Source organism: Mesoplodon mirus (genome assembly GCF_964341445.2).
Source record: "Mesoplodon mirus genome assembly, chromosome: 3".
Lineage (NCBI taxonomy): Eukaryota > Metazoa > Chordata > Mammalia > Artiodactyla > Ziphiidae > Mesoplodon > Mesoplodon mirus.
Genome location: NC_138978.1, coordinates 137,738,423 through 137,868,590, shown reverse-complemented (window position 1 = coordinate 137,868,590; position 130,168 = coordinate 137,738,423). Strand labels below are relative to the sequence as shown.

Below are 130,168 nucleotides of genomic sequence, written 5' to 3'. Positions count from 1 at the left end.
TATTTTCTGTTTGTCAGAGGGCAAAATTATTTAGGTTGACTTAATGAATGGCAGAGTTTTTGAGTGGAGAGTGTTCTTAAAATATTATGTAGATCTGTACTGTCAACAGATGCTAGCCACGTGGCATTATTTATATGGAAACAAATTTTAAAATAAGGTTAAAAATTCAGTTCCTCAGTTGCATTTGCCATATTTCAAAGATGTTTATTAGCTCCATGTAGCTATTGAATACTGCTTTGCATAGTACAGATATAGAATATTTTCATTATCACCAAAACTTCTATTGAGCAATACTAAAATTATACCCAGATATTCACAGAGAAGGCAACCAAGTCTCAAGGAAATGATATAACTTCCCCAAGGTCACACAGCTATGTTTTTAAAGAAAAGCAAAATGACACAAAGGAAATAGTAACAGAGGCATTAAGGAAACCCAGTAAGTTTCTGGAGCAGTCAAAGTAGGGTTTAAAAGTGCACACTTAGCTGTTAGCAGGGTTGAAGCTCTTGATGGTTAGTAAGATCTACCTGCCTGAATTTGGACATTAGCATTTTATGCAATGAATTAAAAGCAAAAAATCATTTCAACGAATGCCTTCCAGCTCCATATTTTTAGCCACTGCCGTGCTTCCAGATTATGTTTATCACTTTCATATACAGGGCACCACTGTGAAATGTGATGGTTTATCTGACCCCAGAGAAATCAGGAAATCTTGTGGGGGTTATGGCTCTATTTGAAAAGGTTGATTTTTCAATGCATCATGCAGACTGGCCCTGTTTTAAAAGGGATTCCTGCCATCAAATAATCAAAATGTAAACCTCTTCTCAGCTTGCAAAAGTCAAAGATAGTCCCTGCATCTTTATTATTTCCTTGAAATCCAAATATTATTTTTCCTTTCTCTAACTTGTTTTCCTCACAGTGTGATCAACTATTGCCAAGGAAGGAAAGGTTAGATTTATCAATCAAAGTTTACTAAAGGCCCCCTAGGTAATTGAACCCTCAGGAGAAACAATCCTCATGTATTCTTTTTCTGTTGTTTCAATAGCTTTGTAAAGAGTCATTTCAGTATGTTTGGCTCTGTAGCAGAGGTTCTGTGAAGTGCTTGTCATCCTCAGAGGTCCAGAAAGTCTGCGAGTCTGTGGGTAAAGATGGGTAAGGAGAGAGAGGGAAGGAGGATAGAGAGAGGCTCAGGGCTGAGATAAAGACAGTGATCTAAAGCCTCCTGGGGGTGCGGCTGGGGTGCACAGACACCCACGACTAATCTAGACAGAAACTGAGTAATCAAGGGGATGACCACTGTGAGGTCATGTGGTCACCTCTCCCTCTAGAAATAAACATTGCCCTCAATAAGTCTCCTCCCGCCCCAGAAGAGCATTAGGAAGGTCTGGGGAGGGGGCTTATTGGCAGAAATGGAAAAAGCAGGTTGAAGGGATTAGCCTGGAGCAGAGAGACCAAGAAACCCAAGCCAGTAGGTGGAAGGCAGACTTTTCATGGAAGTCTCCAAGCCCAAGTCAAGTTCTGGGACCACCAAGTACAAGTCAAAGAGTGCTCATTTAACCCCTTTGGGCCCCCATGGGAGTGGAGGAAGACTGGACAGAGAGGGAGAAGGGGCCAGTGAAGGTACAGTATTTACTATGGGATTTAACTCCCGAAAGGCCTCCCAGTAGCTTCAGGTCTGCTCAAGAATCCTTCATGTCCTGCTGGTGTGCAGTGAGTGGCTCACAGCTTCAAGGCCTCCTCTGCCAGATAGAGAACTATTTCAAACATCCTGCCTCTATTTTGGACTGTAGCAATGCAGACAGGGAACCTGACCCCATTTTCAGGTTCTAAAGAGAAATTCTAAGTACCTGAAAGACTGAGGAACATGGTGGCTTTTATTTAAGATGGGGAGCTAGAGAGCACATACCTGGACTTGGGCCTGCAGCAGCACCAAACTGCACCAAGAGTTCCCTTTATTTTCTCTCTCATCTCTGTTTCTCCTTTTCTCTCTGCTGGATTAGCCACGGGGACTCCAAGTTCTTCATTGTGTGGTCCTGGTACCAAGATTCTCCTGGGAATTGTAAAGCTATTCACCTTCTACATCGAGCACTTCTTGTTTTTTCCCCAGCAAAGTTAAGTCATCCTTAAGAGGAGTCAGGGTGCTAGCTCTTAAAAATATTTCAGTCATCCCTTTGTACATTAAATGCTCTTTCTTGGAGACTGCTCCTGACGTGGCGTTCACCGTGCTCTCAGCTGGCCTCCTGAAGTTCTGCCCTGCCTTCCCCACCAGGTACAGTTCAGGAGCTGCCTACCTCAGGGTGATAGGTTATCTTCTAGTTGCTTTATTCCTTTCCCTTTTACATTTAGAAAATATAATTTGAATACATAAACTTCTCTGTGACCACAGCTTTATTTCTAACCCACAGGTTTGGTTATGGCATATTTTCATTATCATTCAATTAATAAAATTCTAATTCCCATTGTGATTTTATCTTTGACCTACATAATGATCAGAAGTATGTTTTTAATATCCAACTATTTGGTAAAATATTGGTTATATATTTTTAAATTTCTTGCTTATTCGGAGTCTTGTTTTATAACTGGAATATAGTCAATTTTATAAATGTGCCATGTGCACCTAAAATTTTCTGCATAATATATATATTCCATCATTGTTGTTGCAGTGTTTTATGTAAATTTAGGCCAAAGTTTTTAATGTTGGTATTCAGATCTTCTCTAATCTGCTGATTTGTTGTTGTGGTTCTATGTTACTGATCTAGGTAATTTAGATTTTTCTATTTCTACTTAGTTTTTTGGAATTTCCCTTCATCTATTGCATTGAAGTTTAGATTTATAATATACTCCTTGTAAAGTAACAGTGGGTTTTATTATCCTGCCTTATCGCCAGTGATACTTTTTGCTTTCAAATTTATGTTAACATTAAAAAATCTTCTTCAATTTTACTTATTGTTGTTAGGACATAATTTTTGAATCCTTTAATTTTCAATCTGACTCTTGTCTCTTGTAGGTGGCATAGAATTACGTTTTTTGTTTTAATAATCCTTGTCCTTTAATTTGAGTATTTACAGTTAAGGTATTTTCTTGTAGACCGTTTACTCCTCGTTTACTATCTGTCCCACCTTGTTATGTTCCTTTTGCTCTTCTTTCTTCCTTTTAGATTTCTTCAAATTCCATTTTCCCTTGTATTAGCTTGTTATTTTTACATAAGTAGCAGTTACACATGTACCATGACTTATTAGCTCTTTTACTGCTTCTCAAGCAATGCTGAGATCTTAAATATCTTTTACTACTTTTTCTCTTCCATTTGTTTTAATGCATTTTAATTTTTGATATATTTTATTATTACTTTTTTGTGCTGTTAGATTTTATTTAGGTTTATCCACTTATTTATTCCTTCTGTTATACATAATTCTTTATAAAGTCCTTATTTTCGTCTATGATAATCTTCCTTCAGCCTGCGGGTCTCCCTGTATAATTTAATTCAGTCAGTTCTGATGAGAACATATTTTCTAAATTTTGTTTGTCTGAAAATTTCCTTATTTCATCTTTCCTTCCAAACAACATTTTCTCTGCCTCTAGAATTCCCAATGGGCAGTTCTTTTCTTTAGCACTTAAAAATGTTATTCCATTATTTTCTAGTATCCAGTCAGTTTCGTTGAGAAGAAAGCTGTAATCTTAATCCTATTGTTCCTTTGAAAGTAATCTCTCTCTTTTTCATCGGGCAGCTTTTAAGATGTCATGTTTTTCTTTGCTATTCATGAATTGTACTGTGGTGATCTCAGGTGTGGTTTTCTTTGGATTTGTTCTTGTTGCATTTTTTAGTGCTTATTGAATTTATGGCTCCATATATTCTTTTTAGTTTTAGAGAACTCTCAGCTGTTAATATTTCTGAAATATTGTTTTCATCCCAATCTCTCTCTCCTTTTTTCTTTGGACTCCAGTTTACACATATGATAAAAAATATTTACTGTGGCCCATGTGTCTCAAATGCGCTTTTGTCTACTTTTTATTCTTTTCGTTTCCCATGCTTTAGTCTTAATATTGTTACTGCTCTATCTTCCAGTTCACTTACCTCTCTTTACCTGTGTCCAATCCAGTACCGAGTTTTAAATTTCGTATAGTTTTTAATTCTATCAGTTCAACTTCAATCAGTTTATAGTTTCTAGTCGTCAAGTTAAGTTCTCCACCTTGTCATCTATTTTCTTGAACTTGATAATATTTACCAAAATATGTATGAACTTTAATGTTTAGGTCATCTATGATTCTGATTCTGTTTTGTTTTTTATTCTAATTCTCCTTTTCTTGGTAGTCTTGGTGGCTCTTCAGTGAATACCAGACTTGGGATATGACAAGTTGTATAGAATCTGAATGACATTACAGTTGCCCTTTGAACAACCTGGGTTTGAACTGCACAGATGCACTTATACGTGTATTTTTTTTCAATAAGTAATACAGTACTACATGATGTGTTGTTGGTTGAATCCTCAGATTCAGAACCACAGATAAAAAGGGCCGACCATAAAGTTATATGTGGATTTTTGACTGCACAGGGAGTCAGTGTCTCTAACCCCTACATTGTTCAAGGGTCAACTGTATTTTCTTGAGGAGAGAATTTCCTATTCTTAGGTAGGGAGCAGAGGGGAAGATCACCTTAGTCACTGGACCAACTTCATACTCATTTTCCTTCTTTATAAGGTTCAATGTAGATATTGCCTCAACCTTCCTTACACACACACACACACACAAACACAGACACACACACACACACATATGTAGAGATTTCAATGTCCTAATTCATATCATTAGTTTACCATTGGGCCACAAATCTTTCATAGGTTCTGAACCCCAATTTTGTCTCTTCAGCATTATGAACCAACTAAGTCTTTGCTTTGACTTCAGTTAGCTTTTGTTTGACTTCTTAGCATCTTGCCTTGTCTACCTATTATACATGGAAAATACTGCAAGGGAACACTGTTGCTGAATCCAGCTCCGCTCTCTGAATCTTTACTCTCTCTGTGATTTTGGTCCTTAAAATTCTAGCTGCCTTGTTATTTCTCAATTCCAATTCTGGTTTCCTTAGTCCTATGACATTGTCCTAAGATCTGCTGGCTTTTCTACCTCTTAGGAGCCACATTTGGTTTCTCAGCCTTTTGCTCTTCATCAGTAGTTTCTAAATGACTGGGCTAGAAAAGCATGTGCAGAATATTGTTCTCACTTCAGTGAGTTTCTTTCTCTATTTTACTTTTCTAGGTCATGGCTACCTCAGTAGCTTTCTAACGCTCACAGTCAAATGTTGCTTATGATTTATCTGGCCTTTCTAGTATGTTTTCCTAAGGTAAACTGATATAGTTGGAAACAGAAGTTCGTACCCACCATTTAAAAAATGCTGTTTTGTCTTTCTATGAATTCTCTTTTCATCCCATCTTCTGTCACTTTTTCCCACCAAAAATTCCCATTCTCCCAGATAGATTATTTTAAGATTAAAAATTATTATCAAGCTAATATGTTAATTTTGAAAGGAATTAATTTTGCTTTGAACAAGAACACAGATTGGTGAATGGAATATGGAAGATTCCTTAAGACCTTTTTCATCTCTAAGAGTAGTATCCAACCATCGGTACCATAATAAGTTTGCCAACAATGGAAGAAAGCAGTCTTTATAAAATCAGCATTATTCAGTACTCTCAAAAACTGCTTCACTTTCCTGCTCATGCCACCAATTTCCAAATGTTCAATAGGAGCAGAGAATCATGGGATGGGATGTGGAGAAATGGCCTGTCATAGTAACTATAAATATTGGAAGAATGGAATTATAAATAAAGAGGGTTTTCTATGAATATATTTGAAGTGTTTGTTCCTACAGAACTTCTAGAATAAGACTCAAAAGTTTAACATAGAAACACCTCTTAATAAGTATGAAAATCACTAAAATTTATCTCATAATACTTTTTTCTTTTGTGTTATGTGATTGTCAGAGTCACACAAAATTATTTTTATCTGTACATCACAGATCTTCTTATTTTTACTATGGGATCAGTTACCCTACATTTTTGAAATTTGGCAAAATAGTTAAAATTGGAACATTTCCCCCAAATCCAGGGCATATGACTTACATTTCTGTAGAAGGCAATATTATATTTCTGTCTAGTTCTGGGGTAAACATTTTCATACATGCCAATCCAATTTGACTAATGTATCATTTTTCCAGTGCATTAGTGTAAAGTAAATGGTAAATTCAGTCAAACAGTCATTTCATACATCAAAAAGGAAAATCAGTCAACACAACTGTCTGACTGAAATGAATGAAGAAAACAAATCAAGGCAAACAACTGTCCCAGTAGACTTGTATAAATACAGTAGTGGTGTCATGTGCAGAATTAATCTTCCCTCACCCTTAACTGGAGAACACTCTGCCAGCCAATTCAGTCACTCAAATGATACTGAATTATAATATTCCAGTTTCATTTACTCTCAGTTACTGCTGACTGCCCTTCCTTCTCCTTCATCTGTCCATCAGTGGAGAATGTCAGAGCAGGAGAATAGTAATATTGGCATATTGTAATGTACTGCCGTGAATTCTACAGCTTCAAAATTCTTAGGATAACTCAATGATCTTAAAGAGTCTGGTGCAGAAAGGATATGTGAATTAAATCGCAGACCACTGTGTGACCCTTCCAGCACTAACACCCCTTATTCCTGGCTCTAATATATCACACAATACTCAAGAGGAAGGTTTTGAGTGGTCAGCAGAAATATGGCTCCAAAGCAGCCACATGGAAAAGAAATGTTGTCATCTCTGATCCACTTTAAAGTTGACTTGTCTTTTACTCATAAACCAGATTCAGTGTGAATTCTGTTCTGCTAAATGTTAGAGAATCTATTGGAGGAGTGTGGCCAATTCTTTAGAATTTTTTTACTCTCTAACTTTTTGTTTTTTTTAACATCTTTATTGGAGTAGAATTGCTTTACAATGCTGTGTTAGTTTCTGCTTTATAACAAAGTGAATCAGCTATACATATACCTATATCCCCATATCTCCTCCCTCTTGTGTCTCCCTCCCACCCTCCCTACCCCACCCCTCTAGGTGGTCACAAAGCACCGAGCTGATCTCCCTGTGCTATGTGGCTGCTTCCCACTAGTTTGTGTTTTACATTTGGGACTGTATATATGTCCAAGCCACTCTGTCACTTCATCCCACCTTACCCTTCCCCCTCCCTGTGTCCTCAAGTCCATTCTCTACATCTGCATCTTTATTCCTGTCCTGCCCCTAGGTTCTTCAGAAGAATTTTTTTTCAGATTCCATATATCTGTGTTAGCATACGGTATTTGTTTTTCTCTTTCTGACTTACTTCATTCTGTATGACAGTCTCTAGATCCATCCACCTCACTGCAAATAACTCAATTTCATTTCTTTTTATGGCTGAGTAATATTCTACTGTATATATATGCCACATCTTCTTTATCATTCATCTGTCGATGGACACTTAGGTTGTTTCCATGTCCTGGCGATTGTAAATACTGCCACAATGAACATGGTGGTACATGTCTCTTTTCGAATTATGGTTTTATTAGGGTATATGCCCAGTAGTGGGATTGCTGGGTCGTACGGTAGTTCTATTTTTAGTTTTTTAGGGAACCTCCATACTGTACTCAATAGTGGCTGTATCAATGTACATTCCCACCAACAGTGCAAGAGGGTTCCCTTTTCTCCACACCCTCTCCAGCATTTATTGTTTGTAGATTTTTTGATGATGGCCATTCTGACTGGTCACAGAAAGAACTTTGGCATGGTGTTCATCATCTAACTTATCCTAACATGCAGACATTTATGAGAGTAAAGTCATGTCTTTGCCAGAGTGGGTTGCTTATCTGGGCAACTGGGTCAAATCAAGAAGGGCAAATGTAGGCTGCCAGAGTAAATAAGGAGAGGAAAAACAAAAAGAACGAGCCATATCATTCATCAGTGATTTTCTCCCCAATATTCTTAGACTCCACCTATCTCCATCTTACTGGTAACACAGGAACTAGACTGAACAATCAGGTAAAAGGTCTCTACAGAAACTGAGGTAATATAGAAAATTTAAAAAAAAAACTTAAAATTGTAAATTTTCTTCCTAGGGCTAATTGAGATGATACTTCAATAATAACATAAGATCAGGTGAAGTCTAAAGAAATTTTAGAAAACCTGGATACAGTAAGAAAACATCTGTTCGCCAGCATCCGAATGTTAGAGAGACACCAAGACATGTGGGCCAAGTTCTGGAGAGAAGGGAAACACAGATGCAAGCTTGACATTTGGTGCAGCTTTTCTCCTTGGGGCATTTGCTGATTCAAATGTTGCAGCCTAGGAGCTGAAAAGCCAAGGAGTTCAAAAGACTGTAACCACAGAAGCCAAACGGCAAGAGCTCAAGCTAAAGGCAACAACTAATGGAATGACAAGCTACACGTATCCTTAGTCTCACAGGGCTGCGGGAACCATTACATTTAAAGCCTAACAAATACAAGGGTAGTTGGGAATAGGGAGAATCCAAACTTTCACGTGGTAATCCCAAAAGGCAACACCCATAGAGGAAGGAGAAGACAGAAATAGAGCACCCTTCACACAGACTGAAAAAACAGCTTTGAATGAGCTGAATGAGAATGGACTAAGGTTTCCAGTCCCTATGGTAACTGTCTGCCATGGGCAAAAGGAAATCTTTTCAAGAGAACGATAACAACATCCAGAATATGGAGGTATCTTTATAGTTTCCTAAAATAAGTTAAGCCCAATTTTAATATAAAAAATAATTGGACATACCAGGAAAAAGACTAAATGATCAAAAGCTCAAAAAAGAAAGAAAGATAGATAGAAAAAAGACAATATAAATAGACACAGGAGGACAAGAGTTAGTAGGCATTGGTTAAAAAACAAAACACAACAACTATGATTAAACAAAGAAAATAGACACATGGCAAATAAGCATATGAAAAGATGCTACACATTCCATGTCATCAGGGAATTTTAAATTAGAATAACGAGATACCACTACACACCTATTCAAATAGCTAAAATCCAAATAATGAAATACCAAAGTTGTTGATGATGCAGAACAACTGAAATTCTCATTTGCTGCTAGCAGGGTACTTGGCAGTTTCTTACAAAACTAAACATACTTTTACCATACAGTGATCTAGTAATCATGCTCTTTGGTATTTACCCATAGGAACTGAAAAGTTATGTCCGCATAAAAACCTGCACATGGATGTTTATAACAGTTTCTTTCATAATTGCCAAAACTTGACATCAACCAAGATGTTTTTCAATAGGTGAATGGATAAACAAACTATGGTATATCGGTACAAAGGAATAGCATTGAGCAATAAAGAGAAAATGCTATGAAGCCATGAAAAGACATGGAAGAAGCTTAAATGTATATTGCTAAGTGAAAAAAAGCCAATCTGCAAAGGCTACATGCATATTATATGATTGCAGCTATATGAAATTTAGGAAAAGGCCAAAGTGTGGAGACAGTCAAAAGATCAATGGTTGCCAGAGGTTGCGGGGAGGGAGAAAAGGATGGGTGAAGCGCGGAATTTTAAGGGCAAAGAGACTCCTGTGTATGGTTCTGTAATGGTGGATACAGGTTATTGCACATTTGTCAAAAATCATATAATGTACAAAACAAAGAGTGAAGTCTAATGTAAACCATGGACATTAGTTAGTAATAATGTATCAATATGGGTTCATTAACTATAACAAACATCTTACGCTAATGTAAGATGTTAATAATAGGGGAAACTGGGTAGAGAGCTAAGGAGGTATGAGAACTCTGTCCTTTCTGCTTAATTTTTCTGTAAACCAGAAACTGCTCCGAAATAGTCTGTTAATTAAAAAAACAAATCTAGACCTGCATGCATAACTTGCACGTAACTCCAACCACAGCAGCATTATTCATAAGAGCCCCAAAGTGGAAATAACCAAATGGCCATTTACTGTGAATGGATAAATGAAACATAGTAATATCCACACCATGGAATATTATTCAGCCATAAAAAGACATCAAGTACTGATGCATGCTACAACATGGATGAACCTTGAAAACATGCTAAGTAATTGTATGATTCCATTTGTATGCAATGTCCAGTCTAGACAAATCTGTAGAGACAAAGTATATTAGTGGCTGCCTAGGGTTTGGAGAAATGGGGGAGTGAGTGACCTATAATAGATTCTTTTTCTTTTGGGGGGTGGATGAAAGTTCTAAAATTGATTGTGGTGGTAGATGCATAACACATTAAATTGTACACTTTAAATAATATGGAAAGTAAATTATATCTCAATGAAACCATTATTTAAAATTATGATTAATGTATTAAAAGAAGGGCAACATGTACAATTTAAGCAAAAATTATCTGTGAAATGCAACCAAAAGAAACTTCTAGAATTAAAAAAGTTGAAATTAAGCACTCAGAAGATTGGTTGAACAGTACCTTAGTCAAACAAAAGAAAGGAATACAAATGTCAATTAAAAAATAACTACACAAAAATTTGGAGGGAAAATGATGGAAAACAGAGAAATAAGTACTTAAGACATATAGAGTATATGTAAAACACTGTGTCTAGCCAGCCCCAAGTCACACAGCCTAGGAAGGAGACACACAGCCTACCTGAATCACAAGGACTTCTCCAAAGTAAAAATGAGGTTCTGAGGCCAGAAGTGGAAGGAATGAATTACAAAGGAAAAGAACAATGGTAAACTATAATGTAGATATACATCGGTAAATACATAGGTTCCCTGGGGTTGTGATCTGGTACAAACAATAAAGAGAAAAATGATAAGACTCATAGTAGAGGCTGCTAGATTCTGCTGAGGAAAATGTCCAGGGAGGGAAGAGTTGATTTATTTCACTATTTTTTTAGAGTCCACATATAAGTGACATCATGCACTATTTGTCTTTGTCTTATTTCACTTAGCATCGTGGCCTCCAGTTTTATCCATGTTGACTTAAATGATAGGATTTTCTTCTTTTTTAAGGTTGAATAATATTCTATTCTATATATATACCATATTTCCTTTCTCCATTAATCTACTATGGACACTTGGGTGGTTTCCATACCTTGGCTCTTGTGCATAATGCTACAATAAACATGGGAGTACAGATATCTCTTCAAATTATGATGATATTTCCTTTGGATATATACTCAGAAGTGGGAGTGAGGAAGAACTTATGACACAAATCGACCATATGTAAAAGATGTTGTAGGAATGAAAAAGTCTGAACACCTAGAAAGAGTGTGGAGTATCTGGAAAGGTCATTGTTCAAGGTCATACATAGTTTAAAGTTATGACATTTCAGTGAGCCTGTGTACATGAAGGCTTGCTTATATTTGGGGATTTGAATACAGTGCAAAGAAGTGTTGCTAAATTTTTGATCAACATCAAAAAAAGGGTGGAAATGTTTTTTTCTTTGATTATGAAACTGCAGGAAAGGAAGCCTAGAATTCTAGGCCCACTAGAATTTTCCCTGATGATAGTGCTAATTTAGGAGAAGAAGAAGGATCCAAGGCTATAGAACAATTTTGAAAGCAAAATAAGTCTGCTGAGTCTTCACCCAGTGTATGAGATTAAGTTTTAATGGCATATGATGAAGTGGCCATGACACAGCCGGCAGAGCTCGTTGAGTTTTGGAAAATGGCTCTTGAAGCTACAGGAAATGGACAGTAGACATAGAAAAAGAACAAGGTAAATGCCAAAGAGTGGAAGGACAAAATTAATCAAGAGAAAAGTCAAAAATAGAGAAGAAAAGCAGTAAACGTGACAAAGAAAACCAAAAGCTTGCTCTTTACAAACACCAATAAAATAAGCCATATTTGGCAAATATGATAGAGATGGGACTAGCTATAAAACAGAGAGAATTTTTTTTTAATTACAAAAGAATACTATGGTAGCTTTATACCAACACATCTAAAAATCTGGACAAAATGGCTGATCATTATTAGTTATATGCAGCCATTATTTACTCCTGTTTTGAGTAGAGAATACAAGAAGCTTTATGAAAATAGAAAACATAATCAAAGATATACACCTTAGAAAGACATCAGTTATTTTCCAATGTATATAAAAAATTAGAAGAGTCCTAATATGAAAATCAGATATGGGGCTTCCCTGGTGGCGCAGTGGTTGAGAGTCCGCCTGCCGATGCAGGGGACACAGGTTCGTGCCCCGGACCGGGAAGATCCCAGATGCCACGGAGTGGCTAGGCCCGTGAGCCATGGCCGCTGAGCCTGCGCGTCCAGAGCCTCTGCTCCGCAACGGGAGAGGCCACAACAGTGAGAGGCCCGCGTACTGCAAAAAAAAAAAAAAAAGTGAGTGACAACTTAAATGATATATGGAATATTTTGCTGACTTACAAGGGCATGCATAATTAAATATGACCCAGTTGAAATGTTAACTTTATTTTAATGTGTATGTTGGGATGGAGTCTTCAAGGTGCCAGAAAACAAGCATTCATCCATCCTGTTTGGAACTGCAGCACACAGACACCTTCAGTTACCAGTTCTGTTCATGCCACAGAATCATCTTCAGAAAACATACTGTTTTTTATGGACCTGGTATATATCTTAATTAGTTTGAAGAATTCCCCAAATACCTGTTAATATGTAGTGCTCCAATTCCAATCTTGCCACGTCCTGTACCAGTGACACAGCACATAGGAGTTTCATTTCTCTTTCTTTCTCTGGGTTGTTCAGAACCCAACGAAAGAACAATGGAATGGCATCAAAGAGATCAGGGTTCTTGTCCCAGATTTACCATAAAATAATAGTGTCCTCTTGGGAAAATTATAGTTATTCTAGGCCCCTTTCCTTTTCTTTACTTTGACAGAGCTGCACTAGATGACCCCAAGTAACATTGCACTCTTTGCAGTAGTAGCTTAGATGTTACTGGTTTTCTGAAACAAATGAAGACAATGACACATGAAACTGTGCCACATCTCTGTAACTATGTTTTCTTAGAGTTGCCTCCATTTCAAAGATGATAAGATGGCTGAGCACAGAAGTAGATGTCTTGACCAGAGGTTGCAGAGTAGATGGAACTGAACCACAAGTTTCCTTCTTTCCTGAAGCTCACTTAGCCAAAACATAGCCTTCTGAATATTAAGCTGTAAACCATATTATCAGTATGCTTTAAAAGAAGCGGTTCTTCTAGGATTTCCAATTAATAGCAGGAGGTTTTGAAATTCTTCAAAGATCATCTAATTTTGTGAGATTTACAGCTCAATTATCCTGTCAAGCAAGTTGTATTAGTGCCAATCATCTGAGCTGCTGGATGCTTCTCTGAACTTCTTGAAGTTTTCTTCTTGCTCTCTGAAATTCGTGCCAGATAAGCCTTTTTCTAGAGCGTATATACAGACTTGTGTATTTTTATACAGAAAAGCAATGCAGTGAGTCAGGACGGGGGTTAAGCCCTCATTCTCAGAGTGGTATTGAGCTCCTGGTGAAATATAATCATCATTTCCTCAGAATCGAAAAGCAGTTATCTCTAGTTTTTAATCCCATTAACTATTTATACATTTATGTATGATACATGTATTTATTGTACCTACTAGGTGTGTTCTCTTTGGGAAGTACAAAGCTCTTTGAGATATAGGTTGTTCATTTTTTTGTTTTCCCACAAATACTGTGACCTTTTGAGCAGGAAGGTCTATATTTTACTAACATCTAGAACCAGCAGTTAACACGGTGTCTAAGATGTAGTCAATAAATATGAAATACATAAATGAACACATTTTTAAGGAAGGGCCAGGAAACGAACAAATAGAAATTTTTCATTTTCATTCACAAAGCAACCAGAGACATAAAAATGATACAGACAACGAGTGCTACGGTCATTCAAATAAGGCATAGAATAGATACAACAAGGATCTCCTTATTGGCACAGGGAACTCTACTCAATATTTTGTAATAACTTATAAGGGAAAAGAATGTGAAAAAGGAATCACTGTGCTATACACCTGAAAGTAACACAACATTGTAAATCAACTATACTTAAATTAAAAAACAAACAAACAGACAACAACAACAACAAAAAAAAAACCAAAAGAGGTCATAGAAGTTTTTATGAGATTCCATAAGAGAAGCCAAATGAGGACGGGCGAGACGGCTTTTGAATCAATTCAGAGGAGAGGTCACAGAGAAACTTGTCTTTGACCTGAACTTGAGTTTCCATTAAGATTGCAACTCAGGGATATTACAGATGAAGGTAATCACATAAACTTACTACACTGAAACTTGCAGAGGTTATGAGTGTTGTTCAAGATCCCAAAGCAAGTGCATTGTGGAATCAGAATTTTAAGTGAGACCTAATGAACTAAAAACAAGCAAACAAAAAAAAAAAACCTTTTCTGTGATAACATGTTGCCTTTGAAGTCGTTATTTTGGTGGGTTGGTAGAAAGTGGTTCCAGTGTTTCTGGCAGCAATGACTAGTTCTGTCCCCCCCGCGGCCCCCCACCCCCGAGTTGATCCTCAAAGTTTCCTTTGAATGGACTTGCTAAAATGCAGACATGCAAGTATTCATGACGCCTGTGTCCAATCATTTCTCCTGCCATTGCCTACTTCACTTCTGGATTATATGAACAATTCACTGTCTTCATTTATGCTTTTCCCTCCTCCAAGAATTCCTTTCTCCCTATGGGGCACCTGGGAAACCCACTTCAGTTTTCAAACCTCAGTTTACATATTATGTCTTTTGTGCAGTCTTCTTTTTAGTGTTGTGATCACATGCTCCTTTTTGCTACCCTTGCACTTCTGCATGCCTGATTGTTGCACTCGTACACTGTATTGTGATTGTGTTGTTTACATATATCTGTGTTCTCCTGGGCAACGTTCCTTGGGGCCAGGGACTACCGTTTTTCATCTATTGATGTTACCTTAGCATGTTACTTGTTGCGAAGTAGTTAGTTATAAAAATGAGATTTGTTTAAATTGAAAATTGTTATGTACATATTAGTTATTATCATTTACAGATATAACAGGAAAAAATATTAACGCTGGTGCTGAAAGTTCACTTCTAGTAAATGATGGTGGTACTTGACTTCACTTATGTTATTTTCCCCACTATTTTATATCTTTCTACCCGATATCTCTTCTTTATTTCCATCTCTTTCTTTATTACTAAACCAAGAAAAACAGGGATGAGGGTAGGGCTAGGCCATACTTGGCTGGAATAGTAAAGAAATTGTGTGGGGGTTTTGGTGAGAAAATCCTGAAGCATACAGGTCTGCATCTTCCTTTTATTTTTATTTTTTTGCGGTACGCGGGCCTCTCACCGTTGTGGCCTCTCCCGTTGTGGAGCACAGGCTCCGGAGGCGCAGGCTCAGCGGCCGTGGCTCACGGGCCCAGCCGTTCCACGGCATGTGGGATCTTCCCGGACTGGGGCACGAACCCATGTCCCCTGCATCGGCAGGTGGACTCTCAACCACTGCGCCACCAGGGAAGCCCCTGTTTGAAGTTTTTTGATAAATTAGATTTGATAACACAGTTTTATAAAAACTTAGTTTGGACATTTCTGAACCTCTTTTTTTGTTTCCTTATGGAAGAAAGCTGCTTGTTTAGGGTTAATACTAATTCAATGGGGGTAAGATTTACACAGGACCAACCCTAACATTCATAGTGTGTGGCACAGGAAACAACTTTGAATGGCCATTTCAAGGAACAATATACTTAAGTGTATACAATGAGTAAAATGGATGAACTACACAAATTTATGAGTTGAAAACCATAGAATCATAGAATTTTCTCACTGTAAAGGCTCTTACTTTTCCAACTGCTTAACTTCAACCTCTGTTAAAGCACTTCAGTAACAGGGAGTTCTTGAGTTTAAAATGAAGTCGCTCCATTTTATAGTTGAAAGGTTCTACTTGTCAAAATATTCATACTTTTATCAACCTAAACCTGTCTACTTGGTCTAAAATCTTCAGTGTGGGACAGTCTAAACCCTTTTTCATAGGACAACTCCTAAAATCGTTTAGAGCGACCACCTACTTCTCTCCTGGTCTTGCTTCATGTCATCTATTCCCAGTTCCTTCAATTACTTCTTATTTTAGATTCCAGACACTTTACTGAATTCATCACTTTCTTCAGTATAATAACTCATTTGCTGAATGTGATATTTTAAGCCTAAAAGGATTTGTTTTCTGTAAAGAATTAAAACATAAAATGTCCAATCAACCAATAATTCTTCACCTAACATGATTCATATACACCAATTGATAAGGAAAATTTAAAAATTCAAATTACTTCATTCTTAAAGAGTGATCATAGTATGTCCTTATTTATAATGTACAGGAAACATGAATTTTCTTTCTGTGCATCTATAACAGTGCCCTCTTGCAGGGTACAGAGGATCCTCCATTGATGCTGCCTAATGATGTGTATGTGATATCCTGATATTTACTAAGAAGTTAGACATTCAGGAGGATTTTTTGTTCCCAGCAGACATACACATATGAATTTTTCTTCTCTATGTTTGTGTGTTTCTAACTTTTATTATTCATCTATTGGCACTTAAGTGCATTCACCAAACTGCATCATAAACATCAAAGTAGATTACTTCACTTTTCCTTTTATGAGATTATTATACTTATCAACCAATATTTGAGCCCTTAATATGGGCAAATCATCCTAGCCTGTTAAGCACAGAGGTAAAGAGCATGGAGTTGAGAGGGCACACACCAAGATTTGAACAAATTACTTAATCTCTCTAAGTCTTCATTTTTGTATGTGAAAAATGAGAATAATTACAATGATTGAACTCATAAGGTGGATCGTAGAAAACATCTAGGTGCTACGTGCAAAGAGCTTGTTTGACTACCTGGCAAATATATCCATTCTTTATTAACATGATGGTGATGATGTTGATGGTGATGATGATGATGATGAAGCTACCAGCAGGTGTCCTTATTAGGTTGGTAAGGATGGTGAATAAGCCACAAGATCATGTCTGTGAACATTTGCATTCTAAGGCTACACTGCCTTTGCCTTCCCAACTCCGGCTCCACTCCTCATCTGTTTAAACATCTCCCAAGATAGCTCAGGTCTTCTCCTCTATGAAGCTATTCTGAACTACTCCTCTAGAATGAACTTAAAATACATTGCTTGCACTTATATTAATTTATATCAAGTACAAACTTCTGCAGTGGAATCACTCATCCTCCGTCAAACTTATATGGACCTTTACCTCCAACCCTGATACCTAGCAAATCCTTCCACTACATTATAAATTATTAACCATAAGGTTTAGCATGTTCTCTCTTCCAAGGTATTTAGAACTTTAAAGGAGAAAGAAGCCTGCCCAAGTGGACAAAGCTAACACTTATCAAGCATGAGCTCCCAACATTTGCACCAGACAATTTCACATCATCTCATTATAAACTGACAATAATCTTTGTGAGGTTGGGGTCCTAACCTTCTTTTTACTGTGGATCCCTTTGACAATATGGAGTAGCCCATTTAAAGAGTCTTAAAATAACACTTTTAAATTCATAAAATATAATACATAGAATCTCAAAAGAAACTAGTTACTATGTTTTAAATGCAGTCATTAGACTATTTTAAGAACCAAATTTGTGATATAGAAACAAATGGGTATTTAAACTCATTAAATAAGAAGATATAACAGAGACTCTATTAACTACTATACTTAAAAATAGTGATGTTGGGGAGATGGGTTCACAACTCTGATACATGTGTACTGAAATTGAACAATTAAATAGATGGTGGATGGTGGTAGCCACATTTCTCAATATTGAAGTATGAATTTACAGATAAACAAGAGGAGAAGGCTAAACTAATCTCAGAGTTAATGGATTATAGTTGCAGACATCAGTATACACTCAGCTCAATATAGATATAGATAGTTATATATAGAAATATTTACTGATATGTGTATATACATGGGTTAGTATACATATATATTTCTTTGTTCTCTCAGTTAAGAGAGCCTAATCAAATAATAGCCCATTAGCAACAGCACATCTAGAGCCCAGATCTTGGTTTCTATTACTACTCTCCAATTAAAGGAATCAGGGCTCCTCAGAGAAATGACTGATTCTAGGACTGGGGCAGGAAATACACAAAATGAGCCTGGAGCATCTTGTGGTACCAGAAAGTCAGGAAGTGTTAAACACACACACACAAACATGCATGCTAAACACAGATACACACAGATACACAGACACACACAAACTCACACACCCCAAAGGGAGTATGTCAAAGGAGCGCAGTCGCCAAAAGCAAAAGCTCCCAATGGCCAAAGCTGGAACAATTCAAACAACAAAATAAAGTAGTATTGGATTATAACCCAAAGGATAAAATAGATATCCATGAGTCTATACTGATATAAATAAATGTCAATAATTGAATAAATTAATGTTTAGGGGGAAATAGACAAATCTGTGTGGAAGAATTCCAAATACTTTATGTACATACTCTGTCCTCAAGGAGGTGGATCATAACTCTCCACTCTTTGGGTTTGTGCTTCACATAGTGACTTCCTTCCAACAAGTGTAGTGTGGAAGGGGTGGAGGAGTAACTTTACAGTGGAGAAATCTGAGACACTACCTCAGCCAGGTTATCAAGGTCAACATCAACAGGCAAATCACATTGATAGCATGTACCCTTGATAAGATGTTATAAAAAAGGCACTTTATCTGGTTGTCCTCCCAATAAACCATAATCCCAGTCTTACCATGAGAAAAGCATTGGACAGTTTACATTAGTGAGGTATGCTACAAAACACTTGATCACTGCTCCTCAAAACCATCAAAGTGGGGGCTTCCCTGGTGGCGCAGTGGTTGAGAGTCCACCTGCCAATGCAGGGGACACGGGTTCGAGCCCTGGCCTGGGAAGATCCCACATGCCAGGGAGCAACTAAGCCCGTGCGCCACAAATACTGAGTCCATATGATGCAACTACGGAGGCCCATGCGCCTACAGCCCGTGCTCCACAACGAGAGAGGCCACTGCAATGAGAGGCCGGCGCACTGCAACGAAGAGTAACCCCCGCTCTCCGCAACTAGAGAAAGCCCACACGTAGCAACGAACACCCAACACAGCCAAAAATAAATAAATTAAATAAATAAAATTTAAAAAGAAACTGTCAAGGTTATCAAAAACAAGAAAAGCCTGAGAAACTACCATAGCCCAGAGGAGCCTAAGGGGGCTTGATAACTAAATGTAATGTGGTGTCCTGGATGGAAGCCTGAAATGGAATTAAGGGCACTAGGCAAAAGCCAAGGAAATCTGAATAAAGTACAGACTCTGGTTAATATAATTGTATTAATATTGGCTCATTAATTGTAAAAAAGGTACCACACTAGTGTACGGTGTCAATAATAGAGGAAATTGGGAATGAGATATATAAGAACTCTGTATTATCCCCTTAATTTTTCTGTTTATCTAAAACCATTCTAAAATAGATATAGTCTATTAGATAAAACAAAAAAGGTAATGATGATTTGATTGTAACATCAGACTAGTGATACTTTGAGATATCTATAAAAACTGCCTTAGGAAATTGTCTGTGGAATCTGCTGGGGTATAGTCACAGGTACTCCTAATGTTATCGTGGTTTGTTGTCTGCATTTAGATTTAAAGGACATGCTAAATACTAAATTGCAGCTAGAGGTTAGTGAAATTAAAGATGTAATATTCCCATCCAGATTCCACATACACTTTGATACATATTAAGAATCCCCTGCTCTTTGGTGAGGTCTAATTTTATGAAAGTGAAACTCAGAGAGATGAATTAGGTTGTTCCAGCTTTTAAAAAGCCCGCATTCTAGGGTCAAGAATTCTTACTGAGCCTTGTTGAAACTGTTTGCTACACTACCTCCTAATTTGGGAACTGCTAAACAGAGAGTTGGGAACTCTTCCTAGATTAAAAGTACTGCCTTGGCCTTGTGCAATTATACTGTTTAGGTTGCTGGACAAATCCAAGGATAAAACTGGCCTGGACCTAGTGATGGGCAATTCCAAAAGCAAGCTGAATGTGAGAAGTTCACTCACAGAGAACCCTAGTGTCAAAGAGCCTCTCTACTTGGGAATGGTTCAACGCTGGGAAAATAAACCCTGTTTCAGCTGTAAAGAGAGCACATCCTTGGCCTTTTTTCCCCCTTAAGTCCAGAAACTGATGATCTGGTCAGCTTAGGAGAGGGAGGGAGGGAAGGAGGGAGGGAGGAAGATGAGACAGAGAGAGAAACCTGTTAATAGCTAGTGCCAATTTAAAGAGAGAAGGAAAGGGTTTATTATATACGTATATGCTAATATTATTCTTAAAGCCAATTCTGATAAATCCTTCGGGAAAGAAAGAGATGCAGTCATCTGTTAATGTGGCTTCAGCTTGTTTGTTTCCAAATGTTACAGCTGTCACCAGACCAGGCATTCCACTTGGGGCAAGGCCAGGGGGTTAGAGGGGGAACATCTGTCCACTAAGGACACCACTAAACAGCAACAAAATCTTGGGGCGACCCCTCTCTCTTTCCTCGAGTGCTTTTGCTAGCCGGTCCTACTTCCCTGTCAGAAGCCATCCTGGAGCCATTGCACCATGACAAAGTCATGAGCAACGGAAGGCGAAACTGCAAGGCAGCGCCGTGCCAGGAAGGTGGACTACAGCTCTGTTGTTATGTTTTATGATAATAAATTTACATACAGGGGCAATTTTGGGGGGATGTTGCTCCACGTGAAAGAAAAATTCCTCTAGGACTCCCCCTCCTGAAACTACCACAGAATGGGAAGTACCCACTAAAGCCCGGGGGAAATGGGTAAAGAATTAAGAGCCTGGAACTAAGGGGATGTTTTTATGAAAAACACCCTCTAGTATGGAGTTATGGCCATGGGCCGGAGTTTCTGATGACATAGGAAATTTATGGTTCTATTATAAAGGAAGATTAATTATAGAAAAGCAAATGACTAGAGCAGAATTGGTTGCCAGGATAGGGAGAAAACACTGTCTCAGTTGAAGGAAACAACGAGAAAGAGCATGCAGGTACATTGTAAATATTTTCATGGAACCATTGTAATAGGTTGTGCATGCAAGAAGAGAAATAGGAACAAGTAGCTCCAACTTTTACAATTAAAATAATCATATAACTGCTTGGCTTGGTTACTAAGAAATAACCTGTGATTAATGGGAACTTGGGGAAATAATAGGACATCTATAAACTAGGCGATATTTTTAAAAAAAAATCTTTATAGAACATTTTGCGGTTTGATTGTGCTAAGATTGTTTGGCCACGTACCTGGTAATGTAATCAACTACAATATATAAACCTGTGATTGTAAACAATAGAAGAAGAATGAAGAATAAAGACATGAGAAAGAGAAACATGCAATGCTGATACTTTAAGAAGTGTAATAGAATTATTTCCTTTGCCGACGCTATCCATCCCTCGGGTATCCCTGGACTCGCTGGAGCTGGGCTCCAGCAAGTGGCGCCCGAACAGGGACCTGAAGGGTAAGTGTAAATAGAGTGAGTTCGGGATAGCTAGGCTTCCACCTAGGGTGCTGCAGACCCCCTTGCAGAGTATAGGTAAGGTAAGTGAAGGGTGGATAATCTAATAAGTAATATAAAAGGTAAGTTAACTATGGGTCATAAGGAATCTAAAGAGAGAAAATTATTTATTGATATTATTAAACATATGTTATCTGGAAGAGGTATTAAGGTAACTACTAGTCAATTAGCTAACTTTTTAAACTTTATTCAAGAACAATGTCCATGGTTCCCAGAGGAAGGTACAGTTAATTTGGATACATGGGCTAAGGTAGGGGATCAATTAAAAACATATTATTCACTTCATGGGCCTGAAAAAGTTTCTGTAGATACTTTTGCTCTATGGAATCTCATTAGAGATACCTTAGATCCAGTACAAGAAAGACAGAGAATACCTTATATGGGAACTCCAGATGAAAGTACTCCCTTAATACCTCCAAAACCACCTCCTAAGAAAGTATTGGCAGCTACATTTGAAAAATGTAAAATAGATGATGATGATGATGATGAGTTGTCGCCTCAGGACCAAAAAGACCTGGAGGAGGCTGCTGCTGCTTATCATAGAGAGCCAAATCCTTGGGATTTTCCTGTTATTAATTCTGAGACAAAAACACCTTTGCCAAAAATTAGTTATCCTGCATTACCAGATTATAAACAAGAGATGCCTTTGAGACCACCGCCGCCTCCTCCAACTAACAAAATGATTAAAAATGCATTTAATATTAAGCCAAAGACGCATTCCAGAAGAATGCAGGTCTCTGATGATCCAGAATTTGCTGCTTGTTTCCCTGTAGGTTTTGAAGGAGCCTTTGATGATGGGGTGACATGGGAACCTCTGCCTTATAAGATTCTCAAAGAATTAAAGGCTGCATGTGCTGATTATGGACCACTAGCTCCCTATACCCTCACTTTGCTAGATGCTCTTGCTAACAGATGGATGACACCATATGATTGGGTCGGCTCGAGTCTGTCTCTCAGGTGGGCAATATCTGTTGTGGAGAAGAGAATATGAAGACTTAGCTAGAAAACAAACTGCAATTAATAAAAGACAAAGGAAAGCTGATATCTTGTTGGATATGTTAATAGGTGAGGGAGATTATGATACTGCACAAAGTCAAATGTACCTAGATAAGGAAGTCTTGATGCAGGTCACTAGTTGTGCTGTTAATGCCTGGAAATCTCTTCCTTTGGTGGCTGGGAAAGCAACGACCTTGGGGGAAATTAAGCAAAGGGCTGATGAAGCATATGAAGACTTTGTGTCAAGATTAACACAGGCAGTACAGAGAGTAATTACCAATCAAGAGGCAGCTGATATGCTTGTTAAGCAATTGGCATTTGAAAATGCAAACAGTACCTGTCAAGCATTATTGAGACCTATTAGGAAAACTGGAAATATAACTGATTTTATTAAACAATGTGCAGATGTAGGACCTGCCTTTATACAGGGCGTTGCTATAGCAGCTGCATTAAAAGGGGAAATGTATCCACAATATGTACAAAATAAAGAAAAAAGGAGCTCCTGTCATTATGGCTGGGGGTACTCCCGGAAATTATTGTTATGCCTGTGGTAAGCCAGGTCATTTTACTAGAGCATGTCCTTATAAGAATGCAGATAACCAACAAGAAGCACCTAACATGCCTCCACTATCGGTTCCTTCACCTATAAATTCAAAAGTCAATCTTGCAAATACTTTATGTCCACGGTGTCAGAAGGGTTATCATTGGGCAAAAGAATGTAGATCTAAATTTCATAAGAATGGACAACTTTTACCACCTAATTCTGACACAGGCAATTTGGGAAACTTCCAGGGGGCCCTGCCCCAGGCCCCCAAAATGATAGGGGCAACACAAATAAATACATCCCAACATCTGAACCCCTTCCTTCCTTTTGTTCCATCTCAGAACTCTTCAGAGCAACCCCAGACAGTGCAGGATTGGACCTGTGTTCCACCACCTCAACAATATTAACTCCTGATGCTCCTCCAATAAAAATTCCTACTGGAATCAAAGGGCCATTGCCAGAAGGTGTATTGGGTCTCATATTGGGAAGAAGTTCATCATCTCTTGCAGGGTTAACAGTTTTGCCAGGTGTTATAGATTCTGACTATACAGGAGAACTACAAATTATGGTGGCTCCCCCTACAAAAACGCAACAAATATTTAAAGGTCAAAGAATAGCTCAATTGCTTTTGCTCCCATATTATCAGACGGGACAATCTGTAATTGATAAACCTAGAAATGAAGGAGGTTTTGGATCTAGTGATATGGCTTTTTGGGTAGAGGAAATTACCCAGTCTAGACCTACAAAAGCACTAAGAGTTAATGGAAAAGAGATTATAAGATTATTGGATACTGGAGCAGATGTGACCTGTGTGGCTGGTAAGGATTGGCCTCCAGCCTGGCAACTAAAAGTACTCATAATGAGCTTACAGGTTTGGGGAAAGCTCCATCTGTAGCAAAAATTTCACAAATATTGCATTGGACCAATGCGGAAGGTCAATCAGGTAATTTTGTCCCTATGTAATACCTTCTTTGCCATTTACCCTTTGGGGAAGAGATATATTGGCACAAATGGGAATGCTATTATATAGCCCAGATGAAAAGGTTACTTCTCAAATGTTAAATATGAGATATGATCCCAATAAGGGATTAGGTAAGGAACAACAAGGTGATATGTTGCCCATACTAACTAAACAACATAAATTTAGGCAAGGTTTGGGTTATCCAAATTTATAAATATGGCCATTGCTTGAGCTGCTGACCCCATTTCTTGGAAATCAGATCTTCCTGTATGGGTAGAACAATGGCCGTTAACTATGGTAAAAATTGTCAGCAGCAAGACAATTGGTACAACAGCAATTAGAAGCAGGACATATTGAAAGTTCTAACAGTCCATGGAATACACCAATTTTTGTAATAAAGAAGAAATCAGGAAAATGGAGACTCTTACAAGATCTAACGGCAATTAATAATACTATGGAAGATATGGGAGCTTTACAGCCTGGATTGCCCTCTTCTGTTGCTGTTTCAATAAATTATAATATAATTATTATAGACTTACAAGATTGCTTTTTTACTATTCCTTTGGACCCTCAAGATAGAAAAAGATTTGCTTTTAGTGTACCCTCTACTAATTTTAAACAACCTTATCAAAGATATCAATGGAAAATATTACCTCAGGGAATGAAAAATAGTCCAAACTTATGTCAAAAATTTGTGGATAAGGCTATAACAGAAATAAGAATTAATAATCCGGAAGTATATATGATACACTATATGGATGATATATTGTTGTCCCATTCACATAGAGGATATTTACAAGAAGTCTTACAGCATTTAACAGAGGCATTGCAAAAAAAAATGGACTCCAAATAGCTCCGGAAAAGATTCAAACTGAACCACCTATGACTTATTTAGGGAGAATAATACATACATAAACTGTGACACATCAACCATTACAACTTCGGAAAGATAATTTACGAACATTAAATGACTATCAAAAACTATTGGGAGATATTAATTGGATTAGGCCTTATTTAAAAATAACTACAGCAGAATTGAAGCCTTTATTTAACATATTACAGGGAAATTCAGATCCAACCTCATCTAGAAATATGACTCCTGAAGCAGAAAAGGCTTTTCAGTCTATTGAATCTGCTTTAAACAACTGCTTCTTACAAAGAATAGATTCCACAAAAGAATGGTGTTTGCTAATCTTGCCCACTCCAGTTACACCTACAGGTATACTTTGGCAGGAAGGACCTTTGGAATGGATCCATTTACCAGCTACTTCAAAGAAAATAGTTTGTTCCTATCCTATGTTAACAGCAACTTTAATAGCTAAAGGAAGAAAAAGAAGTAAGGAATTGTTTGGAAAGGATGTAACTAATATAATTATCCCTTATAATAAAGATCAACTAAAAATTTTATTACAGAATGATGAAGTCTGGCAAATAGCTCTTAGTTCTTATACTGGACAAATTCTGTTTCATTTGCCAAAACATCCGCTATTACAATTTTTTGCTACACTCCAGTTATATTTCCTAAATTCTACGTTGATCAGCCAATAGAAGATGCAGCTTTAGTTTTTACAGATGGATCATCTAATGGAAAAGCTGCTTTACTTATTAATAATGTTCCAAAGGTAATTCAAACTCAGGAAACTTCTGCTCAAAAAGCAGAATTAATTGCAATAATACATGCTTTCGCTGAGCTGCAGAACCAGACTTTTAATTTATATTCAGACTCACAGTATGTGGTTAAGCTATTTCCTCATATAGAAACCGCTGCTGCAGCAGATACAAAACCTCACCATCGGAGAGAGACCAATTCTTTGTCTGCCGCGTCCGCGCCCAAGACCTCGCAAGAGACAAGCCATCTCTATGAGAACTTCGAATCCACCAACTTGGGGTCAGATTAAACGACTTGCTGACGACGCCGAGAAAGTGGTAACAGACCAGGGAGCTACCTTAACACCTGGAAATCTTTTTGTTGCTATGCTTGCTATATTGGCCTTCCAGGTAACTAGGGGAAATGTTTTGGGTAATTCTTATTGGACTTATCTCCCTGATCCACCGATTTTACAAACTGTAGCCTGGGATAATGAGGATATACCAGTATCTACTACTATGCCCAGGTTAATGGGAGGAGCCCTAAGCTCCTATCCATATAATAAATTTAAAACAAATAATAATTTTACTTTTCATGGAAAATCAAGGTTCCATCCTATATGTTTTATATTTCCATCAATTAATAATTCTGTAGCCTCTCGTAAGGATGGATGTATACCGGTTTTTCTTAAAGGACAGCTTACTGCTTCTCCTTCGAGTCAATCTAATAAGAGACTTCTTTGGTCTTTGATTTATCTAGCACCCGGAGAAGATCCAACTTATAATCAACCTTCCTCTCATCCTTTAAAATTTCCTCCTTGTAATCCTCCTTATGGTATTCGTACAGGAGTACAATCATCTATATTACAATCTCCGGAAGACCAATTGGATAGTAACTGGGATGCTGTAGATACCAATACAGGATTTCCTACATGGAATTATTGTATATATTCTTCAAGAATCGATATTCCCATACAGGATACCACAAAAAATGTGCATGATTGGAGTAATCCTGATCCATCTAAGGATTATAGATCTTATTTACAACATCATGCACGTTATGATTGGAATAATTCATTCATTCCTGCTTCTATGCGTGTTAATAGATGGCACACTGGAGGATGGGTGCCTCCTATCCTAACTATGGCTCAAGATAATATGTATTATGCACAGACCCAGCTTTGGAAAGCTATTGCTGCACCATCGCCAGTTATTCTTCATAGACCTAAAAATATGGGCATTTATTTTGTGCAGGGTTGTATGTCAGCGCCTTATGTATTCTTGGTAGCCCCAAAATATGTGGATCTAAATATTTATCATAATACTTCTGGTTCTACATTTTGGACACATTGCTATGATTGTATTTTGACAAGTTGTATAAATCCCTCTATGAATGTATGAGTTTTAATGATTCTTAAACGACCACCATACATTATGTTGCCTGTAAAACTATCCTCTGCCTGGTATGATGATTATGGCTTACAAGTTTTGCATGAAACTGAAGTTTTATTACATTCAAAGAGAGTTGTTGCAGCTTTGATTCTAGGAATATCTACATTTATAGCTGTAATAGCACATTTTCTCTTTCAATAAGTTCCTTAGCTCAACAAGTACCTACAGCTCAACATGTAAACGAGCTTTCAAAAAATGTATCTTTAGCTCTGGCTACTCAGGAAGTTATAGACAGAAAGTTAGAAGCAAAGGTGGATGCCTTAGAAGAAGCAATTTTACACATAGGGCAGGAATTAACAGCGCTCAAAGTAAGATTAGCTTTGAGGTGTCATAAAAAATATAGATGGTTTTGTGTTACTCCTCTAAAAGTGAATGAATCATTATATTCTTGGGAACAAATTCAGACTCATATTATGGGAGTTTGGAACAAAACAGATGTTAGTTTAGACCTTACTAAATTACATCAAGAGATTCATGACATAGGAAATACAAACTTAGATTTATCTCCGGCACAGTCTGCTCAGAACTTTTTTGAAAGTATTAAGTCATTTGTGTCACATAAAACCTTATTCTCAATGCTCATTAATGGAGGAATCATTGCAGTAGTTGTACTAATTCTGATATTTTTACTGCCGGTCATCGTCAGAATAATTATTAAAAGCATCAAACAACTTTCCGTGGAGCTACATACTGCACTTTTAAAAAATAAAGAAGGGGGAGATGTCGGAAGCCATCCTGGAGCCATTGCACCATGACAAAGTCATGAGCAACGGAAGGCGAAACTGCAAGGCAGCGCCGTGCCAGGAAGGTGGACTACAGCTCCGTTGTTATGTTTTATGATAATAAATTTACATACAGGGGCAATTTTGGGGGGATGTTGCTCCACGTGAAAGAAAAATTCCTCTAGGACTCCCCCTCCTGAAACTACCACAGAATGGGAAGTACCCACTAAAGCCCCGGGGAAATAGGTCAAGAATTAAGAGCCTGGGGCCTCCCTGGTGGCGCAGTGGTTGAGAGTCCGCCTGCCGATGCAGGGGATACGGGTTCGTGCCCCGGTCTGGGAGGATCCCATATGCCGCGGAGCGGCTGGGCCCGTGAGCCATGGCCGCTGGGCCTGCGCATCCGGAGCCTGTGCTCCGCAACGGGGGAGGCCACAACAGTGAGAGGCCCGCATACCGCAAAAAAAAAAAAAAAAAAAAAAAAAAGAATTAAGAGCCTGGAACTAAGGGGATGTTTTTATGAAAAACGCCCTCTAGTATGGAGCTATGGCCATGGGCCGGAGTTTCTGATGACATAGGAAATTTATGGTTCTATTATAAAGGAAGATTAATTATAGAAAAGCAAATGACTAGAGCAGAATTGGTTGCCAGGGTAGGGAGAAAACGCTGTCTCAGTTGAAGGAAACAAGGAGAAAGAGCATGCAGGGTATATTGTAAATATTTTCATGGAACCATTGTAATAGGTTGCGCATGCAAGAAGAGAAATAGGAACAAGTAGCTCCAACTTTTACAATTGAAATAATCATATAACTGCTTGGCTTGGTTACTAAGAAATAACCTGTGATTAATGGGAACTTGGGGAAATATTTTAATAGGACATCTAGAAACTAGGGGATATTTTTTTAAAAAAATCTTTGTAGAACATTTTGCGGTTCGATTGTGCTAAGATTGTTTGGCCACGTACCTGGTAATGTAATCAACTACAATATATAAACCTGTGATTGTGAAGAATAAAGACATAAGAGAAACATGCAATGCTGATACTTTAAGAAGTGTAATAGAATTATTTCCTTCACCGACGCTATCCATCCCTCGGGTATCCCTGGACTCGCTGGAGCTGGACTCCGGCACACGTTCAGCATAAAAAGAGCCTATCCAGCAACGGAGTGGGGTCACCTTTTGCGGCGGTGTCCGGGCCCGGTTAGGCCGGAACACCCCTCCCCCGCTCCCACCCCTTCCCGCCCGCTTCAAGAACTGGGGCTTCTCGGCTCTCCCTAGAGGCTCTGCGCTCTGGGGAGGCCGAAACCTCGACTCTCCGCTTCCCCCTCTCACCTGCCTGCCCCCTGCCCACCCCCCGCTCCCAGCGCCGCGCCGGGTGCGCTGGAGAAGCTCAACACGTGTCAATTGAATTGAACTGCTGCGGGCGCAGGCTGTACGCCGCCGCCGAGCTCCGATCAGCGCGACGTTACCGAGTGGAAATTTATGGAGTGAACGGTGTAAGCCAAAAGTTGCTCCCTGCCAAGGAAAATAAAACGCGGGTGATAATCTCCCAAGGCAGGGGTGAGGGGCCAGGACAGACCCTCTAATCATCTGAGGTGCAGACTGTGAAATGCCTGAGAACGGGGAGAAATTCTGGTGGATCTCCACTCCCCTACCGCCCCCACTCCCGCCTCCTTGTGCTCCACGGGCTGCCTCCTCCATCCCCCGCCTCTCCAAACAATTCCCACACAATCGAAACGTCCGGGGAACTCGGGCGCGGAGTTCGGGCGGAACGGCCACCGTTGCCCACGGTAGTGTTTTCAGGTAGCTCTGGACACCGAAATGGTAAAGGGCTTCTCCGGGAGGAAGGGGGGACCCAGTGTGGGGATGGGCACCGACGCGCACTCGCCCAGGCTCTGCTTGGTCTCGGAGGGGACGCACGACCGGGAGAGCGCAGCGCTGGTGGCGAGAGGAGGCAGCGGCAGCTGCCGCTGGGGTTTGACAGCTTTGGCTGAGCCGAGTGCTAGGCGCTTTACAGTAATTGCGGTCCTCCACCGGCCTTCTGGGTAGCGAGGGGAGTCTCGGCGCGCGGCTGGGAGAGCCGTCCCCGCCGCCCCCCATCCCCTCGGCTCAGGATCAACGGGCCGCCCGCGCCGCCGCCGCCGCCGCCCGAGTCGGTCTCTCGCTCGCCCAGGACGCGCGCCCGGGCGGGGTGTGCGCAGCCAACTCGGTCCAAGCGGGGGAGGGGAGGACAAGGGGCGAGGGGGACGCCACCCAAGTGGTCTGGGGTTCGAACCCAGATAGGCGAAACGCGCCGGGAATCGATGACGGCTGGGGAAACTCGGGCAAACCTTTTTGAGGAATCACCGCTCCGACACCCCACCGCCCAGGCGCTGCAACGGAGGGTGAGCGGAGGGTGAGCGGAGGCTGGGGGAGCTCAAACTTGTGAGAGCTGGAGGCGGCGGCGGGCGGGCGGCTGGCTGTCGCCTGAGCGCTGCGCCTGCAGGGGGAGGGGAGGCGGCTGCTGGGAGGGAGGGAGGGAGGCCGGGCGGGCGGGCGGGCGAGAGGGCGGAGGGAGGGGGAGGAGGAAGAGGAGGGAACCAGGGAGGGGGGACGCGTTGGGATCGCGGCGTGCGGCGGCAGACGGAGCCTGGGCTCCCAGCGGCGAGGGGAGGCAGAGCTACGCTCCTTGCTGAACGCGGACCGAGCTCGGCGGCAGCGGGGAAGACGCGCCGGAGCCCAGACCGCGACCGAGAGCGGGAGCGAGGCGGCAGCGGCGGCGGAGGGGGAGCCCGCGAGCTGCCGGGCGGGGAGCCCAAGCCGCGCTGTCGCCGCGCAGGGAAGACTTGGCCAACACACTCACACACACATAAACACCCAGCCCGAGCGGGCGCTCGCGGCTAATCGTCAGCATGGCTCTGGGGCTCCTGCCCGAGCGCGGGCGGCAGCAGCGGCGACGCGAGAGCTGCTGAGCCCGGCCCAGCCGCCGGAGCCCGGAGGATCGCGTGGGGCTGTCGCCACCTGCCCGGAGGCTTTGAGCCCACCCCCGCCCCCACCCGGCCCAGAGCCCACCCCTCGGCGTGGCCGACCCCGAGGGCAGCCGGCTGGCAGCAGACGGCGAGGGAGGCGAGCGAGCGCGGCCCCGCGAGCGGGTTGCGGGCAGCGGGGGACGGCAAACTTTGCTGTTCGCCGCGCTTCCCCGGCCCGGCCCCTTCTCCCATCGCCAACGTCGCCACCCCACTTTCCTCCAACCCCGCACACCTCTCCCCACCCACCCCACCTCCCGTCGCTCCTCCTCGCCGCCTCGACTCTGCTCCGGGGAAAACTTCAAAGCGCCGGATCGCAGGCTCCCTGCTTACTCCCCGGCTGGGGATTTCAGGTCAGTGCCCGGAACACCTTTCCCCGCGGAGGCCGCGCGGGCTGGCGGGCGTGCGTGCGGCGGGCTGCAGTCGGCCCCCTCCCTCGGGGCCCAGACTAGCGGCGGGTGGCTCCTCTGACTCTCTGGCGTACCCCTCGAAGCTTGTGCCTCGCGCTTCACTTTGGCTGCTTTGCTCGCGTTCGTTTTTATTTCCTAGCTGTAAGTTATTAAAAATGCAGCCAACCTAAGCGGCCCGGCGTGGGCTTCGGGGAGGGAGGGGCGCGGCGGGGGTGGCTGCCGCCCCCCTGGGGGCTGGGAGGAGAGCAGGGAGTTCGCGGATTAGAAGTTTGCAGGCAGTGTGTGTCTGTGTGCGCGGGAGCGCGGTCGTCGCTGAGTGCCGCGAGTCCGGCGGCGGGGGGCGTGGGGGTGAGCTGGGCTGGAAGCTGGGAAGCTCGGCTCGGCGTTAGCTTGCTAGCAGGAAGGGGAGGGCGGCGGGTTCCCGTCTGCTTTCGTTTTCGACTCGGGAAAGAACTGTAAAAACCTCCAGCCGCCGCTGCCTCGTCTCACCTCTCCGGGGGCAGCTCGTTCTTGCTCGTGGAACGACGGCGTGTGCGTGCGCGAGGGTGTGTGTGGCGGGCGCCCCGGGCCGAGCCGAGCTCGAGCTGCCGCCGCTGCCGCGCGACTCGGGAGGGGAGTCCCGGTTTTTTGGTTTTTTTGGCTATTTTTGGATTGCTCCAAAGCGTGAATCACATGGATTAAAAAAAAAATACTAGGAAATCGAAACAGGCGACAGCCAGTTCCGACTCGGCCCGCCCGCCAGCCAGCCAGTTAGGTCAGACGCTTTGTTTTGTAAATGTTCTTTAAAAATTTTAATCTGCCACTCTGGTCCACCCGCACCTTCCCCGCGACGTCGTGGGGTTGGTTTTAAGTTGGTTTTAAGTTTAAGATCTACCCCCAGGGGTGGGGGTAGATCGTGCGGAGGCGGGGGCGGCGGCGGGCCGGGGGGCGAGACCTGGGTCCTCCTCTGGGTAGCGTGGAGTCTGGTGGAAAGCCCTGTAGGGCGTGTGCGAGTCTGCGGCCGGAGGAAGTTGGTCCCACTCGGAGGGCGTGCGGCGCAGAGGCCGAGGGCGAAGAGGAACTTGCGCACCCGGGCGCGATCCTCGGCCGAGGCGGGGAGGGCGAGGCGCCGCTGCACCGCGGGGCCCGCGCTCGGAGCAGGCGGGCGGCTGCGCTGCAGAGCCTCCGCCAACTAGGGGGCTCGGGGCGGCGGCGACGTGCTCCTGCTGTTGACCAAGCAAGCCCCGGGGCGCCGTGTGCGGAGTAGGGCGGCTCGAGGCACGCGTGGTCCCGGCGGGCTTCCCGCCGCCTGCACTCTCGAGTGGGCACGTCCCCGGGTCCCTGAGATGGCTGAGCCTGGCCGCGTGTAGGCCGAAGCCGGGGCGAGGCTTAATTTGCAGTTAATGAATCTTTTCCAGAAAGTCCGCGATCTCCAGCTAGAGGCTGTGAGTGCCCGCGCGCGAGGGCGCGCGCCGCCGGCGTCTAAAGGGTTGGGGGGTTGCGGGGATGGAAGAGCGAAGGAGGGGGGAGGGTTATGTGTATTTAAAAACAAACCTTAAAAAAAGAAACCAGCGCGCTTCAAATAGGTATTCGTACAGCCTCTTGTGTCTAGAGTAGACAGCTCAGGGTTTTAGCTGGGTTTTTTTGTTTGTTTGTTTCTTTTTTGAGAGAAGGCCAGAGGAGGGGTAGTGGTATTTGATTCTAGGGGTAGTCTCTGGAGAAAAATCCTTAAAATGACTTGGGAATAAAAACGAGGAGGAAATGGCCCACCCCAGAAGGTGGTGGGTGGTGAACGCAGACAGACTTGGTTATTTGTAGCCATCTGACACTTCCTGTGGCACTGGAAACGGACACCGCGGGCCGAAATCAATCCTTACGAGGTGCTGGATTCGGTTTGGCCAACAGAATTGCTTGTGTGGAAGTCATTTTAATTGTCGGCCTCCGAGACTCCTGTACGTGGACACTTGGAAAATACATTTGCTTCTCGACCCTTCCCACTCCACCCCCGACCTGTTATCTGGTCTGGGCTTTGCAGTGTTGGTTCCCGTGTTTATTTTGGGCATGATTTCACCGCGAGGAGGAAGCGGGGAGATGGCGGTGATTAATATGCCGTCCAGGTTTAACCCGAGGCTGGCCTTTAGTGTGCGGGTTTACGCCGCCACTCACCGGGATTGCCTGGGGTAGTGGGGGGGCGCGCGCGGGGTTCGGGCGCCAGGCGCTCCACGGGCAGGTCGGGGTTAGGGCTCGGACGGCCCCAGCGCTGTCCTTTGAGGCGCTGTCACCAGTAGGTGACTGAGAGTTAATTGGGAAGTGTTCTCCGGATCAATGGGCCGCACAGCTCATTAGCGATTCTCTCCAGCCCTTTGCAGGGCCGGCCGGGCCTGTGCCTCCCACAGAGGCCGGGGCCCCGCGGCCCGGGCTGCGGAGAGCGCCTCTGGGAAGTGGGGAGGGATGGGCGGCGAGGGGCGACCGGGAGGCGAGTGTAACTTGGCCGGGCGGCGCGTTGCGTGCGGCGCCTCGAGGCCCGCGCAGCCCGCTCTTTCTTCCTGCTCTCGGTCGCCTCGACCGTGTCTTTAACTCGCTCCCGCTCGCGTCGCTGCCTGGCTGCTCCTCCCCGCCTCCCTCGCCTATCTCTTGATCTCTAAGCACGACGTCTGTGCTCCCCGCCCAGTTTGGGATTAGACAAGATAAAAATAGGACTGCCCAGCGCACAGAGCTGTGACTGTGCCCCGGCAGCCGTGTTGGTGGGAGCGCTGTGGGCCGGGGCCAGGGCGGACCCGCTGTGCGCTCGGGGCAGCCCGAGCCCGTAGAGTCCCACCCCGACCCTGCAGGCGCGGTCACGCTCCAGCGTTCTGTCCACCGGGAACCGTGCAGGCAGGGGGACCTGGGTAGGGTCTCCGCGCTCTCGCGGGTGTTGTTGGTGTGCCTGTGATAGATGGGTCTAGACAGGCATGCAGGCTCCCTCCCGGCTGAAGGACGGGAAGGGGGGGGGGGGCGGGCCGCGGAGGCGGCGGCAGACTCCCGTGAGCGAGCGAGCCTTCGGGCCCAGCGACCAGGGTGGAGGGAAGGCTGCGAGGGTTTCTCTTAACCCTTTAAAGACGATAGGGAGAGTGGGGGTGGGGAGTGTAGTAGAAATTCCTGGAGGCAAAGTAGCCCCCTGGGGAGAGGAGGCGGGAGTCTGGGCTTAGGGTTTTCCTTTCTCTTCTGTGTATGCAGTCTCACATCCTGGTACATTGGGCTCGATTCTTCGACGAACCAAACGCAGCTGCTAGGTGATCTAATTTGACCCGATACTTCTCAATGGGGAAGGTGTGAACACACACGGTGGGCACCCTCACTTAAGGAACTGAGTTGGGGAGATGCAGAGGTTAGACCTTACCGTTCCCAGAGGCCCAGTATGTGAAGGTCTGCTCAGAGCTTTAGTCAGTGGGGCCTCTGACCGAGAGTGTTGCCTACCAAAGACCCAAGCCTGAAATGCCTGGCCAGTGCGTACAGGTATGCGTCGGAGAGAGCAAAGGGGTCCTTGAGTTGTCTATGTAAATAAAAACACTTTTAACCATGAACTTGTGGCGAGTTCAAATAAGATATGTGCAGGGAGGCAGCCTCCAAACAGGAGTTGGACAGTGATGTGTACAAGACCGATCATTTGTATACACATCCATGGGGTCAACATTGAATGGGTCTAAAAATTGAATACAACTCTGCAGGCATTGGTCTCGTTCTTTCCCTGAGGTAGAAATTGGTGGGTGGGTTACCCTATAGAGAAATGAATCATTAGTCACACTCCTCTCTCCTTCCCCCTCCTCTTCCTTTTAGGGTTTGGAGTCTTAGGGGATCCTCTAGTTACATTAAACTGCAAACCCATATTGGTCTGGGAACGAGCCCCATTATAGACAAAGCAAGAATGTAATTCGTGGGGAGGTGTACGTGTTAGACAGGAATGCACAGATTAAGATGTGCGCCTGAATGACATGTGCTGAGACAAATCAAGACACTTGGACTCTGGTGCCCACATGGAACAAGAGATACAGAAGAGAGAAAGAACTGGCCGCGAGGAATGTAAACATGGGTATGCAAATACTGAGACCTAGAGCGAGATTCTAGGAGAAAATCCCAGACTTTGTTGAGCTGGAAACTAGAGCAGAATTTCTGTAAGTTCGTTCGAGAGACAAAAGCCCATTTAAAGGTGTGAAGAGGGTCACTTGGAAACACAAAAAGCATTCACATGCATACGTCCATGCTTAGATACACAGGCTGAATGACAAAAACCCCTCCATGCCTGATGAAGATTTTCCTGCCCGGTGAGACAGAGCAGGGCACGGAAGTGTGGGCCACACAACCACATTCGCACACTCATTCACTGGGAAATACTGTGTCTTCGGCTAGAGGGAAACTGAGGGCGACGGTGCCTAGCTAAGGGTGGATGGCCCTTGGTTACTAAGATTGCTTCTGGTTATAGTTTCTTCCCACCTAGAGTGGGGAAGAGAGTATGTCTTGAGCAGGTAGGAGGATTTCTGAAAGATTTTTGAGTTCTGGACCCTGAGAGGATGGATGGTGGAGGAAAAAGAGGAGTAGCTTTGCATTCTGGGTCGGAAGCAAGGGATGTTGCGCTCCTCTAAGCCCTGTTTGCTAAGGTGGCGCAGGGCCTAGTGAACTGAGAGAGACTGAACCGAAAGAAGTGCGAAGCTCGGCCTCTGGGCGGAATCAAGGGGAGGTATGCTTTCTTTCCCTTTTTTTTTCCCCCTTGAGGAGACCGTGCGGGGACGGCCAGCGTAGGGAGGATTAGCAGGCGCCTCTGTGACCCCAGACGCGCGCGTAAACTCGGCTTGGGTTTGGTTTGCCCGCGGCGTCGATTTGCCGCGGTCCCTCTTTGTCTGAGCCCAGCCGGGAATTCCAGCTTTTATCGGGAAGACCGCACTCGGGTGGAGCCCGCGCTGGGTCGGGCACGACAGCCGGGCCCACGGGGCTGGGCAGGAGGCTCGCCGGCCTCCGAGCCGCCCGAACACCAGGACGGTCCTCGGGATGCCCAGCGGCCCCGGCAATGCCACCTCGGTGGTTTCCTCGAGGGCGGCGGGCCCGGCAGACCCAGCCCGGCGGGGCGTGGGGCCTCACGGGTCCCCTTGGGCCGCCGTACCGCCCCTCTCCCCCTGGCCCCACCGCTCCCCCCGCCAGCCCGAGGCCCAAAGGAGCTCTGAAGGCCCTTTGTTAAGCTCCAGGGTCACATCCGTGCCCCGGGGGCCGCGCAGGGGCGGGAGGACCTTCTCCTGGCTGGAGGCCTCCAGCCCTCGGCTCACATGGTTCGGGCCTGGAGGGGCCTCGCGCAGTCAGGAGGCCCGGCCCGACCGGGCTGCCTCGCCGGAGTGTACGGCCGGCAGGATTCCGTCTGTTTGCAAAGGCTGGCTGCGCTGCCGGGGCCTAGATGGTGGCGCTGGCTTGAGAAGCAGCCGGGGCAGGAGTGGAAGGTCTTCTCAGGCCACCCCCGTGGCAGCCAAGCCGCCTGTGCCCCGAGCACTTGGCCGTGGACGTCTCCCAACCTCCAGCCCGGCCCGACGGCTTTCGCTGGTTGCCCCCCATGTGTTCCTCCGGAAGGGATAGCTGACTTTCTGTTGGATGGGAATTAACCAACGAGCTCTTCCCCCCGCAACGTTTCTGTAAGAAGGTCCCCTTTCCCAGCGCAGGCTCATTTCCGCCGGCCCCTAGTTGAGGGTGTTGGAAATGTGGGGGGGGGGCGTCCCCGCACTTTGTTATTTCTTAGAACCATGTCTCCCCGGCCAGCCATCGCCCCTCAGCACCCATGGGCTCCGGCGCCCCGTGATTAGACTAGCGGGGAAGTTCGCCAGGAGAAGATCCTGACAGCATAAAATAGAATTTGATCTAAAAGACAGTTTCCAGTATAATCTCATTATGCATCACAGACTCCCGGTGTTATTTTGTGGAAGGCGGACAATGATCAATTTACATTGACCCGGGGCTGGGCGAGCTTTTAGATGGTAATTGCCATATTGATGTGCATGCAAAAAGGAGACCTGCTAAAATTAAAGACCGGAAGCTAAATGAAACTAAATTTCTTGTCTAGGTGCAAACCAGAGGAACTACTGGGGGGAAGAGGGTGAGTCAGGTCAGGGTGCCAGGGGCAAGAGCAGGTGAGAGGCCCAAGAGCTCCGGGAGGTCACAGATTTGGGAGCGATCTTTGCCCTGGTGATTTCAAAACGTGAGGAGGGGGCTTGTATAGGGTATGGGGACCCAGCAGGGAAAAGTTATAAACAGGCACTATTGCATTGAAGGCACTGGGATCTTTTAATGCTAGTAGTAACTGCGAGGGGGGAGGAGAGGTTTATAGGGTTATAGGGGTCTTCCTGCACCATTTCCGGCACCCCCCATTTCTATTGTTCTACCCGAGCGCTCATAACCGTGCCAAGGGCACCCACATTCTTGCATCTGAAGAGTTAAATTTTTTTTTAAAGACAGGCCTTAAACTTCCTCCGCACCCCCCTGCCCCCGCGTCTGGTCTTTCGAAGAGAGCGAGAGTAGGGGGCGGTTCTGCATGCCGCTGCGGGCAGGCCTGGACCTTTGGAGGCTGCGGGAGTTCCTCCCCGGACGCAGCAGCAGCCCCGGACTCGGCCGCACGACGATCGCTTTGGGAAGCGGCTCGCTCCAGGTGGCCCAGGGGACTCACGGTGCCCGGGGGCGGGGGTCACCTCCTTGGAGGTTGGAAGGGCCTGCACGGAGGGTGTGGAGGCGGGAAGGCGGGGGCTGGAAATCCTGTCCCAATCGGCGGTGATGGCCAAGGCCGGAAAGTTTAAAAAAGAGAGAAAGCCACTGGCTGCGAGCCAGGGGCTGCCGGGCCGCCGGGGCGTGTTTGGCTGACTAGAGGGGTGAGGACCCGGCTCCGCCATCGCCTCGGTCCCTCCCGCTGCGGAGGCCCTGGCCTGCCCCAGGCGCTCCTGGAGCCATTTCACACATCCGGAGCCTCGGCCACTGGAGGAGCCACCCGCCCGGGGCCGGGAAGCCGCAGGGGCGGCTGAGTGTCCGGCGCTCCTGCCCGTTCCCCTTCCCACCGAGCTGAGCTGGAGACGGCCCTCGGTCGTGGAGCCTGTGGCGTCTGTGGCATCGGGTGTGGATGGTTCCCGGAGCTTCTGAAAGCCCGGGGCAGAGCAGGAAATTGAAGATGGGGTGGGGAGGGGATGTTGAGCGCTGACCCTGCGCTGCTGGGATGAGAAGTTGGGGAGAGGAGAGATAACCCCAACCTCCGGCTTGTCTCGGGACTTGGCTTTTTGTGGGGACCCCCAGGAGTCCAGGAGGGTCCAGCATCTTGCAAGCCGCTTCCCCCTCAGTTGCCTCCCCAGCCCACTTTGGTCCCTGAGTTTTTCATTAAAGTCCTAGGAAAGGTAGATGTAGGCAGTCTTTCCAAAGGGCTTTTGCTCTGTCTAGATAATTTGATTTATTGCTTTATGTGGCAAGCCTTCTTCTAGTTCCAGGTGTCAGCACTTTTTATAGAGACCTAAGAGTAGCACCCACCTCCCACTGCCTGTTCTGGGCTCCTGGAGGAGGGGAAAGTGGAGCCTTGTTGGGAACCCCTGGCCTCACACCAGGGTGTTCCAGTGTAGGGAGATGGGTAGGATGTTGGCAGAAATTTCGAAAGACTTCACATGGACCAAGAGATTTCTGGGTGTAGGAGAAACTAGGGTGCGGGCTCCTTGTGGACCGAATTTCATACGTGTTAAGTGCTATCCTTTTACCCTGTATTGGAGTACAAGGGCTAAGGAAGGCTTCCGAACTTCTTGGGGATTCTGGATGGCACAATTTGACCAATAATTGGCTCCTCTCCTCAACTCCAGGACTGAGTTTGACCGTGGCCCATTTTTACTAGCTGTGTGACCTTGGGGGCAGGTTATTTATGGCCTCTGAGCCTCAGTAAGTTTCTTCATTTGTAAGACTGGGAATAATTTTCCACCTTTAGGATCAAAGAATACTTGGCACATAGTAGGCCCGGAGGATTAGTAATTGCTTTGAATGACTGGTCAGATTCCTATAGGTTGCTTCTCCGTTCCCTGCTGCCCCTGAGATGCCAGCCGCCCCCCCCCCCAACCAAGACCTGCGTAGGCCAGTGTCTGGGGACCAAACTGCAGGTTAAGCTCCCCTCCAAGGGTATTCCTGAGGCTATTCCTCCAGGTCTGCCTCCGTGGGTTCCTCTTTCCCTTTGTTACAGTTCTTTGCATTCTGGGCTTTAAAGGAATCCATATGAAAAGGCTGGGATTTTTTTTTTCTCCCCCTAAGTGGGATCATTTATATGGTTAGGAATTGATTCCAGTACCGGTATCTAGGTGCTCTTTGGCAAGTTCTCCCGTCATTCTTTTGGGGAGAGGGAACAGCAACGGCTGGAGGGGAGAGACCTGGTGGGAAGAGGTGAAAGGGTCTGGCCCACTGCAGGGGCCAGAGGTGCTGTGGTTTGTCTGATAGGGATTAAGTCTGGATGTTATGAGGTCTCAGTGTGGTTTTCAATAAAAGTCTGTCAGGGATTGCTTCTTTTCTATCGATATGTATTTAAAAAAATTACTAGCATGAGAAGAAAACCAGACCTGTATGGATCCAGGCCGGTAGTAAGCTACTGTGATCAGGTTTCCTACTAGACTCCCAGAGGGGAAGTCAGCGTTTGATTGAAGCTACACTTGGTTCTTGACTCTCTGGGGATGCCTGCTCTGAAACAGGAGCGCTGCCTTTCTCTCCTCCCCGCCCCCACCCTCCTTTTCCCTTCTTCCCCTAAAAGACTTTGTGCTGAAAGAGCTTCAGTAGGCATGAGTCCCTGGTACCTCTCTAAAGAATGCCTTTCAGCCTTTGCTGACATTGTTTTGTGAACAGTGGGTTTTACCAGGCCAGCAGTTTTCCCCCATCTTAGCTCACTATTTTAGAAGTTCGAGTATGCCCAGGATGCGCCCAACTGCAGTGCTTTCCAGTGTGTGTAGCCAGGGCCTTGCCTGTAATCTGAAGACACCTTAACCTTTGCCCTAGGTGCCCCCCCCGGGGGTGGGGGTGGTGAAGGTGGGGAGAGCAAGGACAGGGGATCGTTGTTGAGTGTCTGTTTGTTTTCTCCAGCCACAGAGGCAGAAGGGTGGAGTGGGGCGAGGCCGAGAGTACGTTCCAGCCTTGGGTCTGATTTAAAACTTGGTTTAATTGGAGAAACTCTTAGGCATTTAACAGTTCTGTACAAATGCAAACTTGAAATAGCTCTAGGCCTACGTCAATTAGGAAAGAATAAATGAAGTACAGAGATGTCCAAACTATGTAAATCCTAGAGTTGTCTGCCCTCCCATAAACACATGACAAGTGCCAAGGCATTTCCAGTCAAAACACCCATGGAACCAGCAGCCTCCATCCTTTGTATTTATTATTTTATTAACAGCATTTTACACAGCATTTAACAAGCACAGCCTGCCTGCTTTCCACCACGGCTCTCAGCAGACTGAGGGGTGGAAAACAGATGGGGGTGGCGAGGAGTGGTCTCTAGAAGAGACTTCTAAGCTGGAGAGATCTCTTCAGATGGGCAAGGAAAAGGAACATTTGGGGTTCCTTTCTCCTGGCCCCAAAGAGAAGACAAAAGTAATGCTTTGGAGGAAGAAATCCCCTCTCCCTTCTCCGGAGGAAAGTTGTGCAGATGTGGTCTGTCTAGTCTCCACTTGGATTTCCAGAAGGTGTGAAGCAGGGTCTGCTTTCCCAACACTCTGCCCATCAGTTATTGGTGCTTTTCAAAGAATAAGTATATGTCTGCTATCAGTATTCTATATCCTGGTGGAAAGTTTATAACGAAAACTAATGCCTTTCTTAAGTCATAAAATGAGCCTTGGGGGCTTCCCTGGTGGCGCAGTGGTTGAGAGTTTGCCTGCCAATGCAGGGGACAGGGGTTCGAGCCCTGGTCTGGGAGGATCCCGCGTGCCGCGGAGCAACTAGCCCCGTGAGCCACAAATACTGAGCCTGCGCGTCTGGAGCCTGTGCTCCGCAACGAGAGGCCGCGATAGTGAGAGGCCCGCTCACCGCGATGAGGAGTGGCCCCCACTTGCCGCAACTAGAGAAAGCCCTCACACAGAAACGAAGAGCCAACACAGCCATAAATAAATGAATAAATAAAAATTAAAAAAAATGAGCCTTGTATGATTATTTAATTAAAATCTATTTAAGGACCGATTAGGCATGTAATTTGCGCTAATAATGACGATTATGGAAATGTTCGACTTAACCAAAAATCATAAAAGGAGACATTTTGGTCAGTGGGGCGACCAGGAAGGATTCAGGGAGTTGGACGGTTTTCCGAAACACACGAGGCTTTGGGCTGCAGAAAGTGCCGGGCTGCCTAGCCTCTGGGACCACGGTAGAGAGGGCTGCAGGACCCCAGGCCTGGCCGGGGCAGGCCGACCCACACTTTGCTGAGCAGAGAAACCGACCCTGGGAGTCTGAACAACCTTTATTCCCAGCTGAGGAAATGGGGGAGGGGGCCTGGGAGGAGGAAACTCTGGGAGAGCTGATGAACCGCACAGAACTCTGCGCGAAATGGCTGTGTTGTCTTGCTTTAACAATCAGCAGCGACACACGCATTGCTGCCTCGGCTAGCCTTGGCTGGAGCCTGGAGGGGTGGGGGGAGGGGGGTCTCTTGTTCCGGAGAAACCTGCCAGCTGCTGGGCTTGGTGCGAAGGCAGACACAATGCTGCTGTTGTTGGTTTGATCTCTAACTGGATTGTTAGTCTGGCCTTAACTGTGTGGTAAGGGGGGAGTGTGAAGGCTGTTTACAGCGAGTGCAAATAATGTGACAGCTGTTGGCGCACGAGCAGCGCTGTGCCTCCTCGGCGCTCACACAGAGCGCGCACCGTGCAGGCCCGCGGAGAGCTGCAGAGGTGGCCGCCCCTTGCTGGCCCGGGAGCCCTCGGATGCGCTGCGAGAGAGCCCTCGGCGGCGGCACCCGCCCCCCGCGACACGCATCTTTCTGGCTCCTGGGATCGTGGTGGACGTGCGCGCTGGTTGGTGTGTTGTGGTTTAGGGAACTTGTTAGGCAGAGGTGGCAGGAGAAGGCCTGCGGGGTCATGAGTGTCAACTGTCTGGAGGGGTTTGGCCGGGATCTGTTGACCTGGGGCCTCAGTGGCTTGTGACCGGGTTGTTAAGATTTGGGAAAATAACTTTCCGCCCTAAAGCAAGCCTGTTGGAAAGAATGTATTATTAACTGAAGGCTTTCTGGAAATTGCAGAGGCTCTGAAGGCCGTTGTTCTTCCTCTGAAATGGCCCTGTTATTCAGACAAGTTCAAGAGACGGGCGGCCGCTGTGTTCTATGCCCTCGGCCCTGTTTCCTGGATTGGAAACACAAGTGGGTAGGTTCAGGACCCGAAGGGGGGGTGAATGGGGGTGGGGAGGGGTGCAAGTCGGCTTTTGATCACCCGCCTCCCTTTGCCTTCCCGGTTTTTAAGAGCGCGCTTGCCTTTCAGCTGCAGGACCAACGGTGCTGTCTTGAGGTCTGCCCACAGCGCCACCCACTCTGTGACTTAATCAACTAAATGCCCAGAGCCCGGCCTTCTCTGAGTTCCTGGTCCTCTGCCAGGCACTGCGGGGAGGCGCCAGGGTGGGAGGGAGAACAGTTGGTGGGTGGCAGCAATACCCCGCTGGGCCGGTCCAAGCTGGCGGGCTCAGGATGGTCCTCAGGTTGGTCCAGAAGATGGGCCTGCCCCTGGGCTGTCCTGGGGCAAGCTGGGTGTAAACACCACTCCCCCCAACCTCAAGGTTGAAGGCTTCCGCAGCCCTGGCCCCCGGGCTTTGGAGGATCATTTAGAGCTGACTTAACTCTATATCGTGCCCTTCTGTGTGACTTCGGCCCCTGAGTGTACAGCTTGCAGGATATCTGCAAATTATGGGTCCACCTCCGCCCCACCCTGCCCCCAGATCTACTCTCTGAGTTATAATGTGGACTTCTACATCTAGTTGGGTTCCCTAGAGGGGAGCTGGGAGATGCTTCTGGAATGATACATGAACTTTGGTGCCAGTTCTATAAACTGGTCTCTTTTTATGACGTGTGCCATTTTCTGTAGGAATGTTGCTTGCAAAACGAGTTTCGCCTTGGAGGAAAGGCGGAAAGATAGACAAGCCTGCAACGCCAAAGCGCTGGCAGTCTTTCCCTCCTTCCAGCTCTCTTAAAGCAGCCGGGCTGCATTTCCAGGATTAGACTCGTGCTTGTGAAGAGGGACTCTGGTTGGCTTTTTTTTCCCCCGAAGCAAATGCAAATCAGAGAAAAATAATTTTCTTTCAACGATATGCAACGTATTAGTCACTTGTTATCGTGCTCCGAGGCAGGCCTCATTTGCGCGTCTGCCAGCTCGCTCACATCTGCTCGGCGCTGTTTGGGGCATTTTAACCTTGGTGGTGTCGTGTCTGGTCCCACGGATCAAGGAGGAGTAATTAAGCTCTGAACAGCTAGAAGAATTCACGGGCCCCCACGTCTACCGCAGTTTTCCCACAGCTTTGTTTGGGGTGTTCCGGGTTCCAAGATGAACAGACGTGGGGTTCCTATTGTTCCTCGTAAAGAAAGTGGGAGCCCCTGTCCTCCTCTGACCCTCATCCCCAGCCTTCCCAGGACTCCCAGGCTGCACACAATCAGCAGGGAAGCCGGGTGCAGATCACAGGACCCTGTGTTTTATGCATCTTTTATTCGTAAAAAGTTCCTTTGTGCTTCCTGTGTGTACTAATGATAGCTGTCGTTAATAGCTTTCTGGTATAGCTTGTTCCTTGTGGGGGGAGGAGTTTGCAGTGAGTTCACTTTATTTCTACAAAGCCCTGATGGAGGCTGCAGTGCAGTGACACCCCCTCTAGAGTCGTGGTCTATGGATCGTTTATTCTGGATTTGTTTCCAGGTTGTGTAGACTCCAAGTGGGATCCCAGCCTGTAGGGACCAGACCCGGGGGGGTGTGGAGGGTGGGTGGGTGGGCGGGGAGGAGTGGAGTCAGGTCGATTAATTGCATTCAACCTCGGTTTCCTGTCCTGGGCTGCTGCCTCCTGTTGAGGGACACCAGCTTCCAAATGGGGCCCCCTCTTGCATACACGCGTGGTTGTGTGTGGCACAACCGTGAAAGAAAGTGAAAGGAACAAAAAGCCGAGGCCTGGCGTGGGGGGGGGCGGGTTGGCGGGGGGAAGGGGAAGTGTCTGAGGTTGGTCCAAGAGCTGACGGGGGGCCACGGCTCTGCTTTTGGGAAAGGGGGTGTGTGGCGGGCAGCCCCGGTTTGGCAGCGGCTCTCCCGGTCGATCCTTGCTGGTGCCCCCCTCCCCAAGCCCCCGAGCCCCCTTTTACAGTTGGCTACACCTGGCTTGCATCTTTGAATCGGGGAAGGTGGGGGAGGCGTCCACGGAGAGAACACTCCAGACTGGCCGAAGGGAGCGCAGGACGATGGGCCGGAGCGGTCTCCAGTCAGTGCCCACTCCCCTGGGGCGCGCCGCCGCACATCCTGGGTTCTCCGTGCGCCCACCCAAAGTTGCTTTTTGTCAGAGATTCAGCGGCAGGCGCCTGGGAAGGGGGAGCCCAGAGGAGCGCGCGGGCGGGGTGAGCTGGGGTCGGGGGCTGGCCGAGAGAGCCGGGGGTCCTGGAAGGTCGGGCGGGGGGTGCGTGTGCGGGATCGGCCCCGCGCGGGGACCTGGCGGAGGAGGGGCGAGGAGCCTGCGGCAGCGCGGGTGTGTGTGGTGGGAGAGAAAATCCCTTTGATGCCGACCGATCCGTGCTCAGGGCTGAGGCGGGGGAGGGGGCGCCCTTCCCCCACTCGCCGCCGCCGCTGCAGGCCAAGTTCACTCCCGACTGACCCGAGTGGCTCGCGGCGCTATCCTGGCGCCCTGGGAGGAGGCAGGGAAGGTTCTGGTTGCTCAAAAGGTCAGGGCCAGCCACGTGAGTTTCCCGTCCCCCACCCCGTCACACCCGCACTCCTGCTCCGCAGCTCTGTTACTAATGCAAAACTTGGGTCGTGAGTGGGGACGCCTCTGGAGGCGGCGACAGCCATGACTTGGAGTGTGCCAAGAGACAGAGCCTGGGCAGGCTGGATCACTCCTCCCACCCTCCACTCCCCCCCAGCACCCATGCCCGGCTGCAGGACCCAGTCAGGCGACCTCCTTCAGCCACACCCCAGGAAGCCTGCGACCCTCCCCCCGACCTGGGTGCATCCTTGGGGTTCCCTTCTCCCCACTGCTACGCATACTGGGGAAAACATCCCAGGAGGACTTGCCCCAACGCTGCACACCCTGGACTGCTTTTTCTCATCTCCCACCTCCTCGCGGCCCCCAGTGCTAAAATAGGAACTTCTTCATCCCTCCCTTCCTTGACGCCAGTAGAGAAGTGCCTGTGTGTGACTCAGTCTGCGCTTGGAGCAGTCCCAGGAAGGGCTCCCGCGCCATGAGCTTTGGGCTTCCATGAAAGCCACACACTCTGCAGAAGGTCACCCCTCCCTGGCCCCCTCTGTGTCCCTGCCTCAGCCTTCCCTCTGCCGCAAGGAAACTATGTAGCCATTCTGGGGTTTGTTTGTTACGTAGAATGTTTAGTGGAGTCAGATGCTGTTTAATGGGTTAGATGTGGCCTGCACCAGCTATTGCCAGGCAGAACTCAAGTCCATAGTGCAGTTTAATCCTCTGGAAAACACGGTGCCAAAGATTTACAGATGAGGGGGTCAAAGTTGAAGAGGTCCGGCCACCTGCCCAGAGACACGCCATGGATGAGAGTGGGAGCTGGGAGGCTGTGGTGACTGCGCGCGCGCGCGTGTCCTCCACAGAGAACCAGCCATGCCCGTGCAGTGAGAGACACCCCTTCCCCGAAGAGGTCCCCAGCCTACGGAGGACCGTGGCACATGGCATGCTGGCTGGGAGCCCTGCCGTCTGCCCGGCCTTCTGAGCCGGAAGCTCCCCAAAACCCGTCCAGGTCTTCTTGGTCACTAACTGGATAAGTGCCTGATGCGGCATGGGGTGCCTAGAGAGTGAGGCCCTAGGAAGGGGCACCGTTAGTATTGGAGTGGAGTTGGGATGGTTTGGTGGCGCTGCTTCCCATTCCGTCGCTGTCACTTGACAAGCGTGCTGTGCAGACTTGAACCAATCCATCAGCGCCTCAAGGGCGGAGGCAGTGGAAAGTGGCCCGGTGCCAGGAGGAGCTGGGGTGGAGAGAAAGGAGAGGTGGCAGGAGTGGCCTGGTGCTGCCTTCCTCCCTGCGCTCACGCCAGCCTCTCACTGCCACTGCTCCTTCCTTTGCAATCTGTTTGTTGCCTGCCAAGGGGAGTCGCCTTTAAAGAAAAAAAACAAAACAAACGTTCTCTCCTTCTCCTCATTCCATAATGGTGTCTTCATAGCAGGAATCGGCAGAACGGTGGTGGGTACAGCTGGGGACCCGTGTGCCCCCTCGTGTCTTTTCACAGAGGGCCAAGGTGCCCTCACTCAGGGATGCCGAGGTTGGGGGGACAGCTCCTAATCTTGGTCCCTCTGACCTCTTTCTGCCAATCAGGCTCTTCTCCCCAGCGTCCAGGCCAAGCTCGGATGCTAATCATAACTCTTGGTTCCCGGACCAGATGACTGCCCAAGTCTGTCGAGGGAGACTCAAGCTCTCCTGTGCTTGGCCCTAGGGCCAGACCGAAAGCCGGAGACCACGCGGCGAGTCTGCGTTTTGCAAGCCGGGTCTCTCCCAGAACTGGGTGTTCAGCGGGCAGCCACCACAATTCCTGGTCTGTTCTTCAGAAACCAGACCCTCCTCCGTCTCCCCGGCTGACCCCTTCTCTTGGCCACCTTCCCTCTTCATCCCTATCCCACATCCTTGCCCCCTTCTCTCCACTGCTGGAAAAAAGGGTTAAAACCCAGAGCCAAGGTGTAGCTTAGCAGCTCCCACTGGAAACAGGTTGGTGCTTGTAAAGTGCTTTTCATGGACTTCACACATCTTGGCACTTCCAGAAGCATCACCCACCTGTGGGAGAAAAGGGGGGGGTCGTTGAGAAATAGGGGCAGATGAGCCTCTTATATACAGCAGCAAAGCGCCTGCTCTGTCTGTCATCTAAATCATGTCATTTGCCCCCTGCAGCGTGACCCACAGCCAAGGGTGAGGGAAGTCACTTTTGAAGAACTTTTCCTTGGAGGTTAAAAAAAAAAAGAAGAAAGTAAGAAAGACCCCCAACTATTTCAATAGCCGCTTCTAGAAGAGGAATGGGGTGAGTGTGGCGGTGTCTCTGACCCTATCTCTGTGTCCCTTGTGCCCAAGATTCCCTTAGTTAGTTCTACATCCCAGAGAGATGGGGGGTGGGCCCGTTTCTCAGTGATGGTGGGGTGTACGCAGTACGGCCTTTGCCCAGGATGAGGGTGTTCCTGCCCAGGATTTGGGCTGTCGCTCTGGAGAAGGGCCTCACGCCAGGCAGGGCCCCCGGCTCCTTGGCCCTTTCCGCTCAGGTCCATCTTTGGCCTGGAACCTGAAGAGTTAACAGTCTTTAGCTCGTTGCAATGAAATTATGGCTGGCAGTGGCGCCGCTGTTTGTTCAACAGACCTCCAGTTTTAAACAGTTCACAAAAAGTTCATGGGGCAGCTAAAGATTATAAGTGTGTGTGTGGGTGTGTGTGGGTGTGTGTGTGTGGGTGTGTGTAGTCAGCAGGATCCAGTACTGAGCCTTGCCCCTCCTCCTCTTGTTTCTTCACGGCCAGCCCCCCGCCCCGCCCCCACTCCCGTGACACTGGACCACGCTCGGGGCCTCAACCCTCCATCTGACCCTGTGCACGTAAGAACACTTCATCCTGGCACTGGGTGTTATTTCTCTGTGCGGCGTTAATATTGAAAACCCCACCAGACAAGACCTGGAAGGGCGGGGAGAGGCTTTGAAAGCACCCCGTGGTCCCAGGTGTCTCTAAACTGCATTCCCCTGTCATGCTAAGTCCAGGCCGCCCTTTCTAAAGAAAAGCCCTTTCAAGGGAAGGGGGCTGCTGGCCCTTTTTGAGGGGAGGGGAGAGGGCTCAGTAGGATGATTGTGGCAGCGGCCTTTCTGTTTCCTCAGTCAGGTGCTCAGAGGTCCTTGTCCCAAGGTGACAACTAAAGGAGACATGTAAGAGGCAGCTTGTGTAAGTTTTGAAGACTGGAGCACCAGAAGATTGGGGCTTCGAGGGCACACATGCTTCGTCCCTCATCCTTTTCTTAAGGGTTTGGTGGAGTGACCCTTTGGCTTCTGGTATAATGTCCAAATTTCATCATGACACCCAGCCAGGGGGTGGCATGGTGTGGTCCTCCCGCTGCAGCCACGGCCAGGACACTTGCACCGAGGAATGTTGCTCCTCCACCTTTTAGATGAGGCTTCCCTGGACATCTTCCTTTTGGTCTTCCTTTTGTTAGAAGGGGCTGCAGGGGTTAGGGAGGGGACACTTTGTTGAACGTGCCTTCTGGTCGGCCCTGCACTAGTGGTGGCCTGCCCCCACCTTGATTTGTATGTTCGAAACACGGAAGAACAGCCCGTGAGCCCCCCACAGGACCTTCCTTGATGCCCAAGTCCATCTGAGTCCACCTTTTCGGGGCACTGTGGCCAGCCACTGGAAATGCCCCAGTCTGTCTGAAGAAAGGGACGCTTCCTAAAGAAATAGCTTCTCTAGAATCCCACCAGGCCGGACACAACTGGGAGATCCCTGCCTCTCCTCCAGCTTCATCGTTGAGCTCTAACTCCGCGCCGTGTGTCTGCGGCGTGGGGCTCTTGATGAACAGACGGTGTTCTCTTCTGTATAGGGGCCGACGGGGATGCTGGTGGACAAAAGCCTGTGTTAGGACAAAGAAATGCAGAGGGATAGCCTGGCTGGCTTTGGGATTCATAACATATCTTTGGGCTCATAACATATCTAACAAGATATAGCAATCTTTTTTGATTTTTTTGAAGTTTAAACAAATAGTGTACTCTGCATGAATTTTGTCTTTGAAATGAATCATTCTACTGTGGGATTTATGATGCTATAGAACTAGTTTACGAAGAAAGTGTAGTAGGCTTCACATATCTCCATATCTTATATTGATGGCATTTAAATTCTAATACCAAACTGTTATTGTTTCATAAACTAGGAGAAAATTGCGCTGATAACAAGCAGGAGAAGCTGGCAGAACCAATAGATTTTCTACTCTTTCTTTCTATTGTTTGTAAGCCTAGTTACCCTAGTTGACCAGTTAATGACAACACATAATGAAATTTTCCTGGCTGCTAATTAATTAGCTCTAATTTCACTAGTTTTGTTACTGGTAACGCTTCCACTAATTCTATGTGTGAATGTCTTCTTACCCTACTCATCCTATTTTCCTCTCTGAGCTTCCTCATATGTAGAGAACCCATTTAATTGACTTAAGAGTCAGAAGAGACTTACAATCAGAGAAAAAGCAAAAAAGAATGACTATAATGCCAACTAGTATAACTATTAATTAGAACTTATGTTTTGAGGATTTTCAGACAGAAGAGGGGTAGAAATGATAATAGTTTAGTTTTAGGAAGGCTGTAGTACACAAATAGAACCCCAAATCACACCACAGATAATTTTCCAGGAATTTAATATATCTGATATACACTCAATTTGTGCCCATGAATGGTGAGCAACTGAAAGTAAAGGAGAATCACATAGTTACATTTCCGGACAAATCAGGTTATCAGAATGATGCAATAATGACAGTTTACCTCAGTCACTTCTTAGGCTTTCTTATTTACTATGCTAAATGTTAAATGAGATTCCTGAGTAAAAGCATTACAATGACTTCAGCATTGTGGGACATGAAACACAGTGAGAACTCAGAGCAGGGAAGGAAATAAGTCAGGTAAGCAGGAAAAAGAATTGAAAGAGCTGAAAGATGTATTACTTGGCTGTCAGGTGTTAGGAGAGTTTATTTGTGCTTTTTCTTAATCTTCATAACGCTCTTGTCAGAATGGTAGTAACATACCCATGTTTTTAGATGAGCGACCTTTAACTGTAGGTTGCACTTGATTGTCTGCCAGGTTTTCAAGTCTGTGATGGGGACAGTAATGTCAGAAATTTCAATCCCAGTCAAATCAAGAGCTGGTAGAAACACCATTAAGGAAGTGCATAGTTTTGACCCAAATTTAACCACATTAAAATGTTGTCCTTTCTTCTCCAGGATGATAGTCTGTATTTCAAGAAGAATTCTAATTCTTGCCCCATAACAATTTCTCTGAGTTCTTTGTGCCAACTAAAGCCTTTGATTGATTTTCGTATTAGCAAAGCCCTGGAATTCTATGCAAAATGCTATGAATAGTTATCTACCTATCTAATTATATTTAGCAAAAGGATGCAGAGCCGTTATCAGATTCTCAAAACTCAATCAGATTATCTAAGAGTTTACATTAAATGAGGTAATGAATGCCCTTTCTGGATCCAAACATTATAATATTTTTAATCCTTACCGTGGTCCCTGAAATGTCTATTATCTCTAATTATCGGTAAGGGAACTGAGGCGTCGTAAAGTCTTAAGTAAGTGAGAGGTCTGGAATTCAAATCCAGGTCAGTTTCAGTCTTGAACACCACTAATTCTATAGCCTACACTGCATTCTATACTCTTACTGTAGATAATCAATATATGTTCATTTATTTCCTCTACCCCAGTTGGGGACAAAGAACATGGGTGTGTGAAAGAAAGTACAGATCAGTTTTAATGTAAATGATATAATAATAATGCTAGTCAGCAGTTATGGAATATTGATATTGTGCTAGGAGTTGAGCATTAAGTACTTTACAGGCATTCTTTTATTTAAAATCTCATATATATAATACCTACCTTAGGAAGTAGGTAATATAAATGTGCCAAGGTGATTGAAATAACGTGGTCATGTACAGGCAATGAAACTGGGAAAGAGTTTTCTGGGCTGATGGTTGAATTTTGGCCAAGACATTAAGGGGAGAAGGGATGAGCACTGGTGGGGAGACTGAAAACTTATTCATCGTAGGGAGAAAGCACTGGTGAAAGCATTGTGCTGCTTGCTTAAGAACTGTTACCCTCATAACCCCAAAACTGAGGTTTTGCTGAAAGCTGAAGGCAGATTTCTTGCAGTGTGAAAAAGAATTTACTGATATCTCTTCATCTCTTCACGTTTGAACACGACTGTTTTGCAGATTGGTTGAAATGACTCAAGTTCTCTTTCAGATCTGGACTAAATGTCTGTATCACAGCATTAGGGCCCGTGGAGCAGCATTTGCAAGCCCATACTCCCCTCCCCCCTTTTTAGTGTCTTGCGCTCCGGAAAAGCAGACAACAGCAACAGCAACATCTTATTTCCTTTTATCTATAGTTATTATTCATCTTGTCAGGAAACCCATTTGATATATTTATGCCAAAATATAAATGAGATTTCTCCAGTTTTATTGAGATTGAATTGATATATAATATTGTATCTGTCCAAGGTGTACAATGTGATGATTGATATATATATATAGTGTGAAATGACGACCACGATAAGTTTAGTTAACCTTAATTCACATAATTACAAATTTTATTTTTGTGATGAGAACTTTCAAGATCTACTCTCTTAGCAACTTTCGAACATAAAATACGGTATTGTTAACTGCAGTGACCAAGCTGTACATGACATCACCGTTACTCACTTATCTTATAACTAGAAGTTTTTACCTTTTGATCATCTTCACTCATTTTCCTCACCTCCAACCCCCAGCTCTGGCAACCATCATTCCATCCTTTCTATCATGAGTTCAGTATTTTAGATTTCACATATGAGATCCTAAAGTATTTATCTTTCTCTGTCTGACATTTCATGTAGCTTAATGCCCCCCAAATCCACCCATGTGGTCACAAGTAGCCAGATTTCCTTCTTTATCATGGCTGAATAATAGTAGGTTGTATGCACCCCATTTTCTTCATCCATTTATCCACAAAAAAACAGTGAGGTTGTTTCCATGTCTTGGCTACTGTATTGGGTTGGCCAGAAAGTTCACACAGTTAATGAATACACTGTTCAATAAAACTTGGTGAAAATGAAAAATGTGTCTTTTATTTTTACTTAAAATAAATCTTTGATAAAGCCAGCTAGGCATCCCTTTGAGTAATGACTTATATCACACTGAAATATTTTAAACATATGAACAGTAATAGCTTAAATGACAAATGTTACTAATATTGACACAATTGATCAAGGAGAATATGTTAGAATATGTTAAAATGCAGATGGACAGTGAAAGAACAAATATAACTTTTAACTAAATATTGTCTTGATATTTAGACCATTGGTTAAGAACATGATAACAGGTTTCATCCATTTCAAGAAAGCAGAATATTTGCAGATCACTTAACATTTACTAGGTATGTTAGTCTGGAAGGATATATTTCATTTACATGTGTCATTTAATTTAACCACATCCCTCTGTAATAGATAGTGTTATCCCTATTTGCAGATAGGAAACAGGCTCAGAAAGATTAAGAATGTTACCTAATTCTAGTAAGTAGCCAAACCTAAACTGATCTAATTCCGGGGCAAAGCTCCTTCTGACACATCAGTGTGGGTCTTTATCTCTTTGAGAATTGTTGAACATTAAAAACCTTCTTCCAGGTAAATGCATAAAGAAACAACATGAGCAATGATATAACAATACAAGTCTCACTAAATAATTAGTGTGTTTGGCCTTGCTTTTGCTGATAGATCTTTTGCAAAATTGCTTTTCTCTGAGATAGTGGACTTCAAATATTTTCTTTGAAGACTTTCCTAAATTATACCTATCAGAAAGCTACTTTTCTTTAAGGCTAAAGAAAAATGAAAGCTTACTTAACTACACTTAGGTGCCACGGTCATACTATGGACTCTATACCTGCCAGGATTCACGCTAAGATAGGGTGGCTCCGCAAACTGTCCATAGTACTGTGATTTCTTTCTGATACTTTGAAGTAGAAATAATTTAATAACTATTCACAAAAGAGAGAAACACTGTTTCTTGGTCCTCAGTATCATACTGCTGTAGGCTAATTCTTTCTCTCTTCTGTTGCCCCTTAGTATAGAGAGTGTGTTTTGGGGACCCTCCTTCACGATCTTCTCCATTCCAAGAGCATCTTACATAAATCCAGGACTTCTCAAGCAGCCAGTTTTGCCAGATGGTCTTAGGGTTGGTTGGACCCATATATGTATAATCCTGAACTTCTCAAGTAAGGTCCTTATAGAGCATAATGGCTAAGAGAATTGGTGCTGATACCAGACCTGAGTCCAAATACTGCCTATGCCCCTAACTAGCTGTGTAACCTTGGAGAAATAACTTAAGCCCCTTAAAGGGATTAGATTTCTCACCCGGAAAATGGTATAATAAATGCATCTACCCCATATGGTTAGTGTGTAAATTAATGTAACTTGAGATAGTGCATGTTAAGCATTAGCACAGTGCCTGTCTCTTGTTAGTCATACCTGCTTTTATTATTAATTATTCTCTTTATATTCCCAGTTTCAGCTAGGTGCCTAACATATAATAGTTGTTCAGCAAATATTTACTGGATTGAACTAGCTCTGAAATTTAAGCATTGGGTCAACAGCAAAGTAGTCACCCCACCATCATTTCTCCCACAGAAAGGGAGAATAGATGGAAGCCAGCCATCATACTTTCTTTTCTTATTCTAAACTTCCCATCCAGCCCCAGCAATAAAATAATCTTCCTGAACCCCAACAATTTCGAGAATTTTTCAAATCACACTATTTGAAAATAGTTGGGTTTCCCTAATCTAATATGTCCCCAGACCCCAAGGTCACCAAGCTTATATTAATGAAGTCTAGTTAAGATAAATGATTACAGTTAGTAAACCAACTGCTTATGAGCTCATTGGGCTTTTTAAAATTTACTATCTGCACTTCATAGAGACACAAGTAGCTTGCTTTTGTAGGACACTCCACAGTCAAAGTAGTCTTTTAAAAAGCACAAATCAGATGCTATTATCGCACTGCTTCTAATCTCTAAAGGCTGTCTATTGTAAAGAGATGAAAATTTCAACTACTTAGCCAGGTTCACAGGGACCATGTGCTCTGGTCACTTACTACATGTTTCCCTGACCTTCATGGGGTTCGAGGCACAGTTGTCTTTTTCAGTCCCTCAGATGCAACAAGCTCTAGTTCTTGCTCTCCCAGCTTTAGATTGGCTAATCCTTCTACCCAGACCAATTTCCCTCTGATCACTAAGGTCTCGGTTCAAACGCCACCACTACTATCTTGACCAAAGAGACCTGCCTCCTCACTGCCTCTCCATCCCACTGTCCAGTCGTATTTCTGTCGCTGTACAAAATGTATTTACATGTTGACTCTGTCTTCCTCCACCACTGGACACTTGCTTAAGAGCAAGGACTTTGTAATTTTTTGCTCACCACTGAATCTTCCAAGGCTTGCAGCAGACACTGGCACATAGAAGGTGTGTAGGAAACGTGCGTCTAATAAATTAATAAATATGTGAATGGAAGAAAACTGTAAAACACTAACACAAGAATATTCTTCTTTCAAAAGAATAATGAAAAATAATTTCATTCAATAAGAGTCAATCTTAGTTACTGATACATGACTTAGTAGTTCCCATTCAATTAAAAATGTTCCATTTTTTTCCTGATACTTCACAAGTCATTAATTAAATGTTGCTCGCTTTTAAGGCCAATCTGTGAGACATTATTTAACTTGTCTACTCTAAAGTTCCGGCATTAACTCAGGCGGGGCTTCACCAAGTACTGATCATGTGACCTTGGCCTCTCATTGCCTCAGTTTTCTCATTTGTAACGTGGGTATAATAATAGGCTTATTTCATAGGCTTATGAGGAGGAAAACCTCATATATATATATGTGTGTGTGTGTATATATATGTATTTAAACAGTGTCTTAGAATAGTGTCTGGCACATGGTAAGCTTTATAGAGTATTGACTGCTGCTCCTAGTACTGTTATTATGAGAACTAACTGTTGAGAATAATCCTTCATATACTGGTTTATTCCACTGAAGATAAAGGAAACTAATAGAATATTAGAAATCAGATTAAATACAGAAAGCCAGTAAAATATACCAAGACAGAAGATGATGAGAGTGTAAAAGCATAGAAGAAAAAAAACGGTTTTAGTTTTTCTTATTCTTTTTCTTTTTTAAAGAAGGAAAGAGCCTAGAATTAGGACAAAAACTATTCATTGGCTATACTGACATGGAGGTCGCTGGTGACCGTCATAAGTAAAATTTCAGGAGAGTGGGCAAAGAGCTTACGGTGAGAGAAGTCAGATGGATGTAAATTATAGAGTAAATGGGACGTGAGGACAGGGAAACAATATATGAAGATAACAATTTTGAAAAGTTCAGACAGGAATTGGCTAAAGAAGATATGCAGGGATTAGGGGAGGAGGGAGGCTTTCATGTTACACGTATAGTTTTTAACATTTTAAGTTGGAGTTACTAGTCTAGAATGAGGTTGAATTTTGGCAAGAATCATTCGTAAGGAGTAGCTGGGTTGTAGAAAACGCAGTGCTGTGAAGTACTTGAGAAGATGAGGGAAAACGAAATGCTGTCTGTAGTGCACATGGCCTTTTAACTTTCACTCCTGTAGTAAAAGGGAATACAAAGAGCAACGCAAATGCTAATGAATTAATGGATTTGGCAGTGGACTATTTACTGACTTCTGAGTTCTTAATGAGCTATGAAGCACCTCACCAGCTCAGAGTGAAGGAAGTAGAGAGGATGGAGGGACATTTGAGGAGGGCAGGTAAAGCTTCTCAAAAAATAGTCCTTAAGGAGAATTAGAAAGAACGTACTGTAAGTCACAGCAATATTTCCAGTCTTGAAAATCCATTTGAAGCTGGTGATTATTAATTTATTGGAATACCAATTTGCCCTGCCACATGATTTTTCTCCAGCTACCTGGATATAAGTTACACAGAGTCAGAAAAGAGTGAGAGATAACAATCGAGGGAAAATACAATTAGTATTTTTTTTTACCTTTTTCCACTTCCCCGCTCCAACTCTGGGGAGCCTTCACAGACATGACTGCCCTCCCAGCCTCCAGCAGCACTCTGTTATCAAAGAATTCAAAGAAATGGAACATAGGTTTCCAACTTACTAATTTAGCAAAATCAAAAATTATATATAATGTCTTCTGTTGGCAAAGATTTTTGCAATATAATTTGGTTCCATCTTTAGACAAGTAATTTGGCAATGTCTAGCAAGATAAAAATGTTAATAGGTTTTTACACATTAATTCTAATTCTGGAAGCTTATGGCAACAAATAATTTATAATCCCCAAAATTATTATATAAAGATGCTCATTGTCATGTCATTTGTAATAACAAAAAATTGGAAACACCTTTAATTGTTAACAATAGGAAAATAGTTAAGGAAATTATATCCACTTAGTAGAAAGCTACACAGTTACTATATTATAATTACAGGATGATGGAGCAAAATAGAATAATGCTTAATAAAGAAAGAATGAAGAAAGCTGACCTAAAATTGTGTCTTCCTTATGACAGTAATTATGTAAACATATAAATATTTATTAAAACTTAAAACCAAAATAAGGTTTTAAAAGCTCTGTACCAGTAATGGGGATTTTATGTTTGTTTCAAAATATTTTTTAACATAACTCTTATAATTTTGTTTTTTCTACTCCTTTTCTTAAGAATTTCTGATTATTACCTCATTTTTCATTTCATAGTTTCAAATAAAGTCAGCAATTTTATCATCAGGGGAGATTAGACTCATTTGACAGTTCATAATTCCAAGTTATTTTGTATAAAAAGACCATATACACTTGTAGGTACTTTCAAAAAATAAGATTTTTAGAATTTTTTTTTTTTTTTTGCTTAGTCTTTCCTAGTATGGAGATTAAGCAAACTACCTAAAATTGCCAGCCATTCTTTTTTCGTTTTTCTCATTTTATTCACAGAAATGATAACAAATGAGTCTGCAGTTGCCTCTGCCAATTTCTTAAATCCTCTATTATCCACATTATAAAATCATACTAATATGAATGATTCCAGTATTTTCAGAGCTCTTTAGTTATTATACTTTAGCATTCTGTATGAAGTATCTTATGTAAGTGTAAAATTTAGACTCAACTTCTGGAAGCTTTTGATTTCTTGGTTCAAAAGTGAGAGATCCTTAGTTCAGCCATATGATTAACAATTACTTGTATAGTAGGAATCTCCTAAATTATTGTTTTATGGATACCTGGCAGTTTTCTTGCCATTTCTCAGAAGTTCTCTATTAAACACATTCTCTCTCTCTCTCTCTCTCTCTCTCTCGCTCGCTCGCTCGCTCGCTCTCTCTCTCTCTCTCATACACACACACACACACATACATTGTGATTAAAAGCACAGACTTTGGCATTATGAAGTCTAAGGTTCAATTTCCAGTTCTGTAGTTTCTGGGCCACCTCACTTTAGGCAAGTAACCTAATATCTCTTAACCTTGTTATTTTCATCTGTAAAATGGAGATTACAATTATATCAGACAATCCTCAAAACATCCGTAATGATTTTAGAGTTTCCGAGTCAGGTACAAGCAGGCACTCAGTAAATGGATAGTGCTTTTATTACTTTATTATTATTTAGGTCTTGATTTTCCTTGAGTCTGTGAGTCCCCATAATGAAATGTAATTTCCAGTAGATTGAGTAAAACCTGTGTTCACCAAAAATTGTAACTGAGTTCATTACTTTCTGTGAAACCCAGATTAGTTTTCTGCCTTTTTTTCTGTGCTGTATGTAGGTGTTCAATAGATTTATTTAATAAATGAGTGAATGCATGCGTGCGTAGATGAATTTTTAAATGTTTCTTTTTGAGAAGGTAGAACAGATGTGACACAGTTGAACAGATAAGAAAATAGTCCATGGAAAAAATAGCAAAGTCACGTATGTGCCCAGGGCCAGCCTAAGGAGAGCTACTTTTTTTTTTTAAGGGGAAATGTGTTGAATAGCTTATTTTAATTATTTTTAAAAGTTAAGTACAGGGACTTCCCTGGCGGTCCAGTGGTTAAGACTTCGCCTTCCAATGCAGTGGGTGTGGGTTCAATCTCTAGTCGGGGAGCTATGGTCCCACATGCCTCACAGCCAAAAAACCAAAACAAAACAGAAGCAGTATTGTAACAAATTCAACAAAGACTTTAAAAAGTGGTCCACATCAAAGAAAAAAGTTAAGTACAAAAATTTGCTGATGATTAACATATTTAGCACCAATAAAATAATGTGAGATTAGCTGTACTAAAACAGAATGTTGAGCTACATTCACATTAAGTGACATTATATAGTCTAAATTTGTGGAAAACTTCTGAAATGGCTGATAAAAAGGAAGATGGTGAGTGATCTTTGAGCAGAAAAAGACAGAAAGAGAAATGGCCTTTTCTACATCCTATTGTGCCTCTAAGTAAAATGCTTGGTAATCTAGCTACGAAGCTATATGTCATTTGGCTTTAGGCACCTACTGTGATTTACCTTGTGAAGATCAGATTTTGCCATGGATAGGATCTGTAAATGTATCACACATTCCAGTACCATTGGCAACCACAGCTACCAAAAACTCCAATTTAAATTGATGAACCTAATATCAGATGATAGTATCATTTCCTTGTGGGTGTTTTGGGAAAAGGTGGGTAGGAAATGTATAAGAGTGAATACTTTATTAACTGAAAAAACAATTCATCATTTTGAAAACATAAAATACATTAAAGTTGTTATAGCATCAGGCATTAATATTTCACTGTACTTTAGTCATTGCCTACAATCAACATTTTCTGCCCTTTGAAAGAGAATCATGCTTGTGGTATGCATTAATCATATAAAAGATTAAACACTGAAAAGAAATTCAGCCTTTAAAGACAACTTGCTTTGATTTATTCAGTGGGTTCTTCCAAAAAGTTAATACCAAGAATTATTGCTTGTTGAATTGGAGTTACAAATTCTTTCAGAGTTACTTAGTATTTTCTGTAATATCAGTATCAAGGAAGGTAAAGCAAATTTACATATTTATTAGGAAATACAGGCACATAATCATAAAACAAGAAAACACAGCCGTTTTTATAGACTTTACTTTTTAGAAGTGTTTTAATTTTACAGAAAAATTGAGAAGATAGTGTAAAGTGTTTCCATATACACTAGACCCATTTCCCTCTATGATGATCCACTTACATTAGTATGTTACGTTGTTACAATCAATTAACAAATATTGATACATTATCATTTACTATAGCCCATACATTAGTCCAGTTCCTTAGTTTTTACCTAATGTCCTTTTTCTATTCCAGGATTTCATCCAAAGCATCACATTACATTTAGTTGCCGTGTTTCCTTAGGCTCCTCTTGGGTTTGATAGCTTCTCAGATTTTCCTTGGATGACCTTGACAATTTTGAGTACTTAGGTTTTTGTAGGATGCCTACTACTAGAATTTGTTTGATGCATTTTTCATGATAATATTGGGATTATGTGTTTTGGGGAGGAAGACCACAGAGTAGAAGGGTTATTTTGTCAGATCACATCAAGTGTACAAAGTATCAATATGCATTATGAATGCTGAGGTGGACCTTGATCACCAGACTGAGGTAGTGTTTTTCAGGTTTCTCCATAGTAAGATTACTGTTTTCCCTTTTTCATACTGTACTTTTTTGGAAGGAAGTCAATATGCTCAGCCCACAACTAAGGAATAGGGAGTTATGCTTAAGATGGAGTACTACATAAACTATTTGGAATTCCTTTGCACTGGAGATTTATCTATTCTCCTGCGTTTATGTATCCAATTATTTATTTATATCAGAAGAACTCATGGATTTTTATTTTATACTTTGGGTTATAATCGAATTCTACTTTAGTTACTTTGTTCCTCAAATTGCTCTAGTCCTGACCCTTGTGAACTCTTTTCAGTTGGCTCCTGTGCCACTCTGAGGTATCCCCATCCTATATATTTTTTTGGAACTTCCTTGCTTTCTGACACTATAAGATGGTCTTGCATATAAATCTTGTATATTTACTGCCCCAGTCCTAGAATCAGCTATTTCTTCAAGGATAACTAGGTCTTTTTAGTGGAGAACGGTATTAGACAGCAGGATCTGGGTGTGGGGTGCGCTAATTGCTGCTCAGATGTCATTGCTTCTAGATCTTCTCAGCTGACAGAGCAAAGAGATAATATGTGTGTACATTACCCATGTATATGCACATATCTGTAAGTATCTCTCTACATGACCATGTGTATTAAGGTAATATGAAGCAATATTAAGCTAAACATGAATGTATATTGATGTTTCCAACTTTAATCTGTTACCACATAGATCATCATAGCCTCATCTCTTGCTTATCTTTAAATTTCAACTCCAGCAAAACACTTGGCTTTTAGAAGTATGAAAATCAAATTGTAGCAACTTTGGGAAGCCACATCATCTAGCAAAATAATTCTTAAAGTGCAAGGTGTATATCATCAAATTTTAATTTACAGTCAGCAGTACTTTTTAACATCAAAAGGCCTCCAGACCTCTGCTTCCAAGAAGATGAAGTAGCCCATTTCTCCCAGGTTCTCCCACTTAAAACTAAAACCCTGAACATAACAACAAACAAACATAGGAAGACGCTGAAAGGTGGAAATGAGAAGGCAGACTTAACTAAGGACTTTGGGACTTGAGGAATGACATGGTGATGAGTCCCCTGTATTTCCTGTTGCTTCCCATACATCCTGGAGAGGGTATTACAGGACCCCCAATCAATAACCACCAACAGAACAACAGACAAAAAAGCTTCAAAAAAACCCCTACAAAACCCTGTTCCCCCTAGCCAAAGTATGAGGAAAGGGGTTGCTAAAGACAGAAGACCATTTGGGCAATAATATACACACCACTCGAGCCAAGTGCCAGTGGAATATACACACTACTCGAGCCAAGTGCCAGTGGAATATTGCACCCATCCCCTATGTCCTGTTGTTTCAGTTGGGCCAAGGTAGGATTTGATCTTCCACACCACCCCACTCCTGCCCTCCAGAAGAGCCAGCGCTCTGATTCCCCACCAGGGTTGTTTCAGTGTGGTCCAGTGGTGAGCTGAGCCTCCAACCCTTTCCATGAGCAAACAGACTTTAAAAGGTGGTGCCTGACAGGCTAGTTAACACTGGGCTGCCCTCACACAGTCGTGGGGTCCACTGGTGGGACTTAGCCTCCATCTCTCCCTGACATCAATAAGAATAGGGTGTTACAGATTGGAGGGAGTAGGCACCCCACTAACCCCCAACACATGATGTCAGTGAGACCCACTGGGGTGCTGAATCCCCATAACCATCCTGAGGCAGTAAGACAGAATGAGATGGCACAAGCAGGGCTAGTTGGCACTTCTCTTCCTCTTACCCTGGTGTCAGTGGGGCCAGCAGGTAGCTGACCCTCTACCCACACCCGGCATCAACAAGAAGGAATGAAGCGGGAGGAAGGACAGCAAACAGTTCACTTCTCCCCTCCCCTGGTGTCAAGAAATCTACTGTGGAGATGAACTTCCACTCCTACTAAAAGGCAACACAATGATATTAATGTTCCCACTTTTGGGGGGAAGGTGTCAGAAGGGCCATAGGCTAGCTGAACTTCTACTTGATCTGTCTGCAGTGAGACAATATAAGTGCCCACTTTTGCTGGGGTATTGTCAGTAGGGCCCAATGGAAATTTGTACGTCACTCCCCAGTCCTCATACTACGCCTCAAATAGGATGACTTCCTTCTAAAAAGTAATAACAAAATTAAATGGGATACAGAGTCATATAATAACTCACAATGTTTAGAATACAATTGAAAAATACTCATGACACCAAGAACCAGGAAATCACAGAATAAATGAGAAAAGACAATAAACATACACCAACACTGAGATAAAACATCTATTGATATGATCAGACAAGGATTTTAAATAAGCTGTCACTTAAATGCTTCAGTTAGCAATTATGCGTTCCTTGACAGAAATGGGAAAAATAGAAAATGTAAACAAAAAACTAGAAGTTATAACAATAAAAACAAATGAGAACAGTAGAACTGAAAAATACAACAATGAAAAGTCTTTGCTCAAGAGTAGAGTGGAGATTACAAAGCATAGAATCATGAACTTAGAAGAGATCAGTACAATGTACCATATGTACAGAGAAAAATAGACTGAGGGGTAAAGATGGGAGAAAGAACAGGATCTCAAGAACGTGTAAACAGTAACAAAAGCACTAACATTAATATCATCAAAGTTCCAGAATGAAAAAAGAGAGCAAGTAGGACTGACAAAGTATTCAAAGAAATCATGACTAAAAAGTTCCCAGTTTTTTAGAAGACATAAACACAAATTCAAGAATCTGAACAAACCCAAAGAGGAAAAACGCAAAGATATCCTTGCCAAGACGCATCATAATTAAACTTCTGAAAAGTAGAGACAAAAAAAATCTCGCAAGTGGACAGGCAAAAACAATGCATCACTTATTGAGAAACACCAATTCCAATGACAGCATATTTCTTGTCTAAAACTCTGGAGTCAGAAGCATTGACATAACATTTTTCAAGTGCTAACAGAAAAGAACACTCAGCCACAAATTCACACTTTTATCTCCACTTTCTTGTTTGACTTACATTAATGGACTACTAACTCATCTTTCTATATCCGGGACTGCCGTCACCCTTCTCCAAAAATCTAGTCACAGTATTTCCAGAGTGATCGTTCTGAAAATGAAACAAATGTTTCTTATAAAAATACCTGATTGTGTTATGAAACTTGTCTCTCTTCTAAGTTACCAGTTAAAATCCTTCAGTGGATTCCCATCTTTCTTGGAGTAAAATCTCACATCCAAACTCTCTTTGTCCTTTTGGGCTGCTGTAAGATTATATTGCAGGTTGGGTGGCTCATAAACAACAGGCATTTTTTTCTCACAGTTCTGGAGGCTGCAAGTGCAAGAATAGGGTGCCAGTATGGTCAGATGAGGGCCCTCTTTTGAGTTCCAGACTTCTCATTGCAACCTCACATGGCAGAAGAGCTTCAGGAGCTCTGCGAGTCTCTTTTGTAAGAGCACTAATACCGTAATCATTTCCCAAAGGCCCCTCCTACTAATACTATCACCTCCGGAAATTAAGATTTCAACGTATAAATTTGGAGGGGAACACAAAGACTAGACCATAGCACTTACTATACATACATGGACCATTCAAGGTCTGGCTTCTAGCACCCTCTCCATTGTCTTCTTTTCTTACACTGCAGTGAACATTTCTTTCTTTTTTTTTTTTTTTTTGCGGTACGCAGGCCTCTCCCTGTTGTGGCCTCTCCCGTTGCGGAGCACAGGCTCCGGATGTGCAGGCTCAGCAGCCATGGCTCACAGGCCCAGCCGCTCTGTGGCATGTGGGATCTTCCCAGACCGGGGCACGAACCCGTGTCCCCTGCATCGGCAGGCGGACCCTCAACCACTGCACCACCAGGGAAGCCCCAGTGAGCATTTCTTATACTGATTATGAATGGAACTCCTTTCTGGACTGATCCTTAACCATTCATTTTCTGGCAAACATGAATTTATCTTCTCTTTTCCTCAAAAATTCACCCTTCCTTCATGTTACATATCCATTTCAATTGCCTTCTACAGGAAGCCCTACTGATATCCCCCATATACTACTCTCCACAGCATGCATTAAGGTCTTACCGTGTCTTCCTATAGCATTCTGTAATAATTTTTACGGTAACTATGGATTTTCTTGTTTGAGTGTCACAATACATTGAATTCTAGGTGGCACGATAATGATTTTAGTAACAATAACACTGGTGCCTAGTTTAACCCATGGCATACTTTAGGTGTTCAATAAATGTTTATTGAATGAGGGAATGAATGAATGAATGAATGGTCAATTTGAAATCTTAATCATGTTACTTTTCAAAAATCTGTTAAAAGATACCCACAGTTTTCCAGAAGATTAGGGACTTAGGATCTTCAACTTGATTTAATAGAAGAATTTTTACTCATACATCATGTTTAAATACCGCAAAGTAAAACCATTAACCCAGGAATTTAAGGTTATCCATTTGGACTTGCAAGCCAATAATTAATATATTCTGCCCCAACTGTATTAGATGGTTTCATTGATCCACTCATATCTCCCCAGCACTCATCATTCCAGTATATGCTGATAGAATCATGCTACCACCTGCAATTATCCACCTTAGGGCAGGCCAGAAGTGTACAGGACTTAATGTATCTGGGTGTAGCTTTCAACCAAGGACAGAGGGGACTGGAAGATAAATACTTCAAGTTTCTCACCGATTCTTGGGATAACTCTGAGACATGTTCTGTAGAGTTTCACAGAACTCCCCTGAAGTACTGGCAGCAGTTCCCTACAGGAGTAATTTATTCAGCAATGCACCTCTTTTGGCTTCCTTCCATGCCTCCATTCTCAATTCCCACTCCACTTCTGAGTTTTCTGGAAGCACCTCCCAGATGAACAGTTTGCATTCAAATTATTGCCTCAGGTTCTGCTTCTAGGGGAATTCAATTTATAGCCTCCTACCAATCCGGTGCTCCTTACAGAGCCATCACTGGTACAAGTACCAAGGCATGGCACATTTGTATCACTCCTCCTAAATCCTAATATTTTTAAACAGATAGGAAAGAGCATGACCTTGAAGAGAAAAATAATTTATATGAGAATAGCCAATGGATAAAGGGAAGGAGAGACAGTGCCATTTGTTTTCCATTAATGATAGTGTGAAATTTATGGGCAGATGGTCTAACAGGTGTGACTATAATTTGAGGAGCCTGCTCCCTTGGTTACAGAAGACTGCTATTGTTATTATTATGGAGGCACAACCTCATGACTTTATTGCTTCACTTGATGTAGCCTTTTCCTTTACCCTTAAATCTTTCTACATCACTGAATTGCAGCCAATAGCTTTATTTTCTCCCTATGGCTCCATCACAAAAAAGACACACATGTGCACACACACACACACACACACACACAGAGTTTTGTGTATGCCAGTGCTTGAAAAGACAAGCTCATGGTGCATGTATGCAATGGATATTGTACATTACAGGTCTCTGTGAAATAGTCTTCTGCAGGTTCCTATGTTTATTTTATGAATAATTAACTTTAGTAAAGTTAATTTCCTGAAGATCTTGATAAAGACTGAAGAAAGGAAGTAAATTTTAAAGAAAAAGACTTAGAAACTTGCCCTTTTTGCCCTCTCTTTGTATCTTAATGAACAAAGGATAACTGGGCCTTTTTTGAAGTCTTTGCTTGAGTTGAAGACACAAAATGCAACCTGTACTCTTATAATATGTTTAGTTCATGAGTACACAAACTTAGAAACCGTGAATTTCCCTGAAGTTATTATACCATTTAGAAGATGTTTGCTTGGACGTTTACTTAAAACCAAACAATTGAGGTCTATATGTCCAAATAATTTCCTTTCTCTCTTGCTGTCTCCATTTCAGTTTCCTGAGTTTCTGGGAAGGCCTTGTTTCCCCAAAGGAACGATTTCTGGTAGAAGTCTGAAGGTCTGACCCAAGAAAAATAATCCAGTATAGCCAATGAATTGAGGACAAGAAGGTTTCCAATCAGGTAGGAACATTTAATCTCATACATTACAATCACCTTAAGTAAGGTGTGCTGATAGCTGGATATGATTTAACTTCTTGGAAAAAGATGCATATATAACCTACCTCACAAGGAAGTTGGTCTCAATTCCCTTAGAGGTTGTGGTGTTTATCAGAGAGTGCCTTGGGGGAAGACGAATACAATAACAGTATGATGCTTTTTTTTTTTCATTTTTAGCTCATTGTTGCCACGTACACTTGGTGATCTTGGTGCCTGTGGTTTAATCCCAGGAGGTTAGACATGTGGAACAGCACATTAACCCTTTTTAGTATTTTCTCCCAAGACAAATCATTTTTATAGGTTGTCTCCATGGTCTTCTAGTTGCTTATCAAAATTAAGCATCAAGTCTTCTAAGTGAGCAAAGCCCCAGTCAGTGTGAGGAAATCAGCTTAGTTCTTATTGGGGCACATCTTCTTGGTCTTGGCACAAAGTGAGTTCACATAGGGAGTTAGAAGGAGGAGAATGGGGCATGCAAAAGGGGAGTTCTCTGTTCTCATTTACCTATGCATGTTGAAACTCCACTAACAGTTTTATTTTCATTAGCAATTTGTGATAAAAACTTAGGGTAAAGGGAATAATGAAGCTGTCCCATTATATGGCAGGACAAAAGATAGTAGTGACATCAAAATCAGGGCCTATCCATCTCATTTGCAGTTATCTACTCAGTGTTTAGCATGGCATTTGACCCCTCATCAGTATTCAATAAGAAGATGCGTGTTGAATGACTTAGGGATGAATTAATGAATGAAGAAAGTTAATATGGTAGAAAATGTGTTTTATCCTTGTATTTTCGTGTGTTGACTTCTATATTCCAAGACCCAGAACTGTAAGTGACACATAGAATATAATCAATAAAATTTTGTTGAAAGAATGAATGAGTCCCCACAATTCTAAGAATAATTTTAAGACCAACACAGACCCCATATCTGCCAAGGTCTATGACAGAAGTATCCAGAGATGAAAGCCTGGATCTCAGCTAGTGGTAGAGCTGACAGAATTTATCTAGTTTTAATAATTTACATCTCATCCCATTACATCTAGGCATAGTACCTACGTGAGCCATACAATTAAATGTTGACTGAAAAAAAAATGCACAACCGGAAAGTTGAGAATTATGTTTTATTTGGAGGACATACTTAGGACTTAAATCAGGAGACAGCCTCTCAGATAGCTCTGAGGGACCCTTCTGAAAAGGTAAGGGAGGGCACAGGATATTTAGGGGTTGTTGCAAAAAAAACCCCAGGTAGTTGGAACATCAAAAGATTACTGTTAATTAAAGAAACTAAGTTAAGTTAATAAATTTAGCACTTTCCTATATATGGTGAGATGCAGGAATCTGGTCTCATGGAAATCTTTCCCTTGATATGCACTTTAATTATCTAGGGCCAGTATCCTGTTTTCTCCATCCTGAATCCCCTCAGGGTGCTGATGGCTTGATGGCTGTAACATCCTTTGTTACTGATACCGCAGGCTACATTCTTTGTCCACGTAAATGACTTGAATATGGATAGTAAATCTGTGGATTTGCAAAACGTAATTCTTGGAGCATTTTTAGAAAGGCAAAGTTAAGGGCAATTTCAGAATCACTAGCAGCTAAAATTGCTGTTTATACTTTTCCACCGGTAGGTAGTAATCTGCTGTTGCTATCTTCAGTATTCCCAAGGGATAACAAAAGCCATTTAATTCAAGAAAGAAATGTAAAATTTAGCACAATGCAACTTCCACAAAACCAAACACACAAACACACACCCAACTCTCGCAGATATGAAGTAATAATCTAAAATAGAATCCTGGAACTAATTGCAAAAAAAGAGCAAATGTACTCATATTGGATAATTTTATTCTTTTATTAATGTTTGATATATATACATATATGTATTTATTAATAAAATTCAGAGTTGCTATATGGAGAAATAGCTCTGTACCAATATTGTCTTTGTATGTGTTTATCAATAATGTATGACATTGCCTCCTATGCTCCTTTTCCTTTATTCTCTTGCAGGCAGTAGATGTAGTTATCGGTTGTTTTTAAAATTTCTAGGCAGCCAAAGGACTAGTATCACTTAAATAAAGAAGGCAAATTGTCCCAAAGTAGGAACAATTTTCCTTCATTATGGAACATAAAGTCCTCATATGAAGGGGGAAGAATTTCATAGCTAAAAGCTTTCAACTACAGAAGATTTATGAGTAACTATGTATGTTGTTTCAAAGTGGACTCTCTATAATTAATGTCTAAGGGTTATCTTTGGTATACAATGGATTTTGATTTTTAAAATATTATTAGATAATATACAAAAGAATATATTTAATTGTATGTAAGTTATGATAAATAATAAAAACTCCTGAAACACACCACCGAAACTAAGAACTAGAATCAAAACTGCTGAGTCTTCTCTCTGTTCTCTACCCTGATCCCACCTTCCTGCTTTCACCCAAGAAATCACTCTGATCTTGGCTTTATGTTCAACATCCACATAATTTTTATCTGATTTTGCTTATTATTGAGATTTATAAAATTGATATCATACTTTAGTCTTCTGTGCTTGCTTTTTTTACTCAACATTATATTTCTAAGGTTCACCCACTTTACTTTAACTAGTGTTCATTCATTTGTACTACTGTATAATATTTTATTGTATAAATACAAGAAAATGTCTTTATTATTCTATTAATGATATTTGGGTTGTTTTGGGCCTATTACGGACAGTACTTCCATGAACATTTATTTTAATGTTTCCTGGTAGACATGTGCAAGATTTAACATAAGTAAAAGAGTAGACATACTAAGAGTAGAATTGCTGAGTTGTAGGGAATTCAAATATTCAACTTTAAAAAATAACGTCAAAATGTTTTCCAAAGTTATGGAATCAATTTTCATCCCTTTTGCTCTATAGCTTCACCAGTTAGAATGGCCATTCTAGTCTTTTGTTCCTTGTATTAGTCTGCTCAGGTTGTCCTAGCAAAATACCTCAGATTCAGTGGGTTAAAAAACGAGATTTATCTTCTCACAGTTCTGGAGGCTGGAAGTCCAGGATCAAGATGTTGGCAGTTTTGGGTCCTCCTGAGGCCTCTTTCCTTGACTTGCAGGTGACCACTGCTTTCTTGCTATGTCCTCACATGGCCTTTTCTCTGTGTGTATACATCCCTCGTATCTCTTCCTCTTCTTACAAGGACACCAGTCATATCAGTTAGGGCCCCACCATTATGACCTCATTTAACCATAATTATGTTTTTAAAGTCCCTGTCTCCAAACAGCCACATTGGGAGATGGGGCATCAACATACGAATTTTAGGGAACACAATTCAGTCCATAACAATTTTAATTTGTATTTCCCTAATTACTGATAGGTTGAGAATCCTTTCATTTGTTTAATAGTTGCCTATGTTTCCTATTCTATGAAAGTCCAGAGAATATCTTTTGTCCATTTTTCTACTGTTTATCTTTTTCTTACTTATTTCTATTGTTTTTTAAATACAAGCAAATAATCCTTGGTCAGCTATATATGACACAAATAAGTTACTTCATGCCTTCTCACTTTTTCAATGTTGTCTTGTGATAAATAGCGGCTCTCAATTTTAATGAAATCAAATTTATCTTTTAGCTTAGTGTCTTTTTGTTCTACTTAAAATGTCCTTCCCTAGTTTAATGCTACCCAGATATAGTATATTTTCTTCTGAAAGTTCTAGTGTATCTTTGTTTTATATTCAAGCCATTAATTCACTTACAATCGACTTGTCTGTATTATCCAATTTCTTTGTTTTCTTATGAATAATTAAGTTTTCCAGGACCATTTTGGAATGAATGGATTTTTTAGGTGTGTCTGAGCTGTTCTTGACCATTCACATAAATTTCAGAATTGGCAATCCTGTAAAACCTCTATTAAGTATTTTTATTGTAATTGTATTGACTATATAAATTAAGTTGGGGAAAATTTACATCATTATGATGAGTCTTTTCTCTCCATAAACAAGATGTACCTCTCCATTTATTTAAGACTTCTTTAATATCTTTCAATAAGGTTTTATTTTCTCCATAAATGTCTTGCACATTTTTATTTAGATTTATTCCTAGGTAGTTTTTTTTTTCCATTTTAAATAATTTTTAAGCTCTCTCTTTGTTCCTGGATTATAGAAATCCAATAGACTTTTGCATCTTGAGCTTATATCTAGCCATCTTGCTAATATTGTTTTTTAGTAAGAGAGAGGATTTTCTTAGCAAAGAGGAATAAATGTAAAATTAAATAAAAATGTTATGGGTCAGCTCTGGTCAATAGAACTTTCCATGATAATGGAAATGTTCTTAGTGCTGTCAAAAACTATAGCCATTAGTCACATATGTTTTTAAATTTTTAAATGTAAGTTCAATAAAATTAAAATTTAAGTTCCTAAGTCAAACTTGCCCACATTTCAAGTATTTAATAGCCACTTGTGACTAATGGACACTATACTGGACATTGTATCTCTAGACTATTAGACTGTGAAGCCATGGTGTCCCGGGATTTTATCTTTGTCAATGGCATAGTGAGATCTTTCATGTGACAGTTATTCTGTTATTAAAAAGAGAAGTTACTTAACCTAGTCATCCCTAACTTTTTGAAATAATCCAACATAGCTTTCACCATCCATGAATTTCTTGAATCATATTTATGTTTCTAAGCTATTTCTTGTGTCAAGTGTTCACTTTGTAGCAAGTTCATTGTCCTAAAATGGCACAAGAGGTTCCCTTATTCCTGATAAGCTGTGATTGGATGAAGAAGACCTTGTTACCCTGCCTATCTGGTTTTTATTATAATCAGATGTTAATCTGTATCAGTCTCCATATTCAAAATTCACCATCAAAATTATATGTTATTCACATGATGGTTGTCTTTATTTCATTTAGCTAGTATCATGACCTTATAAATGCAGTTTTGGTCATTTTCTCCTAAAATATCATATTTATCCATGTGGAAATACATCTCCTACTTCTTTGCCCCCTTTAAACTCTTCCTGTAATTTAATCCTCATGAGCTTTATTTCCCCTAATTTTAATTACTTAATATTTTGTAAACCATTTAAGAGATCACTGGTATGCTCTTTTTTTCAATCATCTATACATTTAAACAGTGTGTTGCAATAAGAAATAGTACTGGTAATCAGAAGACTAGAGTCCTAGTTTTACCCATAAAAATGAACTATATGTGCATTTAAATAAGGCTTGTATAAGTTTTATTCTGATTCTAAAATTGTTATGATTATTTAGAAAATTATGTTTGAAATATGACATTATTCAAAACCAATAGAGGTTTGAAATCTATTAAAAATCTACAAAGAATTCAACTATTTCACCTTTTTCCCTGATTTGATATTCAACTGTAATCCTTCATCTTTCACTTACAGCATGCTGTAGCTGCTGTTGACACAAAGACAAAATATAATGTCTAAATATTGTGTACTTGTTTTTTAAATGAAGACTTTTGTTTAAAATTGTCTTTTACATAAATTCTTGATTCCCTTTTCACAACTTTTCCATTCCCCATGCTACTGCAATCAATCACTCATGGTAGAAAATTATTCTCTTTTCTGTTTGCTAAAGCTCTTTTTAAAATACCAAGTTTCAAATGATCATCAATTCAAGAAACTTTGGAAAATGAACTTCATAATTTCCAGAATGAATATTTTGTTTCACTGGCTACCAGGACACCATCCTCTCCTAGATTTCTCCCCTCCTCACTCAGCATTCCTTGGAAGTCTCCCTTGGTGATGCCTCCCATCCCTCAAAGTCTGTTAGAATGCCCTAAGGCTCATTCCTGGCCCCCTTCACTCTCCATCTACCTTAACTACTCATGAGTTTTAATCTAGTCCCATTACTTTAATGGGAAGATGACTTATGACTCCCCAATTCATACTTCTAGCCCTAACCACTCACCTAACCTCCAGACTCCTAATTCCAATTTCCCACTAAATATCTCCAATCTATGCATAATAGACATTTCAAACTTAGCAAATAAAACTAAATATTTTGCTTTGATCCATCCATTGCACTCCAGTTTTTCCTGGCTCCATAACTCATCCAGTTGCTCAGGCCAAAAATGTTAGATTCATCCTTAAACTCTCACTTTCCCACAATTCCTATGTCCAGTCCATCAGAAATTCTTGCCAGTCTAACTTGAAAATACATCCTGAATCCACCTACCTCTCACCTTACTCTTGCCATCTTTACTTACTCCAAGCCATCATTGCTTGCCTCATCTAATGCAATAGGCAGCCTCTTCCACAACCTCCTTGCTTCTTCCCCTCTTGCCCCAATCCTTATAGTCTATAACCAATACAATAGCCAGAATAATCACAAAAAAAACATGAATCATATCACATTATTTCCCAAAACCTGTTCCCATAACTTTAGAATAAAAATTAAACTTTTTACCTGTCCTACATGCTTTATTCAGTATTTCTTCTGCCCTACTCTCCAAGCTCGTTTACTACTACTATTCTCTCACACACACATCCAGATTTTCTTTCTGCAGTGGCTTTCCCAACATCAGGGCCTTTGCACTTGGTGTTCCCTAAAACCTGGAAGATTTTAAAAATCTGTAAGATTCCTCCAAGCAAGATCTTAGAAGGTATTTACGTTTCATTTTGTAGAGACATTTGGTAGAAGACATTTTTGCAGAAGATAGATACATTTTACTTTGGCGGCTATTCACACATCTGGCAATTTCCAAGTTGGTTAAATAACAAATGTGAATTGATGAAGCTAAAATAAAATAACTGTAGTTGGTGAGACCTATGTGTTTTAAACTGTGAACTTTGAGGAATTGTAGACATGCAAACTACACCATGGTTTCAGTGTTAATGTGTGAGAATTAGCTAAGGTATTTTCCAAATACTCATTACTCTCTAAAGAGCTTCTGAGCAGGAAATCAGAACAGGGCCTGTGGACCTGAATTTTATCTAGTACCACAGTTGATTCTGTTGCAGATGGTTTTCAGTCAGCCCTTTGAGAGACACCAAGCTGGGGTATTTGCCCAGATATGATTAGCAAAGGTCATGCAAGTCACCAATGAGATACAATGGAGAATCAACAAATGACTGAAAAGAGTGACAAAAGAAGAAGAGGATCCAGTAGGACCAGTAGAGACGCTATCCCAAGCACTCTTGGCTAGAAGTTTTACAAATCCATTCATATAAATGGACTGATAGTTAACAGCCAAATGGCACTGCATATTTTTTTAAGTTGCTGAGTATTAAAGTGTATGGCTAAGCATCATAAGTTTTGTTAAATTATATTTTGGTTGCTATAAAATTAGGTGTACATTGTGTGTCATAGATGTAGGGATATAGATGTGTAAATATATGTCGTTGTTTCAGTTCTTCAGCTGATACTTCATAATGTCTTTGTAACTTCTAAATGAAGGACCTCTTCAAATATTGTTTAGAAAAAAAAGATACCTGTTCATCCCTGTCCACCTCCCTTCATCCCCTTCCTTGTCCCTTCCCTCCTTTTTTTTATATCTTTATTGGAGTATAACTGCTTTTTAGTGTTGTGATCCCTTCCCTTCTTGAACAAATTAGTCCATAAAGTGAGGTAAAATAACCCTTTGTCAGCATGGGGGAGGTGGGCATTCAAGGAGCCACATGACTTGGCATTGGGTCTCAGAGTCTGAGAAAGGGGAGAGGATGTCTGCATAAGGGAGCCTGGAGTTGACTGCTGAAGTCTGATTCGTGTGAAAGGGCATCCACATGAGGAAGTGGCCTTGGCAACCACTCTGTACAGATAGTCATAACCCGTGCCAGGTGGAGAAAATGTGTGGATGGGAAAGTGGCAGCTACAAGAATTTACTTAAATACAGGAAGATTGATCAAATAAGTAAGGATATTAACAATATGGTAATCAGTGTTATTTTAATATCTGTGGAGGGAGTTAAAATATGAAAAGGGCAAAAACTGGAATGAAAGGGTGTTGAAAGGGAATGGAGGATGTATTTTCAATATAGAGACATTATAAGAATAAACATAGACAATATGTATGCATATGTTTATGAATGTGTTTGTGAATATATGTAAGTGGTTATGAATATATGTTTTCATATGTGTGTATGTATATATGTACATAAATCCCCTAGCCCTGCCTATTGAGAATACCTGGGACCACTACTTCCCAAGAGCAATGAATACACCTAGTGTCCAGATCTTGGTTTCTAAATACAGCTCTCCAACTGAAGGAATTAAAGCTCTTTGGAGAAATGGCTGATTCTAGAACCACTATAGGGAAAATAGAAGATGACTCTAGAACATATTATTGTTTCAAGAAGTAAGGGATCAGCCATAAAAAGAAATGAAATTGAGTTATTTGTAGTGAGGTGGATGGACCTAGAGTCTGTCATACAGAGTGACATCAGAAAGAGAAAGACAAATAGCGTATGCTAACACATATATATGGAATCTAAAAAAAAAAAAATGTCATGAAGAACCGAGGGGTAAAACAGGAATAAAGACACAGACCTACTAGAGAATGGCCTTGAGGATATGGGGAGGGGGAAGGGTAAGCTGTGACAAAGCGAGAGAGAGGCATGGACCTATATACCCTACCAAACGTAAAATAGATAGCTAGTGGGAAGCAGCTGCATAGCACAGGGAGATCAGCTTGGTGCTTTGTGACCGACCACCTAGAGGGGTGGGGTAAGGAGGGTGGGAGGGAAGGAGATGCAAGAGGGAGGAGATATGAGGATGTATGTATATGTATAGCTGATTCACTTTGTTATAAAGCAGAAACTAACACCCCATTGTAAAGCAATTATACTCCAATAAAGATGTTTAAAAAAAAAAAGAAGGGAGATATCACAGAATAATTGGGAAACATCAAAGGATATAGAAGCCAAACTGAAGGGGTTTCCACTGGACAAATCTTGAACAATCTAAGCCTCAAAATTAATAATGGTAGAAACATATTATAGTCAATTGAATAAAATAGGAGTCTATGAGTTCATACTGATTTAAATAATTAAATTGAATAAATTATGTTTGATGAGGAACAGGATATTTACATAATTACAAAGTGCCTTACCACAAAAATTATTAATAATGGAGAAAAAAATAACTTTACAATGGAGAAGACTGGGTGATACACCTTAATCAAATGAGTAAAATAATATTCCAGTAAGGTTACAAGTTAAAAGTTTGCCGAAATTGTTTGATAGGAAGCAGTGAGAAGAACAGAGCTTCACCACTGTGTTATTCCTGCCAACTACACATATCCTGAATAATCATGAGACAAATACAAACAGCTAAATCCTACAAAGTAACTGATCCATATTCTTTAAAATTTTCTAGTTCATGAAATTCAAGGGAAGCCTGAGAAAATTTTCCAGATTAAAAAACTAAAGAGACAGGACAGCTAAATGCAACATGTGACACTGGGCTGATCCTTTTATTATGAAGGACATGATGGGGATAATTGACAAAACTTGAAAGGGGTCTGAGGATTAGTAGCTCTGTGGTCATGTGTCAGTGTTAATTTCCTGATTTTCATGATTATATTTGGATATATGTTTGTAGGAAATACTAGAGGATTTGGGGGAGACATTGCATTGTGTTGGCAACTACCCTCAAATGGTTTGGGAAATAAATTATTTTTATTGTCATTTCAATCTTTCTTTAATTTTCGAGATTGTTAAAAGAAGGCAAAGAAAGAGGAGAAGAGCCCTGAGTCAGGTAACCCTCCTTTTCCTGGCGACTCCCATAGTTAAAAGCTCAGTTTACAACGGTGGTCAGTTTTTCAGTCTATTTGTGCTAATTTCTGTTACTAACAACCTAGCATCTTATTTTCTATTTGAGGTTTTTGGATTTTTCCTAATTATGCTTTTGCTTTTTATTCTATCAAATGTCTATGAACTTGATAAAGTCCTCGGTATTAAAACAAAATCAGTAAGATTCATAAAAATAAAAATAAGTTCTTGGAGAAATTTATAAATTTCTACCTGCATTCAAATTGGAGTAAGTTGGCAAGAAATTTATAAGGGGAAAATACTATAAGGAGCACTCCCATTCAGAAACTCAAAATGGTTGCACGTGTTTATCCTGTAAGAGGTCTGTGATGAAACAGCAGGATGAAGGCTATATGTCCAAACTTAAATGCAATCTTTTAAATCACCTTTCATGTCAGGCCATGTGAGAACTGGGCAATTCAATAAGTAAATTAGAACAATTCTTTCAATAATTTCTTAGGTCAACACTTAGAATAATGGAAAACTTATCTTTAACTCCAAGAAATCTGGACAGTTATTAAAGCAAATGTGTTGTCCTACTGGCCTACACCTGGTTATAAACAGCAGTACGACTTCAGAAAACCCTGGACACTGAGTGGACCTTCTAAATATAGCTTTTTCTTTCTATAAAGGTGTTTTACAAGAATGCTATCTTTTGTGAAAATGTGGCCTTTATAAAGGGTACACTAAGGTGTGTGACTTTTAGACCTAGAAAAGATTTGAAATATTTTCTTAGCCTGGGAATCCAAATTTTAGAGGCATAGAAACAGAAACGCAATGAAATTAAATATTTTGCCCACCATCAAATGGCAAACAAGTAATAACGACAGAACTCAAGCCTCTGTCTTCTAAATCCATTGAATGCAGCATAAATAGATTGCAATAACTGCTGATTTTCATTGTCCTCAACACTACATTTCTTCTGTGCCTTATCCCTGTTCTTTTAAGAGGGATGACAACATTATCTGCAAACTTTATAACTATTTTTTTTTAATTTTGCTGTTTTGTAACTCACTTTTGAAAAATTCTGTTTCTATGTTGAAAATGTGTAAGGACATTTACCTTCCTTCTTGAAACAACTTTGCCTGCATTTATCACATTTTATTGTTGAACTGTTATGTAGCAATAAGTACAAAAGCGTGTCTAGTAGAGGAGATAATGCCAGAGGCAACAAGGTGTGTGTATGGGGGGGCGGGGTTAGAGTTGACATACCTTGAGATGAGGAGAGAGGGAAGAGAATAGAAATTTTATTTATTTGAAAAAATATGATGGCAAGTTAGACAATGTTTGGCTAAACTTAATACAATATAGCTTTCCTTAACTTAAATTCCGGGTTAACTTCCACTGTTTACATTGCCACAGACTAGGGAATAAACAAAGCAAAAAGATTTTTGGTACTACCGTTTTGTGTTAATTTCATAAAGATTTCTACAAGACTTTTTAAAAATAAATTGAAAAACAAAAGTCTTGTCTTTAGCTTATTTTCCCTGCATGCTTGCACTTTAGTAAGTTGATAAATGACATTTAAACTCAATAGTTATGATTAATTCTGTCCCACCATTTTTAAAAGCCCTGGGGATTGTGTGCGCGTTCATGCGCGCACTTTTACAACCAGTAAAATAAAGTTCTTGATCAAAAAATTATTATTTAGACTATTGAATAAAATCAGATATGATAGAGGGGCCAGCTGTTGGTAGGCTTAAAAGTCACCCTAGGTGATTAATTCATGCAGCAGTGTTGCAGGTCTCTCTTTAGATGAAGCATTTAGAAGTATAACCAAGCATGGCTCTAGTTTCATATCTGAAACCTGTTTTATTTAGTTATTCGGCAAGTGCTTGCTCCATGTGTTTTTATAGTCTTTGGTTGTGCTATAAAAATGTCAAAATTATGAACTAACAGATATGCAAAAGTGAAATCCTAGAAGATAGGATAAACATGAAGTCCTCTAATTATCACTCAAATAAGTTTGGTTGACACAGAACTGGGAATCAGATAAAGACATTAATAATTCATAATGCTGAAATTAAAATCTTCTAGTTACAGTACAAAAGAAATCCTAATTTGTACCACAAGGTAATGAATTCAGTACTTTTCATTTGTTAAATATTTGCTTATTACCCTGCACTGTGCATATAACACTGTTCCAAAATTTGGAGGGCAAACAGGAAAAACAGAAACTCTACCTTCAAGTTGTGTATACTGCAGTCAGTGAAATTTCTCTACTTTGAGATCTTTTAATTCCTCAGCTCATTGTAGCATTTTCTTCAGATGAATTGTTTTTTATTTGTTAAAACCAATGTTTAGCACTTGAAATAGTTTCTTCAATGTTCCTGATAGTGAAATAGAGTCAGCATGCTAATTTCCAATACTAATTATAGAGTTGATAGGAGAAATGCTCAAGATTGATAGTAAAGTGATTTCGATAATCTACAAAATGTCTTGAGGTTTCCCAGATAACAACTTGTCTCCCAGACAAAAATGCACTTATTATTTATATTCCAAGCTTATACAAATTTTTGTACTTTAATCATATAGCGATTTGACAACATCTTTTCATTCACATTTTAAGATATTTTGTTCAGTAGATTATCTCATTTTGAAACTATTGATTTATATATACATACTATGTAACTATTAGTATATATTTCTCAATGACTAGATTAGTGCTTTCTTAACTACTTAAATTTGTTTAATTCATATTGTTGTTCTTCAGCATTTCTTTTACTCACTGGAGCCTATCCTACTGACTTCAAAAAGCCTGAAAAATCTGAAAATCCCATTTAAAGTAACTGTATGGAAAATCTTTAAAATAACATACAATAATGGTAGAGAAGAAGAGTATTTAACATTGTGTTGAGATCATTCCATTAATAAAGAGATTAATCAATAATTCTAACAGTCAGACATATAATAAAAATGAAAAACAATCATAATACTGAGCAATGCCATTTTCAATAAAGAGAGATATTAAATATTGTATAGGAAACTAGTATCTGCAAAGCAGATAAGTTGGCAATGATTATACATATATTTAAAATATGTTGAAACAGTCATAGACAGTTTTTCTTTTTGGCTGAAAAGAGGCATATTGCAGTGTTTAAGCACTACTTTAACTGGAATAGATATTTAGACACTATACAGAAAACACATGATTGCAGAAGAGCAGATATTAGCAGGTGTGTGAACGTGTATGTCTTTAATTAATGCATTTTCATTCATTCAAAAAGGAGAAGAATGCCAAATTTACTTTAAAGGTGGCATTGTGATATGTTAAAGTTCCATTCTTAGACTTTTGCTGCTGTTGCTGTTCCTTTAGTATTCACCAAAGAGTACCGTCCTGTCACTTATCCAAGTTAGAAATCTAGAAGCAATCCTAGGATTCTCATTATAGGGTCCCCTACCTTCATGCTCCCCGCTCAATAAGTAACAAATTCTTGGCTCTCCTATATAGGAAAGCTCTCTCCAATGTACGCCTGCTCTGTAACTCTCTGGGTCCAGCATCTCTGCCTCAGCCTCCCATTCAAGTCACTTCTAGTTCATTCTGTGCAGGGCCATTTTTAAACCTTCCTCAGTCCTAGGCAATTGCCCTTTTAGAAGCTTTACCCTAAATGTTATCAAATGCATTAATATGTGCCCAAGTCACATATCCAATATAATTTATAGATAACTATATGAAAGCTGAGTAACATTGCTGTTGTAGTAATATTAGTTGAAAAAATTAATTACACAAGTTTTGATCTCAATTTTGCAGATTTTTTTTTTCATACCCTGGAGCCATTTTTTTCAGGTGTCAAACAATTTTCTAAGTCCTTCTCAAACTCCTAGTCCCTAGTGAGTGTGCTTTTACTGTCACAGGGTTGAACAGCTCAGACAGCAAGATGTCTGAAGATGAAGACCATCACATGGATGAGTAAATCAGATACGTGGAAGATGGAATGCAAAGTGTTTGTAGAAAAAAATATACAAATCAAGGAAGAAATTGCAGTGTCAATTAATATGATGTATATCAGATGATAGTATTAAAAAGCCAGGTTAAAATAAAATAACTTAATAGTGTACATATTTGTCAGATTGTTCACTAGTGATATACTGCTCAGTGTAAGGTGAGAACCACAGATATTATCTTCTGGAAAAAAACCCTTTAAGCCCTAACAGATTCAGTTTATAAATTTCCTCTCTAATAAATGAGGAATAAAATAATTTACAATAAATTAATTATTTCCTCTTCTGAAGGTACTAATACTACAAATTCAGTCAGAAGATGGATCAAGTTTTTCGTACATTTCTCTCATTTCACATTTTTTAAATAAATGAGACTATATTTTGTCTAATGACTACCAGAACAACTATCTGGAAACTGTGCCTTCATTATATGTGAGACAGTATTTTAGGAGATATAGATGTATATTTAGATGGAGATATAAATACATAGCACATATACACAATATTTAATAAGACACAGGAAATGTGGGATAGCTCCAGACTGCTACACCCTATGTTCTGAGCTGCTCCGAAATGCAGTTCCTTTTTTTTTTTTCTTAACATCTTTATTGGAGTATAATTGCTTTACAATAGTGTGTTAGTTTCTGCTTTATAACAAAGTGAATCAGTTATACATATACACGTTCCCATATCACTTCCCTCTTGCGTCTCCCTCCCTCCCACCCTCCCTATCCCACCCCTCTAGGTGGTCACAAAGCACCCAGCTGATCTCCCTGTGCTATGTGGCTGCTTCCCACTAGCTATCTGTTCTAATGGGAGTTCTCTGGGCACAAAGAGCAGTATTTTCTGTAATGAGATTAGAAGAAAGGATTTGCTAATAATTGCTTCCATAGCAACTAAAAATCTTGGAATCCCACCTTTCAGCATTTTGAAAATCTTAAAGGGGATGTTGTCAGTAACAGAAAAATTGAAGAATGATAATGTATTCAAATTACTCATTCTTTAAATTCATCTGCCCATTCGCCTTTTAAATTGATTCATGCTTCTCAGAAAATAAAATATGCTAATCCATATATCATTTTTCCACTGCGTAGAGCAACTATATCTAAAAAAAATACTATTTTACTTTCCTTTACTATATTCCTCCACAACTTGTGTTGTATTTTCACATCTTCTTTTCATTCTGCTAGTGAGATATATATACATATATGTATATATACATATATGTATATATACACATAATATTTAGATTTTAGATATTTGCATTATGCAGGGCAATCCATAAGATGGATAGATGCTTAATATTAATACCATTGAATACAATTTTCATAATTTTATACTTTAATTATTTTTGAAAGGGTAAAGCAAGGGTAAAGCAAATTCGAAATGAAAAAAGGTGACCAAGCTGGCATTTTTCATTTCAGACTTTATATTTGGACTACTCAGTGGGACAGATTATAATAACAGAATTTTGCTTTTGCAGGGAGGTCAATCTTTGCTTCTGCATTGCCTCATCTCTTTTAATCCCATCCAGTTTATTTTTCATCTCAGAAACTATATTTTTCATCTCTAGGAACTCAATTTGGGTTATTTTTATATCCTCTATATGTCTATTTAAGATGTTGATGCTTTCCTTTAACCTTTTTGAACCTATGAAAATTAGTTATAATAACTGTTTGAATGTCTTTGTTTACTGATTGTACCATTTTTCAGTGTCTTTTCATTAATTAATTTTTCTCCTTGTTATGGGTTATATTTTCCTTTGTCTTTGCATCCCTGGTAATTCTAGATTGCATGTCAGATATTGTGAATTTTACTTTACTGGTTGCAGGGCGTTTTTGTATTTTTTTAAATATTTGTAACTTTGCTCAAAGAGGTAGTTAAGAAATAGTTTGATCATTTGGAGGCTTCCTTGTAAGCCTTATTAGGCTGCAACTGAAACAATTTAGTCTAGGGCTAATTTGGTCCCACTACTAAGGCTATACCCATTGAATACTCTGTGTATTGAATACTCTACTTGATGCTGCATGTATTAAATTATATCAAAACATATTTGTATAATCTTAAAGCAATAAATGCAACACATAAAAATATAAAAAAAATTTTAAAATTAACTTTTATTAAATAAAACAAAAATGTTTTCTTCTAGTAACTGTAGTATTTTAACATATTTAAATACTGTATCCCTATGAAATTCATTTTGTTAATAAATATGAAAAGAGAATCCACCTTTATTTTTTACAGGTGACCAGGGACTTGTTCAAACACCAACATTTAACTGTATTACATAAAACATTATGCCACTGGTTTTTATGGGTTTTCATTATAATTAACAGCTTTATACAACCGTTGTCTTGTGCTGTTTGTTGTTCAATGTCTAAAATTATTGTTTAATATATATATATTTTTACTTTTAGCAGTTTAAGCCAGGAGAGTAAATCCAGTTCCTATTACTCCATCCTGTCCAGAAGCACAGGTCTTAAGTGAAATTGAATACCAAAGAAACAGTTCCAAATTTTACAACGGATCTATCACTGGTTGTTAGCATATCTTCCCACACCCAAGACACCAAGATAACTTCTACTCACTGTTAAAGCTTTATGATGAGCAAAACTTCCACCACTGTGCTTCCTTAGCATGTGAGTATATTTTTAATTTACTGGTTATATATATTCTCTAATTATCCATTATTTTGTCCTTCTTTTTGATTAGATATCGATATCCACATTTTCTTTTCTAATAGCTCACAGAAATTTCTCTCATTAACAACACCAATAGAAATCACAATAAAAATCGCCTTGGGGGACCAAATTTATATCACATTACCAAGTTTTTATTTTGCTCCCATAAAACTTCTGCAAAATACAACCACTATCTATCATCAGTATCATTAGAACAAAAACAAGGCATTCTAATCTCAAAAGCAAAATATTTTATTTAACTTAATAAGTTTCACATTATAAAAATTTTCTCATAGCATCATCCTTAATTCCTCAGTATTCACTAATATTGGGGGATTTTTCTTTCAGTTATTTGAGACTAAGGATGATTTTATTCATCTCTACAGCCTGGTACATATATGTACAGTGTTTGTCAAAAGGTGGATATTCAAAAAAAATCTTGACTAAATTATGGTAATTCATGTGATCAGTTCTGCAGTTCTTAAAACTTTAAATTACTTGTTAATTCTAAGAGAAAGTCAGATAATTTTTAGAAGGATTTCCAAACCATGCTAAAGTGTCAGCCTTCATTTCCTTGTCTGAGGGAAACAGGATAGAAATAGATGGTTTTAAAGTTCTCCAAGCTTCTGTGTCCTTTATACATCCACAATTTTAATCCTTATCATTTTCAAGATTTGCTAAATTATTTGAGGTGATCCATTCTCTTATTAAAGTTACATATTTTATGGCACATACTGAGCATATTAACAAATAACTTACTGATAAATGACAATGCCCATAACACCAGGTTAATCTGATTTCCATGAAATGAGCTGTAACTTCAAGAATATTAATTCATCTAATAAGGGTGATGATTTACATAATGTTGCCTAAAATATTTCTCTTGATTATTTAAGAGAGTTTTCCTAGGGGTAAATAGCTGGGAAGTCAATAGAAAAAAAATACAACCATGATTAATTTAATTCCAGTCTAAAGGACTCCATATATAATGTATTTGAGAAAACCAAGTCACTATTATAGATTCAGATAAATGGCTGTATATATGAGATATTTTTAATGTAACCCAAATTATAAGAAATAGTTTTTTGGTATAGAAGCAACCACTCTTTTACCTAAAGGAAAATATAAAATCTGAGTTCATTGTAAATTTGCCTCATTGCCCTCTGTTAGTTTGTGCCTGCCCCATCCTTAGGGGCCCAGTTAAGGACTATTGTATCATCCATACATCAGAAGAGAATGTCTGTGTTCTATGTTGATAGTCAGTCTAAACAAATATTTATACAGTTGAGATCAGAGATATAAAATGTCAGTTCCAAATCCACCCATGATGGCACATATATCAGACAGATGACAAAGGTTATAAAGGCCTGTGAAATACTTGAATCGTATTTTGCAACCCTTGAAAGAATTCAAGTCGGAGATTAGCAGAAACCAGGCTCAGTTCTGTCCATAATCCCCTTTATCTGTCTTCTAGCCAACAAAATGAAAACCTGAAGCCAAGCTGACAAATAGAGTGTGAAGGGCCTTCTACTGCATTTAAGAAAAAACTGAGACTTGCTATAGGTAAAAATTATCTTTTCTATTACTATTATTGTTGATGTTGTTGTTATTCATAGAAATAATGAAAAAAACCCTAAATAACATTATTCTGCTGGATTCTTTACTATATGTAACACAATAAATTAACTCGCTTCATATTACACTGGGCATATAACATGAAAACATGTGCAGAGAACAGAAATCAGTATCTGTAAAGACAAATTCCCCTGTGATAGAGAAATCTATTATTTTAAGTCCAGACAATTAGATCTATTAAAGTGTAAGAGTGTTTCAGTACAGTCTTGCTAAAAGTAAAGCTTAAAAGTAAATCGAAAAAAAAACTGGAAAACTGATGCCAGTTAGATACAAAATATAAGATTATGCTATGTATATGGGACAGGATAGAACTCTGAATGAGGTCACATGTAGGGAAAGCAATATTAGTGACAAATCAACTAATGTCCTTATTGAGCATAGACATTCCAAGAAGGGTGAAGAGTACTGTATAGATGTAAGACTCATAATATTCAAGTTAGTTGTAAAAGAAACAAGGTAAATGCTTTCAGTCAATACGATAGGCTGAACAGATATTGAGAATCCTTTCTTCCAATCTGAACACACAGTTTGTTATACTTGTGTTTTCTTTTATATGTTGCTTTTACATGTAGCAACATATAAAAAGCAAATGAACAAGCTTACAAAAAAGGGGGGGGGATCCCCAGTCTCAGGATTTAAGGGGAAAAAACAAATTCAACATTAGAATAGTGAGGAGGAGTTGAAACCAAGAAATTCAAGAGGGCCCTGGAAATAATAAGCCTTGTTTTTGAGGGCTGGCTTTAAATATTCGTTGTCTTATCAGAAAACAGGTAGATGCTGGAAAACAATAGAATAATATCTTCAAAGTACTGAGGACATATAGCTGTCCAAATTAAAATTCTACACCTCATTTTAAAAAACTACTCAAGAACAAGAAGTAAAGAAATTTTCATTCCTAGACAAAGAGGAATTACCACCCACAAACTGTAACAACAACAAATGACTAAAGCAGTGGCAGCAGCTGTTGGAATTGTCTGAAGGCATTAAAAAATATTCTGATGCCTAAAGCCAATACTTTGAGATTTTTTTTTTTAACCAAAGTGATCTAGGCGGTGTTTCAATAATGGGAGCTTTAAAAAGTTCTCACATAATTCTCATGTGTTTTAGGCAAGATTGGAGACCATTGTACAAAGAATGTTCTTCAGTAAGAAAGAAAATAAGCATAAAAAGAAGTAGGAAGGTGCACTGAACAGTGACCAGCAAAGAAATTTGTAATGTTGGAATGAATCTGAATAACGGTTGAGTGTAAAAAATAATAGCCAATGGGGGTATGTACAAAGTAAAACTAAAACACTAGATAATATACTGAAATACTGAAGATCAGATTTAAAATTTGAGGGGTCCATGAACCGCTTAGGAGGAAGATGAGATAATTAGTTTTAGACTTTTTAAAGTTAGAAATATATGTCAAATTTTTCAGAAAACACTAAAAATGAATACTTCATATATGATTCATAAAAAGGTAGACCATAAAAAGAGAATGAAAAATGTGTTTAAACGAAGTTAGTACTGGGAGGGATAAAACATAGAAAAATAAAGGAGAAATAGATCAATAATCACAATACATTTGATCACAGAGATAATAAAAATAAATTTAAAAATTCCAGTTTTTGCTGCTTACAAAAGACATATATAAACTATTTTTAAGATGCAATGCAATACTTCACTCGAAATAATTAATTATATACATGATAAATGATTTTCAAGATTACATATTTGGCATGATGACATGTATACAAATTTTTAAAACTCAAAGCAATCATGTATTTTTCATGGATTCATTTGCATATAGTAAAAACTTCAAGCATGGATTCAAAATATTTATATTAAATTCATGATACCAGTTACCTAAGAAAAGGAAAAATGGGACTGAAATGAGAATAGAGAGGAGAGAAAAGAAATGTGTGTGTATCTGTGTGTTTGTGTGTGTGTGTGTGTGTGTGTGTGTGAACACATGTACAACAGTCAAATATGTGCTTCTTTCACAGCATGATTCACTGTATTCCATCACAATATTAATAAGATTTCATACGATATGGGCATCTCTGCAGAAATTAAAATTGTCACATGCTTATGTGTATTGGGCAATGAGCTCACCTTACTATTTCCATCCATTCTTCAATTAAAATCTAGAAATGTGAATGGGCTGTTAGAATTTAGTTAGTGAGCCAATTACCTTTACGGAACATGCTAGTTATGCATAGCTTTTCCTTGGCTTAATTATGTTTTAAAATAGCAGGCATTCATTTTACGTCTTTAATTGATGGCTATCACACACAATTAGTTTGAAATTTCTTATCAATATGCTTGAAATATATTTGGTTGAATCATTGGAGTAATCTTTTTTGAACTTACCCAAAAGTATGTGTTTAGCCTTCCTAAACACAGTGGCACATTTCCAAATACAAAGTAGTTGCATTAGAATTATTCCTAATATGAAGACATTCAATATTTGTGGAAACAAATTTTCTCTTGAAAACTTAGCTTCCAGATGGAAGAAAAATAGGGGTAGAAATGTATTTAAAGGCAAATTTGAAGATGAGAAATCAAAATTCACATTCCATAGTAAAAGAAAAAGGGTTAATAATTACAGAGAGAAAGGCAAATACAATGCAAAAATTATTGGAACATATTTTGCTCAATTACAAACAAACTTACATGGTAAGTTGTAGCTTCCATTATTGCACCAATTTGTAGCATATTTTAATATTTTCATTTTGAAATGAAAAATTTAAAAAGTCATCTATTGTTTTTATAGAAAGTATCTAGAGTGGTTGAAGTGAAATAACTTTCAGAAAATGTGTTAAAATGGGGCTACAAAAGACTTAGGAGGACATAAGCTTGGTTCTTATTATTGACAGTTTGCAAATCAGCCATGGGGATACACATTATTTCCAATTTAAAATGAATGATGATTCTATATATACATATATATGCATCTTATCATATTGATTATAAACCAAGTAAAATCTCATGAAATCTAAGTATGTTTGAAAAACTTAAACCTATTTTTATGTTTTTCCAAACACTAGAAAATGAAAGCAGTTTCTGTTGTTTGTCATTTTCTTTTGGACTCTCTTGGCTTCTGGAAAATGATTATGTCAAGATATTGGAGAAGTATTCATAGGAAGCAACAGAGGCCATGAGAATAGAGACCTACACTGCTTCCTCATTAGAAAAAATAAAATAAAGATTCCTGTCTATCCATTTCAAATTACACTCAGGGATGCTTATAATATAGAATTTGAAAGTTGAATACATACTAGTTGTCAAGTAGTCAGCCCCATTGATTACTCATGCATTCCCTCCTAAGTATGTTGTTCTTAGAATTCAGAGGGGTCCTTTAATCACACCCCCCATCTTGACCACTCACATCTCCAGATTTTCCTACTTCACGGCATATTGGTGTTTAATTTATTAAACAAATATTTGTTGAACAATTACTATGCATGCTAAGCAATGGGGATCAAAGATGAATGAATATTCATTTGTCTTTAAGGAGACACAGTCTACTGGAGAGAGGCAGAACTGTGAACAGATGACTGCATAAAGAGGCAAAGTCAAGTCTTATTTATTCAGAGGAAGAAGTCCCCGTGATCAAGCAACAAGTAAAATCATTTCATTGTGCAAGACATGGATTTGTGATTGAAAATGCACAAGCATATTTATCTTATTATCCATCATAGATGATCACCTATTATAATCAGTGAGATTTCTTAATGGCACAGCATCTAGAGGAAGACGTCATGCATGAACCTGTCATATTCAGAAAGTAAGGAAGTGGCACAGTGGGAACAATTCAGGAAAGTAAATAAACATGACAGTAGATTTAAAATCTACTTTAACTGTTCTTACTATTATTAATCTATTTGGGCAAGTAGTAGTTTTCATTGATGTTAGCATTTTTTCATCCATGACTTGAAATCAGACATTAAATATTAATATTATAAAAAAATGTTACTAATTGAATTCATTCACAAATTTATAAAAATAGATCAGCACCAGAGACCTATTTATTGGAAACAAAGTAGGTAGAACAATTAAACTCATTTATAGTTCCTTCTCAACCAAAGTGGACAGAAGTTTTATATGTAGAGGTCAATCCTGGGCCAGAGGCTACTTAGTATTTTCATCAAGTCTAGGATGATAGAAAAGCATGTGGATTTAGTAATTTACAGTTCTCTTTAGTTGATAAGACTGATTAATACTTTGTCAAGATCAAAATTCAACATGACCATAATATGACCTTGACAAATTGGAGAAGTGGTTTAAAACAATGCAATTTAATAAGTCTAAGGGTCAGATGTGGGCTTTAAAGGGATTGGGAAGGAAATGGAAATTATAGTAATGTAGGTGATACCATGCCAGTGAGAATGCATTTGTGTGTGTAATATAATATGTAACAAATAATATTGAGTATGACTTGAGTCAAGAATATAGCAATAGCTTTTATTTTTTTTCTCTCTCTCACCATGGCATAGTGCTTACTCACTCACAAATATTTCTAATACATTTCATCAAAATTTCATCATTAAATCCTGTATCCCTGCTGATAAAATTAAAAGTAATTCTAAGATATATAAATGAAGAGAAGGGTATAAAGGTACAAATAAGTGGGTGAATATTAATGAAATTACTTTGTATTGTGCTTTACAAATACGATTTATGCATTTATCTTGTTACTAACACATTCGTTCATTCATTCATTCATCAATCATTACATATTTATAGAACTTCTACTATGTCCCAGGCACTGCATTAGGTGCTGGTAATACAAGGTGTGGAAAAGCAAGCATTGTCCATATTTCTTAGAGCCTGCAGTCTAAAGAATAATTACTAATTGTAGTAAATATAGACAGGGTACTATGAGCCATGGAACAGGGAGCCTTTCTCACCTGGAAGGATGAGGAAAGGCATCCCTTGTGAAATGTCTTCTTAACTGATGTATGAGGGTAGGTAGCCTAAGGGGACAAGGGAGTAAAGGAGTAAGTATTTCTTGCAAAGGGGAAAGCAAGTATTAAGAATTTGAGCTTCAAAAAAGGAATGCTTCACGTTGATATTACAGTCTCAACAAATACAATTAAATTTCTGGTTGTTAATACATTGCATAAAAGTGGAGGAGTGGATTTCTGCCAAAATTAGGGCATATAGTTAGGATTAGAAGTGTGCTCTGTGATATCAGTGACTTTAACATTGCAGTGAGACTGGGAGAAAAAAACGTACAAAGAGGCTATCCTCTGGACCCAATGGCACTGATGTACATCAAGGCTTTTGCTGAAGTAGAAAATCTGCTATTGATATTGAGGTGCTCTTGAATGAAACAATGACTTCAAATAAGAGTTCCAAACTGAAACTCAGAAAGACCACCAATCTGACATGACTTAAATTTGAACTGCTTCTCAGATAGGCGATTTATACTTTGGGGTAAATGGAAACTGGGCTTGGTTTCACTAATGATATCAATGACATTTTGCTATTAAATTTGGTTTAATATTTTCATTTTACAAATCCCTAACTTCAAAAACTCTCTAAGGGAAAGTAAGGGGAAAAGGATAGGACTAACTTGTTTAGTTACATTACCTTGAATTTTAAATTTAAATTGAGCTGCGCTATCTCCACCAATGCTTGACTAGAAGCCTGCACAGTGAGTAGTTGTAATGGAGGAGATTGGCTCATTTTAATGGCCACATCTGATGGATCTCAAAGAAATTCAGGTAAAACAACTCTCTGCATAGTTCATAGTCAATTATTTATACTTGCAGAAAAATGCCAAAGCCTAGAAAACTTTAAATGGTGGATAATCAGCAACATTCACATTTTTCCTTGAGGTTTTCAGGATTGTACAAACACATTTAGGCTTTGAAAGACACGTTTTGGAACTTTACTGGAGGTATTCTAAGAAATACCTTCATGTTAAAACAATCTCCAAATATTTTAGGAATAACTAGTATCTCTCCGTAAATAATTCATGCCTTAATTAATTATTATCATTGTTAGAAATTAATACTGAAGTATTTCAGAAAAAGATGACATATTAAGAATGTGACACTGCTTCCATGTCATATAAGAGCATGAGGATATCTCTATTATGAAACTTACTGCATTTTGCTACAACATTTTTGTCTATCTTCTCTTCCAGATTACAAGCTTCTTAAAAAATAGACTGTGCACAGATCTAACTTTCTGGCCTACATTTGCAGCACTGGAGACTACTATTGAAATATTAATTCAAAGGATATTTTAGAAAACATTATAGACAGAACTCTACCATAAAAGAGCATATATAAATATAGCATATTTTCTGATGTTATTGAATCATCTTAAGTATTGGTTAATGCAAATTTCAATCTCTAAGGCACTTCTACAACATACCTGAAAAATGATCGTCATCTTGTACTTGAATGTCCTCACTGAGAAAGAAATTGCAACTCAAAATAAGTTTATTTCATTTTTAGGAAGCTCTAATTGTTAGAAAACTCACTCTTAAAATAAGTTAAAATCTCTATTCCTCAACTTCTATGCATTTTCCTGGTTTTTAAATTAGGGGCAACTTGATCTTTTTTGATTTTACAGCTCTAACATAGCTAAAGCTGGCGTTCAGGTCCTTTGCCCACTTACCTACTCTTCATAATTATTTTTATTAAAAGAAATATATTGTGGTATAATATAAAAAATATACTAACTTGAATGTACACTTTAATGAATTTTGACAAATGTAAATATTTTGTAACTCTGTTTCCATCAAGGTAGACAATTTTCCTATTACCCCCTTTTGCAGTTTTCCCTTTCCTCTTTGCAGTCACTCTCTACTCCATCTTTGATACAGGCAACTGCTGATATGTTTTCTGTCGCCATAGATTCATTTTTCCTTTTCTAGAAAGTCATATAAACAGAAACATAAAGTACATACTCTTGTGTGTCTAGCTTTTTTCTCAGCATAGTGTTTCTGAGATTCATCCTTGTTGCATTCCTCATAATTCTATCCTTCTACTGCTGTATGATATGACATTGTATGGATATACCACAACTGGTTCACCCATATAAATCTTGTTGGAGATTTTCTGATGATGGCCATTCTGACCGGTGTGAGGTGATACCTCAATGTAGTTTTGATTTGCATTTCTCTAATGATTAGTGATGTTGAGCATCCTTTCATGTGTTTGTTGGCAGTCTGTATATCTTCTTTGGAGAAATGTCTATTTAGGTCTTTTGCCCATTTTTAGATTGGGTTGTTTGTTTCTTTGATATTGAGCTGCATGAGCTGCTTCTAAATTTGGGAGATAAATCCTTTGTCAGTTGCTTCATTTGCAAATATTTTCTCCCATTCTGAGGGTTGTCTTTTCGTCTTGTTTATGGTTTCCTTTGCTGTGCAAAAAAAGCTTTTAAGTTTCATTAGGTCCCATTTGTTTATTTTTGTTTTTATTTCCATTTCTCTAGGAGGTGGGTCAAAAAGGATCTTGCTGTGATTTATGTCATAGAGTGTTCTGCCTATGTTTTCCTCTAGGAGTTTGATAGTGTCTGGCTTTACATTTAGGGCTTTAATCCATTTTGAGTTTATTTTTGTGTATGGTGTCAGGGAGTGTTCTAATTTCATACTTTTACATGTACCTGTCCAGTTTTCCCAGCACCACTTATGGAAGAGGCTGTCTTTTCTCCACTGTATATTCTTGCCTCCTTTATCAAAGATAAGGTGACCATATGTGTGTGGGGTTATCTCTGGGCTTTCTATCCTGTTCCATTGATCTATATTTCTGTTTTTGTGCCAGTACCATATAAGTGCTGGAGAGGGTGTGGAGAAAAGGGAACCCTACTGCACTGTTGGTGGGAATGTAAATTGATACAGCCACCATGGAGAACTGTATGGAGGTTCCTTGAAAAACTAAAAATAGAACTACCATACGACCCCGCAATCCCAGTACTGGGCCTATACCCTGAGAAAACCATAATTCAAAAAGAGTCATGTACCAAAATGTTCACTGCAGCTCTATTTACAATAGCTAGGACATGGAAGCAACATAAGTGTCCATCATCGGATGAATGGATAAAGAAGATGTGGCACATATATACAATGGAATATTACTTAGCCATAAAAAGAAACGAAATTGATGTATTTGTAGTGAGGTGGATGGACCTAGAGTCTGTCATACAGAGTGAAGTAAGTCAGAAAGAGAAAAACAAATACCGTATGCTAACATATATATGGAATCTAAGAAGAAAAAAAAAAAGGTCATGAAGAACCTAGGGGTAAGATGGGAATAAAGACACAGACCTACTAGAGAATGGACTTGAGGATATGGGGAGGGGGAAGAGGAAGCTGTGACAAACTGAGAGAGTGGCATGGACATATATACACTACCAAACGTAAAATAGATAGCTAGTGGGAAGCAGCCGCAGAGCACAGGGAAATCAGCTCGGTGCTTTGTGACCACCTAGAGGGGTGGGATAGGGAGGGTGGGAGGGAGGGAGATGCAAGAGGGAAGAGATATGGGAACATATGTATATGTATAACTGATTCACTTTGTTATAAAGCAGAAACTAACACACCACTGTAAAGCAATTATACTCCAATAAAGATGTTTAAAAAAAATCTTGGATATTTTGGTCATATCCAGTTTTACCTATTATGAATAATGGTGTTACACATTTTTGTGAACAAATTTGTGCGACATAAGACTTCATATCTCTTGGATAAGTATGAACTATTAGGTAATTGCTTGGTCATATGTAAATGTATATTTAACTTTAAAGCTTTCATGCTACAAGTCCATTAACAATGTATTCATGTTTCTCTAGGTCCACACCAAAACTTGATATTAACAGTTTTTTAAATTTTAGACATTATAGTGGTATGTAGTGGTATCTCATTATAATTTATACATCTTTGATGGAGCAATCTCTAAATATATATAAATTATATATACTTAATATATATGTTGTATACAATATATGTAAATATTTTAATTAATTTTTATTGGAGTATAGTTGATTTACAATGTTGTGTTAGTTTCTGCTGTACAGCAAAGTGAGTCTGTTATACATATACATATATCCACTCTTTTAGTTTCTGTTCCCATATAGATCATTACAGAGTACTGAATAGAGTTCCCTGTGCTATACAGTAGGTTCTTATTAGTTATCTATTTTATATGTAATAGTGTGTATACATATAAAAAATATAATTAGGCACTTAAAAATAAAAGGAAGACATGCAAATAGCCAATAGGCATATATTCATAGATACATATACTTTACATTTATATATATAACATATCCATAAATATATTTTTGCCATTTTCTCCCATTGGATTGTCTTTTTATTTTTGAAGTGTAAAAATTCTTTAATCTGTATATAAGTTCTTTGCCAGATATTGATATTGCAAACATTTTCCAAGTTTGATCTTTCCTGTTGATTTTCTTAATTTTGATTTTTATTCAGCAGAAATTTCCCTTTCCTCTGTGGTTGTCACTGCCTTGTCAGGGTTGGGTTCTGACCCCTAGTCGTTGGAGTAGAGGCCGTCAGATCTGTTTCTTAGCTGTGTTTCTGATCTGCGGTGTGAGGTCGGGAGGACTGGAGCACTCCCACTGGGATAGAAGCCTTTGAGTATTCCTCCTCTGGAGGTGTTCACCTGTGGGTATGCTCTGTTTTGTCTCCTTTCGCCCATTGTGTGGGCTTACAAAGTACACGGCTGTTGGTACTGCTCTCAGTCCCACCTTAACCATGGTTATGCCGGCAACTGGCCCTGGTGACTCAGGCCTCATTTTTACTAGGCCACTGGCCCAGATCCACTGAGGTCAGGTCCCAGGACTGCAGTAATTATGTACCTGGACCCACTATGTGAGATATGGAGGCAGCTCAGACTCTGGCCTGGCCAAACCCCAGCATGTATGTGCCCACAAAACCCACAGCTGCTAAAGCCTGACCTGTCTCAGCTGCAGGAGCACTTGTCCATTGGGATGTTCCCAGGTGCTGAATTTAGGAAACCATCAGAGGAAGTGTAATGCCATGATTTGCACAGCCATGAGGAGAGATTTCAGCTCTTCTTCCTTAGTTGCATGTTCCCTGGAACTCAGCTGTGGTTTCAGCCCCATCTCTGCATGTGGGCCACCCACTGGTGTCTGCTCCCAAGGCTGCTGGAGCACACGAGCTTGTCAGGCAGGAGGATGTAGAAGCGGCAATCAGGGCAGGCAGGCTGCCCAGGTGAGAGGGTGCTGGGTGGCTATGGGATGTACGAGCCTGTCAGGCAGGAGGGAGTCAAGGTGGCAAGCTGGGCAAATGGGCCACCCAAGCAGGAGAGTGCTGAGGTGATGATGGCTGGGGGCATGTGAGCCACTCTGGCAGGAGCCCTTCCTAGTGCCTGTGGAGGCAGGGGCCGGTGTGTGAGGAGAGAGGCTGCAATGGGGGCCCCGCCCTTTGTGCATCACTCAGCAGTGGCACTTTGCTTCTATGCTGGTCTGGGCTTCCTCCAGGAGCATTCCTTGTTGTGGAGCTCCTCACTCCTATCCCCTTGAGCTGTCTCCTCACAGCCAACATCATTCCCCTTCCTGGGTCTGCTCTTCAAACCCCACATTCCAACACTCAGCCCCCGTGTGCACCAGTGGTCACCAGTGGCTGGGGCATGCAGAGCTGTGGCCAGACCATCTGTGTAGGCCTCACTCTCTCCTGCCTGCCACAGACTGGCTGCTGCACTGTTCTCTGAGCCACCAAATTTCTCCTTCTGCCCCAGCTTCTCTCCCCGCTGCTTCCCCAGATGCGGGAACCTCTTCTCACCTTCAGCTCCGCTCCCCCGCCCAGGGTCACAGGTCACGTCCCACTTCATCTGCTCTTCCTTTTCCCTTCTTCTTTCTTTCGTCCTACCTGGTTACGTGGGGATCTTTCTTGTCCTTTCAGGTGCCTGAGGTCCTCTGCTAGTGTTTATCAGGCGCTCTGGGAGAATCGTTCCATTTGTAGGTGTATTCTTGATGCATTTGTGGGGAGATATGAACTCCACATCTTCCTACTCCTCCGTCTTCTTGACTGACTAATCAGCAGTTTGAGTTTTAAAAGGCCACTTTTTCCCCTTTTTTAACCTTGGTTTCAGGTTCTACCTAATTTAGCTAATTAGGCTCAGTCTCAGGTCATTGTGGTCTGTATTTACATTTCTGATTTGTACCGATTTGCAAGACAAAGACAGTTGCTTTTAATTCCCCAAAGAACTGGCCTGTCACCTAAATAATATTGAAAGAGTGATTTGCCCAACTACGTTTTCTTTAATTTGCTTTTCTGTAACAGTGAGAAGATTTCCAACTAGACTGAAATTTCAGAATTCTATAGTCTAGAACTTTATGGTTTAATTTATCATACCTTCAAAACGTGCATAAGGCATTCAACAAAGACCCTCTTTCTGAGTGCACAGATTAGACCCAGAGTAAAGTCTCCATTATTTATTTTTATTATCCCTTAAATATTAGCTGTTAGTTTTTACTTTATATTTTATAGGCTCAGGTAATCCCACTGGTTTCCTTTAGTATGTTTAATTAATATTTCCTTCATATGCCGTCTTATAATATCAAGCAGGGGAAGAATTCCCCAGTGAAACATGTCTATCCCACACAATATAATTAGGCAAAAGAGAGGTAATTATCTTATACAATGCCCATTTAAACATACCAATTTTTATAAAGACTCTGGGGTCCCCAGAGAGTGGTTGATCAAGCCAAGGGACTCAGGCACTTTTGTCAATCTTTTAACTTGATTAATTGGTCTAACTTTTGCCCCAAGTAATTGTTGGTCAGGTATCTCAGTGTAATTTTACGTGTATAAAATTTATATGTAATAAAATATACGTATTTTAAACTGGGGTAAATAGGGCAGACTTGTTTGGGTCTGGCCCTTTAATGTTGATGACAAGTAGGAGATCCCTTTGGCCCATCCAATCTTAGGTAGTATTGTATCCAATCTTTGATTTATCTCATTAATGTCTGTTTTATTTATCCCACTTTAAAATAACCATCTAAAGATTTCTTATTCATTTAGGAGAAGTCCCTTTAAAATTTTCACCTTGTTGGGAAAAAGTTTTTAGACTTTTCCTTCAGTTTTTTTCCCTGTTACTTAACCTAATTAACAATAATTATTCTAATGTTTTTATTAGCATCTGTAAGACCCATTTAGGGGAAGCAGAGACCACAAATAAGGTTTCCCAAACCAATTTTTTGGGTTTGTTTGAAACTAAAGGAGTTTTTAGGTTAACCATTATATGTCTAATTTCCCACATTTCCCCCCCATAGGAGCCAATGAAACAGCTGTTTATAATGAGAGCTCTCTAAAAATTTACCAATTTAGAAGTTTCTCCAATTTGAAGGATCCATGATCTGCCCATAAATGAGGTATACCTTAATAGTGACTCAAACCAATAAGACGCAAGAGGCTTCCCCACAAAAGAGTGTAAAGGATGCTGTCTAAATAAGATCCAGAAAGTTTACTCCCAAAAGTAGTTTAAGAAAGTAATGGTCTTTGTTGTACAGGCTGACACAATGAAGGTTAGGATGGCAAAAAGCCCCCGAGAGTTGTACAGTCAGACAAAAGCCTGCTCAGAATCCCAGTCTATTTGACTGGCTGCCAAATGTACACCATATAAGTACTTTTGGATGGTAGTGACCAAGTTCTCAAAACACACACACACACACACACACACTGAAAAATATCAGAACACTTACATTTCAAAGACACAGGAAGAGAAATGCAAGTTTCCCCTAGAAAGCCTTTTGTTTTTTTGAAGTCAGAATTCTGAAAAGATGTTTTTATCAAGCCAGCTTTTTCTAACTTAACTGCATATGCAATAAAAGAGTCCTATCTTAGTCATTTTTAGGGCAAGATTTTCTTTAAGTCCCAAGTAAGTAAGCACTTGTAAATGTAAATTTTGTATGTACATAAACCTGGCCAGGATATCCGTTGGAGGCTGGAAATCTGTTGTTCCTTTTTCTTTTGTATTGAAAGCTAAGTTCCCCATTCTGAGTTCAATTTGTGAAGATCACTTTTATTTTGACAAACTCTATTAAAGTAGCCAATTCAAGGAAGACAGGTTAGTCTTCCACCTAATTACCCAGTCCAACTTTTACTCAGTGTCTTTCACCTGAGCAAAGTCTCCCCAGTCTTTCAACTGAGGATAAACCACACAGTGTCTAAACTGAGCAAGATCTTCCCAGTGTCTTTTAAGTGAGGCTAACCCACTTGAGCAAAAGTCTTCCCAGTGTTTTTCTACTGAGGATAAGCTCTCAGTGTTTAAACTGAGTAAAAATCTTCCCAGTGTCTTTCACTGAGGATGACCCAGGTACTTCTTCTTGAAACCAAGTTTCAAGGATAACCTACTACTCAAGAGAAGAGTTTAACACCACTGAATAAAACTTAGGATCATCAACCAAAACTGGAGATCCAAGAACCAGGAGATACTCACCCAAATTCGTCTGGACACTCTGAGAAAGCGGACAGGCCCAAGAAGCCTCTGCTGGTGCCAGGACTCTGGATCCTCATAGAGTTCAGGCAAAGAAGAAAAGTCTGCTCTGGGCCCCTTCATTGGTTGCCAAGACTGCTGACTGAAAAATATGCACAACCCAAAAGGAGAATTATGTTTTATTTGGCAGATTTTCTGAGGACTTAAGCCCAGAACACAGCCTGTCAGATCACTCTGAGGAACTGCTCAGAAGACCTAAGGGAGGAGTCAACAAAAACCAGGTAGTCAGAACATCAAAAGATTACTATTAATTAAAGAAAACTAGACATCTCAAGTTAAGGACTTTAGCACTTTTCTATGTATGAGAAGATGAAAGAATCTGGGCTCCGTGAAATCATTCCTTTGATATGCACCTTAACTCTAGAATCAGTACCCTGTTTTTCTCCATCCCGAATCCCCTCAAGGTGCACAGTTGAGGGTTCCTGCTTTGACGTCTGACTTGACGACTGCAACATCCTTTGTCTACTGATATGGCAGGGAACATTTTTCATCCACAGGTAAGAAATTGAGGAGAAAATTAACATAATTCAAGATATAAAACCATTACAATATTAAAAATTCCCAAATGTCAAACAAACATAAGTACCCTTGACCTGTAAAATGGAAGATGCCAAAGAAGGGAAAAAAAGAAACAATAAAGAAAATGTAGAAAATAAAGCATAAAATAAGATGACAGAAATCAATAACAGTAGAACAATAATTAAATAAATCAAGGTAAATGTTATCATAAGATTTTTAAATTTCAAAAAAAACCCATCAAACAAAACATATTGAAAATAAAGTAATAGAGAAAATTTAGAGAGCAAATATGAATGCAAAGAAGACCTGTTAGGTAGTTAGTCAGACATTAGCAGCAAGGAGGTGACAGTGGTGAGAAAGACAAGAAGAAGAAATTGAGTCACACCCAGCCATCTGGGAACTCTCCCTTGAATCCACCCAGAATGGGAGAAACTATGGTCGGGTGGTGGGCAGCTTATCCTGATAAAGAGAGGCACAGTAACACAAGGGGACTTCTCCAGGCTGTGCATGCCCAGACCAGACAGGCGTATAACCTGTAGTAAATCCAAACTCATTATACCATAATTACAATAAATTACATGTGGTTTTGCCCCTCCCCCCACCCAGTAGGCATTTCTTGGGGATTCAAGGATGAGAGCATGCACAGCAGAAAACTTGTTACATAGCTCAGGACTGTCAATCAAATAATGATCCTTGTCACTCACCCCCACCTCTCTGCAAAATGCTCCTTAAAAGCGCTCGTAAGCCATTATAGGAATGCTGCTTTCAATTTGCAGGAACAGTACACCCATCCCCCCCCCCACCCCGAGAGTGTACCTTTGCTTCGATATACTTTGCTTTGCTTTGGGCTTGCTTCACTTCGCTGAAATAGCCTGTTCTCAGAAACAGCCTGCTCTTTCTCTCTCCTTCTCTCTCTCCCTCTCTGAGAGTGTACCTATGCTTAAATAAACTTTGCTTTGTGCTTAAGCTTAACATGGTAGTTTGCGATCCTTTGCTTACTATCATGGAACCAAGGTAGCTGGTCCAGGCCTTCCACTGACCTCCTCGGTTGAAGCTATTTTGTTACAAACATGTCCACATGGTGAGAGACCTAAGTCTAAATTTTGATAAAAGGTTGAATTAAGGTGAGAATATCATATGGGAGGAAAAGACTGTAGGAAAAATAGTAGATGTAGGAGATATGTTTGTGAAAGTGCACATTCATAGCAATATAGCCAAATAAACTCACATGCCCACGTTCCCACTAAAACTGTATAAAATTATGACCAACAAGCAGAGAATACACATTATTTTAAAGCCCTCATGGGGCATTAAGACATATTTACCATGTGAATCCTTCAGTGAATCTTGTGTTACTGCTAAGGGATAGAAAATGGTGTCATAAGGGAATTTTGTGTAAGACTCAAAGCTCCCTTTCTATATGGTTCAGGCTGGACTTGAAGCTTCAGGGGCCTGAGAGGATGGGGCTGGAAAGGCAAGGCACACTCAGAAAAGAGAATACATACATAACACACTAGGAATATCTGAAGAGGCTGCTCAAGACCTGGCTCAGCCCCAAGGGTTTGACCCCTAGTCCTACTCTTCACCCTACAGCCCTTTAGGGTCAGGACCTTGGCTCACCCTAACCCATTCCTAGCTTCCGGGTATAGCATGAGTGCACATGTCTGAATGTTAATGTTCTCTCAAAATTTACATGTTGAAATCCTACCTCTTACAGATAGGAGGCGGGGCCATGCAAAAGTGCTTATGAGCTTTCATGAATGGGATTAGTGCCTTATAAAAGAGACTCCAGAGATAGCTCTAGCCTCCTCCCATCATATGAGGATACAGAGAGAAGGCTCCAGCTGTGAACCAGGAAGAGAGCTCTCACTACGAGGTGGCCATACTGGTGACTTGATCTTGGGCTTCCCAGCCTCCAGAACTGTGATAATAAATGTCTGTTGTTTTTAATCTACCCAGTCTATGGTATATTGTTATAGCAGCCCTAATGGATTAAGACCACATATTTCAAAATTTATCTGGAGAGTGGGGACTGTCTTATCGTTGCAAACTAAGAAGTTGGGTTGAGACAACATATGAAAGATTTTCTTTAAGTAGAAAGTTATGGATTATTGGATTTGAAAGTAGTAGATTGGTTAAGGAAAATGAGTACGTGTGTGTGTGCGTGTTTGCAGTGTGTCCCAAGTTTTTGTGCAGTTTAAAGATTTACTAACTCCAGAATTATAAACACTACAAACTTACAAAAACATCATTTGAAGGTGTAACTGTTACCAGATGCAAGTCTGTGTGCCTGATGCACAGTGAGGCTAAATACTGAAACATCAGAGTTTGGAGCAGAGAAGGGTTTACACAGTGCCATGCAAGAAGACACGTGGCTCATGCCCAGGAAAAACCCCAAACTCCCTGAAGGCTTTCAGCAAAGCCTTTTTAAAGGCAAGGTGAGGGAGGGGCATGGCTAATTGTTGCAAATATCTTGGTGTTGGATCCTTTGTTCTAGCAGCTGGCCAGATGGGTCAGATCCTGGTCAGGTCACGTGTTCCTGTAAACCTCCAACAAAACAATTATTATTCTCTGTTCTGCAACTTTTTATCTCCATGAATGGGCTCTTAAAAGTCAGAGCCTTAGCAATAGGCTATCCTGTATATTTCAGGCTATAGGCAACATTGTTTTCCAAAAAGTGCAGAGCCAGCCTGGGTCACAGGGATGGACAGAGTTAGCTCCGGCAACAAAGCATAAAGATTAAAGTAAAAAAGATCTAATGTGGAGTCAGATTTGTTCTTCCCTATTACATAACTATTTATCATTCTTTCATACTTATGAATTTTGAAAAATAAATTATTTTAATTTTTGTGTGTAGTTCCCTCTGATAGAAAATGAGGCAAAACATACACTATTCAAAATTCACAAAACTAAATAAGTGTAAACGAAATTCAAGTTCTATCCCTGGGTTTACACAAGACACAAACATGATGTGGGAAAGTTGGAGCTGAGGACAAAGGAAATCCTGAGTAAAAATGTCTGTGAAACAGCCAGTCTTCCAGGGTCAGCTTAAGATGTTCAAGAGTTATCAAATTGGTGGGCCTCAAGTAAAGGTCTCTAATGGATGAAGGAACCAGGTTCCAGATGCAATGAACAGAAAATTGGCTAAGGTCTCTCTGACAGGATGAGAGTAGTTGGAAGGAGGGATCTGGAAGCCCCAGGAGGGTGCAGGTGTCTGTGGGTCTGGATGGGAAGGCGGGGCAGTGATTCAGCCTATTTCTCTTATTGCCCCTCCCCCACACTCAGGAGCCCTTTGTGACAAGGCCACAGCTCTGTGATGCAGGCCTGGGGTTCTGCCATCAAGTGAACTCCCAGTGCTCTGTTGCCTGAGGGCAGCAATGCAATTCAGAAGATGGAGAATCTCTTTTCTTCGAAAAGCATTGTTGCTATGTGGCTGAGATGCAGCCCAACTTCCTGGGTGATTAATATCATCCTTGGGTTCCTGTGTGGACTGGTGCTCTTCCTAATGTTACTCCCCTGCTTCCAGAGTAATCCATTCTTAGCACCACCTAGGAAACATAGAAACATCAGGAAGGTAAGAAACCTTTGGCTTAATCCCAGCAGAGATTATCTCTTTTTTTCTTATTCTTATTTCCACTTTTCTAAACCACCTAGAGAGACTCCTGAGATGGGAACTCTCAGAAAAGTATAGAACATCATCCTTCTAGGGAAAAGCCAGGCCAGAGAGGGGTTAGAGTGGGCATGAGGATTTCTAGCCTGAGATCTTAGACCAGGAGTTCAGGTATGGTAGAGGGCTCCAGGGCAAGTCCCAAATGCCGTGACTAATAATGGTCAAGGACTGGATTACTAAGAGTTCAATCTCTGCAGGAAGGCTGACCCCTGAGCCCTGGTTCACCAGCCACCTACCCACAGCGGGTGTCACAAGTGAGACCTTCCTCTGTGTTGGGGCTGAGCCCCTGAGAGCCTGAGAGAAGAGGCTGGAGTGGAGGTCTGGCCTTGGGAAGCAGAATCCTATCTGACAAAGCTCACGTGAGCATTTAGGTCTGAGAATGTGTGTGTTTCTTGATCAGAGGAACAGTGACAGAAGAAATCTATGGTGATTAAAACTTAAAAAATCCTTCTTGGGCTTCCCTGGTGGTGCAGTGGTTGAGAGTCCCCCTGCCAATGCAGGGGACGCGGGTTCGTGCCCCGGTCCGGGAAGATCCCACGTGCCACGGAGCGGCTGGGCCTGTGAGCCATGGCCGCTGGGCCTGTGCGTCCGGAGCCTGTGCTCCACAACGGGAGAGGCCACAGCAGTGAGAGGCCCGCGTACCGCAAAAAAAAAACCCCAAAAACAAAAAAAAAACCTTCTTTGCACTCTTCAAAGAAGAAAAACTGAAAATATTGTTATCCACTTTAAAAATAAGTAAAAGGGGAAAAAAACCCACAGAGTTTTAGTTAAATGTAGAAAGTCATGTTGTTCATGAACACAGCTTGCCTAGATAGAGGACAGTGAGAGTTGGGTGTTCGCCCCTCATTTTTTCTTATCTCTCAGCATCAAGTAGAGCTGAAGGGGAGGAGCAGGAGTAGGAAGAAAAGTGGATCTTTGAAAGGTAGGCCTTTGCCATTCAGCCCTGCGCGCCCCCGAGAGTTAGCTTCCATCTCTCCTAGTCCTGAGGGCCCAGCTTCATGGTCTCTGAGGATGCCAGTGGCAGAGCTTATTCCTCAGGAAACAGAGCCTGAGCCTAATTAAAGTGGAAGCACTTTGCAAAGGACAAACCCTTTTCAAGTGAGATTTACCATCACTGTCAGGGACATGTGGCCTTGGACACTGATACTTGGGCTCCAGAGTCTAATCCTCCAAAGATTTCCCTTAAAGGGCCATTGCACTCAGCCTCCTGAAAGACTCTTAGGCCTCTGCCTTCACCACCATGACCCAGTCTCCTGATTTCCAGCTTGCAGAGATTGCCTGGAAGAACTGGAGGGGACTCACAACCTGGTTTCACTTCGGCAAAGGTAAAGAATCTTTCCCCTTCTCTCCTGGGTCGTCCTTCCTCCCAGAGCCTATAATGTGACCCCAGCCATGGGAGGGCGTGGCTAAGGCCCTAGAGTGAGGGAGAACAGGAGCTTTATGAAGTCAGTGTGGGGGCAGAGGAGGGTTCTTGGGCTGCAGGTCCCCAGCCCTGCCTGTCCTGTCCAGCCATCCTGGCCCCATCTGCTCTCCTACAGCTGCCTGGGGAGGCTTCCTGGCAAGGACAACTTTCATCAGCTCTCATGTCAAGACCCTCCTGGTGAGGCGTGCAAAGCAGTGCCTGCTGGAGCCTGTGGAAGATACTGCTTGAAGGGTTGGGAACCCTGCATGAACACCTCCTGTAGGGTTTCCTTCCTTGATCCAGACACTCGAGAGGTGCTGGAAGCACATATTATAAGGTTTGGGGTAAAGCACAGGTGGACCCTACCCCTCAAGGTCCTCAAGGCCATAAATGTCTTTAAGTTGAAAAAGTTCCAACCCTCCACCGTTCTGCAGTTTGCCTCTTCCCCTGAAGCTACCTGTGTGTCTGGGTCCCACTCAACAGTCCAGTTTGCTGAGTTCCTGGAGAAACCTCCTCAGGCTCATTCAGGAGAGAAGATGATAACAGAAGAGTCAGTTCCTACCCTGAAGAGGCCTCTCCTTGTCCCCTCAACTGTGTGTAAGGAAATCCAGAGTGCCCTGGGAGCGATTCCATCTGGTGACTACCATGAGCCCTCAAAGGCTTCTCTGACTGGACAGGAGGGCAGGCCACCTTCTCAGTCCCTCACACTCAGCCTTGTGGGCAGAACCTGGAAGAGTGAGACTGTGGAATGGGTCAAGAGGGACAGCCTAGAGCCAGGTCCAAGTTCAGCAATGGTCAGGAATGAGCCAAGAGAGGAGAGTGGTGGTCAGGCCTCAGGAGACCCCTGCCATAGGGTAACAGTGATGGAGGTGAACTTAGGATCCCAGTCTTTGAGAGGTGAAGAGGCCAGGGAGGCTGTGGAGGCCAAGCAGTCTCCTGCTCTTCAACCACAGTCTCGTGTTATCTTGGAAACCAAAGTGTTGACAAAATCCCAAACCACAAATGTACATATGAGGAGTTTAGAGGTGCCAGGGGCCAGTAAAAGTTTCCTACTACCTAGAATGTCTGTTTTCCAACATCCAGGTGAGCCATGCCTTAATATGGAGGTTGCTAGTGAGTTTAACTCCAAAGTAAAGGTACAGTCAGACAACCAGCTTCAGGACTTTCCCAAACACAGGTTCCTTGCTGCAGACAACTTGGCTTCTCAGGTGCCTCAGTGCCATCCCCAGAGAGTCCTCACCAGAGACAGGTTAGCTTCCCAGGAGCCAAGTGGCCTTATGGAAGCCCAAAGGAGCAACCTAGGGCAGCAGGAGCCCAAAACTTCAAAACTCCAAGACTCATGGAAGAGCCAGAGCAAGATGATTGCCCCTACTTACAAAAGGGAGGACTGTAGGAGGCATAAACCAGGAGAGCATGAAGAAAGGTTTAAAGAATTAGGGACCTCTCAAGCTGGAAGTATGAGCCGCCCTGCCCAGGTCAGGGGAATAACAGGCTCTACTGGGAGCAGATGTCTCCAGCGCATGCCAGAGAAGAAACATAGCCCTCCAGAAAGCCTCTTCAGAAAAAGGATGATGCTATTTTTAAAGTGGATTTTCCCCAAGAAAAAAGTCAATGGTCGAGATGTTCTGCAAAAAAAAAAAGCCCATATCAGCCACTGCCCAGAGTCACGGATCAGTCAAAAGCAGATCAATCTTGAAGAGTGAGACTGCTGAGGGTCAGGCACGCATGGCAGCTGTTGGACAGATCCTAGAAGAAAAAAGAGCAATTCACCATGGACTTCATGCCACAAAGTTAAATGAACACAAACTGGAATTCCAAGTCCCAGTATGTAGGTGTTTCTGCTACCATAGGCTTACCTCCTACCCAGAGCAAGGGAGAATGATGGGTTATACAGCCTGCAGTCATAAAGCCACCTCCAAGGGCCAGAGTTGTTCTATGAGGGAAAGGAAAGTCAGACACCAACATAGCTTGAAAAGTGTAAGGTTCGAAGATGAGCAGCTGGGCCTAAGGTGCCTCCCATCCTTGCCCCCCAAGAAGGGTTTGTTTCCAGTTAGTACCTGCCAGTATGGGCCAAGGATTCCAGGTGCCCCAGCCCGCCATCTACACTGTCCAAGTCATTGTCATCTTTGGGAAGGTGTCTTGCCTGGTCGACAGTAAAATCCTTCTTTAGTCTTCCCTTTAGTAGGAAAACATGTCTCCAAGTAAAAATTCAGTCCATGTAGAGAAAATGATTTTCTCATTAGCACATCCAAGGTATTTAATGTTCCCCAATACATGTCTATATATATATATATATATATTTTTTTTTTTTTCTAATAAAAGCAGAGTGTAATGGCTGCTGTCTGTGCTGTGCACTTTGTCTTCTAGAAGGGAGGGGCATGGAGGGAGGTTGACGGTAGCATCACAAGCTTGCTCCTTGTCTCGTGTCCCTTCATTGCACCTTATAATACTGTCATTACACAAACCAAAATTACTCTAACAATGAGACGGGAAAAACCTATGAAACCCACACCCAAGGATCTGGTTCAACCAGTCTTTCTCCTCCTTCTATGCTACTTTGAACTTTATGCAACTGTAGTGGATAGGTTTACACGATAGGGCCGGAGATTCCAATTCAGGCTCCAGGAAGTGTCAGAGCCAAGTGGATGGAAGTTTGGGGGGAATAGAGTATGGGCTCTGAGTTCAGAAACAGGAGAAAGCTTGCCCCGGATCTCTTGGTAGGGAATATACAACATCTGCTCTTAAGAGTTCCTTCTCTCTCTGATGAAGGCTGGGATTGAGATACGCCCTATGAACCCCTTTTAGCTTAGCCATAATAAAATGTACAGCATCACCCTCCCCCACCTCTGTTTTTCCTATACTTTAGAGCAGCAGCAAGGATGGCATTTCCAGCTCTGTGTGTGTAGGTGGGGGGAGTATCAGGGAGGCTGCTGAGGGCTGTGTTGAGTCCAGTCCCATATAAATGAATGGCTATGTTCATGGGTCACCTACCTTCCACTCTATGTTAACCCCAGAGAAGGAGTTTTGGATGAATGGAATAGGGGTGTGACTGTGGGTAGTAACTATCTGATGGTCAAACACTGTGAATTTAGGGTGGGATGTAGGTGTAGAAAAAATCACTGGATCCAAGGAAGGAGGCAAAGTGGTACCAGATTCCCATAAATGTGCAGTTCTGAAAGAGCAGCCCCCTGACATACAACCACCATCTAAAGGTCTAAAGGGGAGGAAACGTTAAGGGTCCAGTAGCTCATCATGGCCCCACCCCAGGGTCTCTACCCTATTCCAACTCTAAGATCGCAGACCTAGAGAAACCGCCGTTAGGTCAAAACAGAAAGTCAAACTTATAGAAGTAAAGCAAATCAGGGAAGGTTAGTCTCTTAATACTATATTTAAGCTTACACATCATCACCTCTTGACTTTTAGGAAGGATAACTTAACAATAGGTGTAAAAGCCAGGACTAGGGAACTTGGGATGTGACTCCTAGCCTGGTGACCTTCACATAAACACATGGCCCAAGGACTGCTCCAGGGGAGAGGTGGGGACTGGCTTGTGATTGTGTAGTAAGCCTTGCCTGTCTCCCAGTCCTTGATCACCCCAGAGCCTGGCAGGTGAAGAAGCAATCAGACAGGATTTGTGGTGGTGTGGAGGTGACCTGTGCAAAGTGGATGGGGCAGGGTGCAATCCAGGAGTGTTCCACTGATCTGCTTCTGGCACAGCTTTTCTTGTCTCCTGACCTCCATCCATATGGAAAAGCAGGGAGATGAGGAAGAATTTCTCTAGAGTGATTTGGTGCTTTCTGCCATGTGCAGGGCGCATGGTGGACACAGCTCCAGGTGGTGTCTTTCTCAGTGTGGAGATTTCTGTTCCAGCTGATGCCCCTGATCCAGATGACAACAGAAATGGACCCCATCCCCCATCCCTGTCAGGCCCCTCAACATGTGGAAATGCTGTGACCTGGGGTGGAGGGGGCAGAGTGAGCACAGGACTGCTCACACCCCTGGTTTCTCCCTGGAGCCAGGCCCTACCTCTGGGCCCCAATTCCCAAGGCAACCTCCAGAATGGGCACAGCAGTGAGAGTGGAGCCAGGACTTGTGGGAGGGGTCGGTACCCAGAGGAAAGAGTTGACAGGGCTGGGACCTGAGCCTGGCTGCTGCTGGGTCCTCTCAGGGGCACCCAGAAGTGAGTTCTGGGAATATGGGGAAGCTGGATTTGGACCCCCTGGCTCCTGCTGGGAGAGTGCCACAGACAGGTGATGCTGATGGAACAGCAAGAAAACAGAAAGAAGCAAGTCCCTTTGCCCTTCTCTTGCTGCTCTGTCTTCCATAAGGTACAGTAAGACAAGAAATTGAGAGACCAAAAGAAAAAAAGAAATGGAGAGACCCAGAGACAATACACAAAGACTTCACAGACACACCTCTCAAGAGAGACTTCTCATGCAAACACCTTTCTCAGAGATCACATACTGAGACCTCACACAGGGACCTCATGTTGCTTCACAGACCCTCAGACAGAAACCTAGCACAGATTTAACAGATTTCCCAGAGATACCTTCCAAAGGGACCTCATACAGAGACTTCACACAGAGATCTCACCCAGAGACAACACACAGAGACTTGGCACAAAGACCTCACAGAGACCTCACATCTATTCTTCAGTATCCATTGACAGGTCTTTCTTAGTGAATATGAAACCACTTAGCAAACTGGCAGCATGATAAATATATTATCAGTTGTGCCCCTCTGAGATCCACCAGACACTCACTGTCAGCATTACTCTAAATGGGGAAATGTTTGAGAAGTTTTGTTCTTTTGTAATGTCACTGCCTCTGAACAAAAGAATTATACATTCCAAATGTAGATTTGCAAATTTCATTGTTAGGTGTTCATTAGCTTGAAAATCACAAATTACATTTTTTTATTTTTATTTATTTTAGAAGAATGAAGAAAATAATGTTTATTTCTTAGAAATGCATGTAGTACTCTATTTTTTTAATTTTAAAAATTTTTATTGGAGTATAGTTGATTTACAAATTTGTGTTAGTTTCAGGTGTACAGCAAAGTGAGCCAGTTATACATATACATATGTCCACTTTTTTTAAAGATTCTTTTCCCATATAGGCCATTACAGAGTATTGAGTAGAGTTCCCCGTGCTATACAGTAGGTTATTATTATCTATTTTATATATAGTAGTGTGTATATGTCAATCCCAATCTCCCAATTTATCCTTCCCCCCTTATCTCCTGGTAACCATAAGTTTTCATTTGTACCCTTTTTTTTAGGAGAATCACAAATTTTAAGCACAACTAAAACACTGTCAGTCTCCAGTGAGGGAAAATATTTGTCCAGTTTTAGTTATCATCCAGTCAAATGGTATCTGGCACATTTTTTACTTTATTGAGGACAAAACTTAAACTTGAGATGGCTTACTTGTTTCCTTTGGAAACATAAGAAAAACCTGCAACAAAGGTACTCTAGGAATGAAATAAACCAAGAAAGAAGCATCCGGACTCACATTCACTTCCCAGAGGGCTGTGTAACTAGCACATTATTTTGCACATAATAGCTTGCATCAGGTTTGTGGGGTTTGCTTTATTTTTTTTAACAGGCCAATAATCATGTGGGGATTTTTCACAAGTCAAATTTATGGTTTTAAATTTTACATTCTGGCAAAATTATGCTTCTGAATATTATTTTATTTCTTAAAATGTGGTAATGCCCTAAAATGATATTACACAATCATAACGTTCAGCTAACATACTTAAAAAGATGGGCTATTAAGGCTTCATTCTTAAATAATTCTATGAAATGCACATTTTCTAAGACATGCAGTTAGGATCCATTTTATATTCATTATAGGGTTAACACATTGCTTTAAAAATTTTTGAAAGATTATAAAATATATGACTTAGCCTATGCTTGACATTATACATGTTACCTCATAAAATTACTGAGGGAAGGATATCTTAATATCTGAATTGAAGGTAGTCTACATTTAATCTACATTTGGCTCATAACAATGAATAATGAAAGGCTTTCATTTATTATATATCTCACACTTTCCAAAGGGTACATTTCTAAAAGACTACTGATTTCTCACTGCTAATAAGCAACCTATTGTCCTTGCCTTGGTAAAATCTATTTTAATGACAGCTGGTTGTCTCCCAGATTATCCATTGGTATTACAGCATCACGGTCTTTTAAGAGGAGCAGGGCTGACACGAGGACTCTTTGGGCTTATTTCTACAAGAAATTTAGTTTTTCTATTCTCCTAATTAAAAAATGTATAAGTATTAATTTTTCACTTTACTCCCTTATGTCGTTGAATCAGAAAACAATGGACTATGGTCATGTATGTCATCTAATACTCTATCAGATCACTTTTTTTTAATAGTGCAGCTTACTCAGGTAACTTTACTGATCAGAACAAAATGGAATCAATTAGGAAAAAGTTCATACAGGAAAATATCCTTTTCAAAGTTGACTATTTTAACACAGTTAAATAAGCGATTATTTTTTAATCCTTTGAGTTAAAATTGTTCAGGGTGGCCAAGAAAGTCTGGAAACATGAAAAATGTCCATAAAAGCACTTTATTACTATAATACGTTGAATGTGTTGCTCCTCATTATTAATTCACAGTTCATTAAGCTGGGCAAAATTACAATGAGCAATGTGCATTAAAGCAAAATTCCCATCAATCATTTTCCATCTGTCATACATTGTGTCAGATGATTTGTGTGTCTAATTTTCATGGAAAAACTTGTACTTTTACTCCAGAATAAGAAATCAAGGGGGATCAATCTATTAAAAAGATATTAATATTCCCAGACTCTGTGGCCTTCAGTATTTTCTTTTTAAGAAGATTCACCTACTGCAAATCTTATAAATATTTTTACCATTTAATATGCCCAGACAAAATGGATACAAAAATTAGATAAAAGAGAAAACAACAAAAACAGATCCCCTTTGTTTTCAAAACATTTGATGTTTACATCAAAATATTTTGTTGAAAATGAAGTGATTTTTAATCTATAGTTAAAAGACACTATAATGATATTTAGAACATATTACAGATCTGGATTTTTACAAATAGATTTTTATTTAAAACAGGTCTCACACTGATATCAATAAACCAGGCACTCTAGAACAAAATGTGGAGAGATGGCAATTATGCGATGACTTCTTAATACTCCAAGGGAAAAAGAGTTTTTCCAAAGTAGTCCATCTACAATATTAACCCTTAATATCTACTCCCCTTGATAGGTTTCAATATTATTTTCTGTTTTATACACATTTACTTTATAATTAACTCCTACAGGAGGACATTTCTGGAAATGTTCCCAGATATCTACAGCCACACTTTCTGTCATGATCACACCATGGAAAAAGTAGGGAACATCCAGATCCTGATGATCCAGGGGTTTCATAATTACCCCTTTGAGGTCAGTCAGAATCAGAATCATTCCCAGAACAGGGTCGGTCTTTACATTTGTGCCCCTAGACATGCAGATTGTAACACTACCCACCCAAAGGCAAGTTGTCTTCCTTACTCAGGTTTGCAGGGGCACCACTCACTGTGGTAGCTAGAAGAGTCCGTTGCCCCCACCCCGGACCTGCATTCTGTACTCTCCACAGACACATCGTACTACAAATATACAAGTGGTGCTGATGAAACTTCCAGAAAGCTATAAAATAATGCATGCCAGGCACGGTAGATGAGGATTTAGAAAATGCTAACATCTTCTCTAGGAAATAAAGGTGACATACCTATGTGGCTTTAAGCATTTTTGTGCATTAGCTGGCCCCCTGGATCTGGGAAACAGCATCTGATTTTAAAGTTTCTCAGCCTCATTCTCTGCAGTGAAATCTGAAGCTCTTCCTTCCTTCTCTGAGTCCTGAAGCTGGAATTGATAGTCTGCTCTCTGTGATTTCTCTCTACCATTTGTTTCCAATGACCACTTCAACTCAGATATCTCTCAATTCAGGGATCACTCCTAAACTTCAGGAGGAAGGTCACTGCCCTTTTTATTCCCGCCACAATTTTATGCTAGTGACCCTTTACAGTGTCAATAAACTTATTTTGTAGAATGTGCCCCCTGGACTCCACCTGCTCAATCTGTTTTTTGGGCAAATCATTTGTTACTTAGCTAAACAAATTTTATAAAATCATATTTCATAAAATTGTATTTTATAAAATGTTATTTTCTTATTTTATAAAATTGGTAAATCTAGGGATTTAGGCTTAATTATTATTTTTAAAAATGTTGGTATTCATTTTGACAATTTTTCTCTTTTTACATATATCAGAAAATATGTTAAGAACTCAACTGTGAAGATACCACAATTTTTATTTTTTTTCACTTTTCGTACTTAACTTTTATAACAAACCTTTATTATTGCACAGGAAACATGAAAGTTTGTTCCTTGGAAAACATCAGTCTTAAGAACGTACTAAGTTAAAGCTTAGCATGTTAGATCTGCGAGTAGCCTTGCCTTTTTTTTTTTTTTTTTTTTTTTTTTTTGCGGTACGTGGGCCTCTCACTGTTGTGGCCTCTCCCGTTGCAGAGCACAGGCTCCGGACGTGCAGGCTCAGCGGCCATGGCTCATTGGCCCAGCCGCTCCGCGGCATGTGGGATCTTCCCAGACCGGGGCACAAACCCGTGTCCCCTGCATCGGCAGGCGGACTCTCAACCACTGTCCCACCAGGGAAGCCCAACCTTGTCTTTTTTTTAATGTTTTTTCTGAATTGTTAAAAAAAAAAAAAAAAGCCTTAAGAGCTTAGGAACAGAAGCAAATTGAGAATTAAAATCCAAATCATTCAAATGAAGTTTGTCAGAACAGTTTGTGTGTGGAGAGGACAGCTTCTAGGCACTTCAGAGAAACCAGCAGGACAGAATTGAGAATATCCAGCACCTTACAGGGCTTCTCACAGAAATGCTTTAATGCAAAGAGGTGACTAGATTTCACAGGGAGACCAGGGAGAGGATGCAGAGATAATTAAATCACATTCAAGCACCTGTTTACCTGGGAGGTAAGTTCCTTCATATTGTGGTCAGATGCTGTTTAGGGGGACACTGGTGCAGGGCAGGTGTTGGGAGGATGAACTCTTTTCTGAGTGATTTTGCAAGTGTGAAAATTCATCCAACAGAGATGTTAGAAAATTTTGCTCCTAGTAGCGAGCGTCCAACATGATATTTTGGGACAAAAATATGTATTTGAAGAATTTTTCACAAAAGAGCAGTGATGGGAGGAAAAGATACATATGGGCCTGGCTAGTAATATTCTTCCTTCACAATTTTCTTGTGGGTCCCTGAGGCCTGCTGCGACTGCTTGGAGACCTGGTCCCCAAGCAATGGCCCTCTTTGTCATACTCAGGGTAACCCAGGAAGTTGCTTGTCTGAAGCAGAAAAGGTTCTCCCTTCCACTCATGTCCTCTTGCTGATCAGATGAACACATGGCATCATCTACAGCTGAGAGGTGTTTGTTAACTAGCTTTGTTTCATAGGACACAACTCATATATACTCTACAGTAATGTTTATCCCTGTCTTTTATAATCTCAAGGTAAGAAGTAATCAGTGTTAAAATCATTCTACTGGAATAACAAAGCACATGATTTTTTTTCCCTAATAGTGATTGTATTTGTTTGCTAGGGCTGCCATAACAAAATACCACACTGGCTACTAGGTGGCTTAAACAACAAAAATATATTTTCTCATAGTTCTAGAGGCTAGAAGTCCAAGATCAAAGTATCAAGTTTAGTTTCCTTGAGGTCTCTCTCCTTTGATGGCTACCTTCTCGCTGTGTCCTCACATGGTTGCCCCTCAGTCTGTGCATGTCTGTGTTCTAAAATTCCCCCCTTATAAAGATACAAGTCATATTGGATTAGAGTCCATCCATATGATCATTTTACCTTAATTTTCTCTTCCAAAGCAGTATTTCCAAGTAGAAGTTAAGCTTACTGTACAAGCAATCAGGTATTTAATAAGAGGCATTGCTATGGAGACAAAAAAACAATGGTTAATAATTGAGGCAAATTTCGGATCAGTTTTTGAGTTCTGAGGGTAGACAGTTGAGAAGATCTCTAAATGTCAGGGTTAAAGCATCTTTTGTAGTTTGAATGTCCATCAGATGTTCAGGTAAACTTTCTGAGTGGTCCATATAGCAACAGGAACGAAGAAGATTGTCTAAACATGAGCTGCTGTGGAGATTTCTCTGAAGTTTATATTAAGGTATCTACCTTCAGTATGCAGGACTTCAGAAAAAAAAGCAGTTTTAGTTGCAATGGTTCCAAGTCAAAAGGGTGGGAGAAAATTTGGAAACACTAGTTTGGAGAGTTGTAGTCAGGTAGTGGAGGAAACTAGAAAAATTCAGGATACAGTACAGTTTTCAGGTAATTAACAAAACTTCAAGGAAAATTAATAGCACTAGAATCTAATATCCACAATACGTATTTTGGTTTCTATTGAAAGATAATTTTTCCCTCTAAAATCACCGTCATTTCTATCAAAGATAGCCAAATTAAGACAAATTTGTTTGCAAAATAAGTCTAGATTCAATAAACTTGGTCTTATTTATATAAGTATAGCAAGGATTGTGACTGACCATATAGGCTTGTTTTTTATTTTTATTTTTTGCTTTTATTAAGAGAATTTATTGCCTCTCTCTCCTCCCAATAGCTCAAACATGAAGAAGCAACATCAGAGGAAGACAGACAGACAAATGGCTCTTTGAGTTTGTCCTTCTTGGCATTGGTGAAGGAAGAGGCAGCTTTCTCAAAGTTTTTATCTGCTTAATTGGATGTAGTGGAGAAAGGGAACAAGGAAAGTCAGAGGATAAGTGAACAGGCTCTGCACCTACCAAGGATGTGTTATCCTCCTAATCGTCCCAGTAGGAATATTCCATTCATGTTCTTTGATCTGATCCTTGCATTGGAAGACACTTCTTTTTTTAATCTCTTTTTTAAATTTAATTTTTATTTTATATTGAAGTATAGTTGATTTACACTGTTGAATTAGTTTCAGGTGTACAGCAAAATGATTCAGTTATACATATACATATATCCATTCTTTTTCAGATTCTTTTGCCATATAGGTTATTACAGAATATTGAGTAGAGTTCCCTTTGCTATACAGTAGGGTCTTGTGGATTATCTATTTTATATGTAGTAGTGTGTATATGTGAATCCAAACTCCTAATTTATCCCTCCCCATACCTTTTCCCTTTAGTAACCATAAGTTTGTTTTTTAAGTCTGTGAGTCTGTTTCTCTTTTGTAATTAAGTTCATTTGTATCATTTGTTTAGATTCCACAGATAAGTGATATCATATGATATTTGTCTTTCTCTGAATTACTTCACTTAGTATGATAATCTCTACATCAATTCATGTTACTGCAAATGGCATTATTTCATTCATTTTTATGGCTGAGTAATATTCCATTGTATATATGTTCCACATCTTCTTTATCCATTCATCTGTCAATGGACATTTAAATTGCTTTCATACCCTGGTTATTGTGAATAGTGCTGCACTGAACACTGGGGTGCATGTATCTTTTGGAAGTATAATTTTCTCCAGATACATGCCTAAGAGTAGGATTGCTGGATCATATGGTAGTTCTATTTTTAGTTTTTTAAGGAATCCCATAATATTCTCCATAGTGGTTGAATCAATTTACATTCCCACCAACAGTGTAGGAGGACTCCTTTTCTCCACACCCTCTCCAACATTTTTATAGTCTACAGTTTGTAGACTTTTTGATGATGGTTACTCTGACTGGTGTGAGGTGATACCTCATTGTAGTTTTGATTTGCATTTCTCTAATAATTAGTGATGTTGAGCAGATTTTCATGTGCTTTTTGCCCATCAGTATGTCTTCTTTGGAGAAATGTCTGTTTAGATCTTCTGTCCATTTTTTGATTGGGTTGTTTGCTTTTTTGATATTGAGCTGCATAAGCTATTTGTATACTTTGGAGATTATTCCATTGTCAGTCCCATCATTTGCAAATATTTTCTCCCATTCTGTAGGTTGTCTTTTTGTTTTGTTTATGGTTTCCTTTGCTGGGCAAAAGCTTTTAAGTTTTATTAGGTCCCATTTGTTTATTTTAGTTTTTGTTTTCTTTCCTCTAGGAGGTGGATCCAAAAAGATATTGCTGCTGTGAAAGAGTGTTCTGCCTGGATTTTCCTCTAAGAGTTTTATAATATCCCATCTTACATTTAGGTCTTTAATGTATTTTGAGTTTATTTTTGTCTGTGGTGTTAGAAAATTGTTCTAATTTCATTTTTTTTTACATGTAGCTGTCCAGTTTTCCCAGCACCACTTATTGAAGAGACTGTCTTTTCTACATTGTATATTCCTGCCTCCTTTGTCATAGATTAATTGACCATAGTTGTGTGGGTTTACTTCTGGGCTTTCTATTCTGTTCCATTGATCTATATTTCTGTTTTTGTGCAAGTACCATACTGATTACTGTAGCTTTGTAATATAGTCTGAAGACAGTGAGCCTGATTCCTCCAGCTCCATTTTGCTTTCATAGTATGCTTTGGCTATTTGGGGGTTTGTGTTTCTATACACATTTTAAATTTTTCTGTTCTAGTTCTGTGAAAAATGCCATTGGTGGGGGCTTCCCTGGCGGTCCGGTGGTTGGGACTTCACCTTCCAATGAGGAGGATGCAGCTTCGATCCCTGGTCAGGGAGTTGGGATCCCACATGCCATGCAACCAAAAAAAAAACAAACAAACAAACAAACAAAAACCAAAAATCAAAGCATAAAACAGAAGCAATATTGTAACAAATTCAATAAAGACTTTAAAAATGGTCCACATGAAAAAAAGTCTAAAAAAAAAAAATTCCACTGGTAATTTAACAAGGATTGCGTTGAATCTGTAGATTGCCTTAAGTAGTATAGTCATTTTGACAGTATTGATTCTTCCAATCCAAGCACATGGTATATCTCTCCATCTGTTTGTGTCACTTTCGATTTCTTTCATCAGCATCTTAGAGTTTTCAGAGTACAGGTCTTTTGTCTCCTTAGGTAGATTTATTCATAGGTATTTTTTTCTTTTTGATGTGATGGTAAATGGGATTCCTTCCATAATTTCTCTTTCTGATCTTTTGTTTTTAGTGTATAGGAATGAAAGAGATTTCTGTGTATTAATTTTGTATTCTGTGACTTTACTGAATTCATTGATGTGGTGTATCACACTGATTGATATGTGGATATTGAAAAATCCTTGCATCCTTGGGATAAATCCCACTTGATCATGGTGTCTGATCCTTTTAATGTGTTGTTGGATTCACTTTGCTAGTATTTTGTAAATGATTTTTGAGTCTATGTTCATCAGTGATATTGACTTCTTTTTCTTTTTTTGTAGTACCTTTGTTTGGTTTTGGTATCAGGGTGATTATGGCCTCATAGGATGAGTTTGGGAATGTTTCTTCTTCTGAAATTTTATGGAATAGTTTCAGAAGAACAGGTGTTTAGTGTTCTCTAAATGCTTGAGAGAATTCACCTGTGAAGCCATCTGATCTTGGACTTCTGTTTGTTGGGAGTTTCTTTTTTTTAAATAAATTTTTTTAAATTAATTAATTAATTTATTTTATTTTTGGCTGCGTTGGGTGTTTGTTGTTGTATGTAGGCTTTCTTTTTTTAGTTGTGGCAAGCGGGGGCTACTCTTCATTGCGGTGCATGGGCTTCTCATTGCGGTGGCTTCTCTTGTTGCAGAGCATGGGATCTAGGCACGTGAGCTTCAGTAGTTGTGGCATGCAGGCTCAGCAGCTGTGGTTCGTGGGCTCTAGAGAGCAGGCTTAGTAGTTGTGACCCATGGGCTTAGTTGCTCTGTGACATGTGGGATCTTCCTGGACCAGGGTTCAAACCCATGTCCCCTGCCTTGGCAGGTGGTTTCTTAACAACTGCGCCACCAGGGATGCCCTGTTGGAGTTTCTTAATCACAGTTTCAATTTCAGTACTTGTGATTTGTCTGTTCATATTTTCTATTTCTTCCTGGTTCAGTCTTCGAAGGTTGTACCTTTCTAAGAATTTGTCCATTTCTTCTAGGTTGTGCATTTTACAGGCATATAGTTTCTTGTAGTAGTCTCTTATGAGCTTTTGTATTTCTGTGGTGTCCATTGTAACTTCTTTTTTATTTCTAATTTTATTGATTTGAGCTCTCCCCATTTTTTTCTTGATGATGCTGGCTAATGGTTTATCAATTTTATCTTTTCAAAGAACCAGCTACTAGTTTCATTGATCTTTCCTACTGTTTTCTTTGTCTCTCATTTATTTCTGCTCTGATCTATATGATTTCTTTCCTTCTACTAAATTTGGGTTTTGTTTGTTCTCCTTTCTCTAGTTGCTTTACTTATAAGGTTAGGTTGTTTATTTGAGATTTTTCTTGTTTCCTGAGGTAAGATTTTATCACTATAAACTTCCCTTTTAGAAATGCTTCTGCTGCATCCCATAGGTTTTGGATCTTCGTGTTTTTGTTTTCATTTGTAGGTATATTTTTAATTTTTGCTTTGATTTCTTCAGTGATACATTGGTTGCTTATAGCATATTGTTTAGCCTCCATGTATTTGTGTTTTTTACAGTTTTTTTCTCGTAGTTGATTTCTAATCTCATAGCATTGTGTTTGGAACAGGTGCTTCATATGATTTCAATTTTCTTAAATTTACCAAGGCTCACTTTGTGGCCCAGTGTGTGATCTATCCTGGAGAATGTTTCGTGTGCACTTGAGAAGAATGTGTATTCTGCTGCTTTCAGATGGAATGCTCTATAAATATCAATTAAGTTCTTCTGGTCTAATGTGTCATTCAAGGCCTGTGTTTTCATATTGATTTTCTGTCTGGATGATCCGTCCATTGATGAAAGTGGGGTGTTAACATCCCCCAATACTATTGTGTTACTGTCAATTTCTCCTTTTATGGCTATTAGCATTAGCCTTATATATTGAGGCGTTCCTGTGTTGGGTGAATATATATTTACAATTGTTGTATCTTCTTCTTGGATTGATTCCTTGATCATTATGCAGTGTCCTTCTTGGTCCTTGTTACAGTCTTTATTTTAGAGTCTATTTTGTCTGATATGACTATTGCTACTCTGGCTTTCCTTTGATTTCCATTTGTATGGAATACCTTTCTTTTACCCTCCCACTTTCAGTCTGTGTGGGTGTCTAGATCTAAAGTGAGTTTCTAGTAGGCAACATATATATGGTTCTTGCTTTTGTATCTATTCAGCCAGTCTATGTCTTTTGGTTGGAGCATTTAGTCTATTTACTTTTAATGTAATTATCAATATGTATGTTCTTATTGTCATTTTGTTCATTGTTTTGGGTTTGTTTTTGTAGCTCTTTTTTCTTCCCTTCCTCTTTTGTTCTCTTCCCTTGTGGTTTGATGACCATCTTTAGTGTTGCATTTGGGTTGCTTTTTCTTTGTGTATCTATTGTAGATATCTGGTTTGCATTTCCCATGAGGTTTTGATATAGCAGAGTGTATATATATATATATATATATATATATATATATATATATATATATATAACACGAAAAGTTGTTTTAAGTTGCTGGTCTCTTAATTTCAAATGCATTTCCAATATCCTGCATTTGTACTCTCCTCTTCTCATGATTGCTTGTTTTGATATCATATTTGTGAGTAGATGATTTCCTACCTTTACTGTATGTTTGTCTTTAATGGTGAGCTTTCCCATTCATAATTTTCTTTTTTTTCTAGTTGTGGCATTTTCTTTTTCATCTAGAGAAGTTCCTTTAGCATTTGTTGTAAAGCTGGTTTGATGGTGCTGAATTCTCTTAGCTTTTGTTTGTCTATAAAGCTTTTGATTTCTCTGTCAGGTCTGAATAAGAGCCTTGCTGGGTAGAGTATTTTTGGTCGTAGGTTTTTGCCTTTCATCACTGTAAATATAGTGGGCCACTCCCTTCTGGCCTGCAGAGTTTCTGCTGAAAAAATCAGCTGATAACCTTACTGGGGTTTCCTTGTATGTTATTTGTTGTTTTTCTCTTGTTGCTTTTAATGTTTTCTTTGTCTTTAATTTTTGTCAATCTGATTCATGTGTGTTGGCATGTTCCTCTTTGGGTTTGTCCTGTATTTGACTCTCTGTGCTTCCTGGACTTGAGTGACTGTTCCTTTTCCATGTTAGGGAAGTTTATGGCTATTATCTCTTCAAATATTTTTTCAGCCCCTCTGTCTCTCTCTTCTCCTTCTGGGACCTCTATAATGTGAATGTTGGCACATTTAATGTTGTCCCAGAGGTCTCTTAGACTGTCCTCATTTGTTTTCATTTTTTTTCTTTATTCGGTTCCAAAGCAGTGATTTTCACCAATCTGTCTACCAGCTCACTTATTTATTCTTCTGCCTCATTTATTCTGCTATTGATTACTTGTAGGGTATTTTTCATTTCAGTTTTGTTTATCTCTGTTTTTTAAAACTTCTAGCCCTTTGTTAAAAATTTCATCTATGTTCTTGGTCTGTGCCTCCATTCTTTTTCCAGTTACTTGTATCATCTTTACTATCATTACTCTGAATTCTTTTTCTGGAAGATTGCCTGTCTCCACTCCACTTAGTTGTTCTTCTGGAGTTTGATGATGTTCCTTCATCTGGAACACATTTCTCTGCCTTCCGTGTTTGTAGCCTCCTTTCCTCAGGCTGCAGGATCATGGCTCCTCTCACTTCTGGTGCCTGCCCCCTGATGGGTGAGGTTGGTTCAGGAGCTTGTGCAGTCTTCCTGGTGGTAGGGACTGGTGCCTGCCCACTGGTGGGTGGAGCTGGGTCTTCTCCCTCTTGTGGGCAGGGCTGTGTCACGTGGTGTTTAGAGGCGGCTGTGGGATCAGAATAACTTTAGGCAGCCTGTCTGCTCATGGGAGGGTCTGTGTTCCCACCCTGTTGGTTGTTTGCCCTGAGGCATCCCAGAACTGGAGACTGCAGGCTATTGGGTGGGGCCAGGTCTCAGTGCCCAAATGGTGACCTCCAGGAGAGCTCACAACAAAAAATATTCCCTGGGTCCTCTGCCACCAGTGTCCTTGCCCCCACAGTGAGCCACAGCCAACTTCTTCCTCCCCAGGAGACCCTCCAAGACCCTCAGGTAGGTCTGACCCAGGCTTTTACAGAGTTACTGCTTTGCCCTGGGTCCCAGTACACATGAAACCTTGTGTGCACCCTCCGAAAGTGGAGTCTCTGTTTCCCCCAATCCTGTGGAGCTCCTGCCCTCAAGTCCCACTGGCCTTCAAGATCAAATGCTCTGGGATCTCCTCCTCTCATTGCCATGTCCCCAGGCTGAGGAGCCTCACGTGGGTCTCAGAACTCTCACTCCTGTGGGAGAACCTCTGTGATATGATGATTATTTTCCACTTTCTGGGTCGCCCACCCAGTAGGTATGAGATTTGATTATATCACGAAAGCACCCCTCCTACCATCTAGTTGTAGCTTCTTCTTTGTCTTTGGATGTAGAATGTCTTTCTTTTTTGTATGTTCAAGTCTTTTTTGTTTATGGTTGTTCAGCAGTTAGTTGTGATTTGGGTGGTTTCATGAGAGGAGGTGAGCTCACGTCCTTCTACTCTGCCATCTTTGTCTCTACCCTCTCTCCTGAATGTCACTGTGAGGAGTTCTGGCTTCTTAAAGTCCAATTTTGATTGAAATTCATGAAGGACTTCAGGCTTTACCTCTGGTCAACCACTATCTATGCAGAATATCTCCAGGGTTAGAGGGAAATCTCCCATATAGGCTCTTTTAAATCTGCTTTGCTGGAACTTTTTATAAGGAATCTCCAGATTAAACTTTTAATAGTCCCTTGAGGCTAAGAAGCCAAGCCAATCATTTGACATCCATAGATTTGGGGGAATTTTTCTCCTCAATGTCCCCCAAATATTCTGAGATTCTTGCATTTGCCAGGAAGTGACCTTCCTTACTCAGCTAGTAAGGCTGCTGGGAACTCTGTAAGCAAGGTACCACACTATTTTCCCAAGGGGCTTTATTGGCTCCATGAAGTCAACCTTAGTTTCTTAAAGCTGTTTGGTCAAATCTAAGTTTATGTATATCTCTCTCAAATATGACATTCTAGGCAAAACTTTAGTAATATAATCAATGTTTGCAATTATGTGCTATTATAAGGAGAACAGATTCTTATTGAAATTATGCAAATAACTATATTGCCAAGAAAATAAGAATGTTCACTGAAAGCCTCTGAATTCTGGAGGAATCGGGTAGGGAGAAAAAGACAAATGATTCAATTTTGCTTACAAGGGTATAATTTACCAAATTGCTCTAAGCTTATGAGAGAAAAACAGGGCTTCCCTTGTGGCGCACTGGTGGAGAGTCCGCCTGCCGATGAAGGGGACACGGGTTTGTGCCCCGGTCCAGGAAGATCCCACATGCCGCGGAGCGGCTAGGCCCGTGAGCCATGGCCGCTGAGCCTGCGTGTCCGGAGCCTGTGCTCCACAACAGGAGAGGCCACAACAGTGAGAGGCCCACATACCGCAAAAAAAAAAAAAAAAAAAAAAAAAGAGAAAAACAAATTTTCCTAAATTTGGAGAAACAAAACTTATAAAAAAGAACCAGCAATGTTTCAAATTTAAAAATCATAGGGCTTCCCTGGTGGTGCAGTGGTTGAGAGTCTGCCTGCTGATGCAGGGGACACGGGTTTGTGCCCTGGTCCGGGAAGATCCCACATGCCGCGGAGTGGCTGGGCCCGTGAGCCATGGCCGCTGAGCCTGCTCGTCCGGAGCCTATGCTCCACAACAGGAGAGGCCACAACAGTGAGAGGCCCGTGTACCACGAAAAAGAAATCATAAAATGGGGCTTTCCTGGTGGCACAGTGGTTAAGAATCTGCCTGCCAGTGCAGGGGACATGGGTTCGAGCCATGGTCCAGGAAGATCCCACAAGCCCCAGAGCAACTAAGCCCACACGCCACAACTACTGAGCCTGTGTTCTAGAGCCCATGAGCCACAACTACTGAAGTCCACAAGCCACAACTACTGAAGCCCATGCACGTAGAGCCCACGCTCCACAACATGAGAAGGCCACGCACCACAATGAAGAGTAGCTGCCATTCGCCGCAACTAGAGAAAGCCCATACACAGCAACAAAGACCCAACGCAACCAAAGATAAATAAAATAAATAAATTTATTTTTAAAATCATAAAACATTATAACCATCTTCTTCAGTTTACTTAGTCCCATGTAATTAATTCTTGTTTTGTTTGATCTTTTGTTAGAAGTTTTATGAAACCATCAATTTCTCCATTAGGGTTTTGTAAATTCTTACTCAGTTCAGTGTAATGATTTGAAATTCATCAGAAACTTGTGCTCTAGAATACTTGTTAGATCCTTTTCCAAGAATTTCTCTGAACATGAAACACATTTTCAGGAAGCTTTTGTAAAAGCATCTGAGTGAAACCATTGTCTAAGTAATAAAAGACAAATATCCATTACTAAAAATTTGATTCATTCTAATGGAATTGACAAGAAAATTTATCTGTGACACAAAACATTTAAGATAATAACTAGAATTATGACTGATAACATTATACTAGGACATATCCAATTTTAGGAATTTCATATACTTTCTAGAACATTTATATTAATAACATTCACCCTTATGATATAACCTAGAGTTTATGATCATTTATTTAGCAATGCTTCCCATGTAAGTAACATACCAAATAAGCCTAATGAGTTTCATAGCTCTCTTTTCTAATAAGATAAAACAAATATTTTAAGGTGTTCCAGGGGGCCTCTGGAAAACCTGAACGTTATTTCCAGGTCAATAAGACTTCATTTAGAATTTGATTTGGGGGAAAATCTACTTTTTCAAAAATAAAAATGTTTTAAAACACTTTGTCAAATACGATCATATGTCACTGTGAATTAATATTTAGTTATCAATTTAATCAAAGTGACAAAGATTCACATGTAAATACAGATAGTTAAATAGTTGTACAAAGACTTAGCTCTTTTAATATTGAAAGCACTCAGTTTTTCTTCAAAATTATCAAAGACTCATAAAGACAAAATGAACAATATTTGTTTTGCTAGACAGATTACATTAAATGTAAAAAAAAGTCTTTGTTTACAATTTCTCATTAAGAGCAGACTAATAATTAAGAAAATTTTGCAAAAAGAGAGAAAAAACAAATTTTAATTTTCTACCAGCTTACATTGGATATTAAAACTCAATCACTTTATTAAATTCATTCCAATCTTAGACCTGACTACACATAAAATTCCTTTCTAAAGATTCCTTTTTAACAAACCTCTTACAACTTTCTATGTCCATTTTGGTTCGTCCCTTGTTCTCTTTCCCATTTAGAAGTAACTGGCTTTAGGACAAAAATCACTTAACAAAGTTTTTACATTAACAAAAACATCTCCATACCTTACACTTTTTCTTACCCCAAAACACATTCTAATTTCCTTATAATTCCTAGTAGTTTTAACCACATATATTATTTACAATTCTTAATCCTTTGAAGCTTTAATTTTTTTGTAAAGATAAAGTTAAAATTATTAACTGTGTAAGTATTTTGTGGCTTGGCAAACTTATAAATACATTTCATAATTTCTAGAAACATATTCTACTTCATAGTACAAGCTTTTAATGAAGCACAAGACATGTTTACTAATAGAACCAAACATATTTAGTGTGTAATAAGAGGTCAAAAGTAGGTAAACTTAGACTCGTTCAGCAATTAATATTTCAGTATTTTGTCTTAGTTGGAAATGATCTAGACATTCAATTCATTTAATTTAACTTAGCAAAACTCTAAGGGTACAATTTATCAAAGACATTTAGAAAACTATTTAAGTTGACATGGCAAAAACAATTATTGCTAAAAAAAGTTTACCTAAAAGAATTCTTATCTTATGTCTATTTAATTAATTTGTTCTTAACAATCACTCAGATTACTCAAGACAATTTCATAAGATGTTAAAGTAGTGTTAGCCATCATCTTAAATTATTATTATTATTACTTTTTTCTGAGAAATTTTGTAAAAGAGATAACATGAGCTTATTTGACTTTTAGTAAAACTACATAGAATAAAGCTATTATACTTAATGCTGATAACTCTTAAGATATGTCTGTATTAATTAAACCTAAACCTGAACTAGATTTTACTTACCAAAAATTATCTTAGATCATGTGAATTTGAAAAATATTTGTATTTGTTTTTGTTATATTTTTGAGAATTTTTATATTGCTTGTTGGAATAAATTAAGTTTACTCACTCAGATAGCTACAGTCTTTTATTATTTATGGAGAAGACTTTTAAGTCTTCTTGCCCTTTAAGTGTACTTGCCCTTGATAAACAATTTTAAGGAGACTGTGATTTAGAGTTTGAGCAAGAGAGGGTTTTTGTTTAAAAAAAAACCTCTTTCTTTTTTTTCTTTAAATTTTAGTTTCAGGTTCTAACAATTGAGCTAATCTGGGCTCAGTCTCAGCCAATGTGGCTGTGTTTACATTTCAAAGACATGGTAAGATTTATAACTTTAAGGGACAGAGGGAAAAAAATGTAAATTTTCTTCTATGAGTTTTGGAGTGTATTTTTCTATTATCATAAGTCTCAGGGTAATTATTATTTAAAAAACTTTTTCTTCTTAAGTACAGGACAATTTTGTTCCAATTATCCTTAACTTTTATAATATCTACAAGAATTTGAGAGGAATAGGTTTCAGGGCTGGTGAAGATAAATGGGCCTTGACTCGTTCCTAAGTTGCATTTCTGGTTTTGTAGAGATTTGGAAGACAAAGATAATTGTTTCTATTAGCTCTTGAATATTGGCTTCCAACTGATCTTTTCCTAATTATTTGTAGGAGGGCCTAAGGAATTGCTGAGGAGATGGGGCAATTTTTAAAATTTTTCTTAAAAAGGGGAATTCATGTTGGATCTTTAAGTCTAATTTCTGTTATTTCATCTTAATAACGATTCCCTAAGGCTAGCTGTTATACATTATTTTTCCTTTCAATTTGATCCTTCCATAAATATCAATATGACAGCTGTTTATGATGAGAGCTCTCAAAAAGGCAATCTTTTAAATACAGCAAATTTAAAGGATCCATCATCTGGCCATTGAGGAGTAAGACCTTACATTAATTTCAAATAGTGACTCAAATCAGTAAGCCTTTTTATGGAACGACCCAGAGGTAACTTTTCAGGCTTAGAATAAATCCTTACCATGGATAAAATAAGCAGACTTTCAGATGGAGAGGGCACAGATGATATAGCCCCTATAATGTGAAAATTCATTTCCAAGGATAATCTAAGAAAGCAAAGGCCTTCATTGCACAGGCAGTAAGGGTGGTATAATGCAAACTGTGTCCCTGGTCTCTCCTGGGAATTTGAGACACCTCTGATCCCAAACCTACTAATCTGTGACATCAGGCATATGCTACTGGAATGGGACTTTTCCAACACTAACAAGGCAATGAAGGTTGAAACAACAAAGGCCCCTTATGGACTGGGTCCCCTTAGGACAAACTCCTCTGACAGCTGGCACAACAAGACTAGAGTGTGCTGTTTATGACTTTGTGTCTCAGAACCCCAGTCAATTCAACGGGTTACCAGATGCACCCCAGTAAATACACCATCCAGATGGTGGAGACCAGAGATAATATTCTCACTGGACAAAAAGCCAAACTCTCAGGACATAGAAAAATACAGAAGGAAAAATCTCATCCAGTTTTTATACAGAGGACTGACAGCAAAGTTTGTCTTAATAGGCACTGGACTGGAGAGAACTGTTAACTCACCAGTCTGTGAGGCTGTCTCAAACAGCAGGCTTATAGGGCCTATGCCTGTCTTCTGCCCTATGGTTCTTTCTTCTTATGAAACATGACTCAGGAGACAGAGACAAAGAAAAACAGTGACTGTCTCTGGGAGGAAAGGATTAAGAAAAACTGAGACGAGATTACTCATTTCCAAATACCAGATTTTCTATGTCACAAGGATCTTGCTCCATAAGTCTTTTCTTCTGCTAATCTAAATTTAGAGATAGAGAAAAGGAGACTCTTAAGCACTTTCCCTCCCACCAGATCTTAAAGGCCTGGGAAGTTGAGGAGATAAGAAATTTTACCTTCTGCTGGCCTTTGTCATGTGTCCTAGGATCTCTCAGCTGCAGCAGTCTTGTGGTGGGAAGCAGGGTTTAGCCAGCCTCTTGGTTGTCTTGTCAGCTGTTGAGGAGGAAGAAATGTCCCTGCCAACCTTCTTGAGTTAAAGAAGTAAAAAGGTTTATACAGTCTTCTTGACCCTGCATTCCCTATCTCTGGTGCTAATGATGTCTTTCTACCTCCTGGTACAGGGAGGGCACCATTCACATGAGATATTAATTTCCTGCTTTCATGGAGACAGATAGGAAGGTCAGTGTGTTTCTCTTGCATCAGTCATTTCTTCAGTAACTTTAATTCAAAGTAATATTCCACTGAGGCATACTTTGGAGCATCCTGCCCTGGGCACCAACAAAGTCAAATGGTTTAGAGAGAAAGCAAGTCCCTATGTCAGCAGTGACCTGTGCTCATGGTGATTGTTATTCCATCTCCACAATACCATTGGGCTGGGTGCTCAAGAAACAGAGCTGTGAAAACATAGCTCCTGTCTCTTATAATTTATAGTACCAATGTTTCAAAGAAAAAGTTTTATTTAGTGCTTCCTTTGTGTTAGACAATAATACTGGTATATTTTCAAGATATACAAATAATAGAAAGAGACATCTATGGTACTTGAATTGTAGTGAGACATTAAAAATTTCCCCCCCCCAAAATCTTTTTCTTTATACTTATAAGAAAAAAAAATGTAGATTCATTTTGGATAAGATAAAGAAAATTTATGAAGTGATACATCTAACCTGAGAAAGTAGAAAAGAACACAGTACACAGGCTCTGAGCATTCTACTCACAGAAAATATTGTCCTGTTCTTTTGCAATATGGACTTGTTCCCCTGTCCCTATGTCTGTCTCTTCCCCTCTCTGTTTCTGCCCCTCTTCTCTCTCTCCCTCACACATACACACATTCACTCCCCTACAAAAAAACCCATTGACTAAATGCTAATTGGCAGGCACTGTGCTCAAACTGAGGCTACAGTGGTGAGTTAAAAAAAGAGGTAACTTTTCCATCCTCATCAAACTTATATTCCAAGATGGAGAAAGTGAATACTAACCAAAGAGTCACACAACCATAATATTGCAACCACAACTAACAACCATAACCACTGAGTTAAGCTAAGCAAGCCACTATTGTCAGCTTTCTCTCAACCCTCAGTAGAGTGTGTTCCACTTAAAGGCCTTGAGTAAGTCAATATTCTGTTGAGAAAATCCAGGAAATTTCTCAGTCTTCCACATCTGAAATTATACAGTTTGGAATGTCAGGAACAAGAGTGAGGGGAAAGATCATTCAGAACTGCAACTAACCAGTTTCTCTCTTTCTGACTGCTGCAATAACCTCCTAGTCTATCCTGTGTTTACTCCCATTCCTCTGGCCTGTTCACAGAGCTGCCAAAGTGGTCCCTTAAAATTTAAGCCTGATTGTGCCACTCTATACTCAAAATCATCCAGTGAATTCAATTTAATTACAATAAATCCAAAGTTTGCACCAAGGCCTCAAAGTCCTTTTTGATCTGTTCTCCCCTTCTCCCATGTCTCTCTTGGCCTCATTCCTACCACTCTCCCCCTTGTTTTCTGTAATCCAGCCAAACTTACTTCTTCTCCAGCTTTTACTAAAACACTACTTAGTAGACAAACAATTTAATTTAAATTGGGCAAAAAATTTAATAAGACACTTAACCAAAGAAGATACATGAATGGTAAATAAGCAACTTTTTTAAATGTTCAGCATTATTAGTCATCAAAGAAAAATTAAAACCACAATGCAAATAACTTCACATCTACTAGAATGACTAAAATTAAAAAGATTGATAGCATCAAATGTTAGTAAGGATGGAGAACAACCAGAAGTCCCATACATTCCTGAAGAAAATGTGAAATGATGTACTATTTTCGAAAACAGTTTAGCATTAATACAACCCCCTAATTTCACCCCCTAGGAATTTAAATGAGAAAAATATGTCCACACAAAATTTGTACATGAACGTTCATAGAAACAACTTTATTCATGATTGTGAAACTGAGTAGAATCCTGTGGGGCCTTCCCAGTGACAGACTCCCAGTGTTCCCTGCTTCTTGTTTGTAGAAAAAAGCTTTAGTCTCCTAGGCCTCCCTTGATTTCCAAAGAGCAGTTAATGATTATAGAACTGACAAAACTCAGAAACAAAGGAAAAGCAGTCAAGCAAGAAAAGTAACAATAGATTGAAAAACAGTGTTATCTATATCCCTTTCTCCTCAAGGGATATAGATAACAGTCTGACACATATCCTTGATGTGGTGCTCCAAGGACAATGGTGCTTCAAGGACAAAGGACAACCCTCTCTGAAAAAGTGTCAGCGTTACACCCCTTATCAGACCCTTAATTGCCCTCCCCACCATGTTGTGATGGTTATGAAATTCCTGAGCCCAGCTGGGCCATGAGACCTGTCCCAAATAAGAAAAGGCATCTTCCCTGTCCCACTGCCACCCTACAGAAGGAAAGTATATGTGCCTCCACCAATTAGTAAACGAAATTTTCCCCTTGGACCATTCTTTTGTTTTCTGGCTATAAAAACTGATCAATAGCACATGTTTGGGGTCGACTCCCCCAGACTACTAGGAAGTCAGCCTGCTGTTCTGGCAGAGACACTTTCCTCCAATAAATTCTATCTTCTTTACATTCTGCCTTGTGTCTGGAAATTCTTTTCCAACCCACGTTTGGACCACGACACTTGAGCGTTTTTTGTAGACACTAAGGCTCTCCACCTGATGGAGGATTTGACTACATGCTGATCACAAGCATGTAGGTCCCAGACTGGTTGGAACAAGAAGGCTGATGATTAAGTTTCCCAAAACATCACCCTGTCACCTCTCCACCAACTAATCAAAAGAATGTCCATGAACTGATAATTCACCCTGAGACCCTCACTCCTAATGTTGCCTTTAGAAACACTTGCCCAAAAGTCTTCAGGGAGTTTGGGTCTTTTGAGCATTAGCTGCTTGTTATCCTTGCTTGGCATCCTGCAAATAAAACCCTTCACCACAACTGGTATCAGTAGATTGGCTTTGCTCTGTATTGGGTGAGTGAATCTGTGTTTGGTTTGGCAATAATTTTGGCAACCATGAAGGGGCCACCATCCCTAATGGGCATCTCAACCATAGCACACTGGCCCCTGACCAGTGGCAGCTCATGGATACTACTCAGCAGCTGCTTGAGCACCTTTGTCTCAGAGATGGCCCTGAACACTTGCCACTGACCAGGCATCATTGGCCCATGGCACTTTTCATTTCTGTGGTAAAGGGAAAAAGACACATGCTTTGCTGGTTGAGATTTCTCTAGTAAGTAGTGGAACTTGTGTGTGATAATACCAGGGTATTCATTCTCTTAGCCATTTGGGTCTGTCAGTGGCTAAACATTTTTGGGATTTTCCCTTTTGGGCTGAGGAGTTTGTAACACTGAGAGACTATATTTGTTTGTTTGTTTGAGATTTTAAGATTACCAGCCATAAACAACTGAGAATGGGTAATCAGAGCTCTGTTTCATCTTATATTCCCTACGGTGTATTTTGCAGAATTGGGAAATTCTTAGCTCTTCATTTCATGGGCTCATACCCATGAAAAGGAGAAGGTGATATTTTTCTAAAATCATGTGGTCACAGTATTCTTTAGGCTCTGGAGAATAATGACCCAGATGGGGCACTTTTTGACATTCTAAAACTTGTTTTTGCATATGAAAAAGCTGGCTTGTTAAAAGTATCTCTTCACTATTCTGACCAGAAGGAAACGAATCTTACTAGGAGGAACTTACATTTTTCTCCCTGTGCCGTTGAAATGTAAATGTTCTACCCTGGGCTCTAATGTACTCTCACTCACTCTTGTCTATACCATCGCCAATTCCTGAGACTGAGGGGGGAAAAAAGGGGAGAAGAGTCCTTTTTAAACTCAGGCAGGAAAACTGTGAGATCTCTGTTTGTCTGGATGTATGTATGTCCATGTGTACATTATAAATATGTCTCTTTTCCTTTGGATGGTATTATCAAAGTTAGTTTGTAAATGAGCTCTATTTAATTGACTTAAAGGAAATTAAGCACTTATAGAAATTCTCAGAAATATAAAAGAAACTAACTTGAATGAATTTCAGATTCATGTGATCTGAAAAATATTCAATATTAAATGTGGGATAATGGCTGACTTGGTCTAATGTCTCATAAAGTTTTCTTGAGTAATCTAAACATAATTTTTGAGAACAAGTGA

General features: G+C 40.6%; 2 protein-coding genes across 2 annotated transcripts; both read left to right on the top strand.

The window, feature by feature from the left end:
* Window positions 1-29,411: 29,411 nt before the first annotated feature.
* LOC309799254 (uncharacterized protein) lies at window positions 29,412-88,871 on the top strand (the record flags this gene model as incomplete). The annotated part of the gene is made up of 7 exons (XM_082612228.1): window positions 29,412-29,592; window positions 29,852-30,186; window positions 30,288-31,160; window positions 65,592-65,718; window positions 81,860-82,081; window positions 83,598-83,686; window positions 87,258-88,871. The coding sequence occupies 4 exons, from the start codon at window positions 29,412-29,414 to the stop codon at window positions 65,658-65,660; spliced, it is 1,458 nt and encodes a 485-aa protein (XP_082468354.1). The 3' UTR covers window positions 65,661-65,718; window positions 81,860-82,081; window positions 83,598-83,686; window positions 87,258-88,871.
* A 3,435-nt stretch (window positions 88,872-92,306) lies between these two features.
* Window positions 92,307-104,710, top strand: LOC309799493 (putative spermatogenesis-associated protein 31C2). Its single transcript, XM_082612719.1, has 4 exons — window positions 92,307-97,742; window positions 102,299-102,356; window positions 102,699-102,759; window positions 102,973-104,710. The coding sequence occupies exons 1-4, from the start codon at window positions 97,716-97,718 to the stop codon at window positions 104,537-104,539; spliced, it is 1,713 nt and encodes a 570-aa protein (XP_082468845.1). The 5' UTR covers window positions 92,307-97,715; the 3' UTR covers window positions 104,540-104,710.
* The last annotated feature ends 25,458 nt before the right edge of the window (window positions 104,711-130,168 follow it).

Excerpts from the sequence above, each read along its gene's own strand:
- LOC309799493 (XM_082612719.1), top strand. The coding sequence starts at position 97,716 with ATGGCAGGGAACATTTTTCATCCACAG. Across the intron at positions 97,743-102,298 it reads GGAACATTTTTCATCCACAG|CATCAAGTAGAGCTGAAGGG; the intron begins GTAAGAAATTGA and ends CTTATCTCTCAG. Across the intron at positions 102,760-102,972 it reads CTGGTTTCACTTCGGCAAAG|CTGCCTGGGGAGGCTTCCTG; the intron begins GTAAAGAATCTT and ends GCTCTCCTACAG.